Here is a 144179-nt window from a genome sequence, read left to right on the forward strand (position 1 = left end):
CGGGAGCGAGCAAGTAGGCGTTGGCCCATGTTGAACACAGAGCCCGCACACTGAACGCTGAGAGCTAGGGACTCTTGAACGGCCAACTCATCGGACCGTCCTGAAAGGAGCCTACTATCTTTAGGAGTGAGGAGGTTCCTAGCTACTATCGTAGCTGTTGTTGCATCCGTCATCATGGAGTCTTCACCTGTAAGAGGACCATTAGAAGATAAAAAAGACGGGCACCATACCTTACCCTGATGCGGTACACTGCTGAGACTCAAATCTAAGCAAATGTTAGATGGGTTGGCCATTTTTCAAAGGTGTTAAAAGAGAAGGGTCGGATGGAGAAAAATCTCAAGGGGCTGTTAAAACAAAATACACCGGAGATGATTTTCAGGAATGAGCAACCTTCAAGATGTGGATGTTGGAGGTAATCGATACCTCTATAAAGAGGAGAGGCGACACGACCACCGATTCAAAAATGGAAGAGACACCACTCTTCAAAATCTCAAAAACCAGATAAAAGGCGTAAGTTAGGCGACGCTTTCTCGGCTTTTCAGAAAACGCGTGCAACTTTGTCAAAAGATCTCTGACAAAGCCGCATCCGCACTACTGTTTGCCATTCAGAAATCAAAGAGGCGCTTGCTAAAAAATCGAAGAAGCATTTGTTCAGAAATCGAAGAGACGCTTGCTCAAAAATCGAAGAAGCGTTTGTTCAGAAATCAAAGAGGTAACACCCTCCGAACCTCAAAAGCTGGGCCGCTTATTCAAGGATCGAAGAGTCATCGCTCTCTGAATTTCAAAAGCTGGGCTTTTCCAGATTTGTCATCACCCTTCATATGCAACCCCAGCTTTGCAGAAATCATGGGCAACTTTGTCAAAGATTTCTGACAAAGTTGAGAACGCGTGAATCTTACTGTTCAATTACCCAACAGTTGTCGACAATGGTAAAGGAACAGTACCACCACTTGCTATTGGGAAATCCCTATATATGTCAACCTTCATCTTTTATGGCAAGGCAGACCTGCAAAAAAAAAAATGCCCAACTCTTCTTCACCTCTGAGCGCGCACTCCCAGCAAAGCCTTTCGAAATACTCAACTTTTTCTTCTTCCCCAAAGAAGATATCAGATGCCTGGAATACAGATGACCCAGAAGGAAATGGTAGATTGAAGCATGTGGAGACAAGCACAACAAATACATATGTTGATCCATTCACCGCTTCTTCAAAAGCAAAGGTATCTCATATCATCAAGGTCAAAAGCAAAAGTATCTCATATCATGCTCTTTCCCTGTTTTTTTCTTTGGCCTTGTTCTTACTCGCATGGCAAAGTGAAAGAAGCAATCAGCCGGCACTTGGAGTCAGTCTTCCGATCTGGAACCGACTGCCTGGAATCTATTCCCTGGTTGCTTACCTAGCGTTGCTCTCGAGTAGTCATCTTCAACGGTTGATACACTTCCAGAGAAGGGACCACTTCTGCAAAGGGGAGCAAGTAAGGCAAGTGAAAATGATACATTAAAGCATGTGGAGACAAGCAACAACTGCATATGCTGAGCTATCCTCTAACCCTCTTCAATACGAATTAGAGAGATTGAACAAAGAAACAGAAAAAAGGAGTAAAGCTCAGACCTTCGGGGGAGACCAAAAGAATCCTGCTGCCCAGTTCAAGAGTAGCACAAAGGAAAATCAACGATTGGAGGAAACCAAAAAATCTTCCAGTCGAACTCAAGATCAAGCCTCGATGGCCCTTGAAGAAATTTCCAGCCCAGTTCAAGACTAAGCCTGTGGAAAATCAACGATTGGAGGAAACCAGAAAATCTTCCAGTCGAACTCAAGATCAAGCCTCGATGGCCCTTGAAGAAATTTCCAGCCCAGTTCAAGAGTAGCACAAAGGAAAATCAACGATTGGAGGAAACCAAAAAATCTTCCAGTCGAACTCAAGATCAAGCCTCGATGGAGGAAACCAAAAAATCTTCCAGTCGAACTCAAGATCAAGCCTCGATGGCCCTTGAAGAAATTTCCAGCCCAGTTCAAGACTAAGCCTGTGGAAAATCAACGATTGGAGGAAACCAGAAAATCTTCCAGTCGAACTCAAGATCAAGCCTCGATGGCCCTTGAAGAAATTTCCAGCCCAGTTCAAGAGTAGCACAAAGGAAAATCAACGATTGGAGGAAACCAGAAAATCTTCCAGTCGAACTCAAGATCAAGCCTCGATGGCCCGTGAAGAAATTTCCAGCCCAGTTCAAGAGTAGCACAAAGGAAAATCAACGATTGGAGGAAACCAGAAAATCTTCCAGTCGAACTCAAGATCAAGCCTCGATGGCCCTTGAAGAAATTTCCAGTCCAGTTCAAGACTAAGCCTGTGGAAAATCAATGATTGGAGGAAACCAGAAAATCTTCCAGTCGAACTCAAGATCAAGCCTCAATGGCCCTTGAAGAAAGTTCCAGCCCAATTCAAGATCAAGCCTCGACGGCCCTTAGGTTGACATCTACATTAAGGGACTTCAAAACGCATCTTCTACACGTGACAAGCACATGTCTACGACGCGCCTTGAAGTGGGGGCATTTGTAGACATCGAACTTTCAGTAAAACAAATGTTCACGAATGCATTAAAGTTTTGACGTGTCAAGGCATACATGGCATACGCCACGTGTTGTACAAATTGTACACATGGCGTGTGACTCAACAAAATAGGAAGAAATACCTTTGAAGGATTAAACAAGTTTTTCTTCTCATTTTGGGCAATGACAAGGCAAGTACATTTCAATCCATTGAGGATCAAAACAAGTTTTTCTTCTCATGTTGGGCAATGACAAGGCAAGCACACTTCAATCCATTACGGATCAAAGCAAGTTTTTCTCATTTGGGCAATGACAAAGCATACACATTTCAAGTTTAAAATGGTGTTAAGTGGGAAATTAGGCCATAAGTTAGACCACTTCAAGTTTAAAATGGTATTAAGTGGGAAATTAGGCCATAAGTTACACCACTTCAATTTTAATATTGCATTAAGTGGGAAATTAGGCCATAAGTTAGACCACTTCAAGTTTAAAATGGTATTAAGTGGGAAATTAGGCCATAAGTTACACCACTTCAATTTCAATATTGCATTAAGTGGGAAAATTAGGCAATGGTGCTTGGAAAGGAAAAAAATATTTTGTCGTGGTGATTCATTCTCAAAGCCTATAAATAGGCTTCTCCATCAAGGTATCAAACATCAAGGAATTCACAAATACATTTCTCTACTCCAAAATTAGAAGAGAATTCCCCAAATCCTTGAAGCTTTGAAACTCCAAAGCTTCCAACCATCCAAATTCCCAAGAATTCCGAAGGATCAAGAAAGCTCTCTTCGTTCTTCGTTAAATCCTCTTTCAAGATCAAGCCCCGACGGCCCTTGAAGAAAGTGTTCATCCGTTCATCCTAAGCATAAGCCCCCAACGGCCCTTTGGATTAACAACCTCAACAAATCCACACATCCAATCGTTCTTCAAGATTAAGCCCAAAAGCCCTTGAAGATCCGCTCATCCATCAACCTTCAAGATCAAGCCCAAAAGCCCTTGAAGAAATCCACACAACCATTATTCAAGATCAAGCCCCGACGGCCCTTGAAGAAAGTGTTCATCGTTCATCCTAAGATCAAGCCCCAACGGCCCCTTGGATCAACAGCACAAACAAATCCACACATCCATTCGTTCTTCAAGACTAAGCCCAAAAGCCCTTGAAGATCTGCTCATCCATCAACCTTCAAGATCAAGCCCAAAAGCCCTTGAAGAAATCCATACACCCATTCTTCAAGATCAAGCCCAATGCCCCTTGAAGATCCGTTCATCAACTGTTCATCCTTAGATCAAGCCCCGACGGCCCTTTGGATCAACAACTTATCCACAAACCTACACCCTACGAAGATAGAATCAGAGGACCAAATTTGAGAGAGATCGTAACCCCAAAATCATAAACACAAAAATATTATTTTGTACACGTTATTCTTGTTTCTTGTTTCAAGGAATCTTTCGTGTTCACACCTATCTCATTATACCAAGCTTTGGGAGCTTGTTTCAGACCATATAAGGCCTTTTACAGTCTGTAAACCTTGTCTTCTTACCCTTTGACTTCAAATTCCTACGGTTGATCAACATATACTTTCTCATGCAGTGTACCATTTAGGAATGTAGATTTGAAATCCAATTGGAATAGTCTCCATTCCTTTTGAGATGCCAATACAATTAAAGTCCTAATGGTATCAAGCCTTGCCATTAGTGCAAAGGTCTCATTGAAGTTAACCCTAGGCTTTTGAGAGTAGCCCTTTGCTACTAACCTTGCCTTTTTCTTCTGCACTGAGCCATCCATATTAAGTTTTGTCTTAAAGACCAATTTGACACCAATTACTGGTTTATCAAATGGCCTATTAACTAACTCCCATGTGTCATTCTTTTCTATCATTTCAATCTCTGTGGACATAGCTTTTCTCCAAGCTTTATTGCCTAATGCCTCTTCAAAATGCTTAGGCTCCATTCCACAGAAATTGCACCTCCCATATACTTCATTCAAGCTCCTGAACCTGAGAGGAGTGTGATCATATTCTTCGGGACTATTGCGATTCACTTATTCCCCTTGACTTGAAGAAGAAGCAATAATTTGATCATGTTGGTCCTGTAATAGCTTTGTGCACTCCACATCTTCATCATTCTCTTCACTCTCCACATTGCTCTTTTCATCTCCATGTACTCCATTAGGAACTGCAATCGACACATTCTTCCCTGCACAAGACTTGTAGTCCCAACAAGAGTTCTCATTAAAAATCACATCTCTAGAGATAACAATTTTATTGGTTTTAGGATTGTACAACCTGTAACCCCTTTCACAGGTTCCATAACCAAGAAAAATACATTTAACACTTGTTGCATCCAGTTTCTATCTCATTTTTGATAGAACTTATGCATAGCATAGGGATCCAAACACTCTTAAGTGTTTCACTCCAGGCTTCCTTCCACTATAGGCTTCAAATGGAGTCTTCTTGTTCAGAGCTTTAGTAGGGCATCCATTAAGAATATAGACTGCAGTGTTAACTGCTTCTTCCCAAAACTCAAGTGAAATGCCTTTCTCCAATAGCATGCATTTGGCCATTTCTACCATGGTCCTATTTCTTCTATTTGCAACACCATTTTGTTAAGGAGAATAGGCCATTGTGAACTGTCTTTCCAAACCAAGATCTTCACAAAACTTAGAAAATTCAAGAGAAGTGTACTTTCCTCCCCTGTCACTTCTTAATTTCTTTAGTTTGAACCCACTTTGTAGTTCAATAGTTGCTTTGAATTTCTTGAACACACCAAATGCCTCAGATTTACTCCTAAAAAAATAGGCCCATCCCATTCTGGTACAATCATCTGTGAAGGTGATGAAGTACTTGTTTACAGCTTTGGTAGGTGTTTGCATTGGCCCACATATATCAGTGTGAATCAACTCTAATGGCAAAGCAGCTCTCCACTTGGTTTCTTTGGGAAAAACATCTTTGGAATGCTTGCCAAGTGCACATTCTTCACACATTGTGGTGTTCACTTTCAACTCAGGTACCATCTCATGGTCTTGTAGCTGCATTTGAGCATTCATGTTCAAATGCCCTAGTCTTCTATGCCATATCTCAGCAGCTTGCCCAACACTAGGTCTCATGACAATTTGAATTCCTGGTTGCAACTTCAAGGGAAAGCTTCGATTTCCTTTCATTGGGATCTTGACAACTAGAGTAGAGCATGTGAAATCATCATAGATTCTGACTTTAATTCCCCTAAATGCAAGGTAGTACCCATGCTCCATCATTTGTCCTACACTCAACAAATTCTCTTTCAAACCAGGTACTAACATTATCTCCCTTATGTACCTTTTGCCTTGCATAGTTTCAACCAATAAATCACCCTTTCCAACTATATCAACCAATTGCCTTGTGCCCATCTCAACTTTAGCATTGACACTCTTATCTATATTCACCAGTAGGTCTTCTCTCCTTGTCATGTGGTTACTACAACCACTGTCAACATACCAAATGTCTTCACCCTCTTCATAGTAGCTGACATACACACATAGAACATAGTTGGATTGTTCTCTACTTGACCAGCATAATTTCCTTGTTGAGTAACTTTCTTAGACCTACAATCCTTGGCAAAATGCCTTGGCTTATCACAGTTATGACACCTTGGTTTCCCCTTGAACCAACACTCTCCAAAATGTAATGTGTCACAGTATCTACAAGGGTTCTTGGCTCCATCAGAAGATCCAACAAATTTCCCTTGCTGGTGCACAAGTTTGTTATCCCACTTCTTACCCTTTGTCTTCCAATTCTTTGTGGGTTTGAAGTTTTGATTGGCATTATAATTAGTCTTCCTAGAAGCTATACTTAAACTAAAAAATGCCCTTTCAGTACTATTTTCCGAATGTCTCTCAATTCATTGTTCATACCCCTTTAGAGTAGCAACAACATCCTGCACATCAACAGTCTCCAAATCCCTAGTATTTTCTATCACAGCTACAATACTATCATAAGATTTAGGGAGGCTAATCAATAACTTCTGCACAATTCTTTGATTTCTAATATCTTCACCATAAATTTTCATTTGTGTAATAATATCAAGTAATCGCACAAGATACACGGAGAATGCTTCATGCTCACCCTTCTGAGTATATTCAAATTCACACCTTAAACTTTGAAGTTTTACAGATCTTACCTGTTTATCTCCAATAAACTCTTGCTTCAGTATATCCCAGGCCTCCTTTGCTGTCTCTAGTATGGCGATCCTTGGGAAAATTTCATCTGACACAACTCCTTGAATGATGCCGAGAGCCTAAGCATCCTTGACTATGTTCTCTTTCAGAAGCTTAAGCTCAGTTGCAGTGAGCTCTTCTTCTCTCTTCGCCGGAGGACTGTACCGCTTCTCAACCATATCCCACAGATCATGAAATCTGAATATGGTCTTCATCTTTATTTGCCATAAATCAAAGTTTTCTCCATTGAAAGCTGGTGCTCGAAGATCAGCACACTCAATCCAACCATATTAGACTTGTTATCGAGTAAGCTAGCAGAGCTTTCTTCAGTCGCAGCAAAGCCCGATTCTCTTCCGAGTTCCTTCACTGCCAACCACGTCACAGTTTCATGCCCAGATCGAGATTGAACCTCGCTCTAATACCATGATAGTGTTTGATTTTTGGATTGAGTTTCTTCAATGGAATAGTAAAAGTAGAAAATGTAAAGAGAGAAAGAATTAGAGAGCCATGGAAGCTTCAAGGTTCATTGGATTCCACACTCACCAAGCAAGAAGCTCGGAGAGCATATATTACCACTAGAAGAGTGAGAAACAAACTCACTCTCTCACATCATTACAAATCAATCACCACCATCCATTCTTAAGTCATCACGTAAGATGCTTACACTTGCCATGAGCTATGACTCATTACAATCTAATCTAGATGCCATATGGAATATGACCCAAAGGCTCACATTAAATCATACAACCTGCATATAATGAAATCATCACAGCAAATACATTTATACACCAATAATATTATCCGTGTCATTGCTTTGACCTATGCGATCGTTGGTTTCATTCTATCAAAATGATGACTAGTTGTTAAGTTGGTCAACTGTTACATCGCAATATTTGTTTGCAAGTTAGGCAACTTTATATTAGGTTTAATTGGATTATGTTAAATTTGCTGACCATTAGAATTTGGACTTGCCTTTGAGAATATCCTTTTATTTGCAACTAAGCTTGAGGAAAATGTTACCTAATGATTTGATCATAGCATTAGCTATTTAGAATGTTTCGTTTTACCGTTCTGTGATAGAAATCTATTGTCTCATGTCAAGCAATTTTTTCATTAGCATCAACTGTTGGAGAGTACAAGGCAATGCCGGTCAACCATAACCTGAAAAACATAGATCAGAATTCAAGTTACGAGAAGTCTGGTAATATTGTTTTGTTGTCTCACACCCACAACCCTCTGGTGCTTACTGGCGTGAATAGAGTACACATGATCTCAAGATATGCCTGGTTGGAGATTGTGATATTCTGAATTGGCTCGATATGAAGATTGACAAGAAAATAAACTAGGAGTTGGAGCGCAGGTTACGATCAGGTCTAGTAGTGAACTCTGAAAGTCTGGCAGATAGCTTTTATTATTAAATCGCATTTGAGTATTATAGCCATACAGTGAATTTAAAAAGAGAGGACTAGGAATATATAGAAACTTTGACGATAGCTTGTAGTTGAAGCGCAAACTTAAGTTTCAACTCCAATTCTGGTTACTGTAAGCGACAATATGGAGTCCAGAGGCATGGCCGCATGAGGTACTGCCAAGCTCACAGTTGTGTGAGGCTTTGGTCATCGGATAGAATCTTCTAGGTGCTGGGGCTCATTCGGAATCTCTTACGTTTGCATCTATACTTGTTATTGCTATTTTGAGCTTTTAAAGTTGCAAACTTTCATCTTTCAAGCACTAGATATCTTATTTGTGTTGCCGTAAATGATAAGATAACAAAAAGGGGAAACTATCATCTCCTTTTTGTTATCCTTGATTAACTGTGGATTGTGTGCCTAATGTGGCCCGAGCTGTTTGATCAGTTTCAGGCATGTTATGTTTAATTTGTTGCTGTCTTTTACACATTCTTGCTTCTACGTTCGAATAGATAGCTCTCACGTACCTTATGGTTCTGGTTGTTAAACTGAAATGAGCGGCAGCCGATTCAGTATTCTACTTATTTCCTCTTCCTGGGATTTGTTTAAAGACGTCAATCCTAGTAAGAGGCCATTTATGTTGCTTTCTAATTACTGTAGTGAATCGTTCTTATATGGATTATGTTTTGTTGGTAAGATGGCCAAGACAGTTCTAGAGCCCTAGTTGCAGGGTGTTGTTGAAGTTTATATTTTCTTTTTGAAGGGGCTTATCGCTTTCGTATCCCTTACTCACTGTTTATTAGTTGTATGATTACTGGTTTCTTAATGTGTGGCCGGCTTGTGCATTATATAACAATTGGTAGCTGATGTTATCTGGTGAGAGTAGCTAATATAAGTTGTTAACTTGAATGTTGGTTTTTTGTTGTGAAATTGAATGTTGTGAATTGTGAGTATGTTGGTTGTTTTATAAGATGTGTGTTCACGTTATTAACTTATCGAATATGATATCCTTATTCTGTATTTGGCTTTCATTTAGAACTAAATGGGAATTGACAGTTTTTCAAAATGCGTTATCCGTACTTGGTCTTATTGTGCAGAACATTGTGAATTAAGAAATGTGTTATTTCAAGATTTTTGTTCCTAACACCAGCTAGTTAAATTTGATTTCAATTTCTATTGTTTTGATTTATCTTCTGCTTCTCGTCCGCACTTATTGAAATATTTTTCGTCTTTTTGTATCCTTTGCTTTATAGAGTTTCCATTAAGCGAAAAATAGTCTATCTATGCTGATTACAGGTGTGGTCTATTTTGAGGGATTTTCGTCATTGTGTGACTTTGATTTCTATTATTTTCAATGAGTAAGGGATAAAAGTGGAGCTGCATACAGTGGTTAAAAAGGCAGAGGAAAGTATCTAATCATTTGTAGTTGCTTAGTTCAATTTTCTTTGCATAAAAATTGAGAGATTATATAGTTGTAAACGATTGATTAGTAATATGATGTGATGACCCGTCCTAAATTATTATACATATATTTTCACCCTGAATGTGTAAAATGACGAATATGCCCTCGCTGGTTAAGTGACGTGGACATACATATGCAGTTCTAAATTATTATTTCTGTCGTCATAATTAAATCGTATTCAACGTCACGGGTGCGATGACACAAGTTAGACTTCAATGGGAAGCGTAATGAAAAAGTTATGAATATATATATATATATATATATATATATATATATAGTGCGTAATGCCAAAATAAAGAACCAATCATATTAATTCCTATTTCCTTGGCCTCCATTAGCTATTTGGGCTTTTATTTCCTTTGGACCAATTAAAATATATCTCTCTTTTGCCCAATCAGAACATACGCACCCACACTCTCCCTTCTCTCTCCCCTTCTCGAGACTTCCTCTTTCTTCTTCTTCTTGCACCCGAGCCACCCTCAGCTCACTTACAGCTCGAATCAACACGAATCGAACTGGATATCACCACCATCACCATCCTTTCGACTTCACGAACCCAGTGGTACCCTTAGTTTCCGAGTTGGTGAGTTGTAACCCGTTAACTCACAAGATCCGATGAGGAGCAAAGTTTCTCCGACGTGACCCGGTAAGATTAAGAGGTTTTAGGACTTGGAAAGGTTCCCACGCAACTTCCCTAACACTCTATAGTACGTTTGAGGTTGCGTTGATGTCGGATGACACGGTTTCAAGGAACTCCGGTTTTGGCCGGAGCTGTCAAGGGATTTTCTGACCATTTTCTGTTGGATTTTGGACTTCTAATAGGTACAAACATGTTCTACTCTTTAAGACCTTCAAATTCATATAAATTTCATGGATTTTGGTTAATAAATGAAGTAGATATAAGCATTTGAAAATTTTCCAAAAACCGGCGAGTGCAGACAACGGCGGATGGTGGAGACCGGTAAGTGATCAAAGAAGAAGAAGGTATATTCCGTTAACTTTAACGGAATATGCTAACTGTGTTAGGTAACGCCTTTACCATTTAACTGATATTCTGCCTATTTTGACGGAATATTCCTAATGTCATTAGGGTTTCCGTCAAGTGTGCCAGGTAGGTGTGTCACATCCCGGCCCGGGACGGGTCATTTCCCAGGCCCGCTTCACCACCGTAGCACGATATTGTCCGTTTTGGGCCCCGACCACGCCCTCACGGTTTTGTTTTTGGGAACTCACACGAGAACTTCCCGATGGGTCACCCATCCTGGGAATGCTCTAGCCTCCTACTCGCTTAACTTCGGAGTTCCGATGGAACCCGAAGCCAGTGAGCTCCCAAAAGGCCTCGTGCTAGGTAGGGATGGGAATATACATTTAAGGATCACTCCCCTGGGCGATGTGGGATGTCACAAGGTGCCTGCTCGTGGCCAGCGCGTGAGGGCGCGTCCGACATCCACAAATTTTTATAAAAATATGGGAGTGTTCTTGTTGTCGAGTAGATCACGTTGGTATATTCAAACACCCCATTTGGGTAATGTATGAGGAATTAATCCTAGGCTTTGTTTATGTGCTATCAAATTAACGTTAAAATAGTTGTATCACATATGGGTGAGACGTACCCCGAGGACGAGCGTGGAAAAGAGAGGCTAGGGGGCTACGATCTTGCTACTTATCAGTGAGTGGGCATTTGTTTTCTATACATATAAATGGTTTACAATTTCCAAAAAACATTTTTAAATGAATTTATGCCTTGTATGCCATGTCTATACCACTTATTACTATATTGTTGCATTAGTATGAATTGTGAATTATACTATTTGATGTTGCGGAGGCTCAGGTAACCTTCAGGTGAGTTAGCATGTGATTGGTCTTGTTGCATTGCATATTGCTATGCATTTATCAATTTAGAGCTTATTATGCTGCAGCTCGGTGTTAGTGCTCCCGCCCAAGGCCAGGGCACAGCTTTCATGTGATTGTTCACCTCCTGCATCGCACGCTCACCTTAGATCCAAGTTTTGGTGCTAGCCTGTCGTACAGACCATAATAGGTGGTTTTGACTCATAGGTGACTTGCAATTTATCGCACAACTTTCACATGATTGTAGCATTTGAGCATACTTATTTACACCCAGCCTGTCGTGCAGGTCACATTACGTGACTCTGACTCATGTGCAGACATATGACGAGCTATAGGTCCAGTTGTACAGGTCACGTTAGGTGACTCTGGCTGGCATGCTAATTTATATCGACTTTTCACTTGGCTTACATATTTTAGTGTTGAACGTTATGACATGGCATAATTCTGTTTTCATAGCTCTTGAACATTGTTTTTATATACGTGCATATTACTATTTCCTGGAAATTATACAGGTTTTACGGAGAGGGGTTATTATGTTCATAAAGATAAATGTGTTTTTTCTAAAGCTTTGTTTTTGCCTACTCACCCTTCTGTTTTGTGCCCCTCCAAGTTCTAGGTAACTGCTCATTTTTGGTGGCTCACAAGGACTACACGGCGGTTTTGATGTTTCCTTAAATAAAGTAGGGATCTTCTCCCTGTTTGTATAATTAGTACTTAGTTAGTTCAATTGCACTTTTGTTTTATCTATGCTCTGATATGCATGTATCTTATATTTGATCACTTTCACACTTTTATATTCTATCTTTAGTTTAAATAAGTTTAGGTTGGGTTTTTAACTATTCATATTTCTTTTATTAGTATCACTTCTGTTGCGCACTTGGCTACGTCACTCTCACGTGATGGCCATCACATCTCAACTCCGGTCGGGGTATGTTATATGACGTTGGAGATTTGGAATGAAATTTGTGATTTTGGTTGAATTAGTAGTGTTGCCGAAGTGGTGTAATTGTATAACGATTCAAAAATTGTTTCTAGCATTCCGTATGTTGCCAAATGCTATGTATTGTATAAAAATGCCATAAAAAGCTACTATAGCATTTGAAAAATGTTATGAAAAGTTTATTATAGCATTTTAGAATTGCTATATTAAAGTTTTCATAGCATTTTTTAAATGCAACAAAAGGGTGATTATACATTTGAAAAATGCTATAGATTATATTTTATAGCATTTGAAAAGTGAACTGTTATTGGCACTTCAAAAATCTCATTTTGCACTCCAAATTTTCTATAATTAGAAAGAAAAATACACTTGTAAGGAGCATAAAATAAAATTTTTGAAGTGTTAAATAACAGTTCTCTTTGAAAAATGCTATGAAAAACACTCCATAGAAATTTTTTTTATAGCAATTGAAAAATGCAATAAGAAGTGTAAAACTTTCTATAGCATGGCCTACCTGGCATTGGAGAAATGTTATGGAATAATATTTATTGCATTTATGAATGGTATAAAAAGTGATTTATAATGTAGTGTAAAACATCTGCCAGTTGACCTTCTAGTGTCACAGATGGAAATTGAATGATATTTCTCCTCAATATAATGTCGATCCATTTAAACATGTTTGGTTTGATAATGCCGAATGTGATTATGGGAAATGTCAATGGCACCCTTGTTATCACAAAACAAATTTGTTACAGAAGTCGGCAGATACCCAAGTTTTGTAAGAATTCATCGAAGCCACAATAACTCACACAATCTTTATGCCATTCCTCTGTACTCCGGTTCTGCACTTGACACAATTACCACCTTCATGTTTCTTACTCCGTCAAGTTATCAAATTACCTCCCCCAAATGTAAAATACCCAAAGTAGTTCACCTATTAGTAATGTTTTCTACCCGATCCTCATCAGTATATCATCCACTTTTAGGTGTCCATTCTTAGAAAATAAGATACCTCTACCTGGTGCTGATTACAAGTAGCAGAGTATCCTATCAACTACACTCATGTGGTCTTCACTTGGACAGTGCATAAATTAGCTGACAACAACCACCGCATAGGCAATGTCTGGTCTAGTATGAGACAAGTAGATTAACCATCCAACCAACCTTTGGTAACGGTCTTTGTTGGTTAAAGTCTAATCAGGATACGTGACATGGTGATAGTTTTCGAAGATGGGGAGTATTGTCAAGTTTACAATCAAGCATCTGTGTTTTTGCTAGCAAGTCTATAACATATTTCCCTTGATAGAAATATGCCCTACTTTTATCGAGGTACTTCTATATCAAAAACATATTTGAGCCCACCAAGATCTTTTATTTTGGACTTGGTTGCCAAGTAATCTATCAACCTCAATATTTTTGCCTTGTCATCCCATGTGACAATCATGTCATCTACATAAATAATGAGTACTGTTAGCTTACACATTCGATGTTTTATTAATAGTGTATGATCTAAGTTACTATCCCTGAATCCATATTTTCTCATGGCCATTCGAAATCACCCGAATCATGTACGAGGTGATTGCTTCAGTCCATACAGAGCTTTGTTCAGTTTGCATACTACTTCTGGTTGTGTAAGCAATGCATACTCTGATGGAATGTGGATATATAATTCCTCGTTAAGATTCACATGTAGGAAACATTCTTCACATCAAATTGTTGTATAGCCAATTTAGGTTTGCTGCTAGTGAAAGCGACATTCTTATCGTACTTATTTTGGATACTGGAACAAATGTTTTAATGTATTCAATACCCTAGGCTTGAGTTTAACCTTTGGAAACTAATCGAGCCTTGTACCTTTCAATGGATTCATCAGCTTTATACTTGATTATATACACCAACTTGCACCCTACTCTTTCTTTCATCTCGGCAATAGGACTAGATCTCATGTTTGGTTCTTGTGCAATGCACTCATCTCTTCCTTCATGTCTTCAGTCCATCTAGTGTCAGATAGGGCTTATTTCAAGGAACTCGGAATACTATCAGCTGATAGTTGTTGTATGAATGCTTTACCTATTTTTGAAAGTTTATATGATGACACATGGTTGACAATAGGATATTTGGACCCTTTTCTTCATTCGGCCGATATCGATTATGTAACATCCCACATCGCCTAGGGGAGTGGATCCTGTAAGCCTTATATGTATATTCCCATATCTACCTAGCATGAGGTCTTTTGGGAGCTCACTGGCTTCGGAGTTTATCAGAGCTCCGAAATTAAGCGAGTAGCGCACGAGAGCAATCTTATGATGGGTGACCCACTGGGAAGTTCTCATGTGAGTTCCCAAAAACAAAACTGTGAGGGCGTGGTGGGGCCCAAAGCAGACAATATCGTACTACGGCGGAGTTGAGCTCGGGATATGGTGGGGGCCCGAACCGGGATGTGACAGATTAGGTGGTTTCCCTCTGTTATGCCTGTAAGGTAACTGATAATTTGAACTATTTGATACATTAATAGGGGTAGTGGGACTTGCCTTTAGAATATTCTCATAAGCATGGTCATCTTCCATATATACTATATTTAGAGAAGAAAAGGGGTAGCCAATGATACACTGGTTGCACTCGTGTCCAGCAGTTGTGCTGTTGCTGGTAATAAAGCTTCTGTTGGTTATGCCATGTGCATTAGTTGCAGTGATGCTTCTGCAAGTTGTGTCGTGGGCACTCTAATAGTGAGGCTTCTACAGGTTGTTTTGTAGGCACTATTGTCGAAGTTCGCTCTTCAACCATGATCTTCTTGTAAAAAGATGAGGTGGAGGGAGGTGAAGAATAACACATATTGGACTCTAAAAATGTCAAATCCATAATGACATACATTCGTTGAGTGGGTGGATGATAGCAACAGTAACCTTTTTGATGTACCGCTTATCTTAGAAAAATACAATGAACAACACAAGGATCAAGTTTGGTGCATTGGTTTTTATGGAGATGGACAAACTCGACATACTTAAAACTATGGGGTGGTAGCATTAAGATAGATGGTAGGGGCCCAAACCGAGAGAGAGCTTGTAAGAGTGTTTGAAAATCCAATACTTTAGATGGCATTCGATTCATGAGATAGATATGTTGGAAGTATGCCCATAAAGCCATTCATTTGATGAAATGACTTTTGGAATACTCATTATGTTAAACTATTTTTTGTTTAATGAAGGGCAAAGCTTATTTTTAATCATTGTTTATTGTATCATGTTTCTAAACAATAGGGGATCCAAGAAATGTATTCATTTGAAGAGAAAAGTTATCTAAGTTAGTTAGACTAACGAGACCTTTCTCTTATGTTCATTCCTAAAATGTTCCTAGCCATAGGATTGCCAATTGGGCATTGACAATCCGCTAAGGTGTGTGTATGTGTTACATTGACTCAAGGGTGAGTATGACTAGTCTCAAGTCATTTAGTATTGAACACTAAGACAAACACATAGGTGCTTGAAAGGGTAATCGAGTACACTAAACAACCTTCCAAAGAGAGTTCGTACATACATGTCATGTAAGAACTCATAAGCTGCAATATGCAAAGTAGTCCTTTAACCTAAGGTATCATAGTTGTTTGATAGTTAGGTCCTTGGTCTTTGACTATGTCAAAGGCATTCCATTGAGAGTGTCCATGACATTGTTGGGGTCAAGCTATCTAGTGATGTAGGCATGTGAATGCACAACAAGGGATCTCTATCCTTCCATGGTGGAACAAGAATAATCTGAGATATATTCGGGAGCCTTTGGCCAAAGCATAGGAATATAACATAGGAAGAATGTTCCAAATCATATTCAATTGAATCATGTAGAGAAATATCACATTGGATAGTAGACATGAAACAAACTCACTTAAATAATGTGATCAAGAGTATTGTATTAGAGAAAGACCGTATTGCATTGTAGTTGTAACTGGATAGGTTCTCCAACCACTTCTACTTAGCTTGGGTAGCCATGACATACTGCTAGGTATCACTCATGGTTTGTGGAAGCCTGAAGATTAACAATTACTAATCTTCATCAAGGGGAAAATTGAAATGTGATTTCAATTTACAATCAATCGTTAAGAGTAACAATCGTCCACTGCCTCGCTAATTGGAACCTAATGGATCGTACACCGAGTAAGGATGAATGTGAAGATATAAAAGAGATGGATAAGGAATTAAATAGTTTAATTGAGAATGGTCAAGATTAATTAATTAATTAGTTAATTAATTATACGAAAGGTTTGTATTGGGCCTTTTAAGTTAGTTTTGGGCTTCGGGGCCCAAAAGGGTTTTGGTCCACTAGGCCCATTATGTTTAAGTTGTATGAAAAATTAAACAACAATGGGCAAATAGTCCAATCACTTAAGGTGCTCGGCCATAATGAGGTAAAGTGGTGAGTTTTGCTTTATTGCAAGTTTGCCACTCACCTAAGAAAGAGATATAAAGGCATCTTTATAGCTTTAATCTCTTTAGGGTTTTCTTTGGTTAAAAAGAGAAAGACTTTTGCTTTCTCTTCTCTACAAGGAGGCCGGCTACTTAGGGAGACTTTTACTAGCATAAAAAATCTTTCTAAATCATCCATCTTCTCTTCACACAACAACTTTGGTGTGGAAACTTAGAGGCACCAAGCCTTTGCTGCTTTTTGGGGATCTTTCCTCATATCCTCAAGGAGCAAAGGAGAAGCAAAGGAGAACAGAGCCAAGAAGAAAGGAAAGAACCAAGGAGCAAAGAAGGATGAGCTTCAAGGGTGAGAAAAGCTCAAGCTTTCCTCTTTCTTTTGCAAATAGTCTTTAGGTTCACCATATACTAGGCTTTGAATTTCTTTGGGTCAAAGAATTGTTTTGAATGCATGCCCACTTTAAGAGATTTTTCTTTTTTTGTATGCATGTATGTTTAAATATTCTCACTTATTATTAGCTAGGACAAAATTTTTCCTTCAAGATAGCAATAAGAATGACTACATCCTAAGAAGATTGAGGGACACAGACACCAAGTAAAAAAGCCCTAGCAGTTTCTAAGATATGTTGGTTGTTTTTTTTTTTTGGCTCAGTAAACCCATTTTATTGAAGGATATAAGAACAAGTAGTTTCATGGATGATACCATGAGTAGTGACGTACTAGACAAAGTCATGATTGAGATACTCCCCAACATTGTCGAAACGCAATATGCGAAGCTTATCAAAAAACTGAGTTTGAATCATGGTATGAAAAATCTTGAAAGTAGTGAAAACCCCACTTTTATTTTTTAGGAGATAAAGCCATATCATCTGTGCATAATCGTCCACAAAAGTTAGAAATCACCGATACCAGAAAAAGTAGAAATCAAAGATGGCCCCCAAAACATCGGAATGTATAATAAAAAAGGAACCATACTTTTATAGAACTCAACTAATAAGACACATGGTGACTCTTGGCTACAATGCAAGTATCGCACTTAAAATCAAAAGTAGAACAACCAAAAAATAATTGTGGTAACACATGTTGCAGATAGCTAAAAGTTGGATGACCTAAATGACGCTAACCTCTGGATCGTACTAACATCATCCACAAAATATAGGTCCCCCTTCTTAGTACCATGACTAATGATCTCCTTTGTTAGGATATCCTGGATAAGACAAAATTTAGGATACATTAGTACAAATAGTTCAATTGTTTAGTAGCTTGACTAGGAGATGTCAGTTTATGTTTCAATGAGGGAACAAGTAAAGTGTTGGGTAAAGAGATAGTAGAAGTAAGATGAACAGTGCTAGTGCCAATGATAGAAGAGTCTACACCGTCGTGGTGGTGGTGGTGGTGGTGGTGGTGGTGGTGGTGGTGGTGGTGCTAGTGGTAGTCGTTTAGTTGTAGTATGTTAGTGGTAGTGGTAGTGATAGTGGTTGTTGTAGTAGTGGTAGTGGTAGTGGTAGTGGTAGTTGTAGTAGTGGTAGCGATAGTGGTAGTGGTGGTGGTAGTTGTAGTGGTGGTAGCATTAGTAGTGATAATAGTAGTAGTCTTCGTCGTCGTGGTGGTAGTGGTGGTCATGGGCGGATCCATATGGGGACTCGGGAGGTCTTGGGACCCTCTAACAATTTGGGCAGGTGCAGCAAAGAGGCTTGTGGCCTCCATGGATATGCATGTAGCAGTGCTTATAACGAAGAGGAAGAGGTTTCTAATTTTTGTTTTAATCCTTCAAATCGTCGCAACCTCCCAACTTTAAACTTAAGTTACCCCATCCCCTAGCACGATTTGCCGTTTCACCACCTCTAGCTGCCTAATTTTATTTCTTCCAAATTCATTGAAGTTTTTTAATCCTAGACTCTAGTCTCAACTCCCAATTGTAATATATATGTTACATTAACAAATTTCATCTTTGTAGATTCATTAATTGATGTGTTATGTTGCCGAGGAGAATTTGTTGGTTTTATTACCTTTGAGATTAATCTTGATTTTTTATTTTTTTTTCAAAAACGGGACAACTAGTGGCAAGCCATGGTTATCCACCCCTTCTAGGGGCCTGGAAGACTCATAGAGGCATTTCAGCTTTCTCCTGGCTACAGTCAAGCAGACTCACCAGCTTGGAGCCTCGACCTAGGACCTCCCTGTTTTTTGTATTTTAAGAGCTGAAATATGCACCCTTACCACTGGGCCACTTGATGTGGTTGATTAATTTTGATTATTCAATGAACCAAATTCAATAAAAAAAGTGAATAGAACCAAACTAGTCTAATTATTTTTTTTTGGAACTTTTATCTTGGGACCCCCACATAATCCTGGATCCGTCACTGGTGGTGGTAGTGGTAGGGGCGTAATACCCCTGATTATTTTTAATATGTGATTTAGTTGTGAAATTCAAATTCATTGATGGTTATGAAATCCAAATCCAAGTGTATAGAAATGTGAAATCCTGTTCGCAGATTTTATTATTAAATTAAATATTTTGTAGTCGTATTCAGAGTCATGACACATTTATATTTTCGGGGTATATTTGTTCGATAAGTGAAAAAGATGAAAATACCCCTAGTTGGCTAATCAGGATTATACAAGGATGTACTTTATCCTTATATTTTTCACCGTATTTCTTGGCATATTTGAATAGAGGTCGATCCTACGAGCTCGTAGGTGAAAATAGATCTTAATTCCGAGTTAGAACGAAGAAGTTAGAAGCGTTTTAGTTGGAGAATATTTTGGTCTTTGTCCATATTTTATAATTTGGAATTTTTGAAAAAAAAGAAGAAAAAAAGAAAAGAGTCTAGAAGCTGCCAGATGGCAGCAGGGGAAGAAGAAGAAAAGAAGAGGGAACTGGAAAAAGGGAAAGAAAAAAAAGAGAAAATGGGAAGGGGTAACTCCTATATCATTTGATGGTTTTCTGATGCGGATTCCGGTCAACTCCACAAGAATTTTTCCATGCTACCACACCGTCTTGAAGATCTCACTTTTCTCTACAAAACCCACCCAAGAACCACCTTGAAAAACTAGCACACATGGTGGTGCAAGGCCACAAAATTCAAGGGTTTCAGCACTCCAGATACCTTTTTCAGTTTTTCGGTGAATCGGTGGAGCAACGACTAATGCTACCACTTGGGTTGTGTATCCTATCCTACCAGGAGAAAAACCCGACCAACCCCAACCTCGTTGGACCACTATAGGCCACAAATAGACACCAAGAAGTTTTAAGCACCCGCCGGCTTTATCGACGGAATTGACCATCTTCTGTTCACTTTTTTACTTCATGGCAGGTATAAAAGTTGATCTTTATCTTTATGTAAATTTTGGTAAAATTTGGAGTTAGTAAAAAAATATGGGTTTTCGGTCGCCAGTAACCGCCGCATGCAGCGGCGCGTGGCCAATGGGCTGACTTTGCCTTTTTAAGTTAAATTTGATATTTTGTTTTCATATTTGGTATTCAATTGACATGATTTGATTGTTTGAGTCTAATATTGTAAATGATAGCCATTTGAATATTTTAGAAAACTGTTTAATTGACAGTGAACTATGAACGGTTTGATCCCGTTTGAGGGTATGTAGGTAGTCTAATAAGAAGGTTAGATGCAACCATAAATTAGCCAAAATAAATTTGATGAGTAAGTGTTATATTTTGGCCTACCACTATGTTTAATTTCCGAATAATTTTTGGGTCGTTACAAGGGGTAACTCATGTAGGTTAGGATTGGTAGAACCAGTAGTGGTTCCACCATTAAATGATGACATGTTATCCATGGAGGCTTCTAAGGTTTTTGGTTTTCGAAGGAAACAGGTAGAGTAGAAATTGTATAAACTCTAATTTGATAACATGCTAAATTTGGGTTTAATTCTCTAATGTGTATTTCTTCTCACAAAGGAGGCAAGTGCAAGGTATACATTACAACTTTAAATTACAAGGCAAGAATAAATTAGGGTTTTTATCATAAATGGTCCTTGAAATTGATCATCACCATCAAGATGGTCTCTAAAATTAAAAATCAATCAATGTAGTCCTTGAAAATAGGTGTCACAAATCAATGTGGTCCTTCCGTCATAATTATGTTAAAAATTCCGTTAAGTGTTGATGTGACATATAAATGGTCCCCACAAGATTTACGGGTTTTTATCACAAATGGTCCCTGAAAATTGACTCACATCATCAAGATGGTCCCTGAAATTGACCCACACCATCAATATGGTCCCTAATATTGAAAATCAATCAACGTAGTCCTTGAAAATAGGTGTTGCATATCAACATGATCCTTCCGTCACTATTCTGTAAAAAAAAAAATTTGTTATGTGCTAATGTGGGTTTAATAATTAATTAAAAAAATTGTCTAAATACCTTTTTGCACAATGAAATTTTTTTTCTTATAGTAGGGCCTACTCTAAAGAGAGATCCCTTCCATAAATTCTCAAAGGCACAAGGCACAAGGCTTAACCAAGGCCTAAGAGGGGGTGTGGAAATATTTTTCAACCAACAATAGACACACCTCGGTTATAACCTCATTATCTCAAGGTAAACCTCGCCATTCTTTGCATCACTAGACCACCAGGGAAGTGCCGAACAAGCTCTTCAAGATTAAGGTTGTGAGGATGTGGATCGCCTAAATGTTAACAGTGATGTTCCAGAAGTCGTTGCCAATGGGCCAAGCCGTCACCAAAGGTGATCTTCATCCAAGTTCAATTCGGTGAAGGGTGTCGAAGTATGTAAAGATGAGTGTATTGGTATTTTTTAATTTTTTTTTTTTAGAGAATAGAGAGCGAAGGAAGTAGAGAAATGGGGACTGGGATCAGAGGTGATTGCAGGACTGGGTTTTTGGATTGACAATTTTTTTATTAACTATTAAATTATTAAGCCTATTCGTAATTTTTTTTTTAATTTAATTAGACTTGTGCGACCCATTTTTGTGTCACATCAGCACATAACAGAATTTTTGATAGAATTGTGACGGAAAAACCAATGGCATAGCCACACCAAAGGCTGCGGTGGGCTATAGCCCAAGGAGAGTTTGTGGCATATGTGTGTGTGTGTGTGTGTGTGTGTGTATGTGTGTGTATTAGTGCATAATCTAATATAATAGACAAAAAAAACTGCAAGAAGAATTATTTTTAATGAAACTAGCCCGGTGAATATTTAGCACAACTAGAAATATAAAACTTATCATGGAAATTGTAATGACATTTTGTTCAAGATTGTTATGCTTTAATTCAGCGGGCTTTATATTAGTTTCAATCAATTTTTTTAAGATTGCCTTTACATCTACTTTCCTTGTTTTGATTTGTGCTAGTTGTGTGATTGTAATTGAGATGTCAAGTTTTTTATCTTCTTCTTGTGTTTGCATCTAAATATATGTAAATTTGATGATTCATTGTAATATTTGCGGTTTGCAAATGCGAAGATTGCTGAGTTCATGCCAAGTAAATTTTAAGTATACAAATACGTTAAACTTACATTTTTGCATGCAATATGTATGTTGCTAAAAAAAATTAAAAATCATTTGATTTTAGGGTGATTTTTTTGGCTAGCCCACCCATAAAAAATTTTCTGGCCCCGCCATTGTGAAGGACTACATTGATTTGAGCACTTACTTGCGGGACTACATTGATCAATTTTCAATTTCAAAAATCATTTTGATGTCGCGGATCAATTTTAGGGACCATTTTGATGTCATGGGTCAATTTCAATGACTATTTTTGAGAAAAAAACACTTATGGGGCCAATTGATGTGCCATATCAGCACTTAACAGAATTTTTAACATAATTGTAACGGAATGACCACATTGATTTGCGATACCTATTTTCAAGGACTACAATAATTGATTTTCAATTTTAGGGACCATCTTGAAGATGAAGATCAATTTTAGAGATCATTTACGATATAAACCCAATAAATAATAAGGTCTAACCTAATTACAAGGAATCAAGTAAGGAACAAATAATTACACGAACGGTCAACTTATGCCAACAACTCACGCCAACAATCTAATGTTCCACGTGGAACTGGCCTCGTTAGTCCCAAAGATATGTGAATCAATTCGTCTTGGCTGCGCGACAGGAGGTGCACCCCGCGGTTTTTAATGATTGCAGATTTGTGGAATTGAAATATAACATGACAAATATCTCCCTGCTGTTTGTGCTCTTCATCCACTAACCGGTGCCACACATGAGTTGCCTCGCTGTCAATCTCATTACATCAACAACGTTCAAAGTTTTGTATTCCGTTGATGAGAATATCAAAATAAGCACCAGATCATAAGGATTCGGTGCATCAAGAACAACAGATAGAGCCAATCCTAATAACGTGTCCCCTTGTAAATGTAGAGGAATTTCAAAACAAAATCGACTGCATCTAACAACTTCTTCCCCTTCGTATTCTGATAGAAGTTCAAATGTTGTTGAATGTTTAGACGTATATCTAAGCCACTTTGGAACTTCATTGACTGAAAGAATAACTTGTAATTCAAAGCACCGAAGAGATTCCTACAGATTAAATAATGTGTAGATAACCATTTACAAATAGTCTGTTGTATATATGTCAACCATATGTGATAAAATTATATATGCTAATAAATAATAAATGCGAATAGGAAAATTAACAAAGTACGAACAAAACAAAAATATAAAATAGACAACTTGAAGATCGAGGCTTGCGTACCGCAATGTGCTTGAAACAGAAATTTCGTCCCTACTCAGTGCTTGTAGTTCCACGGACGTTTGCTTCAATAGGATTCAACGATCAAGTTAGAATTCCAGCACCGGAAAACTTAACTTCTAGCGAATTTCTATGTGGTTCTCTCAGCAAGGATGTTTTGGGTTATAGAAGAAGAATTGTATTTTCTGTGTTCTAAATGTCATGCAGATGGATGTATATATAATGGGATTGTGCTTGTTTGCAACAGGTATGAGAATGAGATGTGACTGTTAGGAGACATCTTTTTAGAGGGGTGCTGTGCTCTCTACATTTTTTATTTTCAGGCTTCATCTGAAAATATGAGTCTGTTCAAATAAAATATAATTTAATTAAATTCAAAATTAATTAAAGAATTTAATTTTCAAGGTCCCAAGGCCCAAGGTCCATCTTTTGATAATTATATATATATATATATATTAATTATTAATTAATTATCAATTAATTAGTACAGCCCAAAGTCCAATCCCAAGGGTGAGCCCAATTTTATTCTCCAAGGCCTATCACTCCAATTACTTTATGTAAGGGACAGAGTCTTATAAAGTGAAGAAACCTTTTGGGAATGACTAATGTGGGACAATGAAATTTTTACTCAAAACTTCCAACAATACCCCACATTTGAGTTGAAGTTTCATTCAAACTCCAACAATTACCCCACATTTGAATGCAAATGTATGACTAGGCTACCTAAAACTGAGATAGATATGATATGCATCGAGTGAAGTGTCTTTTGGACTTGAACTTACCCTAGTGAAAACATATCAAGTTTACTTAGGGACACAGTGGATGTGGAAGATCTTGAACTGTTCACCGCAGTAGTAAACCAAGACAATATGCTACACACATATCACGTCTGCCACACGTCAATTCATACGGTTGTGTTCATTTTCGCCTTGAACAGATCCCGAATTTCATATGAGCTTTAGAAAAATTTAGCCATTTCAATTCTCATAAATGCGGCCCCATTTACTCTTATACAGGTGGCATTAATTAAGAATAGTCTGCCATATTCCTCTTAATAACAAGATATTAATGTCATTAAATGTATAAAGCATAACCCCTCAAACTCAATAGACAACACACATTTTATCATAAGAATGGGTAAGTTGTGTGTTCAACTTTTGAATCAAACTCAACCAGTTTGCCTATTGAACCTAGACCATGAGATCTCCAATCAGATAGGTTAGGTTTCCACCCAATTAGATTCATTGAATTCGCTTGAGACCTATTCCCCTCAATGTAAATAATATTTGCTCTCTTGGTAGGCCTTTTGTCAAAGGATTAGCTATATTTTTCTTTGGCTTTACATAATCAATGGATACTATTCCATTGGAGAGCAACTTCTTAAGAGTATTATGACGACGCCTAATGTGTCGCCACTTTCCATTGTATACGTGACTTTTGGCCCTTGATTGTGCGACCATACTGTCACAATGTATACATATAGCAGTTACAGGCTTTGGCCACTTTGGAATATCCTCCAGAAAATGTTTGAGCCACTCGGCTTCATCTCCAGCCAAGTCTAAAGCTTTAAACTCTGACTCCATGGTGGAAAGAGCTATACATTTCTGTTTAGAGGATTTCCAAGATATTGCTGCACCTCCTAAGGTAAAAACATATCCACTTGTCGATTCTGTAGTGTCAGAAATCCAATTAGCATCACTGAAGCCTTCTACAACAGGTGGATATTTTGTGTAGTGGAATCTGTAGTCAAGTGTATTTTTCAAATACCTTAACACTCTTACTAAAGCATCCCAATGCTCTTGTGCAAGATTACTTGTATATCTACTAAGCCTACTTACTGCATAAGCTAAGTCAGGCCTAGTCGAATTCATCAAGTACATTAGACTAGCAATTACTTGAGAATATTCAAGTTGAGATATGGCATTGCCTTTATTTTTCTCCAACTTGCATCCAGCATCAAAAGGAGTTGCAGCAGGTTTGCAGTCAAATTGACCAAACCTTCGTAATATTTTTTCTGCATAATGGGATTGTGTAAGGACATACCCTTCACTATTTCTCTTAATTTGAATTCCTAAAATGACATTGGCTTGACCTAAGTCTTTCATGTCAAAACTTGAATTCAACATTTTCTTTGTTTTGTTTCTTACATCTTTGTCGCTTCCCATTATGAGCATATCATCCATATACAAGCAGACAATAATGCAAGCTTTATCATTACTCTTAATGTAGACACATTTATCAGATTCATTTATTTTGAACCTATGTGTCAACAAAGTATGATCAAATTTCTCGTGCCATTGTTTTGGTGCTTGTTGAAGTCCATATAATGACTTAACTAATTTGCACACTTTTTCTTTTTTGTCCATTAAGCACGAACCCTTCAGGTTGTTCCATGTATATTTCTTCATCTAGTTCTCCATTTAAAAATTTTGTTTTGACATCCATTTGATTTATATCAAAGTTGTATACAGCCACAATCGCTATTAACGTCCTAATTGACGTTATGCGAGAAACTGGAGAATAAGTATCGAAATAATCCAACCCCTCCTTTTGGTGATAACCTTTGGCTACTAAACGTACCTTGAACTTATCAATGGTTCCATCCGCCTTAAGTTTCTTCCTGAAAATCCATTTATGGCCAATTGGTTTACTACCGGGAGGTAAATCAACCAATTCCCATGTGTTATTTGTCATAATGGATTCCATTTCACTTTTAATTGCTTCCTTCCATAAAGGAGCCTTGGAAGAATACATTGCTTCTTTAAAAGTTCTAGGTTCATTCTCTTACAAGAAAGCAATGAAATCTGGTCTAAAGTTTTTAGAAACTTTGATTCTTTTTCCTCTTCTTGGTTCCACATCATTTTCTTGGACACTAGAAGAAGAGGCTTCATCATGACTATGATCATGAACCCTCTTTGTATTAGAACCAGAATCCTTATCTTTGTAAGGAAATATATCCTCAAAGAATTCTGCATCCGCTGATTCTAATATAGTGTTAACATGTATGTCAGAAATCAAAGATTTTACAACAAGGAACCTATAAGCAGCACTATTATTTGCATATCCAATGAACACACAATCAATAGTTTTAGGTCCTAGTTTCGCTCTTTTTAGTAACGGAACTTGCACCTTTGCTAAGCAACTCCACACTTTGAGGGTTTTATAAGTGGGTTTATGTCATTTCCATAGTTCATAAGGTGACTCGTCAATCTTCTTTAGATGAACCTTATTCAATATGGTATTTGCAGTAAGGAAAGCTTCACCCCCACAAACTATGTCGAAGCCTTGAACTATTCAACGTGGAATTAATCATATCTTTGAATGTTCTATTTTTTCTTTCAGCAACACCATTTTGTTGTGGTGTGTATGGAGCCATTGCTTGATGTATAATTCCATGTTGAGCACAAAAATCTAAGAAGGTAGTAGACTCATACTCTCCTCCTTTATCGGATCTAAGTGCTTTGATTTTTCTCTCAAGTTGATTTTCAACTTCGGCTTTATATGTCTTAAACATATGCAAAGCTTCGTCCTTGCTATGAATCAAATAAACATAGCAATACTTACTGCAATCATCAATAAAAGTGACATAATAATTCTTTCCTCCACGAGTTGGTGTGGATTTAAAGTCACAAAGATCACTATGAATTAATCCAAGTAATTCATTTGATCTTTCCAGAATTGACTTCCTTGTTTGCCTAGCAAATTTCGATTCAATACATGTTTCACACTTATGATTAAAATCAATTTTGAATTTAGGTAATAATTCTAATTTAACCGTTCTTTGCATGGAACGAAAATTAACATGCCCTAATCTAGCATGCCAAATATTAGAGGACTCAACAATATAAGTAGAAGCATTTATTTCATTAGCATCATTAATGGCAATTACATTGAGTTTCACGAGGCCATCAGCCACATAACCCTTTCCAACAAACATCCCACCCTTGGTAAGTACAAATTTGTTGGATTCCATTACAAGTTTAAAGCCCTTAGCAATTAGAATAGGTCTAGAAACCAAGTTCCTCCTCATTTCAGGAACATGCAGCACATTCAACAAGGTGAGACTCTTTCCAAATGTGAATTTGAGTACCACTTTGCCTTGGCCCTCCACCGCAGATGAGGCAGAATTGCCTATATACAGCTTTTCTCAATGGGCAGCAAGATGGTATTCAGTGAACAGATTTCTGTCAGTGCAGATGTGCTTTTTCCTTGACAACATGAGCGAGATTCATGGGTGTCAGGGAAAACAACATCTTCTGTTGCCATCTCTTGAAGTCCAACCCTTTGAACTTCTCTGGCTTTTCAGAGTATTTTGACACAACGCCATTCACAGTCACAGATTGTTGATCCATAATTTTCTGTTTCAAGATTGTTGTATATATGTGAACCATCTGTGATTAAATTATATATGCTAATAAATAATAAATGCGAATAGGAAAATTAACAGACTATGAACAAAACAAAAATATAAAACAGACATCTTGATGATCGAGGCTTGCGTACCGCAATGTCCTTGATATAGAAATTTCGTCCATACTCAGTGCTTGTAGTTCTACGGATGTTTGTTTCACCAGGATTCAATGATCAAGTTAGAATTCCAGCACCGGAAAACTTAACTTCTAGCGAATTTCTATGTGGTTATTTCATTAAGGATGTTTTGGATTATAGAAGAATTATTGTATTCTCTGTGGTCCAAATGTCATGCAGATGGATGTATATATAATGGAATTGTGTCTGTTTGCAATAGGTATGAGAATGAGATGTGACTGTTGGGAGACATCTTTTCAGAGGGGTACTATGCTCTCTGCATTTTTTGTTTTCAGACTTCATCTGAATAGATGAATCTATTCAAATAAAAAATAATTTAATTAAATTCGAAATTAATTAAAGAATTTAATTAATACACCCCAAAGCCCAACCCCAAGGGTGAGCCAAATATATATATATATATATATATATTAATTAATTATTAATTAATTATCAATTAATTAGTACACCCCAAAGCCCAACTCCAAGGGTGAGCCCAATTTTATTCTCCAATGCCTATCACTCCAATCACTTTCTATAAGGGACAAAACCTTATAAAGTGAGAAAATTTTTTGGGAATGCCAATGTGGGACAATGAAATTTCTACTCAAAATTTTCAACATAGTCGTGATCTGATTTCTCTTCTCAAGTATCAACAAAATTAATTTTCATTTCAAGAGAAATTGAGAAGAAGAGAGAGGAACCTCATTCAACAAATTGTTTTCCAACTTTGCCACCTCATCGCCACTTAGTCTAAAGCAATTAGTCAAGGCCAAAACCCAAAGCATCGGAGGCAGTTTTGGAATTTTCTCCAATGATGTGCAATGATCCAGATATCAGTCAAAACAGTTTATGTGGAAGGACTTGTGGAATTTCCTGAAGCATCTTGCAACCAGTCAAATAAAGTATCTCCAAGTTCATAAATTTGCTAATGCATTGGGAAGACTAGCAAATTGGTTTCGCGACAGATTAAGGCTTCTTATTGTGAACCAGCAATCAAGAGGCACAAGGAAATCAATTTCTGATAAACTGCATCCTTCAAGATCAAGATAATCCAGCTTGGGAAGTGTTAATGTGACACAGTAGTCATCTGAAGTATCCAAATCAGTTGCGATCAGTTCTGTGCACCCATATATATATACATATTTGTAAGGTTCTCACAAGCACCTGCATCTAATCTTTGAAGCCCAGTAAGATAAGGAATTGATGAAGGCAATTCCTTTTTGCCACTTCTTTCTATCTCCAAATACATTAGAGATTCCATCTTATCCTCCTCTATTTCTGGGAAACTTTCGAGCCTTATGCAACCACTGAGACAAAGCTTTTCAAGGGATCTCAATCCAAGTCTTTTTGCAAACCTCGTAAGCTTAAAGCATCAACGAAGATTCAAGTCAACAAGTTTATCAAGGAATCCAATAGAATCATCAACCTCAATCAAACTTTTACACTCACTTATATCCAAGTGCTTTATGTTTGGGATTCTCGAGAAGTCGGTGATTTTTTTCCAAGAATTTGCAACCACTAAAATTCATATTCGAAAGTTTTGCCAAATTCTATTAAACCAAAACCAAAACAAAAATACACATGCTTTAAAAAGAATATAATGAAACACTAGAGTTTTTTTTTTTTTTTTTTTTTAGGAAATAAAATATGCATTAAAATTGGTAATCATTCAAAATAATTTAAAATACATATATGTACTTCAAATCCCTTCAATTGTCTGATGCCACTGTATGGCACATCAAACCTAATGAGATATCTTGGATGGTAATTGGATGGCAAATTGAACACAACGGTATGCTTTCATTCAATATTGAATGGTAGACCCAATTTGATCCACCTCAAATCATTGAGCAGATAACCAACGCGTCCAAAATAAAGTGCATTATGGTTTACAAAAATTTCAAGATTTACCATCAGCAAGAAGCTTTGTATATTTAAGGGTATCACGTCAGGTTCGGGTAGCTCCACCACAATGCCTCTAATTTTCTTTGTTCCCTAAGATAGAAAATAATGAAATATTCTTAACAAGCCATGTCGTTTAATTAACAAACAAAAGACAATGTATGTTTTAAAATTTTGTTTTCTTTTCAATATCATTGCAAATCAAATGCAAGAACATATTTTCTACTTACTTTGTGTCAATTAGAACATGGTAGACATCTTTATGATCCTACAATCTGCTCTGCTCACCTGGTTTAGTGGGCGATTCTTCCCAAACTATACGCTTACCCATTTTTTCTAGCAAGCCATGCATCAAAATCTTATTACCTTCAATAATTATGATGACATTCTCAACGAGTACTTCAATACAATCTTGAGGTACAAGGAGCTTGAACTTCTTAATATTTGTAACACATAGCCTTTATCTCTACCTTTAAAAAAACATGCAATGTCTCAGAGAACTTGTAGCATGAGAGCAAGTCCACCGGGGCTTGATAGCCCGGCACCCAGCCCAAGCCAGGCCATAGGCTGGCCCAGAATTGACAGACTAAAGAGCCGTGCCATCTGACGTCAGGCTTGCGTCAGCCTGACGTCAAAGCCCACACAATTTTTTTTTGCGCCAAGCGCGTGGGAAGCATGCACGACTGGGCACGCGTCGCCAACAAGAAATCAAAGGCGGGGCCCGCATGCGTAGGTGCACTCACCAATCTAATGGGGAGGCCACGTGGCCAGTCTTAGGCCGTTGGATTTCCAACGGTTAAAAAATTTTGAAATTTAAAATTAATGGCTATTGACGTGGCACAATGAGGACCATTCGATTTTCAAATCAATGATCTAGATTTTTCCGTCAAAAAAATTTAAAAAAATAAATAAACTGTCACAAATTATTAATATTTTTTTATAAAGTCAGAAATTAAAATAAAATTAATTTTTTTTATAATAAAAAATAATAATATTTTAATAAAATTGACTAGATTATTTTTTTTAGGGGTGGAGATGCATTTGGCCTATCATTATCCATTGGGGTCTATCATTGTTCACTGAGTGGATTAAATGAACTGAATGCTGGCGCATTTTTTTTGGGGTGGACTTGCTCTGACATAATCCCATGCATCATAACTTTTTTGAAGTATTCCTTGAATACCTCTCTAAGGTTCTCCTTCGTAAAAATCATAACCATCCAATATAGCTTGCCAACGATTGATACTTCTTTTACGCAAATGGAAACCTATAAGATTAAGAGCTAAAGAAAGGCCTTGAACATAGGCTATTGCACGTCGTTCGAGTCTCAAATAATTATATGAAGGTTCTTTTCTTCCGAAGGCATTCAGACTTAAAAGCTCAAGAGCTTCCCTGCCCTTTAACTTTTGGACCACGTATATCAACTCAACTCCAAAAGATTCTAGCAATCCTCTATCTTTCGTGGTTATGGTCACTCTACTGCCCTCACTAAACCAATCAACTGCAACCAAGTTGTTTAAATGCTCCAATTTATCCACATCATAAAGAATTAAGAGAATCATCTTTTGCCTCAACAGTTTCTTTATAAGACTGATTCCGTGATGAGCATCATCCATTTTGAACACTGTACCGAGTAGAATTTTGGAAAGAAGAGCCATTTGTAGTTGGATTACGCCTTGACGTGATGTCGATGTTTCTCTGACATCATCAGGGAAACAACTACCTTGAAACTTATGAGCAATTGCATTATAAACAGCTTTTGTAATTATTGTCTTGCCTATTTCAGATATCCTCCAAATCCCAACCACACGACAATCATTCCCTCTGACACCTAAAAATTCTTTCACCTCTTGTACGTAACATTGGATTCTAACTGGGTGTTAGGCCACATTTCAAATATGCGCCATCGAAGTACTTTGACTAAGATCTCCTCACATGGTTGCTGATAAATGTAGCTTCAAAGCAGCAGTTAAAAAAAATCACACGGTTAATTAGTGAACTTTTTTTGCTATACTTATGTGAAACGAGGATAATAATGTGAAAACACAAATAGAGAGCAATATTACCAAAAGAAATTTTTTTTTTTTCAATATGCACTAGTGATTGCTAAAGTTAATCATCTATCGCTTGCTCTAGAGATCTAAAGAGTAAAAATGAAGGGAATTGTTATTGGAACTCCAAAAATTTCATTTTTCACTCTAAATTTTCTATAATTGTAAAGAGAAATACGCATGTGAGGAGTGTAGAATGAGATTTTTGAAGTTCCAAAATAGTTATCAAAATGAAACACAAAACTAAATAGTGACTTTATTGTAAGAAATTAACTATATAAATACACAGCAAGGGGAAGAGATATACGTACTCTCCCTTTTGGAAAGGATGTCCTGACAAATTTGCTGCTTCTCTAAGAGCTCTCTTCCATGCGAGGATCTTCTCCTTGTTGTCTTTGAATTTACACTCAAGTATCTTCTCCTTGTTGTCTTTGAATTTACACTCAAGTTCTGTAAACGCATCACCGAAATTACTCGTTTGATTTCTACATGGGACGAATCCACCTTGTAAAAAACGCAAAACTATTTGTTGCTTTGATTCTCTACATTGAAGAATCTCAACAAGCTCGTCTAAGCACCACCTTGAAGATGCGTAGGTTTTAGAAAGTATGACAAGAGAAATCCTTGACTCTTCAATTGCTTGGACAAGTGTTGGTGATATTGCTTCTCATTTTGTAAGTTGGTGATCAATGAAGGTGTGGATTCCCTTATCGAACAATGCCTTGTATAAATGATCTGTAAAATTGCTACGTGTATCCTCTCCTCTAAGGCTCAAAAAGATATCGTATTTCCACGAAGGAGGATCACTGAAGGAAGACGAAGAGACAAGTTGATTGTTCATTGTTCATTGGAGAAATCCAGGTAAACTAAAGAGCTTCTCAAAGAATTGAGTTTGGATTATGCATGCCTTATGCATGCTTTTCTTCCTGTGTAGTGATAGGGATTTTACCACACACGTAAAAGGGTTAAAAACTTCTAAAATACTTGCAAGAATGACAAGGATATTGTAGTATAAATGGTTTTCGCAAGGTGGTTCTCCATAGGATTATTAAATAAATCGAAGCAAACCAAATTCCAATTAATTATTGTAAAGCAGAAATTGAGATGATTGATTTTATGACCTACTTAAATTAGAATGAAATTAATTGATAAAAGTAAATTGATTTGCAATATTAAAGATGAAGAAAAAGGAAACAATTTTGTAGAAATCAAATTAAGAAAGCACTAGGGATCTGCCGTGACCTTAACAATCCTATAAAGTTCTTCCAAATTACTTATGACCTATACATGCATCTTTTGAAGGTTAGGTATTCCTAATACATGCCTACTTGGACCCCCAATATAGAGCGTATATCAAACATTCAATCCATCTGTGATACTCAGATCAAATCTAAATATGCATGACTCATTAAGTTTTGTGAAACCTTCTGAAAAACCATACAATCCTTAAGACGTGGTATTCATCCAAAGTGAAGTTGCACATATTAATCACAAGAAGCCTTCGTCAATTTTAGGGACCAACCTCCGACTAAAATTGCATCAAATTACTTTTCTAAACATCCTAATGGTGATCAAGCATCAAGACAATTAGATAGTTTAAACCAGTGATTAATAACTCGAACACCTGCGTGCATATAATCATAAGAAAATTAAATAGAAACTACATATTCTTGTTAAGGCTCGTGGTCTCACCCCATCCAAAAGAGAATTAGTTACACATATTCATAATAAAAATCACAAAGTTCTTTATTGTAATAATAAAAGATCGAAAACACCTTGAATGGAAAAAGTCTGAAAATTTCTACGTTTGGCCAATTTTCCTCTCTTCAAATAATGCACAGAGAAGAAGAAGACGCAAGAATAGGCTGGCCAAGCTTATTTAACCTAGTAGAAATTACATCCTCCTAATAAAAGGTCTTCCAATCCAACTAGGAAACTAAATACTAGAATAAAATAGGAAACATAACCCTAAATTAAATGGTCAAATTCGCCTAAAATCTGAACAGCCACGTTTTGGATCCCTAAACTGCTCCAAAAGGCCATGAACCCATCACAGGTCATCTCGGGCTCAAAAAATGCAATTTAAGCCCAGAAATGGCATTTTCCAGCACTGTACACTGATCCTTTATTCCATCGCCAGAAAATAACCGCTTGGTAGAAAAATCTCAAATTTTGTTACACACATGCCAAGAGACACACGAACGTCCTTCAATTTGAATCACTCCAAAATTCATCCGTTTGATCATGTTTTGCTCCAGAAGAAGTCAGATGTCCTATATTGAAAATATAAAACATAATATCAAAATTCTACCAAAATAATTACCAAAATATACTAAGAATGGGTAAAATATATAATATGAAATTGACTCATCATGTAGGAAGCAGCAACTTCCTACCACCTTCAATGTGAATGTGGACTCTCTCTTGTTATACTCGTCCTCACGCGATTAATTTGATGGAGGGAAAGTTTGGTTGCAAATTACTACCTCCTACCTTGGATGTAACAATCCACTAGAATGGTATTGTAAAATAATCATGAAAGACTGAAAAATATAAAATTGGTACGTGGCCGTCTTTAAAATAACGAAGTGTATGTCTTGTTTCATTTGTTTTGTTATACTAGGAAATTTTTGTTTCTTTGACCACCGATTGACTCACTTTGGTTTGCCTGTATTCTAGTATGATATTGTAATCACCTGTGGCCTATCTTCACCAACAATGAATTTATAATTCCGACACTTTCAAAGCCCACATCTTTGTTTTTGTCGCTGGATTAACTAATTCTCATCCTTCGTTATCTAGAGGAAGTTCAAATATTGTTCGATCTTTCCAGGTAGCCGAACCGCTATAGCAAAACAGAAATTAGTAGAGCGAGAGAATTACTGCAGAGAGAGAATCAGTGAAGAAAACAATGAGGCTTATATTTTGGGAGAATATCTCAATGGTTTTTTTTTTTATTACATAGCTTTGAATATGTACATATTATAAGTTGTCTTCGTGCAACCAATTAAGAGAAGTAATAAAATAACAAATATAAGGCCTGATTGGTATAGTATTAAAAAAAATTTCATAATTTCTCAAAAACATTTCTTAAGAACATGTTTTAAGAACAATTTTATTTAAGATCCAAAAACTTGTTTAATATGAGATTCAAAATTGGTTTTTATATTTCAATAATTAAAAAGAAAAAAAAAATTATAGTAGCCCAATTGGAGGGTGAGGGGAGAGGGAGATTAGAGAGAACTAGAGAGATGAGAGAAAGAACAGAGAGAGGAGAGAGATTCTAGGGGAGGAGGGAAAAAGAAAGGAGAGAGAGATTTAGGGGAGGAGAGAGAAAGAGAGAGAAAGAGAGAGATAGGTGAGAGATTTGGAGCGAATGAAAGGATATGATAGGATAGAGAGAAATCAGGAGTGGGAGGACATGAGAGAGAAAAAGTAGTTGGTTAGGAGTTTAAAAACTCTAAAAGTCACTTTTTGTGTTTTTTAGGAATAGGCTATTTAATCTTCAAGTTAGTTTTGAATTTAGTTTTTGTAAACAATCATACCAAATAAGTATTCAAGTTGTAAAACTGAAAGTGTTTTTTAGTCCAAAAAGTTGGATTCAAGTAAAATACCAAACAGACCCTAAGTGATTCAAGTATTTGTTGAATAGTTTAGATTCATGGTACTCTTTTCTAGATTCATGATGCGCTTTTGGTCACCCCTTAAGCGAAACAAAACAAAGTGGAGATTGAGCTTGGAAGTGAGGAAAAAGAACCGTACACATGAAAGGCCTTTGGTGAAGACATTGGCAATTTGGTGGTGAGATGGGGTATACCGAATATCAAGAACTCTTTGTGCAAGCAATTTCATGACAACATGGTAGACAATTTCAATGTGACATTTTCAAGCATGGAAGACCGGATTTGCAAGCACATAAGGGCAAAGATTACTGTTTAAAGTTGTCTTATAAATGTTATATGCTTGAACAATAAGTCCAAGGAATATGTAATTAGGACAATGTGATATAAAGAAGTTAGATTCATGAGACCATTCTCTTTCATATACATATCCTAAATGTCTCCTGATCATATGACTGCTAATTGGGTATTAACAGTCCGTTAAAATCAATACGTGCTATGTCTTCTCTTAGGAAGAGTGATTAGTTTTGAGTCATTGGTGTGACTGACACCAAGACAAGTATGTAGGTGCTCAATAGAGAATCAGCATACTGAATGCGATTAATAAGAAGTTCTCATACTTATGTCACATGAGAACTCATGGTTGGGATAATTCAAAATAGTCCTTTGACCTAAAGCATCATAGTTGTCATGTGGTTAGGTCCTTGATCTTTGACTCTGTCAAAGACACTTTATCAAAGGGTGTCAACGACATAATTAGGGTTAAGCCACTTAACCATAGAGGCAAGTGAATGTAGAATAATGGATCTCTAACTTTCAAACTGTTGAGGGAGAATACTCTATGATATGATTAAGAACCTCTATACAAAATATGAATGAGATTTAGGAAGTTGTTCCAAATCACATTCAAGGTAATCATCTAAGTAAGAGAATTACATTGGATAGTAGACATGAATAAACTAACAAACCTGAAATTAGTACTAGGTGGAATATCCTGTATATAAAATTTTTAATCCGCTGGACTGACTAGTCAAGTCCGCTAGTCAACTAAGATAGATTTCTTAGTCAATAAATCAAAGATTTAATCACCAAATTCAATTCCCAGAAGCTATCCTAGTCAACAAGGCCTTAGTTCATTGCAAGTTATTAATGTGTTAAGTAAGCATGATTGTGAGCACATACCATTAAAATGTTCAAGAGATATATGTACCATGTATGTGTATGTGAGATGTGTGACACATATAAGTAACTTTGAACACAAGATGTTTTTGAACGGAAATAATGAAATTTATAGTGGGATTCCTAGTGACTAGCATGCATATACAATTATACAATTCTAAATTTATATACATAAGCAACGGAACCATATTATCACATATTATCAAAGCTATAGTCATGCAAATCCTCTTCAAGAAGCATAGGTTCATATATGATGCATCAAACAAAATATTGAAGAACAAAGTGAATGTTGAGTTTTATAGCTCTTGATCAAGACTTTAGACCAAGAATGGACCACCTCCAAGCTCTTTGTTCTTGGAACTCCTTGAGTCTAGCCTCCCTCCTTGTTTCCTCCACCTTGATAGATTTGGAACTCCTTTTATTCTCCTCTAGTCTCCAAAGTAGAAGACCTCTAAAGATCCACACCCACTAGTGTAGTGAGATAGATGTTGGAATAACCAAAAGGAGAAGAGATGATTAGCTATTTCCCCTCTTGGTGGCCGGCTATGTTATGTGTGTAGAGAGAGAGACTTGTTTTTCTCTTGTTGAAAAGTTCACACAAAAAACCCTAATGAAACTTTTTCATTAAACTCCCTTTATAAAGGTAAAAGAAGTAAGTCAACTAACTGACTTGTTCTCTCTCTTCTTTCCTCATCTTTGGCTGGCCCCTTAGTGTAGGTTTGGGCCTGATAGGCCCGAATGAATCCGAACTTTTATTTAAGCCTGAAATGATCTTTCATCGCTTCCATGATTTCTTTAGACTTTCTAATTAATCATAACACTTAATTAATCCAATTAATTAATTCCATCATCCTTTAGTTGTCTCATTACAAGAGTGTATCGGTGTACAATTGTTTTAGGTTCTAATTAGCGAGGTAGTGAGGTGATTGGTACCAATCCAATTGATTAGTATTTATCCAATCACTCAGTGAATTAAAATTTACTTTTAATATTTCTTCTTTGATGACTACTTATTTAATCATCTAGAAGAACCCACAAGCCATGAGTGACATCTAACCATATATCATGGCTATCCAAACTAATGTAGAATTTGGTTGGAGAACCTATTCAGTTGGAATTACAATGTAATTCAATCCTTCTCTAATACAATACTCACAATCACATTACTAGGGTATGGATACTTCATGTCAAATCCCTAATGTGATTATACTAGTTATATGATTTAATTGAGTCGTATAGGAACGCCTTCCATCATTACGCTCGACACTTCGGCCGAAGATTCCTGAATCATATCTTAGAGTATTCTTCCTCTCATAACTAGGATTAGAAATTCCTTGTTGATCATTCACATGCCTCTGAGAATAAATCATTGACCCCAACAATGCATTGAACACATCCAAGATGAGATGTGGTCACCTCTCATTATCAAATGATCAGCAACGTATCCCTAAGACAACTATGATGTCTGAGGTCAAATGATTACTTACATTATTCCAACCAGTAGAGTTACTTGCTTGACATGTGAGTAGACCTCCATGCAAGTACTCTCATTTGATTTTGTTCAGTGAACTCATTCCCATAATGAGCACCTACATACTTGTTTTAGTGTCACTACACGAATGGCTTGAGACTTTCCATCCTTCCCATTTGAAGGGGACATAGTATATACTGGTCTATGTATTGTCAGTGTCCTTCTGACAATCCTATGATTAGGAACCTTTTGGACATATGGTTATGTGAAGAAGGTCTCTGTTGTCTAACATCATTAGATTACTTCTTCCATCGATCCATCGATCCATTATCCATGGATTCACTATTTTGGACGTATATCGTTGTTGAGATAGTCCTAATCAATGACTTTGCCCTTTTGTTGTATTAGAGTTATCTACACATGCAGAAATTGTCCTGAAAGGTTTCTTCCAAAGATTGACTTTCAGGGCATATCTCTAACAGTTTTTGGCCAGAAAAACCCACCTCTTGGTTAAAAAAAATGGGGACTCTCCCCTGAGTCCAATTCATTAGTGTAAACAAGGTTCATATAAAGACCACATAAGCTCAATTCCTAGATCCCTATCTACGGAGCTGCTTTAACTTTTTGCGACATTGCCTTACACGAGATGAACTTCTTTGGTCTTCACGAAATGGCAGCTCCACCTGAGCTCTTTACCTTGTGGCACCGGTATCAACTCAAATTATGAAATGACATAATGTTATGATATGCATATAAAATATGGATTCAAATGACCAGTCAGATTCTATAGTCAAACAGTTGAAGGAAAAATCTAACTTAAATCCAAAGGCTTGGTCTAAAAATGGATTAAAAGCTTAAAACCAGACCAAGAACTTAATACAAAACCTTAAAACATTGCAACCCTAATATACAATGATTGGGTGTTGAATGCATGAACTTGGTTTTGCAACTAGGGTTTCATAAATGAGGAGGAGGAAGAAGGTGGAATCATAAATGCTTTATCTCTCTTTAAACAATATGCACTAGTAAAAACCCCAAGAGAAAAAGAACCTTAGCTAGGGATCTTAACCCCAAAAGCATCAGTTTGTTTTTCTCACCAACTAAGGACACTTGTCGTATTACAAACTGATTGGAAAAGATTAACGGCTGAGATTTGACCATTAGCATATGTCAAGAAGCTCGTATGGGTAGCTCTTAATATGCATGCCCAGCCAGTTGAAAAGCATCGAGCAATTCAGATTAGACTACAACACTAAACATAATGCACCAAGAATATAGAAGTGAAATGCACATGCATGACTAAACCTTTTGAAGTGAAGTCAACCACATATTGATCGTTTAATCCTAGCAGCAGTAGCCCATAACAAGAGAATGTAGTCTAAAGCTAAATTGAGCATGTGGTACACATACAATATTCGACAAGAAAAGCCAAACACTTAAGACTAGACTTTATAGCCTCCTACTTTGGCTTTCCTTGACAAAATACCCCAAGCCTAGAACTACACTCAAGAAAAAGCCAAGGAATGAATCCTGCATATGAACAACTCTTGACAAGAACAAGTGAAATTTATCATGGGTAAAAAAAGCTTGCAAGGTATGAAACACAAATAAAATTTTTCTCCTCCATTTTGTCATGGTAAGACAAAGACAAGGTGGAAAACCGCACAGAATAGTCAAATTTGTTGTAAATACATAGAACAAGAACAACAAGAGCACAGTGGATAAAGAAATTGCAATAGATCACATATGGATATGCCCAAGGAAAGTGTAGCAACAATTAGACTAGCAACAAGTAAGCACAAAAAGATGCATGCGTTATGATTGAACTCCCCCATAATGAAAACTCCCCCATAAATGATGCTTGCAATATGAACAAACTCTTGAACAAGATTATCACACAAAATTAGAGATTCACACCAATAGACAACCAACAACATAACAACCAGTAAGAAAATGAACTAAGATGTAGGTTGAATATCTATGCTTCCAAGAGATATGCAATTTGAAGAACACAAAAAGTAGATGTGCAATGCAGTTCTCAAAGGACAAATCTTCAAAGGCATACACAAACATTAATAATGAGATTAACACAAGCTCATAATCCAGTAGTGATGTGTCAAGGTATCGAAGAAAGTATTTGTGATAGCCATCTTAAAATCATATATCCAAGCACTTAACCAAAAAGGTCATGCCAATTTTAACCAAGCTTTTAAAAATTCATTGACCTTAAGAGACAACACTTCCTACATAATATAAACAAAGGACCAGACGTGCCAAATAAGGCAAAGGCCTTAAATGAAGGGAGCACATTTTATGAGACTTTGAGTGAGACACCAATGGAGAAATGTCAAGGTCATTTGAGAGAAACTATATAATTTATGAAACACCATTCTAAACTATGAAAAGATTGATGTATGACCCAAGGAAGGGAATTTAAGACATTGAAACACCCCATGACATTGCAGGAAAGAATACTTTTGAAGAGATATTCCCTTGATCGATGATAACATATTTCTTGAAGTAACCCCCCTTTGTTGTTTTCAATGCTCCTATAATCTTTTTTTTTTTTTTTTTTTTTTTTTGATATTTTCTTTTGGGGAGACACAAAAAGGAACAAGGGAAATAGTAAGCAGAGTAGAGTCACTACCAATCACATAGAACCAAGGCAAGTCTAATACCAAAATCACCTCAAGGTTTAGATGATGGAAACATGATTTTTCAGAGGCTATCAAGACAATAGGAAGAATATTGACGTCAAGTGAATAATTATCCAATGATGATCCCAAAAATATCATGAATGTATGACAATTAAGATAAGCATATAGAGAGACAATATGTAGGTATCTAATGAGCATGTTGACAAGACAGATACAACGTGGAAGCGTAGTTATTCAAGCTATTTAGTTCATAGCAAAAAGACTAATAGACCGTCGAAGATTTTCGTACCTTCGATTATCTACAACTTTAGTGAATATGTTAGCTAGTTGTTTTTCAGTTGGCACAAAGTTTAGAGTAAGTATCTTACTTTCCACTAGATCTCTAATGAAGTGATGCCTAATGTCAATATGTTTGGTTCTTGAATGTTGTACAGGGTTCTTAGAAATATCTATTGCACTCATGTTATCACAATAAACAAGAAAAGTAGATTGAGATATACCGTAGTCACTGAGCATTTGTTTCCTGCACATCAATTGAGTGCAATAACTCCCGGCAGCCACATATTCTACCTTAGCAGTAAACAAAGAGACACAATTTTGCTTCTTGCTGTGCCAAGGAACCAAATTGTTCCCAACATAGAAAGCTCCCCCTGAGATACTCTTTCGATAACCAATGTAACAGCCCAATCAGCATCACTGTACCCAACTAGGTTTGTGTTGGTGTCATAAGTATATTGAAGTCTATAATACATACTTGATAACCCTCTTGACTGCTTGTAAGTGAGACTCCTTAAGACAACTTTGAAATCGTGCATTTACCCAACATCAAATGTGATGTCTGGTCTACTGGCATTTAGATAGAGTAAGCTTCCAATCATGCTTTTATACAGAATTTGATCAACATCCTTGCCACTTGAGTCCTTGTGAATTTTGGCACATGTGCTCATTGAAGATCTTGCAACTTTTGAATCCTCGAGGCCAAACTTCTTCACCAAGTTCTTGGCATACTTCGTTTGAGAGATAAAGATGCCATCATTTTCTTGTTTCCCTTGAAGTCCAAGGAAGTAGTTTAATTCACCAACCAAGCTCATCTCAAATTCACTTGCCATCATATCGATAAATTGTTTAACAAGAGAATTAAAAGTAGACCTAACAACTATGTCATTGACATACACATAAGTAATCACAACATGAGATTTAACCTTCTTCACAAACAAGGTTTTATCAACAGAACCACGAGTATACCCATGAGTAAGAATATGAGAAGACAACCTATCATACCAAACATATGGGGCTTCTTTAAGACTGTTAAAAGCCTTCCTTAGTTTGCACGCCTTATCTAGCTTGTGAGGATCCTCAAAACCCTTAGGTTGTTTCACGTAGACTTCCTCATTAAGATATCCATTAAGGAATGCGGTTTTGACATCCATTTGCAAAAGCTTGAACTTTAAATGGCATGCAATAGCACAAAGAAGTCTAACATATTCAAGACAAGCAACATGGGCAAAGGTTTCATCAAAATCAACACCTTCAAGTTGAGAGTATCCTTAAGTCTAATCACATTTCCTTACTCATCAAACTTGTTCTTGTAAATCCATTTAGTGTCAATAACGTTAGTGTTTGATGGACAATCGAAAAGGGACCAAACTTCATTCTTCTCAAACTGATTTAGCTTTTCCTGCATAGCTAAGATCCATTCTTCATTAGTTAGGGCATCTTCAATATTCTTGGGCTCAATGTGGGAGACATTACAAACACTTGCAACTTTATCAGCTATTTGTCTTCGAGTTTTAATGCCTTTGTCAATCGGACCCACAATTTCCTTATCAAGATGACCTCTGGCCCACTTTGGTTTATCCTTGAATAGGACACGAGAACCTTGATTAGTGCTTGATTCACTCTCATTGTCACCTTCTAACACCACACTTGACTTAATAGAAGCATCACCGTTATCTTTAGTAGAGGGAAATAACATATCATCATGTTCAGCTGCCAAAGAGGGAAGGACATCAGTGTCATCAATCTTGACATTTATGGACTCTATGATGGTTTTTGTTCTCAAACTTTAAACCTTATAAGCATGACTTCTGTTGGAGTACCCCAAGAAGATTCCTTCATCAATCTTAGTATCAAACCTTGCTAGATGTTCTCGATCACGTAGAATGTAGCAAACACTCCCAAAGACTTCGAAATACTTTACCATTGGCTCTTTACCCCTCTAGAGTTCATAAGGTGTCACATTAGTGCCAAGTCTGAGAAAGACTCAATTTGAGATGTAGCAAGCGGTGTTCATGGCCTCGGTTCAAAAGTGTTTTGCCAAGTTTTTGCTGTTATGTAGCACCTTAGTCATCTCTATCAAAACATGATTTTTCCTTTCACTACACCATTTTGTTAAGAGGTGATTGGAGAAGAAAATTCACGCTTGATGCTGTTTGTTGAACAGAAATCATCAAAGTGAGCATTCTCAAATTGGGTTCCATTATCTGTTCTGATTCAGGCTAGAGCAGAATGGCTAGACAGAGATTCATTCAACATTACTTTGTACCCAGTGAGGAACTGTTGAAAGGTAGAAGATTTTTCCCTTAAAAAGCATACCCAGGTGAATATAGAGTAGTCATCCATAATTACCGAGATGTACTTCTTGCCACTAAGAGATAAGGTTTGAATTGATGCAACAAGATACATATGAATCAATTAAAGAGGCTTAGTTGTTTCAATGTTAGTCACTTTCTTGCGAGCCACCCTAGACTGTTTCTCAATTGACATGGTCCATAAACATAGGAGTTAGAAACAGAAAAAGGAGGCAACCCCCTCACAACCTCATGTTTGGACAATTTCTTAAGGTCTTTAAAGTTCACATGCCCAAGTCTCTTATGCCACAATACACAAGTTTCATCAATAGCTTTGTTGCACTTGGGAGTATTTAGCAACTTTTGAGAAATCAAGAATGTAGCAATTGTCTCTAGATGTTGGGAGTATAAGCAAGTTCTTTCCAAGTTCATCCACAATCCGACAACTGTTTTTTGAGAAGCACATTTCATCAGCCACATCAACACACAACTGGCTATTGCTAATGATATTTGACTTTAACCCATCAACTTAGCTCACATTGTCAAGCATAGGTAATCCAGGGATCTTGACATCACATTTCCATGTGATCTTAGACTTGTGTCCCCACTACCGAACATAACACCACCGCCAATAAAATGAGCAAGAGATGAGAAAGCCTCATTGTCTCCAATCATGTGGCGAGAGCACCCATTATCAAGATACCACACATTTGGTCTGGTAACAGATAGAGCATTTAGACCAACAAGGCACCTGTTTGAGAACTTTTAAACCCACTTTGAACTTTGCTTAATATTTCCAGATGAAGAAGAATGAATATGCTAAGCAATTTTGTTGACTTCGATGACCAGATGATCCACTTGACCCTTCAGCAAATTGGTCTTTCCAGAGTACAGCTTTCTACATTTTGGACGAATGTGCCTTACTTCACCACAGTGATGACACGTAGGAAAAGATCTCGTCTTTAGACATGGTTTGACTTTATGAGATATAGGCCTAGATTATCTCACAAATTTTGTTTTGGTAGGGATAAAACTTGAGCCATTTTCTACATACCCAAGACCACTTTTGTCAATGTATAGTTTCCTAATACTTAGCATCTTGTCAATTTTTTTAGCCCCAATAGTAAGACGAATAACTTTATCATTTGCCTCATTTAGCTCAAGTAGATGTTTCCTGTTAGCCTTATGATACATCACATTATTTTCCTTCAACACATGAATTTGATTCATCAAGTTTTCTGGAGATTCGAGCAAGTTTTGAACCTGAGCATAGGTCTCAAGATAACCAATCTTTTCATCTAGTTCAGTTCTAACTAGACAAAGAGAGCTGTTTTCTTTTTATAGCTCAGCAACCTTCTTAATCAGCTCAATCTTCTCCACTTTTGTAGTACATGTCTCATCAAAGAGAGTATCATACTTAATGCACAATTCATTACAAGTCATCTCCTCATTGCCATTCAGTACAAAATCATCATCACTTAGAGACACTTCCTCAATTGGGGCAACAAAAGAAAAACTTTTTCTTCATCGTCTGACAACTCATTAGAATGCATAGAACCTTGATCATTGTTATCACTCCAAGTAACCATCATTTCCTTTTCGTGCTTTTGACTAAGGAGTTTGATGTTAGCATAATCAGCAGCACGATGCCCACTACCCGCACAAGCAAAGCAGGGACCAAATATCTTTGACCACTCTTTGCCACGTTTTCTACCTTGCTCTTTGTGTTTCATTCCAGTAGCTAGTTTCTCGCAACTGTTTGATGATTCACCAAACCACTTAGAATCCTTCCGTTTGTTTTTTAGAATTCTTCTAAAATGCTTGACAAATAGGGCAAGATCATCAATAGAGGATTGTCAATTTACTTACAACTTCACTATTCTTAGCACTTTGAAGGGCCATTTCTTTTCTCTTTTTGGAATCACTTTCATCCATATCAAGCTCCATCTCATAGGTGATGAGTTTCCTAACCAATTTTCCAAGCTTGATTTCATTTAGGTCCTGAAACTCTTGAATGTCAGCCTTCTTTGTATGAAATCTCTTAGGTAAGGATCTCAAAATCTCACTTTTTTATCACCCTCATGAAGAATTCGGAGTTTGTCCCAAGCTTGCTTGGCAGTTGTGCAATATCGAACATGAGCAAACTAATTAGACGAAATCGCATAAACAATAGAATTTTTTGCTTTCCTATTAGCCATGGCCGAAGCAATTTCTCCTTGAGTCCATTCACCTTTTGGCTTAACCACAGACTCTCCATTGACTAGCCTCAATGGAGCCTTCCACTTTTAGGGTGGGATAATCAACAGCAGTAAGATCTTGAGCCTCAAGAAAGATTTGAAACTTCTCTGTCCAAGCAGCATAATTTGTACTATCAAAGAATAGAGGTGTATTACATGACCCACCAACACGATCACAGTCCATGATGAGCACTGCAAGAAAACATGGCTTAGGTGGCGACATAAATTTGTCACATAAACAAGAAAATTCGTCACACTTGACTACATGTGACGAAATTCTAGCGTCACCAATTGCGTCACCTATACAGCATACATGACACAACATTCATCACTTAATAACAAAATGTGTGACGAATTATACATCACAAATTAACCATATGTGTGATGAATTATATGTCCCTTAATAACAATATGTGTGACGAATTATACATCATCAAATACAAAATTACGTGACCTATTTTTTCATCTCGTATCAAGTTTATAAGTGATGATTTTGTAGTCATCCAATATGATACCAAATGATATAATTTACACTAAGGGACGCTGAAAAGGTCACATATTCCTTTGATGTATGGCGCAACTTACATCACATATGTTTAAGTCAAATACCTTTTTAGAAATAATAACGATGAACTAATTGTTTTTCTTGTTTCGTAATCTAGAATTACAGTTCATAACAATTATAAGGTAATAGTTCACATTTTCATTAATCAACAATTAAAACACATAAGTCGAATACATTCACCAAATGTATATCCCAAAAGTTAAAAGTCATGGTGACCTATCTCAAAAGAGAAGTTTAAAAGAGCTTGAGGTGCCTAACAAAAGATAGCTTGAGGTGCCTAACAAACGATAGCTTGAGGTACCAACAAAAGAGAAGTCTAAGCTAGAATAATCAAGAGTAGTAACACCTATACATAGACATCTTGGGTACTACCAAATGACAAGTCGAAGGCACATTTAGGCGCTAATTAACAAAAAAGGTGCTCCATGTGCTAACAAAAGAGGTGTACCATGTTCACACTTGAAACTAACCACAAAAGACACAATATGGGCATCATTCCTCTTCCAAATCATATTTTTCCAGCTCAAGATAAGTATTTTCACCCTCTAAAATATCATTATTAGATTCTGTAAAGTTGTTGGTCTTCTCCTGACTTGCAACAATAAATGCCTTGATTTTTGTGAACAAATTTTCATCATCATTATGTAAATCCAATCGAGCTCTCAATTGTTCATTCTCTTGTTGCAATTTGAGGAAACCATTTGACCGAAGCTTGATCTGAGATCTCATATCAGTTAACTCAAAACTTGATGCCATAGAAGAAATGCAACTAGAGGTATCCGTATGAGGAAAAACACCTACACCATTAATTGATTTTCCCTTCCTCCTAAGGTTTTCAGCCATGAACCCAAACTCATCATCCAATGGCACATGTACGGAATCTGATGGTGTACCTTTAGGTGCATCTTGGATTAGCTTCTCCCTTATTTCATCCTTCCTTTTCTTCATGTTATCCTTTCATAATTAAATAGAAACAATTTAGTTTCTTTCATTCCAAACATTTTAGCTATAATATGCTTAAGAAAACACAACTTGACCACTTGTATGTTATCCTTATCTGATGCAGAAGCAAATCCCCATGCAAAACCTGTATGCAAACATGATTTGTAGTTTCTATTTGACTATGGATTAAATTGGACTAGGCACATATAATGTTTTTCTCAACAAGTAACAGACGCAAAGTTAGCATAAGGTATATTGGTGGGACAAACAAGTAGTATCGTGTCAATTTTGCATGTTCATTTCAACTGTGTTTCTTAAGTTGTATCTTGTCAATTGTAAAATTTTAATCTCCAGTGCATTTGAAATGACAAAAAATGAGTGGCCCATGAATGACTTACATATTTTTCTCGAGCAACAACATTGATCCACTGGCCGTTCTTGTCTTTGTAAAGAGCACCCCAATTGTCAATCACTGATAATGAATCTCCTTTCTGTTTAATAATGAAGATACAAATGTGAGAGTATATAATGAGTATTACAAGTACTTTAGTTTCATTAGCTTGTGAGCTGTCCTAGCATGTTGGATGAATGGCCTTGCTCCTCCCTTGTGGTGATACTTCAGTTTCTACCTATTATTAGCATTTTGCTTTGAAAGCTCCTACATTACACAAGTGGTACATAACAAGCAAAAGAAGAGTTAGTATTGTAAAGGTGTACAATTTGGGAAGCTCCTACCTCCTAGACTTATACATATTCATATATTTGAGTTGTACATATTTGTTCGAATGCAATAGAATACCACTATCTAACATCTTCTCCAATCAATTAGAATCTAATTTTCATAAACACTATATCCAATGATTTTTGCTCTCGTTCTCTTGTAGACGTTCTCAAATTGTACCAACATGAAATGTAGAACTAAATGCAATGAATAACCTAATAAATGCAAACAAGCTCTACATTCGATTATGCCTAATACCAATAAAATACATGTAAAGGCTTGTGAAGAAGCAGAGCTTATTTATCAATAACATACATGTACAAGCTCTTCATTATATATATATAAGCTCACCATTGAAGAAGCATAGCTTATTTATCACAAGCCCTGCATTCGATTATTTATCACAAGTTTATATACATTAATACCAAAAAATACATGTAAAAGTTAATATATGCTTATATATTAACTTTTAATACATACATATATATATATATATATATATATATATATAAAAGCATTGTTCTATGCTCATTCCATTTATTACAAAATCAACTTGTGATAAAAAAATTGTTGTTCAACAATATAAGAAAAAGTTGGCATCTAACTTGGACATATATTAGAAAATGATGTATAGAATGCATACCAAAAAGTGGGTAGTAGTATAAACATTATCGCATAGCCAGTCCCCAGTGACTCTTAGGTCTCCCATTCCATATCCGATCATTTGGCAAATTATCTCGTCCTCTTGCAGGTGTTCCACATAACAAGTAGTACTTATAGAACCGGCTCCTGAACATAGAGTACAACTTCACCATCTTCTTATCAACATATTCAATTATCTTTGGATGAGATAAGTCCACCACAAATAATACCTATATTATCAAGCATAAATATATAAAAGTGAGTGCTTCAAATTATTATGAATAAACTAAATTAAAATCAAACTCACAAGCAACTTATTTCACAGTGTCCTCTTTTTTGAAGATGGGACCTTCATCAATTTCTTGTAGCAAACTGGCGAGTGAGTTCAAACAATATTCCCTATCTCGGTAGTGAAAGAACCTGATACTACCAAATCACTTGGAACTTGAAGTTTGAAATCAAATATGACTGGCATCTTCTTTCCATTATTTGCCTCCAAAATATCATGGAGGCCTTTCTCACATGACTTTCCACGTGTCATCTTTTTGGCATTAAAGTTAAAATCTGTCTCTAAAAATTAAAAAAGAATATATGCGTTTGATTAATTTTATAACTTGTTTAAAACAACATTAAAAGATCAACTCCTAAATAAAAATGTTGAAAGAATTGTAAGTAGCCTTTCTCAAATACCTAAGTTCATGTCTGCTGGCTCTTCTGGTGAAGAAGTAGGTGGTCAAGGAGGTGGTGGCGGCGGAGGGCGGAGGTGGTGGAGGTGGGGCATCCCTCACCCGTTTCACCCTCTTTCCTCGTCAAGTAGGAGTTGTCATCTAATAAATTTAATATATATATGTAACAGACTAACATCATAGATAAATCATTATAACCATATAATAATAAACATTAATTTGTTATAAATAATATGACTATTAGTAAATATTTAAACAAATAGACTATTGGAGAATATAAATATTGATTTATAATCTACAGATCTCACCATAATCATCAATCACTATCTGTGACACAAGTTGCAACCCCTTCCTCCATCTACTCCTCGTCCTCGTCCTCGTCCTCCTCTTCCTCCTCATCCTCCTCCTCCTCTTCCCGCTCCCCCTCCTTCTCTAGCCCTAACATTCTTCGCACCTCTTTGTCATTATCATCAAAAGATTCAGAATCAACATCATCTCTAGATAATTCGATATTAACTTCATCATCCTCGTTCAACATTGGTCTCATGAAAATTTCATTTTCATCTACATAATCATCATCGTCTTCATCATTATCATGGTCCACACTATCATCATCTTTCTCAAGGACATCCCAAACGTGCCTATGTTGAATCTTCTGTACAACTTTCCAAGGATGGCCCAACTTTAAGTCATCAATGTAAAATACTTGATGTGCTTGTCTAGCTAGCACATATGGATCACTATCATACCACCAATTATTTACATTGACTGATGTAAGATGATAATCCCGAATAAATCTTTTTCCTCTAATATCTGTATTGTACCATTGACATTTGAAAGGAATCACCTTATAACCTCTTATAAATTGTACTTTAATGACATTAATTAATCTGCCATAGAAGTTACATGGTTCACCGTTGTGCGACCTTGGCGTCATTACCCCATTGTTCTGCGTTGTATGATTTTGATCAACTTGTGCGACCAAATAGCAAATTCCGTTCACAATACAACCTGTGTATTGGACAGTATGTCGATCCGGACCTTGGGCTAATGAAAAAATTTCTTCACTCATCAATCTAGGTTCTTGATAATACAATGACATGGCATGCTGCCTAAACTATTCAAGAAACAACTGTTTATGTCTCAATTGTACATTGACATGATTATCTCTTTCCAAAATCTGGATATGCTCACTGTATACATAAAAAAAAAAAAAAAAAAAAAAAATATATATATATATATATATATATAAGTTAAAGTTGTAGAATTATAAATATTTCTATTAGACGATATGGGGTGATTGATGCTGCATATGACTGATGTTGTATATGACTCATGCTACATATGGATATTAGACGATATGCGGTGACTGATGCTGCATATGGATATTAGACGATATGGGGCGATTGATGCTGCCAGATTTTATGTTCCCTCTTTCCATGGGATTCTCTATTAAGTCTAATCCCCTCATTTGAGGAAGATTGACATCTAGATGACTTGTTAATAGTTGTGTGCTAGCTACTTACTGCACTCCCTTAATTTAAGGAGTGACAGCTTTAGGGTTTACCGGGTTAGTAGGATTTGCCAAGGTAGGGTTGCTTACAACCTTCTACCTCATTATATATCCCCCTTGTACATTCAATCAATCTGTTAAAAATAAATTCAAACAAACTTAAAATTTCCACAATTTTAATATATGTAAAACCATTACTATAACATACCTTTTGAAGTCTTATATTTCTTCACAATTGTCTAAGATATACCAATATGCCACTTCTATATCTTCCCTTGAAAGTTCAACCAATACATGAGCTCCAAATGGAAGTGTTTTTTGTGCAAACACTGAGAGCAACGCATTGGGATCACCATTGTCATCGTTTCTTTCTGGTCAAGTGAATGGAGTGTCAACATGACACAAATACATTGAGCAAAAAGTTGAGGACTCGTATGCCAAGTGTACTTCCACAATAGAGCCTTCAGGGCGAGCTTTGTTACGTACAGATTTCTTGTACGAGCCCAACAATTTGGTAAATGAACAATTATCAGTATGTAGAAAGACACACTTAATGCAATTAAAGTAAACATGATGGCATTCTACCTTTCTACAGGATACATCCATCGATACCCGACTGGTCCTGCCAATTTTGCTTCACGTGGTAAGTGCATTGTTAAGTGAACCATGGGAACAAAGAATGCAGGCATGAATATGTTCTCTAGTTTGCACAATATGAGAATAATGTCTTCTTCCAACTTATCAAGATCAGAAACAATCAGTATCTTTGCACATATTTGTTGGAAGAAGCTTGACAGCTCAACAAGTGGGTCATATATCTGTTTTTCCAAATGTTTTCTAACTCCCACTGGAAGTACACGTTGCATCAACACATGACAATCATGACTCTTCAAACCTAACACCTTCCCTTCATCCACACTCACTTTATAGGATATATTTGCTGCATAACCATCTGGAAATTTAATTGATTTCAACTAGTGCAAGAAATCTTTACGCTCAGATGGCTTGAATCCATACTGAGCCAAAGGCTTATCCAATATATTACGTGCATTTAGTTTCAAATGTAAACTTTCCCTGATATTCATGTCTTGTAAATCCATCCTCACCTTAAGGGTATCTTTTGACTTCCCCGTATTTAGCAATGACCCGATCAAATAATCAAATATATTCTTCTCAATACGCATAACGTCAAGATTATGCCTAATCTTTAATTTGGACCAATATTCCAACTCGAAAAAAATAGTCTTCCTTGTCCAATTTAATTCTTTAGCATTCTGCTTCATTTTCCTATCTTTATTGCTATCATGTTTACCAAACTTACAGGGTACAAGGTAATCAAATTGATCAAGTATATCATCGCCTGAGAATTCTCATGGACAATGTCTCAACCATTAAACAGTTGAGTATTTTTGCACCATGAATGATTCATAGGTAAATAGAGACGATGTCCAATATGACAATATTTACTTCTCAACTTGGTGTACGATCCATCCTCATTGCACACTGGACATGCCAACTTACCGTGAACGCTCCAACCTGATAAATTTCCATAAGCAGGAAAATCACTAATGGTCCACATAACAACTCCACGCAAATTAAATGTCTCCCAGTCATCTTATCATGATTTTGAAAGCCATTTTCTTACAATTCCTTAAGCTCATCAACTAATGGGCACAAACACACATCAATCTCATTTCCAGGTGCTTTTGGCCTAGGAATTAACAAAGTTAAAAAAGAGAATGGTTTGTCATGCATTTCCAAGGGGGCAAATTATATGGAAATATAACAACTGGCCACATACTGTATGGCTTACTTATATTTGAAAATGGAGTAAACCCGTCACTTGCAAAGCCCAATCTGACATTTCGTGGGTGTTGAGCAAAATCAGGGTACATTTGGTCAAATTCTTTCCATGTGATAGAGTCTACCAGATGTCTCATTATGTTTGGATCATTAACTCTTTTGTCCTGGTGCCACCTCATGTCTTCACTTGTATGTCTCGACATGAACAACCTTTGTAGCTTGGGTTTAAGTGGAAAAATATCGTAACACTTTTCTTGGAACCTTTTTTCTTTGCTCATAATGGCTATCTTTATACCTTGGCTCATTAAAAACTGGACATCTATGACATCTATCTTTATTTTCATGTTCTTTATAGAATGATACACAATCATAATAGCAAGCATGTATATTCTCACACCCCAATCCAAGACTTTTCAATATCTTCTTGCACTCATGAAATGATTCGGGAACACTGTTTGGTTTGGGACACATCTTCTTCATCATTGCTAGCATCTTATCAATGGCCTTGTTTGTCATGTGATTATCAACTTTGTTGTGAATTAACACCACAACATAAGACAAAACTATATATTGATTGCACCCAGGGTATAGTTCCTTTTGAGCTTCAGGAAGCAACATATCATAAGTATCAACATCTACCCTAAGAGCAATGGTCATATCTCCGCCCCACGTGGTATCTTGGACCCCCATTGTGATTAGCTTCCGTTTAATCTGGTGGTGATTTTGAATTTTGAATTGTAGCTTGTAAATGGGATTTTCGAAACCCTGATGTAATCTGCATTGAATTATAAATACATGGCACCCTATATCATTAAGGGTATACAAAACCATTGAAGAAAACCTTGTTCATTGTTTTTAGTTTCCAATGAGTTTCTACTTTTATAATCTTCTGTGATTCTCTAGCTCTTTATGGTACTCAGAGCCATATAAGTCAAACGACAAAAGATAATTTTTTTTTTTTTCTACCCATCATGTCCCAGATTAACCCCCCACCTATAGTCCCTACTGCAAATACGTCTTCCTACATGACTACTATTGTGAACATCAAACTAGATAGGACTAACTATCCGTTGTGGTTATCCTAGATTCTAATCGTGATCTTATGGGCTATGTCGATGGCATCATCCTCAAATTTAATTAAACAACAAAAATAGTAAAATCTTCTACCCTAATAACACATGTGAGATTTCTATTGCTGGGTTTCTCTGTACATACTCAAAATGATCTATTCCACCTAAAAAAAAATTCCTTACCAGAGGTGGCCAATAGGGTCGACAAACCCAAATCCGAACAAGTGGGTTGTACCCACTCTTCTCCAATTGATCTTTAACTCTTCATCTTCACCTTGGACATGAAGACAAATAAGTTAGTCTATTATCATGGGAAACTAATTAACAACATATTTGATAGCAATGTCTTGCAGGCATACATTTGATCATTTAATATAAAACAAAATGTTGAGAAATTCCAAAACTTCTACGTTATATTCTCATATATGTAGCCTAAAATTGGGGACTCTGCACGTGGTGTTATGCTTAACAACTTTTTCAGAAAGTGTTTGGTACATTTACAATAGAAAAATCGTTTAAAAACATTACCAAAACATGTCCTGTTTCTCTAAACTAAGAAAAATACACACTACGAACAAGTAGTTTAATATCGTCTCAAAATCATGAGATAAAGAAAATGCACCTACCAAACCCTTTCCCTAAACATGGAGAAAGACTTAAATGGAATGGGTTGATTGCCACTTACATATAGAATTGTATTATTGAATACCATGCGACAGTGAACCTGCTCAATGTAAGTTGCTCACAAGGAACCATATCCACTTGGTGCCACATTGACCCCATTATTAAGCAACAGATCTGACACTTCTTGAAGATTAAAAAAAACAAGAAGCACAATGAAAGTCTTTTCAAATCCCATGGCAACAATTCAATAAACATTGACAGCTGAAATAAACAAATACAGAGGTCATCCCAAGCATGAAAGCAATTCCACAAACACAGACACATAAACACAAGATATTTCAAATTTTTTTGTAAGACACAAAAGAAACTAAACAGGTGTTCCCCTGCATTTCTATAAACTAATGATATTTGTGTTTTCACATAATGCTCTTACAGATTCTATAAGTTCTACTTGAAAAATACTATACTCCCATACCCATATTAACTTTAAAAGGCAAATGTGTACTTGTGGAAATTTTAAGTTTGTTTGAATGTATTTTTCATAGAATGATTGAATGTACAAGGGGGGGGTATATAATGAGGTAGAAGGTTACAAGCAACCTTACCTTGGCAAGTAGCTAGCACACAACTATCAACAAGTCATCTAGATTCAATATTCCTCAAATTAAGGGATTAGACTTAATAGAGAATCCCATGGAAAGAGGAAATGTAAAATCTGGCAGCATCAATCACCCCATATCATATAATATCCATATGCAGCATCAGTATACAACATCAATATGTAGCATCAGTCACCCCATGTCATCTAATATCCATATACAGCCTCAGTATGCATCGTCAGTCACCCCATATCGTCTAATAGTATTAATTAGCCAACAGAAATCATGCTCCATGTGCTAAATGCTCTCATAAATATCATTTTACATTTCAAGAACTTACCATCTGACACATCCTGATCGAAATCAAGGCGTCCTGGCTATCACGTGAGGGTGACGTAGCTATGTGCACAGTGCGGAAGCAATAATAATATAAGAAATGCGAATAAATAAAAACCAAACTAACTCGAGCCTTAAATAAGATAAGGTGTAAGACGAGATAAGTGTGAATTCACAACCCGAGCATAAGCAGCCTAAGTGCAGTCTAACAGGACGAATACTAATTATACAACATCCAAAGATGACCATACAATGGTGGTAATCTGTTAGAGCTGCCGTGGATTCCTCGCAAGCCACCAAAAAGCACTCCTAACTAGAACTTGGAGGGGCGCAAAATAGAAAGTGTGAGTGGGCAAAAACAAAGCTTTTCAAAACCATTTCAATTACCAAAGATAGTAACCCCTCGCCGTAAAACCTGTATAATTTCCCAGAAAATAGAATATATACATCTATACCACAACCATGCTCAGAACAACAAAATTTACAAATATGCACTGTCAAATATCTCAGCATAAAAATATGTAAGCCAGGTGATATAAATCAATGCAAATGATATGTCAGCCGGAGTCACCTAACGTGACCTGTACAGCTGAATCTAGAGCTCATCCATCTAGCCAAAGTCAGAACTACCTAAAGTGGTCTGTACGACAGGACTGGGTGTAAATAAATACGCTCAAGTGCTACGATCATGTGAAGATTGTGCGAATAATCGCGGGTCACCTACGAGTTAGAACCACCTAAAGTGGTCTGTACAACATGACTGTACACCTAACTTGGATCCAAGGTGAGCGTATAGTGTGGGAGGTGAACATCACGTAAAGGACTGTGTCCTACCACGGGCAGGAGCACTAACACCGGGGTGCAGGTTTATGAGCTCTCAACGCATCTTACATAATCATCAATTCACATAATCAGTCTACAACTCACCTAGTACTTACCTGAGCATCCACTACATCAAATCATAATATGCACATATCATAGAAAATTCATAGTCTAAGCATAAATCAATAGACATGGCATTTCAAACATAATTTCATTTAAATCAATTTTCTGGGAAAAATCTCAAGTATATAGGTATATATGGAAAACCAAAAGCCCGCTCACTAGTATGTGGAAAGGTCGTAGCCCCCAAGCCTCGATTGACTGCACTCATCTTGAGGATAGTTCTCACCTATATGCGAAACAACTATATAAACATTAATTTAAAGCACATAAACGAAACTAGCTAATAACTTCTCATACATTGCTCAAAAGGGGTGTTTGAATATACCAACATGATCTACTCAACACCACAAACATCCCCATATTTTTAGAAAAATTTTCCGACCACCCACGTGCAAGTCACGCGTACGCACGTGCCTGGCATATGTACGGAAGCCCTAACGGCTTTAGGGAATATTCCGTTAAAAAATGGAATGTACCGTTAAATATACCTAACGCTGTTAGTATATTCCGTCAAAGTTGACAAAATATTCAAATATTCTTCGTCTTCTCCAGTGATCCTGGCTGGAGCTGCCGCCGGCCGCTGTCTGCGTCGCCGGAAACTGGAAAAACTTCTAATCGTCATATCTTGTTCATTTTTCAACCAAACTTCACGAAATTTAAACCAAAATAAAGCTTAGGATGAGAGGAACAAAACCCTACCGCCTTTATGTCCTAAAACTCACAAGATCTCACCAGAAAAACCCACGATAATCCAGCCACCATTGCAACTCTCCAAAACTAAGCTTCCCGACGTCCAAAACACTCAAACTTTCTTCCCCGAGCTTCGTGAAGATGTTCTAAAGCTTCATAAGACCTCAAAACTCCTTGAAAATTCCACGATCACGATCACATGAACAGTGCTCAAAATCTAGGATTGCTGGGTTCTCGGGCTTTCGAAGGATTCACGTTCTTAAAATAGTATGGATGTGTTAAGCTTACAAGGAGCACGAAGATAGCTTCCAAAACCTTGATCCGTGAATGCTCAAGTGGTTTGAAAAGTTGTCCGTACAATTGTACAAAAATGGAAAAGAATCCGAGAGGGAATGAGAGAGAGGGTCAACGGGTAAGGATATGGGTGTGCGTGAGTGTGTGTGGTCCAGATGGCAGCCAACCAAAACAAAAGAAAATAAAACCTAAGTCCTAAGTAGTTCCAAAAGTATAGGAAAGTTAGGAATTGGACCACAACCAAAACATATCACCCACGACACCAATAATCGTCCAAGGGCAAAATCATCATTCCACGTTAGCAAAGATAAAATAGATTATGTTTCGGGACTGGTTGTCACAACCTACCCCCCTTAAGAAAATTTCATCCTCGAAATTCACACAATAAATACAAACCATTAGTAATCATAAAAAAAGCATGGATACATTTCTTTCATCCAGTCATCTGTCTCCCAAGTAGCCTCTTCCACTGAGTGATTTCTCCATAAAACTTTCACCAAACGCACTGTCTTATTCCTCAGAACTTTATCTTTCCAATCCAGAATAGTCACTGGCTCCTCATCATATGTCAAATCTAGATTAATTTCCAAAGGTTGAGGAGGTATCACATGCGACGGATCTAAAACATAATGACGAAGGATGGAAACATAGAACACATCATGCACTTTAGACAACTCTGGAGGCAACTCAAGCCTGTAAGCAACTTCACTGACTCTCTCGGTGATCATGTACAGTCCGATGTACCTAGGACTTAGCTTACCTTTTTTCCCAAACCGTACCACACCTCTTCACAGTGAAAGCTTTAAAAATACCCAATCACCCACTTTATACACCCTGTCAGTGGCATGTTTATCCGCTAAGCTCTTCTGTCGATCTTGGGCCACTTTCAGGTTAGACTTAATCACCTGAATATTCTAAGTAGTCTCCTCCACTATCTCAGGGCATTCCAAAACTCTTTTGCCAACCTTTTACCAATATAAAGGTGTACGACAAGATTTTCCATAAAGTGCCTCAAATGGTGACATATCAATACTTGAATGAAAGCTGTTGTTGTAGGCAAATTCCATTAAATCCAAAAGCTTATGCCAAGCATCACCAAACTGTAAAACTGAAGATCTCAGCATATCCTTTAACGTTTGAATAGTCCTCTCTAATTGTCCATATGCCTAAGGATGATATGCTGTATTGTAAAGTAACCTCGAACCAAGAGCTTCTTGGAATGCTACCTAGAACTTAGAAGTAAATCTAGGATCATGATCCGAGACAATACTAACTGGAACTCCATTACACTTCACAATCTTCGATATAAATAATTCAGCTAATCGGCTTAAAGAATACTTCTCCCTCACTAGAATAAAATGTACTGACTTAGTAAGCCGATCAACTATCACCCAAATGTCGTCATAACGATTATGTGTACGAGGAAGCTTGTACACAAAATCCATAGTAATGTTTTCCCATTTCCACTGTGGAACGAGAAGTGGTTACATCAACCAAAAAGGCTTCTTCGTTTCAGCTTTAACTTGCTGACAAATGGCACACCTACTCACATACTCAACAATTTCTCTTTTCATACCCGGCCAATAATAAAATGGTCAAATGGTATGATACATTTTAGTACCTCCAGGATGCATTGCATAAGCCAAACAGTGTGCTTCATCCAAAATTTCTTTCTTTAATTCTGCATTATTTGGCACGTACATTATGTTCTCTTGCATAAGCATGCCATCAGTCTCCCAAACTCTGAGATCTTTCTTTTTCCCCTGAGTTCTTGCTTCAATTAACTCCTGGATTTCTTCATCAATCATCTGAGCGTCGAGCACACAATAAATTAAAATTGGTCTAACTTGGAAATTAGCAAGTAAAGCTTCTTCTCAAGTTTCCACCCTTAACTTTACTCCAGTGGACCTCAAATCAGGAAGAAGAGGAATATGACAAGCATATAAAGCATTAAGTCTAACTGGAGTCTTCCTACTAAGTGCATCAGCCACCACATTTGCATGACTAGGGTGATACTCAATCGTGCAATCATAATCACTTAGCAACTCAATCCACTTCCGCTGCCGAAGATTAAGATCCCTCTGAGTAAAAAGATATTGAAGACTTTTATGATCCGTATAAATCTTACATTTTTCACCATAAAGATAATGTCTCTAAATCTTCAAAGCAAAGATAATGGCTGCTAATTCCAGATCATGAGTAGGGTAATTCATCTCATGAGGCTTTAATTGTTGTGAAGCATAAGCAATCACCCTACCATGCTGCATCAACACACAACCCAGACCATTCAAGGATGCGTCACTATAGATCTCGAAATTACCACTATCATCTGGAAGCGCGAAAACAGGTGCATGAGTGAGACAATACTTCAACTGCTGGAAGCTCCGCTTACAATTATCATCCCACTCAAATTTAACATCTTTCTTTGTCAACCTCGTTAGAGGTAAAGCAATAACTACAAAATCTTTAACAAACCGTCGATAATAACCTATTAGACCAAGGAAACTCCGTACCTCCGTGATGGTTCGTGGCTGCTCCCAATTCTCAATGGCTACTACTTTTTGAGGATCCACCAGAATACCTGTGGCGGATATAACATGTCCTTAATATGCCACTTGATCTAAACAAAATTGGCATTTACTAAACTTAGCATACAATTAGTGTTCCCTCAATCTCTTCAACACCAAAGTATGATGTCGAACATGCTCTGATTTAGACTTAGAGTATACCAGAATATCGACAAACCTATCTAAATATGGCTGGAATACTCGATTCCTCAAATCCATAAAAGCTGCAGGTGCATTAGTTAATCCGAATGGCATCACAACAAACTCATAATGACCATATCGAGTCCTAAAAGCCATCTTAGCAACATCCTTACTTTTAATCTTCAACTGATAGTAACCAGACCTCAAATTAATCTTAAAAAATACGCAGACGCCTCGAAGCTGATCAAATAAATCATCAATACGCGGCAATGGATAACGGTTTTTAATTGTTACCCGATTCAATTACCTATAATCAATGCATAGCCTCAAAGTCTCGTCTTTCTTCCTCACAAATAACACTGGAGCTCCTCAGGGTGAAGTGCTAGGATGAATAAAACCTTTATCAACTAATTCTTGCAACTGGATTTTCAATTCCCTCAATTCAGTAGGAGCCATTCGATAAGGAGTCAAAGATATAGGATCCGTACTTGAAAGCAAATCAATAGTGAATTCCACATCTCGGTTTGTCGGCAATCCAGGTAAATCATTAGGGAATACATCAAGAAAATGCCTGACTACTTTCACATCCTCCACACTACTAAGAGCAACATCATTCAACACCACATGAGCTAAATATGCCTGGAAACCTTTTGATAATAACCTTTTTGCTCTCATAGCAGAAATAACGCCATGCCTCACCCTACTCTGCTGACCCACATAAATAACTACAGGTAATCCAGGACGATGGAAAATAATTGTTTTCCTGTAGAAATCTATGTTGGCATGATTATAATGCAACCAATCTGTGCCCAAAATCACATCAAAATCAACAATATCTAACAGGATAAGGTTAGTTGGCATAACTATATCCTCCACCATCACTGGACATCCTGGATATACACAATCAACATAACATCTCTCCTCTCTAGGCATAGCAAACTCTAAATCATACCCTAGAGGTGTAGGATGAGGTTGCGTCACTTAAGCAAATGTATGAGAAATGATAGAATGCGTAACACCACAATCAATTAAAACTCTAGCAAAGTGGCCAAGAATGTTTAACGTACCCATGATCAAGTCCGGATGATTCTCAGCATCCTGCAAAGATATATTGTTAACACGTCCCTGGGCTTATTGTCGTCCTTCACGACCTCTACTAGCTTGATTATTTCGCCCCTGCACACCACGGGCTTGACTTGGCTGACCAGGTTACCTCGAAGATCCTGCACTACTAGAAGCAATCTCTCCTTGCTGGGGCTGTCCTCCCTGATACCACTGAGATCCACTAGCTGGAATGGGAGGATACGGCGTATAACCTCCAGCATACTGAGGATACCCACTTTGATAATAAGGATCTTGGGAATACTGATACTGCCTTGAAGCATAAGGAACGGCGTCACCCTGATAATGGTAAGCACAACCATGACCCATCTGACCATAACTACTAGACCCTGGAACTTGCTGGATCAGTGCTGGTGGTGGCAAGGAAGGCTGCTGGGGCTTCTGCTGATTCTGAGGACAATTTATAGCTCTACGTCCCATCTGCCCATAAGTAAAACATCCACTATTGCTCGGCCTACACTTTCCAAAATGCCTATTGTTACATCTGTGGCACAACGGAACCATTCCTCTACTATCATCCCCCTGTCTCTGGAATCTAGGGCCCCTAGAAAATCTACCACCTCTTCCCTGACCAGTGGCACTAAAACCCCTGCTGGAAGAACTGGAACTAGCTCCACTTCGCTTAAAGCTCTGAGTCTTGCGAGGTCATTGAGATGACTGACCCTTACCTTTATCATCTTTCTTCTGATTGCCGTCTTTTTCTTCTTCCTCACTCTCACTAGGCATATTCAATCCTCAATCCTCAACAAAATCTCATAGAACTCCTGGTAAGAAGCACAAGGAGTAGTGGTCGCCATAGAACGCCACTTCTTCTTAGTACCCAATCTGAGACGACGAAGCATCTTAACCAGATTAGCATCAACATCCGGATGATAATGAGACAAGTTAGTGAATATCCTATAATACTCATTCACCGTCATCTTCCCCTGTCTCAATTGAGTAAATTCTTGCTTCTTGCGATCAATATACTGAGGGGGAATAAACCTTTTATGAAACAACCGCTTAAACACCTCCCAGTCAGCAATTTCCTTTGGGGTCAACTGATAAACCTCCTGTTCCTACCAAGATGCTGGTTCTTGACCTAAGAACCATGTAGTTGTCTCGACCCACCTTTCAGAAGAAAGATTCCCTTGACTTTGCATCACTCGGAAAGTTTTTTCAAGATGTTCAAGCCACCGCTTTGCTCCTTCATGTCCTTCATAACCCTCAAACTTATCCAACTTTAAGTTATACATAGTCTCTAAGGGAGTCCTCTGAGGAGGGCGAAGCGAAGACTAAATCACATAAGCTATAACTTCCCCCAACTCAGTTATATCGAGGAAACTAGGCTCAGCTGAACGACGTGGCTCTCTACAAGGCGGCATAGTTCTAACAAAAAACATGAAAATAATTAGAATATTCACCAAATATGCAGGACTACCAAACCTAGGCTCTGATACCAAACTAACACACCCCGACCGAAATCAAGGGTGACGTAACCATGTGCACAGTGCGGAAGCAATAATAATATAAGAAATGCAAATAAAAACCAAACTAACTAGAGCACTAAATAAGATAAGGTGCAAGACGAAATAAGTGTGAATTCACAACCAGAGCATAAGTAGCCTAAGTGCAGTCCAGGAGGACGAATACTAATTATACAACACCCAAAGATGACCATACAATGGTGGTAATCTTTCAGAGCTGCCGTGGATTCCTCACAAGCAACCAAAAAGCACTCCTGACTAGAACCTGGAGGGGTGCAAAACAGAGAGTGTGAGTGGGCAAAAACAAAGCTTTTCAAAACCATTTCAATTACCAAAAATAGTAACCCTTTGCCGTAAAACCTATATAATTTCCCAAAAAATAGAATATATACATCTATAGCACAACCATGCTTAGAATAACAAAATTTACAAATATTCTATGTCGAATATCTTAGCGTAAAAATATGTAAGCCAGGTGATATAAATCAATGCAAATGATATGTCAGCTGGAGTCACCTAACGTGACATGTACGGCTGAATCTAGAGCTCATCCATTTAGCCAGAGTCAACTAACATGACTTGTACGGCTCAAATCCACATCTCATCAAATATACCTGCATACAAGTCGGAACCACCTAAAGTGGTTTGTACAACAGGACTGGGTGTAAATAAATATGCTTAAGTGCTACGATCACATAAAGAATGTGCGAATAATCGCGGTCACCTACGAGTCAGAACTACCTAAAGTGGTCTGTACGACAGGACTGTGCACTTAACTTAGATCCAAGGTGAACGTATGGTGCAGGGGTGAACATCACGTGAAAGACTGTACCCTAACCACGGGCGGGAGCACTAACATCGGGGTGCAGGTTTATGAGCTCTCAATGCATCTCACAATATCATCAATTCACATAAACAATCTACAACTTACCTGATACTTACCTGAGTGTCTACCGCGTTAAATAACAATATGCATATATCATACAAATTCATAGTCTAAGTAGAAATCAATAGACATGGCATTTCAAACATAATTTCATTTAAATTGATCTTCTAGGAAAAATCACAAGTATATAGGTATATACGGAAAACCAAAAGCCCACTCACTGGTATGTGGAAGGGTCGTAGCCCCTAAGCCTGATAGAAGCATATTTATGCGACTTTGTTAGCTTGTTTCTTTGCATTTAGTAAGTTAGTTTCTATTTATTATAGTGATTTAAGCTATTTTCGTGTGTTTGTGGGTTTAAATGGCAAAAGAGGCAAGAAAGTGCATTTTGGTGCATTTTAGAGCAATTTTGGGCTGGAATGGATAACTTGCATATAGAGCAAGGCGGATGGACAAATTTGAAGTTCAAGAGAGGCCAGGAATGTGCTTAACATCTGGAGAAACTAATTTGGAAGCTTGGAAGATAAGGAATCAGCTAAGAAGAAGGAAACATTATCCAAATTACCTTATCTTATCTAAACCTTATCCAACCGTACCTTATCTTATCCTAACCTAATCTTATTCCACCTTAATTCCAGCTGCAAAGAGAACTTAATTTCAGATTAATATAAATAAAAACCTGGTTCTAGAAGGCCTATCTCTTCTCCTAAAAGGGTGCCACAACAACCCTTCTAGAAGCTCTAGAATCTGCCGCAAGTTGCATCCTTTTTAGAATAGGTTGTGTAATCCTTTTTCTACATGAATTTTCATCATATCAATCCCTCTCCAATCATGACAATGTGCCGTATCCCTGCCCTATAAATACCTCATCATTTTGCCGCAAAAAGAAGAACACACAGAAGAAAGCAATTGAGAGATTTTTAGAGAGTTTCAAAGGTGTGCCGCAGCAAGGAGAAGGAAGGAAGGGAGAAGCCTTTGTGCCGTGCCTATGGCCAAGCTTTTGGGAGTGCTGGAGCATCTCTGGGGTGTCTTTTATCCTTGTTTTAGTTTTACAATTATGTTGATTTCGTTGTTAATTTCTGCAATTATGTGGAACTAATTTCTTTTTAGCTAGAGACGAATTCGAAGTCATGGACATATGTTTTATATGAATTGATTTCCTCTAGTTATTGTCTCGTAAAACATGAATGCGATTTACTTATCTGTTTGATTGATAACTTGTTCTTGTGTGCTGATTAAGGATGCATACTTAGTTTTTATGGATGAATTTGATGCTAAAATATAAGGGAATTTCACCTAATCATTATGAACTTATATTTATAAGTAGTGGAGGTTGCTAGTCATAATCGTGTTAAGTAAATCCATGGCAAGAGTATCATGCAGTTCATAGTTACGAATGCCTTGTCAATGCTTATGATTTTCACAAAGCTTAATGATCTTTGATTGTATCTCTATTATGTTGTTCATGTAGGGAACTATTGAAGAATAATTTGGTTGCCAATGCGTTGTCCATCCAATTCAATGAATTTAGGAAAATCTGAAAGTTAATTTGTGCTTCTCATGATTAAATTGGGGCATTGTCATTCATGGTTTATACGAATAATAACTGAAAATCGATTTGTATGCATATGTGTCATGTGTGGAGATGAACCCTCTAGCTAGCCTTTCACCTTTAAAACACCTAATTTCGTGTCTAACCTGTTTAGTTTATGCAATCTGTTTAGTTTAATTAATTTCCTCCAAAACCAATCCCCCTTTAATATTTAGTGTTTGAACTTAGCTAGAATCAATTTAAGTCTATTTATATTAGTGTTTTGAGTCAAGTTAAGTTTAAAATTCGTCCAAATACCCCTTTAGTTCTTATATGTGTTAGTTTAGTTTCAATTCATTAGAATCTGTCCCCATTGAGTATTTTGAGTCTTTTTAGTTTAATTTTCATCCAAATCACTTTCTAGGGCCTATTTTGAGTCAATTTAACTTAGTTTGTGTATTTTGAGTCTATTTGGCTTGTTTTGAGTTGTTAAAGTCTAGTTTTCTATTTTTGGGTCTAGTTTAGTGTTTTAGAGTTTAAATTGTGGAGATTAGCATCCCTTCTAATCCCCAGCCTAGAACGATCCCTACTTACACTTACTACAATTATAGGGTTTAATTTGTGTGTTAGAATATATCACATCAAATTTTGGTGCCGTTGCCGGGGATTAGCAAAATTGCTAATCTCCCCTTTGTTTTTGTTTTGCTTTTCTTTGTTTTTTGATGTTGTTTTGTTTTCCTTTTTTAGGTACTAGTGTATGACTCGACGTTCTCAACCTGTTTGTGCACATATATTGGAGTTTGACGATGATTTTGAACGAACTTTGAAAAGGAAGAAGAAGTAACCATAACCAAATCCACCTAGTTCTAGCTCTGAATCTAAAATTGAAGATGAAGAGGAGGAAGAACAAGACATGGCAATGGACAATCGAACAATCAAGGAACTTTCAACCTAGGAGTTGGACAATGCCATGCCTATTTGCATTCAATACCCTAGGGCAGCTCCGGACAAGACCGATAAGTTTGAATAAAGTCTAGCTTGCTGCATCACATTCCCAAATACCATGGGCTGTCCATGGAAGACCCGAACAAGCATTTGAAGGAATTTGAAGTAGTATGCTTGAGTATGACACCCATTAATGTGGATGGCAATATTTTGAAGATGAAAGCCTTTCCATTCTCTCTTGTGGAAAAGGCTAAAGATTGGCTCTGTGAACTAGCACCTAGAACCATCACTTCTTGGGAAAGCATGAAGAGAGCATTCTTAGAGAAATTTTTCCCAACTTCAAGAGTCATTCTTTTGAGGAAAAGGATTAGCGGAATTCAACAAAGCCAAGGATAATCCTTTCCAGCTTATTATGAGCGGTTCAAGACCTTAGTTGCATCTTGTCCACAACATCAAATGAAGGAAGAGCTTCTAATTCAATATTTCTATGAAGGACTCCTTCCACTTGATAGACAAATGCTAGATGCCTCAGCAGCAGGTGCTAATTCAATATTTCTACGAAGGGCTCATTCCACTTGAAAAACAAGCTTCTAATTCAATATTTCTACGAAGGACTCCTTTCACAATTGAGACAAATTTACAAGAGAGAAATCAAGAAAAGTGCAGTAGTTTCAAGAGACAGAGAGAGATTTGAGTACCTTTTGAGAAGAAATTGGGTGAAAGGATAGCTGAGAAACTAGGTCTTCTTAAATCAAAGAGAGTAGAGTACGAGAGCAAGCAGCTGAGGTTTGAGGATGATGAAAGTACAATGCAGTCATGGCCATCAACAATCTGTCATCGGCAAAGTTGAGAGACTAAGAGACGAAGTGGGGTGGAAGTAGAATAGATGAGTTCTAATTGGGTGATAGGAGCATATTCATGCGACTTAAATGGCTTGTTCTCGTGCATTTACGTTATGTTTCTCTAGTTATTTTAGTCCTTTATGCTTCTTTTGTGTGTTTTCAGGTTCTAAGGGCTTAGGGAGCAAGAAAGTGCATTTTGAGGCTATTTGGAGCATTTTTGGGCATGGATTGGATAGCTTATCCATAGAGCCAAGAGGATGGACGAATTTGAAGGCCTTATATGCTCTTTGGGATATAAAACAAAGGGCCTAGCCCAATCAACCAAACCTTTGAGCCATGCAAAACCTCTAGCCCAATCAAACAATGCATCATAAACCCAAAACCATCAAGAAACCATCATTTGCCGTGCCTTCCACATCAATTCCAGCTTGTCTTCATCATTGCAGCCACTTTGCCCTTTTATTTATGCATTAAACCTATTTCCTTTCCCTAAATTACAGCCACAATCCACACCTTTCCAACCTAGCTGCACCCTACATACATTAATTAGTCATTCTTTTCATATTGCACTCACATGCATTCACATGCATTTCAAGAACCAAAACAACATTGTGCCGTGCCTTTCCTTACCATTTTCAGCCATCACACTTCATCATTACACCACCATTCACACCCTTTTAATCCACATGCAGCCACATATTCATTCACTTAATCATTAAGCCACACACACACCCAAAACACATCCATGTCGTGGCCTACCTTCCATTTCCAGCTTTCACATGCCTTCAAATGCATTTCCAGCACATCATTTGCTTTACATCTCCACAAACACATGCATTTTCACCACCAAAAATCCCCTTGCCGTGGCTTTGACTCCCATTTCCAGCTTTGCTTCATCATTAGTCCCCCTACATTCCACCTAACCCATATGCAACTCTTCATCATTGCAATACAAATCAGCCACTCACATGCATTCACAAGCCTTTGCCGTGTACCTCTTATACATTTCACCTAACACACATGCATTTCCAACCTAGCAACACCCCTTTAATCATTCTCCTAGCTATCATTCACATGCTCTCCTATCCATTCCTCCTATAAAAACCCTTGCATTCTCATTCATTTAGAGGCATTCACTCCCCATTCCATCTCTCCATTCCATTCACAACACAACACACAACACAAACACACATCCATAGCCGTGCATATCCTTCCATTTCTGTGCAGTTTTTCTCCTCCATTGCAGCCACTATCCAACCACTTCCCATCCCTCCAAAACACTTCACATAATCCCCAAAGCTCACCTTAGACCTTGTGCTACAACAACGAGGAAGAGAAGAGTGCCTAAACGTTCATACAATTCAAGTTTGAGTTGTTGGAATGTTTAGGTGTTTCTTTGATTTCAATGTTTAAATTCAATTTTCTTTGTTTTGTAATGGAAGAGAAGAATGCCTAAACGTTCATACAATTCAAGTTTGAGTTGTTGGAATGTTTAGGTGTTTCTTTGATTTCAAAGTTATGAGGAACTAAACCCCCCTTTAGCTAGGGGGTGATTCAAAATACATGTTTATGCTTGCAATATGAATTGATTACTTTTGGTTGGAATTTCATAAGTTGTGGATTCAATTTGTTTAACCGTTTGAATGAATATGACGCTAGAATATAAGTGAGTTTCACCTAATAGTTACAAACTTATATTCACAAGTAGTGGAGGTTGCTTATAAACAATCGCGTTAAACAAATTCTTGGCATAAGTTTCATGCGTATTCCATAGTAACGAATGCCTCGTCAACAGTTATAATTTTCATTGAACTTAATGATCTTTGTTGAATGTCTCTATCATGCGTATTCCATAGTTAGGGACTTTGATTAAGAATAATTTGGTTGTAATGCGTATTCCATTCAATCCAACGAATCTAGGGAAATCTGAAAGTTAATTTAAGCGGACCTAATTAACTTGGAGCATTGAGTTTCATAATTTATCGAAAGACCAACCGAAAATCAATCTTGTATGCAAGTGTAACATGTGTGGAGAAGAACCCCTTAGCTATTCCATCATCCATATTTTCATCACATTCATCTTTACTATCTGTTTTAAATTATAATCTGTCCGTTTAATTTAATCTCGTCCAACCACAATCACCCCCCCCTTATTTTGTTAAGTCTTAATCATTTGATTTGTCTTATTTTATGTTTTTGAGTATTTGGAGTCTTTTAAACTTGTTTTGAGTCTTTTAGTTTGTCTTAGTGTTTTAAAAGTTAGTTTTATTTATTTGAGTCAAGTATTTAGCATCCCTAGTTAATCCCCGGTTAGAACGATCCCTACTTACATCATTACTACAATTGTCACAAATAGGGTTTAGTTTGTGTGCGTATAAATATCGCATCATTGGGGCTTTGTTTTTATGTTTTTTTTTTTTTTTTTTTTTTTTTTAAATTTTTTCCCTTCTGCCTTTAGTACAACAAATGGTGATGAATTGACTTTTCTCACATACCTAGGTCACCTAATCTTAGGTTATGTGAAGAACCTAATCTTAGGTTATGTGAAGAACCCAATCTTTCCGTCACCCAATGAAAATTTGGTGCCAAAAAATTTGTGAGGAATTTAGGGTTGCTATGTGATGAACAACATTCCAAAATTGTTTTGTATCCCACAATAGTATGTATGTGATGCTTTTTTTTAATTCCTCACCTATTATACTAAAATGCAATGAATTTATAGGCATCACATAAAATGTCGTCACGTAATCCATGTTTTCTTGTAGTGGAGATTCCACCCAACACCAACAAATCTCCGATATCCCTCTATGTATATCTAGAGCAAGGCTCTAATACCAACTGAAATTAGTACCAACTAGAATATCTTGTACATAAAAATTATAATCCGCTAGATTGACTAGTCAATCACCAATTTCAATTCCCAAAAGCTATCCTAGTCAGCAAGGCCTCAATTCATTGGAAGTTATTAATGTGTCAAGTGAGCATGACTATGAGCACATACCATTTAAATGTTCAAGAGATATATGTACCATGTATGTGTATGTGAGATGTGTGACACAATATAAATAACTTTGAACACAAGATGTTTTTTGGCCGAAAAAACCCACTTCTTGGTTAAAAAACTAGGGACTCTCCACTGAGTCCAATCCACTAGTGTAAACAAGGTTCATACAAAGACCACACAAGCTAAATTACTAGATCCCTATCTACAGAGCAGCTTTACCTTTGTGCAACCTTACCTTACACGAGTTGAATTCCTTCGCTTTTCACGAAGTGGCAGCTCTTCCCGAGCTCTGCAACTTGTAGCACCGATATCAACTCAAATCACGAAATGATATAATGTTATGATATGCATATAAAATTTGGCTTCAAACGACTAGTCAGATTCTCCAATCAAACAGTTGAAGGAAAAATCTAACTTGAATCCAAATGCTTGGCCTAAAAATGGATTTAAAGCTTAAAACTTGACCAAGAACTTAATGCAAAACCTTAAGACATTGCAACCCTAATATACAATTATTGGGTGTTGAATGCATGAACTTGGTTTTGCAACTAGGGTTTCATAAATGAGGAGAAGGAAGAAGGTGGAAGCATAAATGCTCTATCTCTCTCTAACTTCTCACTCTAAACAATATGCACCAACAAAAACCCAAAAAGAAAAAAAACCCTAGCTAGGGATCTTAACCCCAAAAGCATCAGTTTTTTTTTCTTACCAACTAAGGACACTTGTCATACTACAAACTGATCAGAAAAGATTAAGGGTTGAGATCTGACCATCAACAAAAAGTTGTCAGGAAGCCTATGTGGGCAGCTTTTAATTTGCACGCCCAGCCAGCTGAAAAGCAACGAGCAATTCTGACTAGACAACAACACTAAACAAAATGCACCAAGAATATCGACGTGAAATGCATATGTATAACCAAACCTTTTGAAGTGAAGTGAGCCACATCCTTGAATGTTTAATCCCAGAAGCAGCGGCCCATTACCAGAGAATGTAGTCTAAAACTAAATTGAGCATGTGGTACACAAATACAATATTCGATAAGGAAATCCAAACTCTTAAGACTAGACTTTACAAAACCAAATAATGTGGTCAAGAGTATTGTGTTAGAGAGAGACCGTATTGCATTTGTAATCCCAAGCTGAATAGGTTCTCTACCTCTTCAGTTTATCTTGGGTAGCCATGACATACTGCTAGGTGTCACTCATGGCTTGTGGAAGCCCTGAATATATAATATCAATAATGGCAGAGTTGAAATTAAGTTTCGATTCACAATATAGCTTGCCGATGGTCTATATTTTTCTTATGCAGATGAGAACCTATAAGATTAAGAGCTAACTGAAGTTCTTGAGCATAGGCTATTGCTTGTTGTGCGAGTTCAAAATAATTGCCTGGAGGTTCATTTCTTCCAAGGGCATTCAAACTTAAAAGCTCAAGAGCTTTCTCATCCTCTAAATTTTAGACCTCGTATATCAATTCAACTCCATAAGATTCCAGAAACCCACCCTCTATCTTTTGTAGTTATGATCACTTTACGACTCTTACCGAACCAATCGACTTTAGCCAAGTTGTTTAACTGCTTCAATTCATCCACATCACCAAGAATTAAAAGAATCTTCTTTTGCTTCAGTAGATTCTCTATAAGGCTGATTCCTCGATGAGTATTGAAAAATTTCCACATTAAACCACAATTCATCTCATTTAGAATTGTGTTTTGTAGTCGGAGTAGGCCTCCGTGTTGCATTGATGTGTCTCGAACATCTACCAGGAACACAACTACCTTCCAAACTTTTGTAGACAACTTTGGCAATTGTTGTCTTGCCCACTCCAGATGTCCATTTCCATCAATACCTAAAAGCTCTTTCACCTTTTGTACACAAGATTGTATTCCAACTGGGTGTTTCGCAACATTCAAATATGTGCCATCAAGTACTCGGACTAAGATCACCTTAACAATCTCGTTGATTATTGTAGCTTCATAGATACCAGTTCAAAACAAATAACACAATTAATCAGTGAATTTTTTTTCTTTTGCTATATTTTATACATGTAAAAAAAAATAGAGAGAAATATTACACGATATTAACCGAAAATTGATAGGAGCATATTCATGCGACTTAAATGGCTTGTTCTCGTACATTTACGTTATGTTTCTTTAGTTATTTTAGTCCTTTATGCTTCTTTTGTGTGTTTTCAGGATCATAAGACGTGTTTGACGAAAGGATGCATTGTGGAGTGTTTTGGGGCCTTTTGGAGCACTATTGGGCTAAGGATGGATAGCTTATGCTTGGAGCCCAAGTGTTGGATGAAATTGAAGGCCTTGTATGCACTTGAGGACACAAAACAATGGCCCTAACCCAATTATATTCACCTTGCCGTGGGCTTAACACAAACACCATTCCTTGCCATGCAAGGGGGAGCAATTTGGGTCCATTTCATGCACTTAAACCCTAGCCCAATTACACACCATTGCAGCCAAATCCATTATTTGCCATGCACATTCACCACCAATTCAACCACATGCACTTATTCCTCCATCATTGCACAACATTGCAGCCACATGCACCAAAAACTACACTATGCCGTGCATTCCATTCAATTCCAGCACATCCATTTATTCTTTAATCACTAATCCACATACATTCATCATCATTCACTCTAGTTTTAATTCACATGCAAACACATGCATTTCAAGCACCAAAACACCCTTTGTCGTGCATAACCTTTGCCTTTCCAGCTTTCCCCTTTGCATTTCCAGCATCCCACTTCATCATTTCAGCTTTCCAACCTAGCCACATGCACATGCATTCACTCATAATCATTCACCAAACTTGCAGCCACATTTCCACCTATTCCTAGCTGTCATGTTCCCTCTCATTTACCTATAAATAAGCATGCATTGCAGCCACAATTGATTCATTCCATTCACAACACAACACACAACACAAAACTGCCCATTCTATGCCGTGCAACCTCTTCCATTTTCTGCAGTTTTTCTCCTCTATTGCTTCCATCTCCAACCACTCCCCACTCCATTCCACATACACCTAAAGCCCTAAACATCTCCTTAGACCTTGTGCTACAACAACGAGGAAGAGAAGAGTGCCTAAACGTTCATACAATTCAAGTTTGAGTTGTTAGAATGTTTAGGTGTTTCTTTTATTTCAAAGTTATAATTTAATTCTCTTTGTTTTGTACGTATGAGGAATGGAAGAGAAGAGTGCCTAAACGTTCATACAATTCAAGTTTGAGTTGTTGGAATGTTTAGGTGTTTCTTTGATTTCAAAGTTATGAGGAACTAAACCCCCTTTAGCTAGGGGGTGATTCGAAATACATGTTTATGCTTGCAATATGAATTGATTATCTTTGGTTGGAATTTCATAGGTTGTTGATTCAATTTGTTTAACCGTTTGATTGATAACTTATTTATGTATGTTTATTAAGAATGCGCGCTTAATTTTCATGCATGAATATGACGCTAGAATATAAGTGAGTTTCACCTAATCGTTATGAACTTATATTCACAAGTAGTGGAGGTTGCTTATAAACAATCGCGTTAAATGAATTCTTGGCACGAGTTTCATGCTCATCATAGTAACGAATGCCTCGTCAACACTTATAGTTTTCATAATGCTTAATGATCTTTGATTGTATCTTTATTGTGCTTTTCACGTAAAGGACTTTTGGAGAATGTGGTGAATTGCGTTGCGCTAGCCCATCCAATTCATTAACTTAAGGAGAACTTGACGGTTAATTTAAGCGGACCTAATTAACCCAGGGTGTTGAGTTTCATAATTTATCGAAAGACCAACTAAGAATCAATCTTGTATGCAAGTGTAACATGTGTGGAGAAGAACCCCTTGGCTATTCCATCATCCATATTTTCATCACATTCATATTTACATTTTGCCTTTAATTATATTCTGTCCATTTAATTTAATATCGTCCAAACACATTTCCCCCATATTTCGTTGAGTCTTAATCATTTGTATTTGTTTTATTTTTGTGTCTTTAAGCTTTTGGAGTCATAAACACTTTCAAATTCGTCTAAATCAAGTTCTAGTTTCTGTTTGAGTCAATTTGATTGTTTTAGGCAGTTTGAGTTTTTCAAGGCTATTCTGAGTCATAGTAGTCTTGTTAAGAGTCTTTACATTTAGTTTTTGTGTTTTCAAGTCAATTCAAAATAGATTAGCACCCCTAGTTAATCCCCGGTTAGAACGATCCCTACTTACATCATTACTACAATTGTCACAAATAGGGTTTAATTTGTGTGCGTATAAATCTCGCATCAAATTTTGGCGCCGTTGCCGGGGATTGGCAAAGTTGCTAATCCCTTGTCTTGACTCTTGTTTAAATTGTTCAGTTCTGTTTTGTTTTAATTTGTTTTGCACCGTGTGTGTGTGTTTTATTTTCTTACTTGTGTGTAGGTACTAGTTTATGACCCGTAGCTCACAACCTGTTCGTGAGCATATCTCTGACTTTGACGGTGATTTCGAGAGGTCTTTGAGAAGGAAAAAGAAATTGCAAGTGTCTAATCCTCCTATTCCCGAACCTGAATTTAAAGAGGAAGTACCAACCATGGCAGTGGACAATCGGACCATCAAGGAGCTTTCTGCCTCGGGCTTGGCCAATGCAGCCCCTCTTTGCATCCAATACCCCAATGCAACCCCTGGGAAGACCGATGAGTTTGAACTTAAGTCTAGTTTATTACATCATATTCCTAAATTCCATGGGTTGTCCATGGAAGATCCTAACAAACATCTTAAGGAATTTGAGGTAGTTTGCTCAAGTATGACACCCATCAACGTTGATGGGAGTATTTTGAAGATGAAGGCCTTTCCATTCTCACTTATGGACAAGGCCAAAGATTGGTTGTTTGAATTGTCCCCTGGAACTGTAAATTCTTGGGAAAGTATGAAACGTGCATTCTTAGAGAAATTCTTTCCCACTGCAAAGATCATTCTCTTGAGGAAACGAATCAGTGGCATCCAACAAAATCAAGGTGAGTCATTTCCATCTTATTATGAACGTTTTAAATCACTTGTTGCTTCATGTCCACAGCACCAAATGAAGGAGGAGCTGCTCATTCAATATTTCTACGAGGGACTCCTTCCCATGGAACGTCAAATGCTAGATGCTTCGGCGGGTGGTGCATTAGTGGACAAGACTCTAATGGATGGCAAAGCTCTAATTGCCAACCGAGCACACAACGCTCAACAATATGAAGGTGTTGGACAAAGAGAAGGGCCACGACAACAAAGTGTGAATGAGGTAAGTGCAATTTCTGATATTCAGTCACAATTGGCTAATCTTACTTCTCTCGTGTCTCAGGTTGTCAAGGGGTCAAAACCACAAGAAAACCAAGTGTGTGGCGTGTGTTCAATGCAAGGGCATCCATCCGAGACATGCCCTCAATTAATAGAGAATGGAGGATGGGAATCTGCCAATGCCATGGGCTATGAGAATCAAAACCAACCAAGGAACAATCCATATTCTAACACATATAATCCAGGTTGGAGAGACCACCCAAATTTCAGATGGAGAGATACACAACAACCTGCCCAACAATCTGCACCACAAAGGGGATTTCAACAAAACCCCCCTGGGTTCCCGCGGCCATACCAATCCAACCAACCACCATCGTCCCAAAACAACTCAGGTTCGTCTTTTGATAATTCTCAAGTTATTCAATTGCTAACTACATTGGCGCAGGGGCAAGAAAAACAAGCAAAGGACATGCACAATTACGCCAATGAGGTGCAGAATCAAGCTCAAGAGGTGAAAGAGTTGAAGAGACAAATGGGACAAATGGCTGAATTCATGGGGCAATTTAGTAGTGAAAATGGTAAGTTACCAAGCACTACGGTGGTCAATCCAAAGGGTGGCTTTGAAACCGCCAATGCAATCACCTTAAGAAGTGGCAAGGAAGTTGGAACTACCTCACAACCACCAAAATCAAGCCAAGAAGAGGAGGAAAAGCTGTTGCAAGAGAAAGAGAGGAAGGGCAAAGCCACGGAAAGGGTGGAACAACCATTACCACAACCACTTCAAGCTCCTAGGCCGTCCAACAAATGTAAGGTAGGTCCAAACTCAATGGTTTCTAACGTGATTCCACCAAATGTGCCCTTTCCTAGCAGGTTTATGCAAGCCAAGAAAGAGGAAGATGAAAAAGAAATCCTGGAGACGTTTAGGAAGGTGCATGTCAATATCCCGCTCCTTGATGCAATAAAGCAAATTCCGAAGTATGCGAAGTTTTTGAAAAAGATTTGCACAACAAGGAAACGGATTCAGGAAAAAGAGGTGGTACATGTAAGTGAGAATGTCTCTGCAATATTGCAAAGAAAGTTACCACCTAAATGCAAAGATCCAGGTAGTTTCACCATCCCTTGTGTAATTGGTAATAAAAGGTTCGAACATGCTATGCTAGATTTAGGTGCATCAATTAATGTCATGCCATACTCTGTTTATGCATCTATGAATCTAGGAGAGCTTAAAAATGATGGTGTCATTATTCAATTAGCTGATCGATCTAATGCATACCTGAGAGGAGTTTTGGAAGATGTTCTGGTGCAGGTGGACCACTTGATTTTTCCTACAGATTTCTATGTGCTTGACATGGAGGATTCAACCCACTCTCCACCATCGCCACTCTTACTTGGACGACCGTTTATGAAAACAGCTCACACCAAGATTGACGTGGCCAAAGGAGCCTTAACTATGGAGTTTTGTGGTGATATGATTAATTTTAAAGTTTCTGAATCTATTAAGAATACTAATGATGATCATTCTTGTTTTGTCATAGATGTGCATAAGGACATAAGGCCGAAAGGATCCGCACAAATCAAGAAGGATGCATCTAGAATCACCATTGAGGAAGGAATTGGATTGGAGCACAACGAGCATGCCACTACCCTAAAAACATCCAATATGGTTGTGCCTTGTGCTAAAATTGGCGAAAGGGTGGCTGTCCTTGGAGCATTGCCACAACATCCTAGTAAGTTTCCAATCCCAATTCTGATTCCCATTTCAACTAATAGGTTGTTACCTTCTTTGGTGCAGGTACCCAATCAATCCCAAGGTGGTGGGAGCATGTACATGGACATTCAGAACCAAAACATCACCATCAGGGAGGATCATTATCCCCTCCCATTCAGTGAGCCGGATTATGGAAGTATTGAAGGGCATGTTATGGAGGAGATCACATTGCATGTCGTGGGCTCTAAGTGAGAAATGAAGGTTTTGTCCGGCTGCAAGACGTAAAAGAAAGCGCTACTTGGGAGGCAACCCAATACACTAAATAAAATAAAGCTGTCCATTGATCTCCGATTTGATTACAAAAAAAAAAAAAAAAAAAAAAAAAATGTAACTTTCACAAAGGTTGTTTGCTTGATGCCCCACTACTTGGCAAAACTCTTGAAGCAGAAGACATAGGAGCGGAAGGCATCGGAACGGGAGGCATCGAAGATAGAGCATTCGAGGCCTCAATACTTGGCCAAACATTGGATGACCCAGGAAAAAGGTGCATCTGGAGATAAGCCGCAAGCCTTTGACGGTCACTTTGAATTCGACCTTCGGATTCTTGCAGCTCATCAAGCTTCCTTTTCATGCCCGACGAATAGTTATTTGCAAGCACATGCAAACTTCTATTCTCGTACTTAAGATGTTTGATCTCCTGCTTAAGAGGTGGAGATCTCCTGCTTAAGAGTTTCCACCTCTGCCATCAATGATTCCACCTGACGGGACCGAGCAAGCAGGCGTTGGCCCATGTTGGACACAGAGCTCGCACACTGAACACTAAGAGCAAGGGACTCTTGAACGGCCAACTCATCGGACCGTCCTGACAGCAGCCTACTATCTTTTGGAGTGAGGAGGTTCCTAGCTACTATTGTAGCTGTTGTGGCGTCCTGCATCACGGAGTCTTCACCTGTAAGAGAACCGTTAGAAGATAAGAAAGAAGGGCGCCATACGTTACCTTGACGCGGCGCGCCCGTATCACTGCTGAGACTCAATTCTAAGCTAAGGTTCGATGGGTTTGCCATTTTTCAAAAGTGTTCAAAGAGAAGGGGTGGATGGAGTTAAATTTCAAAGGGCCGGAGACGATTTTCAAGAATGGGCAATCTTCAGAGTGTGTTTGTTGGGGTGATCGATAGCTCTATAAAAAGCCAAGGCGACGCGTCCACCGATTCAAAAAGCCGGAATTTCCGGCGTAAGTTAGGCGACGCTTTCTCGGCTTTTCAGAGACGCGTTCAACTTTGTCAAAAGATTTCTTCTTTTCAGAAAACACATGGAAGCCATCATCGCAACTACACATCTTTAGCCGACAAGCGCAAAGTTCGGCGACGCTTTCTCTCCTTTTCAGAAAACGCGTGCAGCTTTGTCAAAAGAGCCGCATCCGCACTACTACGTGTCGTTCAGAAAGCGAAGGGGCGTCGTTCAGAAATCGAAGAGGCGCCTGCTCAGAAATCGAAGAGGCGTCGTTTAGATATCGAAGAGACGTTTGTCGACAAGGGTAAAAGAACAGTACCACCACTTGCTATTGAGAAATCCCTATATTTGTCGACCTTCATCTCTTATGGCAAGGCAGACCTGAAGAAAATGCCCAACTCTTCCTCACCTCTAAGGGCACACTCCCAGCAAAGCCTTTCGAAATACTCAATTTTTTCTTCTTCCCCAAAGATGATACCAGATGCCTGGAGTACAGATGACCCAGGAGGATTGAAGCATATGCTGATTCATTCACCGCTTCTTCAAAAGCAAAGGTATCTCATATCATCAAGGTCAAAAGCAAAAGTATCTCATATCATGCTCTTTCCCTGTCCTTTTCTTTGTCCTTGTTCTTACTCGCATGGCAAAGTGAAAGAAGCAATCAGCCGGCACTTGGAGTAAGTCTTCCGATCTGGTTCTAACTGCCTGGAATCTATTCCTGGTTGCTTACCTAGCGTTGCTCTCGAGTAGTCATCTTCAACGGTTGATACACTTCCAGAGAAGGGACCACTTCTGCAAAGATTGAACAAAGAAACAGATAAAAGGGGTAAGCTCAGACCTTCGGGGGAGAACAAAAGAATCCTGCTGCCCAGTTCAAGAGTAGCACAAAGGAAAATCAACGATAGGAGGAAACCAGTTCAAGAATGAGCCTGTGGAATCACCAAGATCAACCCATGCATTCAACAAAGGAAGACCGAGAAAGCACTCCAATTCTAGATTTGCGTCTCTAAACTCTTCTCTTTGTTAGTTACATTCTGCCATGTTTAGTATGTTTAAGTGTTTTTTGTGTATTTACTTATGCTTTGTGTGAATCTATGCTTAAAACATTGAGGACAATGTTTGATTTAAGTGTGGGGGGGTAACTAAGTATATTTGATGCAAATTCGTGGGATTTTATCACCCATAACTTCAAATGTTGTTCCTTGCTGTTTTAGGGTGTTTTTAAGTTGTTTTAGAGTGTTTTAGTATGCTTTGTTTTATAACTTCGAAAAATCACATAAAATTTTGAAAAACATGTTTTGAAAAGCCTAAAAAGAGTGTTTTGAGTCGTTTTTGTGTGTTTGTGTCTTAGGGTACCTTCCAACACAATGATGAGGATTTGGTTTGTAATTGCATGACTGTTAAAAAGAGTTATAAACATAGAGAAAAGTTTGATTTACTCTTGGTATATGCTTGGTTATGGTTATAATGTATGACTTCACATGCAATCATAAAAGAAAAATTCGTTTTTGTAACATGCTTGAAGGAAGGAACTCAAACAAACGCTACAACCCTGTGAGACTCGAGCCATTACCTTCTTTGGAGAGTTATTTTCTGTGATTCTTTGTTTTCTAAAGTTGTTGCATGATCTCATTATTCCTTGCTTGGTTGCTACTTAAAATGCAATTGTATCATGATAGAACTAAATGCTAGAACTTATATCCGTTTCATTCAAAGCATGACATTGAATTGCATAACATATATCAAGATGAAGTTGTGTAGTTGCCACCATAGCCAAATAGCCTGATGAAGTTGTGTAGTTGCCACCATAGCCAAATAGCCTTACTTCCCATATTTCGTATTTGTTGTAAGTTTTAACCCCGTTGAGCCTTGTTTAGCCTTTATTCTTTGTTTAACCACATTATCCTCACCTAGCCTAGTATAGGACAGTCCACACCCTTGTTCTTAAAAGATAGTGAGCATGACTTAAATGAATTCCTTTTGAGTACATTATGAAAGAAAATGAGTGTGGGGGAGAGAATGTTTTGTTCTTAAGCGTTTATGTATATTTTGAGAGTCAAAAGAAAAGAAAAAAATTGTGAAAAACATATGAAAAAAAAAAAAAGAAAAACAGAAAAGAAAAGAAAGAAAGAAAGAAAAAAAAAGCTTATTCTCCCTTTTTGTTCAAAAGTTGAGTTTTCATTCAAAAGTGAATTCTAAGATGATTCAAATGCTTTGCTCGCTATTTCTTTAAGAACCTTTGTTTTCCATATCCCTTCTTTGTTAACCAATACCCTAGCCCCATTACAACCCTTTGACTTCTATCTTGATTGTTATGTGTTTCAATATGTGGAGTTTAAAGTGGGTTTGAGCTTATGGTATCCCTGGTTCTCGCATCTAAGTAGTGGCATTCCATTCATGAGATCATATATATACATGTTAATAATTCCAGAAAATGCTTTCCTTGTTATAACATATGTGAGTGTTCGTCTCAATGTTTACATCAATCTTCTCACATATACCTAGTGTAGGGAGTGTAGTCAGAAAATCTGTGTGAAAAACGAGAGTATATCTAGTAAGGAATTGAGGGAATTCTCTAAGGCATGTTACTACATTCAAATCATGGTTTTAAAATGCTTAATTGTGAACTAGTATGTGGTGATTATGAGTAAGAATGTATTTAAGTGTAAAGATGGCTAAAATCTGTGGGAATAATGATTTTTAACTTGTCATGTGCATTGGAAATCCCTGAGGCAACGTTGGAAGGTTTAAGATTGTCTTTGGTTTGTTTCGTTTCGTTTTGTTTTGTTTTTCTGTTTTGCTCGAGAACTAGCAAAAGCTAAGTGTGGGGGTATTTGATAGGAGCATATTCATGCGACTTAAATGGCTTGTTCTCGTACATTTACGTTATGTTTCTTTAGTTATTTTAGTCCTTTATGCTTCTTTTGTGTGCTTTCAGGATCATAAGACGTGTTTGACGAAAGGATGCATTGTGGAGTGTTTTGGGGCCTTTTGGAGCACTATTGGGCTAAGGATGGATAGCTTATGCTTGGAGCCCAAGTGTTGGATGAAATTGAAGGCCTTGTATGCACTTGAGGACACAAAACAATGGCCCTAACCCAATTATATTCACCTTGTCGTGGGCTTAACACAAACACCATTCCTTGCCATGCAAGGGGGAGCAATTTGGGTCCATTTCATGCACTTAAACCCTAGCCCAATTACACACCATTGCAGCCAAATCCATTCTTTGCCATGCACATTCACCACCAATTCAACCACATGCACTTATTCCTCCATCATTGCACAACATTGCAGCCACATGCACCAAAAACTACACTATGCCGTGCATTCCATTCAATTCCAGCACATCCATTTATTCTTTAATCACTAATCCACATACATTCATCATCATTCACTCTAGTTTTAATTCACATGCAAACACATGCATTTCAAGCACCAAAACACCCTTTGTCGTGCATAACCTTTGCCTTTCCAGCTTTCCCCTTTGCATTTCCAGCATCCCACTTCATCATTTCAGCTTTCCAACCTAGCCACATGCACATGCATTCACTCATAATCATTCACCAAACTTGCAGCCACATTTCCACCTATTCTTAGCTGTCATGTTCCCTCTCATTTACCTATAAATAAGCATGCATTGCAGCCACAATTGATTCATTCCATTCACAACACAACACACAACACAAAAATGCCCATTCTATGCCGTGCAACCTCTTCCATTTTCTGCAGTTTTTCTCCTCCATTGCTTCCATCTCCAACCACTCCCCACTCCATTCCACATACACCTAAAGCCCTAAACATCTCCTTAGACCTTGTGCTACAACAACGAGGAAAAGAAGAGTGCCTAAACGTTCATACAATTCAAGTTTGAGTTGTTAGAATGTTTAGGTGTTTCTTTGATTTCAAAGTTATAATTTAATTCTCTTTGTTTTGTACGTATGAGGAATGGAAGAGAAGAGTGCCTAAACGTTCATACAATTCAAGTTTGAGTTGTTGGAATGTTTAGGTGTTTCTTTGATTTCAAAGTTATGAGGAACTAAACCCCCTTTAGCTAGGGGGTGATTCGAAATACATGTTTATGCTTGCAATATGAATTGATTATCTTTGGTTGGAATTTCATAAGTTGTTGATTCAATTTGTTTAACCGTTTGATTGATAACTTATTTATGTATGTTTATTAAGAATGCGCGCTTAATTTTCATGCATGAATATGACGCTAGAATATAAGTGAGTTTCACCTAATCGTTATGAACTTATATTCACAAGTAGTGGAGGTTGCTTATAAACAATCGCGTTAAATGAATTCTTGGCACGAGTTTCATGCTCATCATAGTAACGAATGCCTCGTCAACACTTATAATTTTCATAATGCTTAATGATCTTTGATTGTATCTTTATTGTGCTTTTCACGTAAATGACTTTTGGAGAATGTGGTGAATTGCGTTGCGCTAACCCATCCAATTCATTAACTTAAGGAGAACTTGACGGTTAATTTAAGCGGACCTAATTAACCCAGGGTGTTGAGTTTCATAATTTATCGAAAGACCAACTGAGAATCAATCTTGTATGCAAGTGTAACATGTGTGGAGAAGAACCCCTTGGCTATTTCATCATCCATATTTTCATCACATTCATATTTACATTTTGCCTTTAATTATATTCTGTCCATTTAATTTAATATCGTCCAAACACATTTCCCCCATATTTCGTTGAGTCTTAATCATTCGTATTTGTTTTATTTTTGTGTCTTTAAGCTTTTGGAGTCATAAACACTTTCAAATTCGTCTAAATCAAGTTCTAGTTTCTGTTTGAGTCAATTTGATTGTTTTAGGCAGTTTGAGTTTTTCAAGGCTATTCTGAGTCATAGTAGTCTTGTTAAGAGTCTTTACATTTAGTTTTTGTGCTTTCAAGTCAATTCAAAATAGATTAGCACCCCTAGTTAATCCCCGGTTAGAACGATCCCTACTTACATCATTACTACAATTGTCACAAATAGGGTTTAATTTGTGTGCATATAAATCTCGCATCAAAAGTGTACTTGAATGTTTTTTTCCATGTTTCTATCCATAATGTACTAGTAATTACTAATTCAAGTATGTGTCGCTTGCTAAAGATCTAAAGAGTAAAAAGCAAACACAAAACTGAATTGATGACATTATTGTAGGAAATTAACTATATAAATACACGGTAAGGGGAAGAAATGTACATACTCTCCCTCTCGGAAATGATGTCCTGATAAATTTGCTATTTCTCTAAGAGCACTTTTCCACATGAGGACCTTCTCCTTGTTGTCCTTGAATTTGCTCTCAAGTTCTGCAAACACGCCATCGAAACTACTCGTTTGATTTCATACATGGGATGGATCCACCTTGTAAAAAACTGGCAAAACTATTTGTTGCTTTGATTCTCTACATTGAAGGATCTTGACGAGCTCGTCCAAGCGCCACCTTCAAGATGCATAATTTTTAGAGAATATGACAAGAGAAAATATTAGACAATATGGGATATGGGGTGACTGCCACCCTATGCTACCATGCTGCCAGATTTTATGTTTCCTCTTTCCATGGGATTCACTATTAAGCCTAATCCCTTAATTTGAGGAAGATTGACATCTAGATGACTTGTTGATAGCTGTGTGCTAGCTACTTACTGCACTTCCTTAATTTAAGGAGTGACAGCTTTAGGGGTTTACTAGGTTAGTAGGATTTGCCAAGGTAGGGTTGCTTGTAACCTTCTACCTTATTATATATCCCCTCTTGTACATTCAATTAATATATGAAAAATACATTTAACAAACTTAAAACTTCCACATGATATCAGAGCAGTGTCATCCTTGACCTGTTTCTGCCCTTTTTTTTCCACTGTTGTTCATCTTTAAGCTCCAGTTATGGTTGAAGAAAGTTCAATAAACCTTGGGGGAGAAAGCTCACAAAGCTCTCCCTCTTTTGCTTCAGATACTGAGATAAATACTAATCTACGTTTATGCTCAGTTTTGCTGAATGAATTCAACTATCTCCCATGGTCTAGAGCAGTGTTTCTTCCTCTCGATGGAAGAGGAAAGCTGGGGTTCATCAATGGAGGAGTTGAGGCACCCTAGCCTTCTACCCAAGCATACGAAGCACGGTTGTGCAAGGACTAACAAGCTTCTCAACTCAATGGAGAAACATATCGCTGAAATCATTAGGTATTCCGAGTCCTCACACGATCTATGGAAATTTATGAAAGACATGTATGAGAATCAAAATAATTATGCACGAGTGTTTCAACTAAAGAGGGACATTGCCAGTCTTCAACAAGATGGAAAAACCTTTGTGCAGCACCTGGAAAGTCTCAGGACTATGTGGAATGAGTTAGATGTTTATTTACTTCACACCATCAATGCTGCAGTTCCTCTGAAAAGGGCTAAAGAAGACAAGATATATTAACTGCTTACGAGTTTGAACTCGGACTATGAGGATCTCAGAAGTCACATCCTGATGAATATCGAACTTCCTTCCTTCAAAACGGTGTGTGCCACGGTTCAACGTGAGGAAGCTCGAAGAAGGGTGATGAACTTGGAGAAGAATTCGAAGATTTTTTAGTCAAGAGTCTATGCTCCCAAACATAAACCCTTAGACAGCAAGCCTTACAAGGGTAAAAATCCACATTTGAAGTGCAGTTACTGTGACGCTATAGGTCACGTGGAGGAAAGGTGCTGGATTTTGCTCCCCGAACTGAAATCTCAGTTCAACAAGGATCACAAAATGACTCCTTTAAGGCGGCTCCACACTGGCTAAGTTAAACCTCAGCATGCAGTAAATCACAGTTATACCTCATTCCCTAAGAGCATTCAGGACTTCAATTCAAATCTTGTCTCGCTCATAAATGACTTTGCAATATACATGCAAACCAAGGGACATAGAGAAACTGCAGAAAGCTCAAGGGGTACAACTAAAAATCCCATTGCGCTACTGGCACAGTTCACAAGTTTCCTTGCTGAAAATGAGAATATAACAAGAAGCAAAGCTCCATGTATTTTTTGTGCATTCACAACTGCTCTTCACATTAGTATTGAACATGATTGTTGGATTATCGACGCAGGAGCCACTGACCATATAACAAACAAAGCCTCAAACTTTCACAGTTTTCAAACTTTGTCAAAACCCTCTCATGTGTCAGTTGCTAATGGAAAAAATGCCATGGTTTTGGGATTGGGAAAAGTAAAGTTGCTTTCAAACAACCTTGAGTCTACTGCATTATTTGTTCCTACCTTTCTTTTTCAACTTCTGTCAATAGGAAAGATCACTAGAACCCTAAATTGTCTTGTCACTTTCTCACTAAGCAGTGTTGTGTTTCAGGATTCTCTCACCAAGAAGACAATTAATGAAGGGTTCTTCCTGAATGGTCTTTACTATTTATGCAAGGAACTTCATCTAGTCAAAGTTTTTCAAGTTGATTCAATTCATTCCAAGGACGAACAAATCTGGCATCAAAGATTACCCCATCCATCAGAGACTGTTTTGCTTAAACTCTTTCCCAAAATGTATCAATCATCTGTAATGTGTGATACATGTCAGTTCTCCAAGTTTACTAGGCTCCCTTTTAGTTCCTGAATGTCTAAGGCTAGCAAACCTTTTGAACTTGTACACTCCGATGTTTAGGGTCCAACTATTGAATCTTTTGATGGATATAAATATTTTGTTATCTTTGTGGATGATTTTTCTAGAACAACATGGCTATATCTGTTAAAATCACAAAAGGATGTCTTCACTATGTTCAAAGACTTTCATCAACTTGTCATAACTCAATTTTAGTCAACCATTCAAAACCTAAGAACCGACAATGGCACTGAGTTTTTATCCAACAATATAAGTCAATATTTGAGCTCTTATGGTATAGTTCACAAGACAAGTTGTGTGGGAACCCCACAACAAAATGGGATCTCTGAACGAAAAAACAGGGATTTACTTGAGAAGACCCGTGCATTGATGTTGCATATAAACGTACCAAAGAAATTTTGGTCACAAGCCATTTTCACTACAACCTATTTAATCAACAGATTGCCAAGTTATGTTTTAGAGTTTAAGTCTCTTTATGAAACCCTTAAAGGAAGATATATAACTTTATCACATTTGAGAGTCTTTGGCTACACGTGCTTTTTGATGTTCAAGCATTGCACTATGACAAACTGGATGCTAGGGCTGCAAAGTGTGTTTTCATGGGATATTCATCCACCCAAAAAGGTTACAAATGTTTTCATCCTATTAGTAGCAAGATGCTTGTGTCTAGGGATGTAAGATTTAAGGAAACAGTTCCCTATTTCTCCGAAGAGGTTGCTCACTCTCGAGAGGGGGAGCTAATGTGTGATTTATTCCCATTGCCTGCGTGCATTAATCACTCAATGCACTTGGATCCAGAAGCCACTATCAATCATGAACAAGCAAAGATTGTGAGTGAAACTACTCATGTGTCTTCTCAACCAAGAAACATGAAGGATGGTACTGAATCTACTCCAGATGAAAGTCACGAAGAGGCTTCCACTTTACCTCCTACAAGGCGCAATCGTGTGCGTACTCGACAATGTCCAACAAGGCTCCGAAACTATGTCACCTTTGCTTCCAAACACCTCATCACTAAGGTGCTGAGTTATAGTCGTGTTCACCCCAATCATGCCACATTCCTGGCTGAAATCTCTCATCACATTGAACCACGAACTTTTCAAGAGGCTCAACTAATTCCTGAGTGGAGAAATGTAATGAAGGATGAACTTTATGCCTTGGAGAACAATCAAACATGGAGCTTTGTGAAGTTACCTCCAGGGAAGAAGGCTGTTCGGAGTAAATGGATTTATAAGACAAAGTTCAAGGCTGATAGATCAATTGAATGTCACAAGGCCAGATTGGTTGCACGTGGTTTCACTCAAACATTTAGGGTAGACTACAAGGAAACATTTGCTTCATAGCCAAAATGAACTCCATTAGGGTTCTTCTTTCAGTAGCTATGAATTATGGTTGACCATTATATCAAATGGATGCGAAAAATGCGTTCCTTTATGGGGATTTAAAAGAGGAATTATATATGTAACTTCCACCAGGTTCTTCTCAAGGTACAAATGATATGGTGTGCCGATTGCACAAAGTAATCTATGGTTTGAAACAATCTCCACGTGCATGGTATGCCAAGTTGAGTTCATTGTTGGAAGCTGCTGGTTTTGTTTGAAGTAATGCGGACTCATCCTTGTTACTCGTAAAGGATCAACTGGAATATTGGTGGTTCTTATCTATATGGACGATCTCATCATCATAGGTGAAAATGAAGTTGAAATTGAAGCTCTCAAGAAATCTCTCAATCACACATTTGTCATAAAGGACCTGGGGAGACTAAAATACTTCATTGGCATTGAAATGGCAACATCTCAAAAGGGTTTGTTTTTAAATCAACACAAGTATGTTGTGGATCATCTCACTAAGACTGAATTACTTGATTGCAAGCCTGCTATCACTCCCCTTGATAGTAAGCTAAAGCTTGATCTAGATGGAGAACTTCTCACCAATGTGAGTCACTACCAAAGGTTAGTTGGAAAGCTTATATACCTTACCATAACCAGACCTGATATCACTTATATTGTGAGCCTGGTTAGCCAATTCATGCATACACCATCTATGAAACATCTTCTCATTGAAAGAATTCTACGCTACCTCAAAGGCTCTATTGATAGAGGTATTATTATAAAGAACAACCATTCCACTCAAATCAGTGCTTACACCGATGCATATTGGGCAGGAAATGCAATTGATAGGAAGTCTACCATTAGCTATTATACGTTTGTTGGAGGAAACATCGCCACATGGAAAAGCAAAAAACAACAAGTTATTACATATTCTAGTGTGAAGGCTGAATATCGTGCAATGGCATCAACAGCATGTGAGTTAATTTGGCTCAAAGGGTAACTTTTAGACATGGGATTCTCTAGTTCTACTCCAATGTCACTCATGTGTGAAAATCAAGCAACCATGCATATCACTACTAATCCCGTGTTCCATGAAAGGACCAAACATATTGAGGTGGATTGTCACTATATTAAGGCACAAGTTCAATCCCAAGTTATTCAAACCATCTATACTCGCAGTCATGATCAACTGCCAGATGTGTTCACAAAAGCACTTCCTTCAGTTCCTTTTTAGCATCTCCTTGACAAGCTTGGCTCAATAATCTCCTCGATCCAGCTTGAGGGGGAGTATTAGACGATATGGAATATGGGGTAACTGCTACTCCATGCTACCATGCTATCAGATTTTATGTTTCCTCTTTCCATGGGATTCTCTATTAACCCTAATCCCTTAATTTTAGGAAGACTGACATCTAGATGACTTGTTGATAGTTGTGTGCTAGCTACTTGCTGCACTCCTTTAATTTAAGGAGTGACAGCTTTAGGGGTTTACTGGGTTAGTAGGATTTGCCAAGCTAGGGTTGCTTGTAACCTTCCACCTTATTATATATCCCATCTTGTACATTCAATCAATATATGAAAAATACACTCAAACAAACTTAAAACTTCCATAGAAATTCTTGACTCTTCAATTGCTTGGAGAAGCGCTGGTGATATTATTCTCCTTGTGTAAGTTGGCGATCAATAACGGTGTTGATTCCCTTATCATCCAAGCTTTGTATAAATGATCTGTAAAATTAGTGTGTGTATCCTCTCCTTTAAAACTCAAAAACACATCATATCTCCATGAAGGAGGCAAGGAATAAGAAGAAGCAAGTTGATTGGCCATAGGAGAATTAAAGCTAGTTAAACTAAAGAAAGAGTATCAATGAATTGGAATATGCAGTATCGTATGTACATTGGGCTTTCTTGTTATATCAGTTCTCATGCTTTTCTTCCTGCCTACAACCTTCCAATGTGAATGTCGTCAAGTTGAAGGAGAGGAAAGTCAATTCTCATGTTTTTCTTCAGGCCAACCACCTTCCAACGTGAACGTGGTTAAGTTGAAGGAGAGAAACTTTCCTGCCAACTTTACTTCCACTTATTGAGTATTTTAATTGCTGGGTTATGGCATCTAATGCAACAACATATGTACTACACATATGAAAGCACCTGCAAAATACCTCGCATGTGTGTCCGTAAACAAAGTATAATATAATGAAGAATGAAGTTTTCCCAAAGCCTAGTTGTTTACACATATGCGATGCACCGGGCAGTATTTGAAAGATTATATTGAAATTGTCAAGATCTAGCCATACAAATCTAATAATTCAAATGTTTCTTGCATCTCATACACAAGTGTGTCCTCATCCTTTGGCCTTGTATTTTTACGTATACTAATCATGATGAGTTTTCCATCCTTGTATTTTTACGTATCAATGTTGTTGGAAGTGGGCATTTAGCCCGTCTCTCTAATAATTTACATCCGTCAGGTGTGAGGTTTTATCACAAAAGGCTTTAGTATTAGTTGGAGTGAGGTTAACATATTTGAACTCTTCTTTCTTTCTTTCTCTAGCCGATGTGGGATTTCAACAAAAAAAAAAAAGTGTATTAATGCAAAATGTCTATGTTTCACATCTTTAGGATGATCATTAAGCTCACAAAGGTATGACTAACCCAGGTGTCTAATCAAAACCTTGTTTGGTTACCAAAAACCCAATGGAAAAAAGTACTCTTAACCATTAAAAAAAAAAAAAAAAAAAAGTACATCAAGATCATGAGAATATACAAGACACACCTTCTGAGTTCGGAAAACTCCTCAAGAAGCATAGACAAGTTGATTTGCCCATAGGCGATTTAAAGGCAGATAAGCTAAAGAGAAGAGCTACTCAAAGAATTGGAATATGCAGTTTGGTATGGGCTTACAATGCAATACGGTCTTTCTCTAATACGATATTCTTGACCACATTGTTTGGTTTGAAGGTTAGAGATCCCTTGTTGCGCATTCACTTGTCTCCATGGCTAAGTGGCTTAACCCCAACTATGCCGTGGACACCCTTTGACGGAGTGACTTTGACATAATCAAAGATCAAGGACCTAACCACAAGACAACTATGATGCCTCAGGTCAAGGGATAACTTTGCATTATCCCAACCATGAGTTCTCATGTGACATGAGTATGAGAATTCCTCATTGATCACATTCAGTGGATTCATTCTCTATTGAGCACCTACATGCTTGTCTTGGTGTCAGTCACACCAATGGCTTGAGACTAGTCACTTTCTCTAAGAAAAAACATAACACGTACTAATCTTAATGGACTGTCAATACCCAATTGGCAATCCTATGATCAGGAACATTTAGGATATGTATATGAAAGAGAATGGTCTCATGTATCTAATTTCTTTAGATCACATTCTTCCAATTACATATTCCTTGGACTTATCATTTAAGTATATAACATTTATATGAGATGACTTTAAACAATATTCTTTGCCCTTTATATATATAATTAGATTACTTTAACATGTGACATGTTCGTAAAGTATCATCATATGATTGGCCTTTAGGGCACATTTACAACAATCTCCCACTTGCACTAGAGCCAATTAGCTTGGTCATCAGTGATGATACCTCTTTTATATTCATTTCAAAAATAGCAGAGTAGTAGGCCTAGACAATGGATATCTATATGCTATCTATAGAAGCAACCTTGGGAATAACAACGTCACCATTATACATGATTCTCAATCATGTGGTTCAGTCTCCCATTTGAGTTCGGATCTTAAAGAGACCTTGATTCCCTGGCTTGAGCTATCACCCCATTAGTGTTGTAGCGTGGGTACACTAGAGACACTTTCTGGTTGGAACCAAATGGAAAGTTCATAAATGAACTTTCCCATCCAAACAACATTGTTGTAAGCTTCTATATGGCGATATATTTTGCATGATGGAACACACTAAAGTCATTACTTATAACGTTTCCACCCAAATATCTCTTTAGTCATAATAAAGAGATATCCAATTATCTTTTCATTCAAAACGATGAGACATCCAATGACGGATACGATATTAGATTCATAATCTAATATATTTACGCTTCTATTGCTTTACTCTAATTCTTCCTCATTCTTGAGGAATCTATCCTTTAGTATTCCTTAAATACTTAAGGACTCACTTGACAGTTGCCATGGCTCTGATCCTAGGCTTGCATTGATATCGTCTTGTACCGATCTTGACACAACTCATATCAATGTTTTTCATGCAATATGCTTATAGATAAATCACCTTTTTGCGTATGCATAAAGGATTAGATTTACAATTTATGCTTCTTTGGGAGTCAAAAGGGTACATTCCCTTTTAGAAGGGCAACTGCTAGTTTGACTGGAATTGTCCTTTTCTTTTGAAGTTTATCATTCAAGAAACTTCCCACGTCTATAGTCTATCATTAGGGATTGAGATAATCCAATTATATCTTGAAATCTATCATTATAGATTTCCATCCTATGTATATAGACTATGTCTCCCATATACATTCTATCATTTATAGAATGTTTAAAGTCATAACTTTAACGAAGAAGAATTCCTTTCATTTCCAAAATTAATATATCATATATATGTTCAAATTTAGGAATATGATTAACTCCCACTAATCTTTTGTAAATCTAGTAAAACAAAAGATTCAATTACATCTTTATGAGAAATCAAACGATTTGATCTTTCTCTCATAAGATGCTTATGGCTCCCACTAGCTTGCTAAGATTCATGATGGATGGATCTCTACAACTTACACGTCTTGTGATTCCTAGTTTTAGGCATATATTATCAACACTATCTTGATAATGGTTTCGGAAATCCATATTATGTCGAAACATTGAATTACCGTTTAGTTGTAGTTAGCAATCCTCAAATTAACAGAAACCAAGACTACGTCAAAGATGGTTTCTTCCAAGTCAACCAATCTCTTTGATTGTAGTCATCTTAAGCTACCAATTAGCTATAAAGGTTTCACTATTTCGGGTCAAATGGTACTATACCATTTCCTTGAGTATATGTTGTATATACACTCAATGTAGTCAGAAGGATTTTCGTTCTTATTTCTTTCGAATTAAGAGGTGTAACTCTATGACATAGTCATAAAATTCAAACCATTCAACTGAGAAGGTTTATAAATCCTTCTCGACTACCTTGGAGCTAGTGATGTAGGAACTAGGTTGTTATATTTGTTGATTATCATCTTGTCTCTCAAAGAACCCATTCTTTGAGTTCTATCTCTCGTTCATTTGCTATATCTTAGGCAAATTCTATTGTAGGATTACAATGAACTACCCAACAAATAACATTTATTAGTTAGTTTATAGAAGTGATATCCAAAGGTTAATTTAAAGATATCCCACAAGATTGTTCTTAAACAAACACGATTAAGACTTGTCTTTCTTTCCAACTACATTCTATGGAGTCATGAAAATTTTGGAAGATCTTCTAATTGACAAGCATAATGTCTTAGAAGTATATATCCTATATATGGGTAATTGATAACATCCAACGAACTACATCTTTTTTGAGTTCGTTCTTCTCCCAATGGAGAAATCCATTATCTTATGATGCTACTTTCCTTGATATCTTTCAAGGAAACTCATCTAAAGTGGCAGTTTTCCTTGGATCAAATCTAAGGAGGTAAATACTTTAGACGCCTTACTCATCAACTTACATTCTTGAATTCTTTGAAACCTTTTGCAAAGTATTCGGACTTGTGTTTATTCAAAATAAACGATAGTCCAACCGAGAGCGATCTTTGGTGAATATCATATAACATGAGTAGTATTATGTTGTGGACAAGTGCCACTAACATCTAAGTGAATTAACCTCAACAACTTTGTGATTCTTTCTTCTTTTCATAAAGAATAAAGATTTGAACATTTCACCCCTATACAATTTTAACAAGAAGGCATTGGATCCAGATCAAACGATCCAAAGCATCCATCTATGACCAACTTGTAATTTATGTTTTAAAGGTGTCACAACTCAGTGGGATTGGTCACTACCTTGCAACCTTTTGGGTTTTAAGCATCGTTATATTCTAAATAGTTAACACTACCACATCATCTCTTCTATAGAGACAATCAATTAGATTACAATAATCCAATCATTCATTAATAAAGAACAATGTTTTGTTAAACAAAACATTCATCCATCTCTTATAATGATGGAATTAAGTTCCTTTATTCAAATTGAAATGTAAAGGCAATCTTTGTTTTCTATTTTCTTTGGTAGTTCATATGAGGAAGTAAGTACTATCTACTTTCACAGAGATCTATATTTGATTCACGTTCCGAATGTGAAGTACTTACTCTTCTCTCATTAATCTTCTACTTCTTATTAGCCACACTTTTACAACAATTGTAAAACATAGTTACTAATATAGAATCAAACGTTCAAGTGGAAGAACCTACTGTTTTGAACCTTTCAAGAACATTTTATAACACCTTTGAAAGGTGTTTTCTTGACACTTGCAAAACATTTCTTGCAAATACTCCTTCCAATGTCTATCCTTTCATAAAGAAAGTTTGTTCCCTTGGACTTTTTCACCTTCTTCATTTGACTTCTCCTTTGACTACAATAGTCATGGTCCCTAAACTCCTACTATCTATCTTGAAACTTATTTCAATTATGTTATACACATCAAACGATTTGGAGAGTGTGTGGTTATTGTTCACTATATAGTTTACAATAAACTTAGTGAACCATTTGGATATGGACTCAAAAGTGAAGTCCTTGCCTAGTTTCCGTCTCCTGAAGTAGTTTAACACTTCAACACTCAATGATTCAAAATCATCACAAGTCCATGTTGATGGACTATTTTTGTCAATCAACCATTATGTTCTAAACATAATTACAAACTTTCAAGAGTTGTTCAAGGCAACTTTCATTTCTTCATACAAAAATTTGTAAGTGAAGAATCATGGCACATAAAGTGTCCATGCCCTTGTGCTTACTTCTCAAGTTCCTTGTTCATTTAACAAACAAACAAGCACTAGTGTTTGCATGAACTAAGGGTTGTTCAAAGAAACTCTTATTTCTTCATACAACGATTTGTAAGTGAAAAATTATAACACTAAAAGTGTTGTCCTCTTTATGATAGACTTATCTAACATGTTCTTCCAATGATACATTATCAATGGGAAGATTGTGAGGATGAGACTACTTAGGTATATATACAATCCATTCAAGACAATCTATGGGATTGTGATACCAAGTCCGGAAACTAAAGCCTTCGGCTTTTCTTTGTCAAGTTTTGGATAGCGTTTGAAAATATATCGGTAAATAAATACATAAAGAATATAAATTGATTGATTTTAAGCTATATGATCTGGGTCTTTAAATCAAATAGCACCACCCACTATTTTTGGCAAATTCCATATCCCTCATCGGAATTCGAGAGTTTTAGAGAAAACTCTGAGTAGGGTATGGGAGCCTCACTATTACCAAGCCCACCTCACAATGATATGATGTTGGCTAGCAACAATAATAATGAGAGAGTACGCTTACTCATTTACATCTCATGTAAGTACCCATCTTATTTGGCCTCTAGAGAATGATGCCTCACAATGATATGATGTTGGCTCCATTGCACTTAGTTAAGTCATTCCCACCATGCAATTTAGGTCTCATCACATACTATCATGTATTTTATTCTCATTAAAACAATTTGGTCCTATTACAACTATTAGTCCATGTGATTGATTTAGTAGTATATGGTACTCCCACTAAGCTTGTAAAACGATTTTTAAAGCAAAAGTATATGGTACTACTAACATAAGCTTTGCATTCATTGATGGACTATATAGTTGCCCTAGGGCCTTAGGATGACTATGAACTTTGATTCAATCCAACACGAGCCTAGTGTTGGATCTTGGCCTAGGGATGGTGATTGATTTTAGTTACGTGTTTAATCACATTAAGGCGTGTTTTCTTATTGGGCGTTGGACCCTACCACTCCAATTTCATGCATATCAAATAGAACAAGAAATGGAGTACTTCAAAGTAAAGAAGAGCTTATGCTCTTTTACAACATTTGATCAAAACAAATTACTTTAAAGTAAAGAAGAGCTTGTGCTCTTTTACAACATTTGATCATATCAAATTACAACCAAAATCTAATCTACACATTCCCATGGTTCAAACAAATTTGAAAGACGGCCATTCACTTAGCTCAATTATCGTAGGCTTAGGTTCATAATCACCCTTTCTTTAATTAATTAACACTTTAACTAATTAAACTTCAATGCAACATTGTCATTTGATTTTTGTATCCATAGAATTGATTTAGATGGAGCTAAATGAAATGAAAATCCAATTCTCATTTAAAGATACAAAATTATTTTGTTCTTTACTAATTTGGGCCAAAATGCAATAACCTCAACTATTGGGCTATATTGCAAAACACAAACTTTTGGGGTCACTTTGTAAAAACACAAAAGTCCACTACTTCATGTAATTACAACTAGAACCCAAAAATTTCAACAAATGTAAAAACTTCATTAAAGGAGAAAAACAATTTGTCCTTTAGTGATTTTGGACCTTTACGTAAAAACGTAAACTTTCGGGTCAAAGTACAAATACAAAAAAGTATCAAAACTTTATGTAATTACATAAAAGTCCCAAAAGTACCCCCATAATAGGGGTGGCCGGTTTTGGTGAGCAGGAGAGAGGGTTGGTTTTTGTTGAAAATTCAAAATCTTAAAGTGTGTTTGAATAAGTGAAAGGTATGGGTTGAAAAGTTGACTGACATTGTTGAATAGTTTGACCTATATGGGTTGAAAGATATAGGTAAGGTGTGGCATTTATCAAATAATAAAACACAAATCATCCATCACCAATCAATAACAAACCAAAACTTTATGAAAAACAACAAACACATTGAATCAAAACACCAAACCTTTTTGTTCTTGGTAAGAACATCAAGAACATTGAACAACATCTATGAAAAACCCATAAGAGCCCCATGAATGGTTTCACTCAATAAAACTCAAATTTTCACTACTCAAAAGGGGTTAACATCCTAGGGCACTTAGGGGTTCCAAAAGTCACTTTAAAACACTTTTAACAAGACAAACATGAACTCAAAAATCCACCCTTTGGATTTGGCCGAATTTCCCCATAAACATGGTGTCACATCCCGGGCTCGACTCCGCCATAGCACGATATTGTCCACTTTGGGCCCTGACCACACCCTCACTGTTTTGTTTCTGGGAACTCACACGAGAACTTCTTAGTGGGTCACCCATCCTGGGATTGCTCTCACGTGAACTCGCTTAACTTCGAAGTTCCTACGGAACCCAAAGCCAATGAGCTCCCGAAAGGCCTCGTGCTAGGTAGAGATGGAATATACATACAAGGCTTATAGGATCCACTCCCCTGGGCATTGTGGGATGTAACAATCCACCCAAAAGGCCTCGTGCTAGGTAGAGATGGGAATATACATATAAGGCTTACAGGATCCACTCCCCTAGGCAATGTGGGATGTAACACATGGCACCAAGTTTTAGCTCCAAAATTCATGCTCATATGAACTACACCTACAACATTTGAGATGGCAAATTTTTAAGCAAAATTTACATTCAAAGAAGTAAGAATAAAGCTTGTAACAATTACAACATTTAAATCAAAGACTATGGACTACAAAACCCAAAAGGATTCACCAACTACTAGACCTAGGCTCTGATACCACTTGAAGGAAATATTTGTGAAAACTAGTTTATTTGAGCAACATCTATGCATGCAATTAACAATTAAAATGCGGAATCATGCTTGTATGCACTCAAAAACAAAACTTTACCATGAAATTCAAGGCCTAGTGAGTGTGGTAAATCAAGACTCAACTCAAGAACAAAGTAAGTTGAGAAATATTATACCTTTGTTGATTCCTCTTTGCATAAGTAAAGGCTAATCACCCAAGAGATAGGGCATTCATTCCTTACTTCTTAGCTCCATGGATTTCTTGGATGAGGATGGTAGAATGGATTCTCCAAGTTCCCAAACTAGAGAACCTCTAAGGGCTGGTTTGGTATTACTGTGCTTTGAAAAAAAGTTGTTTCTGCTATGCTGTGAGAATAAGCAGCTGTAAAATAAAACAGCAGAGTGTTTGATAATTTTTTTTTATAAAAGTACTTTTGAAAAAAAAAAAAAAAAAAAAAAAAGCAGTATTATAGTGTTTGATAAACTTTTATGTCAAACAGATGTGAAAAAAAAGCCGGTTTTTCAAAGCTAGGTTTCGCAGCTTCTTGTTTTTGGCTTTCTTTTACCCAAAACTGTGAAAAAAAGCTGAAGCTGAATGTTTACCAAACACAAAAACAGCTCCCAGCTTTTTTCAAAATCACCTCAGTACCAAACCAGGCCTAAGTCTCCACACCAAGAAGAGCATTGATGAAGAGATGAGTGACCTAGAGAAAGTAAGATTGCTAGTTAATTTCCTCTAGGGTGGCTGGTCTCTTAGAGAGAAAATGAGAGCATGTGTTCTCTCCAATTTCCTCAAAGAAAACCCTAATGATGAAATAGCTATAAAGTTCCTTTTATACCACCTCACAATGGAGTGGCAAACTTGCAATTAATACAAGTTTGCTACCCTCACCAATATGGTCGGCAATTGTAGGTTAATTGGGCTTTGAAGCCCTTTGTGTTTTCAAGTTGTCATACAACTTCAGTTATTGGACTTGACATTCAAATCCCACTGGGCCTTAAGGCCCAAAACTAACTCGAGGTCTCCTATTCGTTTTATTAATTAACATATTAATTAATCCTAGCCATAAATAATTAAACCATTTAATTATCCTTACTCATCTCCGTTGTTTCTTCAATCTCTACCTTGCTCGGTGTACGATCCATTAGGTTCCATTTAGCGAGGCAGTGGGTGATTAGAACTCTTCAAATCGATTTTGAATTGAAACTTACATTCAATTCTCCCCTTAGTGATTAAACACCTTTAGGGCTTCCACAAACCATGAGTGACGCCTCGCAGTATGTCATGGCTACCCAAGCTAATCAGAGGAGGTGGAGAACCTATTCAGTTTAGGATTACAATGCAATACGGTCTTTCTTTAATACAATACTCTTGACCACATTGTTTGGTTTGATAGTTTATTCATGTCTACTATCCAATGTGATTCTCTTACTTATATGATTACCTTGAATGTGATTTGGAATGACTTCCTAAATCTCATTCATACTCTAGCTAGAGATTTTTAATCATATCATACAGTATTCTCCCTCAAACGGTTTGAAGGTTAGAGATCCCTTGTTGTGCATTCACTTGTCTCCATGGCCAAGTGGCTTAACCCCAACTATGTTGTGAACACCCTTTGACGGAGTGACTTTGACATAGTCAAGGATCAAGGACCTAACTACAAGATAACTATGATGCCTCAGGTCAAACGACTACTTTGCATTATCCCAACCATGAGTTCTTATGTGACATAAGTACGAGAACTCCTCGTTGATCACATTCAGTGGACTCATTCTCTATTGAGCATTTACATGCTTGTCTTGGTGTCAATCACACCAATGACTTGAGACCACTCACTCTCTCTAAGAAAAGACATAACACATACTGATCATAACGGACTATCAATGGTGTTTCAACTAAAAATCCATTACCATTGGTCTCTCAACTCATCAAAACGTACAGCTATGGTCCCTCAACTAAAAATTCATTACCAATGGTCCATCAACTTTAATCCAACTAGAGAAATGGCCCCTCAACTTTAACCCCATTAGAGAAATGGTCCCTCAACTTTAACCCAATTGTAGCAATGGTCCTTCCAACATAACTCATTTTTACAATATTCTGACGAAATTGATGAAAAGGACCATAGCTACACGTTTTGATGAATTGAGGGACCAATGGTAATGAATTTTTAGTTGAGGGACCATTGCTCCAATTTGATTAAAGTTAAGGGACCATTTCTACAATTTACTCTTAAAGTTAAACTACTAAAATACTTACAATAAAATACAATAGCCATAGTGACCAATGGTACAAGTAGATCTACGTCAAGGGAATTAGTAACATGTTAGGAAAAATTGGTACAAGAGGCTATAGATACACTTCTTGATAATGGAATTCGCAGACAACCAATGAGGGACAGTCAAAATAAGGTTTATAAATAGTTTTCAGATGTAATTGAAGGAAAAGATGGAAGATTTCATAAGACTCTGCTTGGCAAACAGGTCGATTATTCGGGACATTCTGTTATTGTCGTAGGTCCCTCACTTTCATTACGTCAATGTGGATTGCCTCTCGAAATAGCAATAAAGCTTTTCCAAACATTTGTAATTCGTCGTTTAATTAGACAATACTTTGCTTCGACTATAGGAGTTGCTCAGAGTAAAATTTAGGAAAAATAGTCGGTTGTATGGGACATACTTTAGGAAGTAATGCAAGGGCATCCCGTATTACTGAATAGTGCACCTACTCTGCATAGATTAGGCATACAGGCGTTCCAACCTATTTTAGTAGAACGACATGCTATTTGTTTACATCCATTAGTTTGTAAGGGATTCAATGCGTTCATGTACCTTTATCTTTGGAGGCTCAAGCAGAGGCCCGTTTACTTATTTTTCTCATATGAACCTCTTGTCTCCAGCTATTGGGGATCCTATTTTTGTACCAACTCAAGATATGCTTATTGGGATCTATGTATTAACGAGTGGAAATCGTCGAGGTATTTGTGCAAATAGGTTTAATCTATGTAATCCTAAAAATTATCAAAATAAAAGAATTGATGATAATAACTATAAGTATATGAAAAAAAAAAAACCTTTTTTTTGTAATTCCTCTGATGCAATTGGAGCTTATCGGCAGAAAATGATCAATTTAGATAGCCATTTGTGGCTCTAGTGGCGACTAGATCAACGTGTTATTACTAGAAGAGAAACTCCCATCGAAGTTCACTACGAACCTTTGGGTACCTATCATGAGATTTATGGGCACTATCTAATAGTAAGAAGTGTATATGTATATATATATATATATATATATATAATTTATAAAAAAAAATATTTGTATATACGTTCAAACCATAGTTGGTCGTATTTCTCTTTATCGAGAAATCAAAGAAGCTATCCAAGGGTTTTGCCGACCCTACTCATATGGTACCTAATCATATGGTATCTAAACTAAGTAATTTTATGACACCCGTGTCATTTTGGGTTTCTCCAATTCAGCTAGGACCATGGTTCCTGAATTTCTATGTGAATCAAGATCGAGAAAAGGAAGTTTTCCAATCATTGACTCAAACCCATTGTTGAACCCTACTCAGCGGAATAGGAAGGTACTTATGGCAGATCGGGCCAATCTAGTTTTTCGCAATAAAGTGATTGATGGGACTGCTATTAAACAACCTATTGGTAGATTAATAGATCACTCCGGAATGGCATATTCATCACACATCCTAGATCAAGTAAGAACTCTGGGGTTCCGACAAGCCACTGCTATATACATTTCATTAGGAATTGATGATCATTTAACAATACCTTCTAAGGGGTGGCTAGTCCAAGATACTGAACAACAAAGTTTTATTTTGGAAAACACCATCTTTATGGAATTGTACACGCGGTAGAAAAATTACGGCAATATATTGAGATATGGTATGCTAAAAGTGAATATTTGCAACAAGAAATAAATCCTAATTTTAGGATGACCGACCCCCTTAATTCATTCCATATGATGTCCTTTTCGGGAGTTGGGGGACATGCATCCCAAGTACACCAATTAGTAGGTATGAAAGGATTAATATCGAATCCACAAGGACAAATGATTGATTTACCTATTCAAAGTAATTTATGTGAATGACTGTCTTTAACAAAATATATCATTTCTTGTTATGGAGCTCAAAAAGGGGTTGTGGATACTGCTGCATGAACATCGGATGCTAGATATCTTCCACGCAGACTTGTTGAAGTAGTTCAACACATTGTTGTATGTATAACAGATTGTGGGACGAGGCATTTCTGTGAGTCCTCAAAATGGGACGATGCTAGAAAGAATTTTTATACAAACATTTAAGTGAGTCATCAATTACTTTCAGTTTTGGCCTTAGTTAGAACCTAAGAGGTCACACACATATGATAAGTTCTAGTAACATTAGATGGATGATGATGAGATATGATTAACTGTTAACTATATTGGATTAATTATTTATGCTTATTGGACATGGTTTTAATTAAAATAGCTTTGGGCTTTATTTAATTTAAAATGGGTTTAAGTCACAAGCCTAAGTGAGCAAGTGAAATTGGGCCAGGCGCATGGGTCAAGCCCATGACGTCGAAACCCTAAGAAAGGTGTAGATACTCTTAAAGGCTCAACACTTGGGGAGTTTCGCATGATTAATTATGAAGAGGAGGATTGCAAGCATAGGGATAATCCAATCATGCAGCATATACATGGCTAGAGATCCCTAAACCCTCAGACAAACCATGCGTTTACAAGAAGTGAATTGGGGATTCAATCACTTTCCTAGTACTATATGTTGATGACATATTGTTAATAGGAAATGACGCTATGCTTAAGAAGTTAAGGGTTAGTTATCAAAGGCATTCTCCATCAAAGATGAAGCCTCGTATAAGCTTGATGCGAGATTGACCCAACAAAATGTGAGGCCCTCTAAATCTAATTACATAGATAAAATGCTAAAAAGGTTTAGCATGCAAAATTTGAAAACGGGCTTCCTTCTTTTTCGACATGGCATTATTCTCAACAAAGATATGTGTCCTAAGACACCAAGTGAGAAATGTGAGATGAAATTATTCAGCCGAAGTGCTTATTAATCAAGTTATGTCTGTGAGAACTGCTTCAATATGAGATTTATCATGGTGATCATACCACATGTGATTTGACATAAATCATATCACATAAATCATGATTGGGGATTGGATGATAAAAAACCGAATTACATTGCAACAACAATCAAGGTTCCAAAGAGTATCATGATTAGTTCGCGTATACTTCTACTAGTATTGTTTGCCATTACATACTGCTAGGTGTCACTCATGATTTGTGGAACTAAATTAGTTCATTAATTAGTTTCATTGCTGGCTTTAGATATAACCTAAAAGGTTATACACATATGATAAGTTCTAGTAACATTATATGGATGATAATGAAATATAATTAATCGTAAATTATATTACACTAATTATTTGGGTCTATTAGACATGGTTTTAATTAAAACAGCTTTGGGCTTTATTTAAATTAAAAGGGGCCCAAGTCACAAGCCCAAGTGGGCAAGTAAAATTGGGCTAGGCACAAGGGTCAAGCCCATGATGTCGAAACCCTAGGGAAAGTGGGAGTCTCTATAATATTCGTTGTGTTTTTTTCTCTCATAAGTAAGTCCATTCAGTTTTGTCCCTCAAAGAAAAGAGAGAAAAACCCTAAGCCAAGACACCTAGTGTTGTCCATTCTATATTGATCTATGTGAGAGATATTGCAAGCACATTCAAATTAATTATTTCATCATTTGTTGCTAGATTATTAGCGTGGATACTCTAAGAGGCTCAACACTTATGGAGTTTTGTGTGATCAATTACGAAGAGGAAGATTACAAGCATAGGAATGATCCAATCATGTGGGATGGACATGGTTGAAAATTCAAGCAAGTTAATCTCTTCGACTTCTTACTTTGTTGCTTTATTAATTGCAACCAACCAGATATGTAATTGGGATAACGTATAGTTTGTTATTTATTATTTTCTGTTGCATATTAATTATTAATAATATGCCTGGAAAATGGGTCAGGATCGCAAGAAAATAGATCAGAATCGTCATCGGTTCAATTTCTGGTCTGTTGGTGGACCAGCGGACTGGTCAGAACAAGGTATGGTCTAGTGGTTGTCGACTGTGGAGCCAAAAATAATTCCAAAAATCATGGAGCTAACACGTGGATTATTTCCCAAGAAAGATAAGACTGCCTCTATTAAATGAACAAGGAGCAGCCTTATTCACCACGTGTAGCTGAAGTAGAGCAGGCAGAGATCAATGACTGCTCAAGGCACCCCTACCCATAGGAAAAGTCAAAGGTATTTATGACAGAATAATCCCTTATTCTTATCATAAATACATTCCTAATCAGAGAATACCTCTTTCAAGCAAGTAATCATAATCCCATTTATTTAGGATATTTACCTAATTATTCTAAGATATTTATTTATAAAAATATCTTAGAATATTCTCACCCAAATTCCACTCTAAGGCCAACCACCCCTAAACCCTAGAGGGTTGGCCCATCTTCTCATTTTCTCCTATAAATACTCCATTTATCTCCAAAATTCAGTAAGCTTTAGCTACCCCTAAACAGGTCTTTTGCTACCCACAATCACTCAAACACATTCTTTACAGAATTCTAACTTTGGCATTGGAGATCCTTCGACCAAAGCCCACCCCCCAATCATCGTGGGCGCATGAGGCTTTTGGCCTTAATCTTAGGTGTTATTATTTTGCAGGTGCAGATTCATCAATCAAGGAGAGGCAAAATTTTGCATCCACAAATTAGTGCTTTCATTTAAAGTTCTAATCTGAAGACTCGAAGAAGACTCTCGGTTTCAACTTCCTTCGCTCGTAGATCCACGACTACGTTAGCAGGAAATTCAAAAACCACAACCAATGGGACCTCCTACGTTGAAGGATATGGACTAACTAATGAAGATTGCGACGTAGCTCTATGCGTCACTCCTCGAGGCTTACCATGGCAAAGACTATACCTTTGCCACGACGAGGTATCGTGGCCATGCTATTAGTGACAATCACCGCTGAAATGGCCCACGGGGTAACCTCTACTCAACACGACGAAACCCTAGGGCAAGAGGCCCATGACTCAAGCAGCCAGTAAACACAAACCCAAGTAGCTGATCGCCCTCGGCAGTAGCCTTTGGCCATTGCCATATTCACTTGGATACGAGTTACCCAAACCAAGGTAGCCTAGGCCACGCCAACCGACCTGCTCCCACAGCTCTCCAGATAGTCCAGCATAATCCTAGACCAGTTCAACTAGCCTAGATCCAGATCCCAAGGTCGACGGTTAAACCAAGGGTATTTTCACCCCACCTTACTGCAGATCTGATCCATCATTTCTCAAGCTTCGCACCTAGAGTCCATTACACTTCCATAACTCAAAGCAAACGTTTACCGTCTTATCTCTTCCACTCCAAATGGTGAACAAAAAACCTATCTCGTCAGGTTGCCAAACTGACAAGCGTCCTCGCGCAACAGACTATCTTGGTGAATTAGCTCCTGCAGCGCATCGAGATGCAACGTGCCCTAGATAAGGTGTCCCAAAGCAGGACAAGGGTAGACGATGACTTTTTTCTCTAACTACGTCCTGGTAAGAAACCCCTCGACCAGCCATGACTCAATCGTTCTGGCAGCGTACACTTCTGCCTGGGCCCCTGAGATAGCATAGACTCTCATCTTAGCGCGCGAAGGACCGTGTACTTTTGGTTAAGCCCTTGGACAAGCATACATTCACAGTTAAGGCCATACTCCGATAATCAACATGGACAACCTTCCAGGTGAAATGTTCATACGCGGCTAGGCTCGCAAAGAGCATCATCTACCTCACATCGGATTAGGCAGCACTGGGGACGGGGAGAAATAGTCGCACAATCCAGCTCAAGTTCAACTGGCAACCTACGAGTAATCCACTCGCCTGCCAAGAACGTACTACATGCACAACACCCACAACATAGATAAGTTGAGCATAGCAAAGAACAGTCGAGATCAACAGGTCATGATCGGAGGCAGCCGGAATCCCCATTGCCACGATAGAGGTAAATTCAGGAAAAAGTTGAGAGGCTTCTAACTGAGGATTGCAAGGATTCCAGCGCATCAAGATGACAAATGAAGCCATTCGCAAAGATGAGATCGAGCAGACAGAGCCCCCGCATAAGTTCAATACACGATATTTCACCCTATTCAAGGAAGATTGAAACCCAGAAAGGCACTTGAAGCACTACCGCAGCGCGATGGTCCTCTACAGGGCAAACAATGCCTTAATGTGCAAGATATTCACCATTACTTTGCAGGGCGAGACGCATGATTGGTTCCATATCATACTATCACAGTCCATCCGGAGTTTTGATGAGCTTTTCGTAGTTTTCACTGAGGAGTACTCATCCTACCGCTCGATCAATAAGAAGTCCGATCATCTCTTCAACATTAAGAAGAATCCGAAGAGATGATTGGCAGCAAGGCGAAGATAGTCAGTTGCAACAACTCAATCGCTAACGCAACCTTCTAAAAGGGACTCCTAGCAGATCATCCCCTATTTGGAGAATTGATCATAAAAGATTACCTGACTCTAACAGACTCATTCACTTTGGCAGAGAAGCATACGCTTTGGGATGAGGCCCAACAGGCAATTAAGGCACCTGAGCAGCCTCATAAGGAGTACGAGGTAGCCCAAAAGAAAGTGGACAAAAAGCAGTCCAACGAACAAATCAAGCAAAGGGCCAAGCGCAGAGACAAGTCCCTGGCAAGAAAAGGCCAAGCCACCAAGAACTATACTAAGTTCTCGATCCTAGTCAACCAAATCCTCTGTGACCTCAAAAGTGAGCCTTGGTTCAAGCTGCCAAGATAATCCAGATGAGACACCTCCAAGCTAGATCACACCAAGTATTGCACGTTCCACCGATGTCTAACCAACATTTTCTATACCAAGAGGGAATACCTAAAAAAGTTGGTGAATGAGGGTAAATGTTACAGATACCCGGACAAGCCAGCTGCGTAACCTAGGAGGGACGTAGATGTAGATAAGGAGCCCTTTACTAAGACCACCATAATCAACTAGATCTTCGCTATGTCCAAATACTTGGGGGCCACAAACAACTCCAAGAAGAGGAAGATCCAACAGGCTATAGCAATCTCCTAGGTTTAGGCAGCCTAAGCCAAACCTGGACTTATTGTTGGTTTCACCAAGCAGGATGCGAGGGAGTTGACTTCCCACACGACGATGCTTTGGTAGTGTCCGTTCAACTGGCACACGTTATAGTCGACAGAGTAATGGTGGACAATGACATCATAGTAAATCTACTTTAGCTATCCATTATTCAGAAGATGGGCCTAGAAAGCACAATAATACGCCAAGCAAAGGTACTCACCGGATTCAACAGATACAACTTGACTGTTATTGGCAACATAACACTCGATGTGAAAAAACCACCAGTAGTCTTAAAACAGACGTTCATTATAATCAGCGACCCATCTCCCTATAAAGGGATTGTAGAAAAGCCTTAGCTAGTGAAACTAGGTGCCGTAACCTCCGTCAAGTACCAGAAATCCAAGTCTGCATCCCAAGAGGAGGAGTCAAATAAATCAAGTCTGACCAGGCCGCATCTCCATAATGCATGGTGCAAATGCTGAAGGAGTCAAAGAAGAAGTCCTTCACCCCCGTAGAAGCTACCGAGGTTCAAAATGACAAGTCTGCTACCACATAGCAACCACAACAGGAGGATCAAGATGATGGAGTTTAGAAAGACACACCGAAAGAAGGATGGAAGCCCGAAGAGGACGCCGAATACATCATCCTTGATCTCCAGTAGTCAAAGAAGATGGATAAAATTGGCTCACAATTGAACCCAACCGCCCTTAATCGTTTCTTCTCGTGCTCATTCAAAAAGGCGCAAAGAGACAAGTGGGACGACAAGTGCGAGAAAGCATTTCAAGACTTGAAGAGATATATGACATCCCCTCTACTACTATCCAAGCCGAAAGCAGCTGAGGAATTATACATTTACTTGGCAGTCTCAGATGTAGCAGTAAACTCTGCCCTCATACGAGAAATGCTAGGCACCTAACTACCCATATTCTACATTTTTAAAGCTCTCCTTGATGCGGAAACAAGATACCTGAGGATCGAAAAGCTAATTTTGGCACCACTTGTTGCCGCTTGAAGCTCAAACCATACTTTCAGGCAACTTTCAGGCATGTAATGTCGTCATTTTGACTCAGTATCCCTTACAATTTATCCTACGTGGTCTAAACACTTCTCAACGAGTGATGAAGTGGGCGTTGAAACTTGGCCAATACAACTTGGTTTACCGACCCTGCACAGCGATAAAAGTTCAGGCCTTGGTAGACTTTGTAGCAGAGTTCACTCCCAGCCTAAAAGACGTAATGACACAGCCCAAGACGCCTTAGCCGAACCAACCCTTTATGACAAGGACTTTTAGCACCTGCATGTTGACGATTCATCCAACTACAAGGGTTCTAGAGCAGGCTTGGTTCTCATCATCCTAGACGGCTCGATGCTCAAGCTGGCAATCACTCTAGGCTTTAAGGCATCAAACAACAAAATAAAGTACGAGGCCTTAATGGCAAGCCTCCAAATGGCACAAGATCTGGCTATCAAGAAGCTCACAATCCATTTTGATTCTCAGTTTATCACTGGCCAGACTACGAAAGAGTATGCAGTAAAGCATCCAAGGATGACACTATACCTCGAGAAGGTACGAAAGCAACTTGAGGTGTCTCAGACTTACACCCTCACATAGGCGCCACAGGCAGAAAACGCTTATGTAGACGCTCTGGAGCTTTAGGTTCCACTTTGGACTACCAGTTCAGATGCTCTATCTCGATCAAGTATTTGGGAAAACGGAGTATAGAAGAAGAACCAGCAGCCGAGGTGTTACAAGTTAATTCAACCCCAAGCTGGCAAGATCCCATCATCAATTAGCTAGCCAATGGGGCATTTCTTGCAGAAAGATTGGAAGCTAGGAAGCTCCAAATAAAGACAGCACGCTACTACATGTGGAACGGCATTCTCATCCGAAGGTCTTTTTTAGGCCCACATCTCTAACGCCTAGCACTTCCTGACGACTTAAAAATTTTGAGCTTGATCCATGAAGAAGTTTATGGAAACCATGCAAGAGGCCAATCTTTAGCATAAAAGGTCTTTAACACTGGCTACTACTGGCCCACCGTACATCAAGACGCTAAGGAATTTGTTCAAAAATGCGACAGCTGCCAACGCTTCAAGCCTGCACCCGCATTGCCTGCCAGTGAGCTTCACCCGCAGACAAGCCCCTGGCCATTGATGTAGTGGGCAATCGACCTAGTAGGGCCTGCTACTGAGGGGCAGGAGCATGATGATTGTGGCTACCGACTACTTTATTAAGTGGGTAGAAGCCAAGCCCATGACCACCACTACTCAAACAAACATAGAGAGCTTCATATAGAGGAACATCATTTGTTAATTTAGTATTCCACAATCTATCATCACTGACAACGGGACGCAATTCGTAGGCAAAGACTTGGAGAAGTTCTTCCATAAATATGGCATCAAGCAGCACATGTCTACACCTAGATTTCCCCAAGGCAACGGGTAGGCGAAGGCATCCAACAAGACAATCCTAGATTGCCTCAAGAAATCCCTCGTAGACAAGCAGGGGAAGTGGCCAAATGAACTTCTCGGTGTCCTATGGGCGTATCGCATAACAAAGCGACGAGCAACCGGTGACCAAGACAGCCACTTTCGAGCCGTGACTATTTAGCGTCAAGAAAGGTAACATTTTTTTTGTCTCATCAATAAGTATGATTTTCGTTTTTTAATCACTTGATTTTGTTGAGTATTGAAGAAGTTATGAACGTTTAAAATTTACCTAGTTTCTGGCAAGTTTTCCAGTTTTCCTGCGGACCAGTCACCTTTCAGGCTATTTTCCAGCCATATCTGGCAACCCTTGGGCTTCCAAACAGGTATAATATTGTTCTACACTTTCCTATCTTCATTTTGATATATTATGGGTCGAATTTGGTTAAGAAACGATTGAGTTACGAAGCTTTGAAAATTGCCCAAACTTTCGGCCAAGAGCTCCGGGACACTTAATGCAGTTTTTAATAGAATGACCAAAATAATGGATGGTGGACAATCTCAAGGACCATTTCTATTGATTTTCAATCTCAAAGACCAAAGTGATGTGTTATGCAAATCTCAGGGACCATTTTGGCTTAAAATCCTTATTTTTTGTTGTACATAACTTGCTAACACTCCCAATATCATTGCATGAAATTTAAATATTGAATGTTGCTGCAAGCGGTGAATTGCCTTAGTTGTTATGTTATTTTTCTTCAACCATTGCTTTACGTGTTCAAGGAGAGCTGGATATCAAAGAAGGAGAGTTATATATCTATAAACTAGCTAGAGCAAGGGAAAAGAAGACAAGGGACCTAAACCAAGTGAGGTGCATTAAGAATGAGGATGGAAAGGTTCTTGTTTCAGAGAACGCGGTCAAAGACAGATGGAAAGGTTATTTTCATAATCTTTTCAATGAAGGACAAGAAATGAGTACTTCTTTGGGGAAGTTGAGTAACTCAGAAAAGTGTAGAAACTACTCCTTTTACCGCTGAATCAGGAGGGAAGAAGTGGTTGTAGCTTTGAAAAAGATGAAGCATAGAAAAGCAGTGAGCCCAGATGATATACCGATCGAAGTATGGAAAGTCTTGGGAGAGACGGGTATAGCATGGCTCACAGACCTTTTCAATAGGATTTTGAAAACGAAGAAGATGCCAAATGAGTGGCAAAAGAGCACTTTGGTGCCTATCTACAAGAATAAGGGCGACGTACAAAATTGCATGAACTATAGGGGTATTAAGCTAATGAGTCATACAATGAAGCTCTAGGAGATAGTCATTGAGCATAGATTGAGGCAAGAGACACAGGTTTCAGCCAACCAATTCGGGTTTATGCCAAGGCACTCAACCATGGAGGCAATCTATCTCTTACGAAGATTGATGGAAAGTTATAGAGATAGAAAAAAGGATTTACACATAGTCTTTATAGATTTGGAAAAAAATGTATGATAGGGTCCTAAGAGACATTCTTTGGAGGATTTTAGAGAAGAAGGGAGTACAAGTAGCATATATCCAAGCTATAAAGGATATGTATGATGGAGCAAAGACTGCCGTAAGAACTCATGAAGGACAAACCGAAAGCTTCCCCATAACTATAAGGTTACATCAAGTATCATCCTTAAGTCCTTACCTTTTTGCATTGGTAATGGATGAGTTAACGGGCATAGTCAATATGATATTCCTTGGTGTATGCTTTTCGCAGACGATATAGTGTTGATAGATGAAACTCAGGAAGGGGTAAATGCGAAGCTTAACCTTTGGAGAGAAGTGTTGGAATCTAAAGGTCTTCGCCTAAGCCGATCAAAGACAAAATATATGGAGTGCAAGTTCAGTGCCAATGGAGGCCAAAATAAGTTAGAGTTAAGGATCGAAGATCAGGAAGTACCAAAGAGCGACTGCTTTCGCTACCTAGGATTTATCTTGCAAAAGAACGGAGAATTAGATGGAGACCTCAACCATAGAATACAAGCTAGATGGATGAAGTCGAAGAGTGCATCTGGCGTGTTGTGTGACCGCCGTATGCCACTGAAGCTCAAGGGAAAGTTTTAGAGGCCGGCGATGCTGTATGGCACGGAATGTTGGGCGGTGAAGCATCAACACGTACATAAAATGGGTGTAGCGGAGATAAGGATGCTTCGTTGGATGTGTGGGCACACGAGAAAGGATAAGATTAGGAATGAGGATATCCGAGGTAAAGTTGGAGTAGCCGAAATTGAAGAAAAGATGAGAGAAAATCGGTTACGGTGGTTTGGACATGTGCAAAGAAGGCCTACTGATACTCCGATTAGAAGATACGACTACGGGAAAGAGGTCCAGGGCCGAAGGGGTAGAGGAAGACCTAGGAAAACTTTGGAAGAGACTCTAAGAAAAGACTTAGAGTACTTGGATCTAACGGAGGACATGACACAGAACCAAGCGCAATGGCGTTCTAGGATTCATATAGCCAACCCCACTTAGTAGGAAAAGACTTTGTTGTTGTTGTTGTTGTATTGCTTTACGCGTTCAAGCTATCTCCCCTCTTCTTAGTATAAACTAGTGTAAAATATGTCAGACGATATAGTGTTGATAGATGAAACTCAGGAAGGGGTAAATGCGAAGCTTAACCTTTGGAGAGAAGTGTTGGAATCTAAAGGTCTTCGCCTAAGCCGATCAAAGACAAAATATATGGAGTGCAAGTTCAGTGCCAATGGAGGCCAAAATGAGTTAGAGTTAAGGATCGAAGATCAGGAAGTACCAAAAAGCGACCGCTTTCGCTACCTAGGATCTATCTTGCAAAAGAACGGAGAATTAGATGGAGACCTCAACCATAGAATACAAGCTGGATGGATGAAGTCGAAGAGTGCATCTGGCGTGTTGTGTGACCGCCGTATGCCACTAAAGCTCAAGGGAAAGTTTTATAGGCCAGCGATGCTGTATGGCACGGAATGTTGGGCGGTGAAGCATCAACACGTACATAAAATGAGTGTAGCGGAGATGAGGATGCTTCGTTGGATGTGTGGGCACACGAGAAAGGATAAGATTAGGAATGAGGATATCTGAGGTAAAGTAGGAGCAGCCCAAATTGAAGAAAAGATGAGAGAAAATCGGTTACGGTGGTTTGGACATATGCAAAGAAGGCCTACTGATGCTCCGGTTAGAAGATGCGACTACGGGAAAGAGGTCCAGGGCCGAAGGGGTTGAGGAAGACCTAGGAAAACTTTGGAAGAGACTCTAAGAAAAGACTTAGAGTACTTGGATCTAACGGATGACATGACACAGAACCGAGCACAATGGAGTTCTAGGATTCATATAGCCAACCCCACTTAGTAGGAAAAGACTTTGTTGTTGTTGTTGTATTGCTTTACGTGTTCAAACTATCTGCCCTCTTCTTCGTATAAACTAGTGTAAAATATGTCAGACGTTGCTTTTATTTTATTTTTTGTTTATTTATTTTAGGTTGGGAACGTTGCTCCTATTGCACATGGATGTTATTGTTAATGGTGAAAGCCACTGAGAGAGTATGCAAAGCAAAAGGGCAGCACGTTGAGGGAGGGAGTGCCTGCTGCCTCGCCAACGGCAACGACTGACTGCTTTTCACGTCACTTGAAACCCTTCTATAAAAGGGAAACACCTCAATTCGCTTTTCTCTTTGTAACTAATTAAGGATCAGTCAGTTTGGTACTTGAAAAAAGAGTGTTGATATCTCTACCCCTGTGTCTTATTTTTCCATCCATCTTTTAATAAAGATTTTATTCACAAGTTTATCGCTGACAAAATGATGTATAAGGACTTAGAAGCTTGGCCGAGTGCAACATTTTGATTTTTACTGCTCCAAAGAACTACTTTGCTCTCTCCAGCTCCTTTTTTCCTCGTCTCCCTCACAGTATTATCCTCCATTTCTATTTTGATACGGTCATTTATCCTGATGCAACTTTCTTTCAAGCCACAGAGAGTTCAATACCAAATCTCCCAACAATCTAACCCTCGTCTGAAACCATGAGCCTGCTGACGGCGGCACTGACTGTCCAGATTGAAGGCTTGATTAGGTGGTATGATGGATGAGTTAGGTTTTAGTTTAATTTCCAATTTCAATTCATTTAGTGTTATAACTTGATTTAGGATTAAGTTTAATTTTCAATTTCAATTTCAAAAGGATCGCTTTTGGATATATGCACTGATTGGAAATCCTTAACTAAAGTATTGATTAGTCCTTGTCCAATAGTTGTGATTTATGTCCTCAGAACCCCTTTCAGCTCAGATGGCGAATTGAGATGATAATTAGAGAGATGATTTGTTAGAATACGAGTCTTTTAGTTTCGAGCCATAACTTCATAACCAATATGTATAATGAACTTGAAGATTTTAGAGTTTTTGAGTTACTATGACACAGGGTTATCTTAGGAATAATAGTGGGTGGGGATGGGGTTTTAATTTTTTAACTTTTGATGGTGGGTGGGGTGGGGAAATAAGACATATGAATCGGTCTAGTAGCACTTTTAAAAAATGGACCATTGGGAAATATACATATAATTTGGTATATATGTTTTGCTAGGAAATTAAAAACGTAAATTTTTAAACAATAAATTGCTGACTTGGTCTTTGCATTATAAATTGTGTCATTTCACTCATTAAAATTTGTCAATTTTATCCTTACTATTAGATTTAAAGCTATTACATGCAATTTTTTTTATTAATTTAAATCTCATCACTTGTATGTGATACATTTTAGAAATTAATACTGTCATTTTCTCGTTTATAAGCTCCTAAGGATGCATATAGGTTGCAAATTTAATTGCCGATTTATCGTCCAAAGTTAATTTCAATCACCAATTTTTTTTTTCTAAATGTTTTTAAACTCATTAAATATGCCGATCTACCTTTTAAAGTGTATCACAAGCAAGACGGGAGTTAAATTGGGACAAAAAATTGATTGTAATACATACTAATTTTGTAGTAGGGATCAAACTGATAATTTTAATGAATTTGATGACTTAATTTTTCTGAAAAAAAAATAGTTAAAGACAAAGATTTTACTTGGATAATAATTCATAATTCATGGATCCGCACATTACGCTCTTAATCCATAACATTAAATCCATTTTGTTCAAGCTTTTGAGTAGAGAAAATACGTTCAAATGTGGCAAAATAGAAGAAAGAAAGGGAAAAAAATTCAACATTTGAAATTTAATCCATAACGTTACAATTTCAGAAAGCCAAAAAGTGCATAAAATTCCTGAAGTAGAGCACAAAGTCTAAGGAATTGTCTTGCTTTACAATGACTTAATTGGCAATTTTAGAGTGACAGCTTGTGTTTTATAAAAACAAGTCCATCAAGAAAATAAAAAAATCTTACAACATAAATTACACGCTATTTGTGATGAGTTAGCTATCTAATTATGGCTAGATCCGTTACGGTGGTGCAAAGAAAAAAAGAGTTAGTACATAAGAGGAGAAAGAAGGAGAGGAATTTTTTTTTGAGGAAATGGTACGATATTCATTGATGAAATTGAAAATGTACAAAATTTGAGAGTAGATTTCAACCTGATCTTAAGAGAAAAAGAACGTCCCGCACAAAAGACTACAAACATCAATTATTCCCAAAATTACAATCAACTTAGCCACACTAGGCTTGATTATTTGCAAACAGAGTATCCCGAATTTGTTCGGAGGTTCTTCAAACCAAATTCAAGAGGTCACAGAGGTCAATCCAAGTGTTATTTTTGTTAGGCAAATATCCAATCTTTCATAAGGGTAAGGACGCAATTAGGCACCAACTGAATGGACCCAAGAAAAGTATCTTTCATAACCACGCACATATTTATGTCAAAACTGTGTTGAAAGTTCAACTTGGTCCATCATCATTCAGCCCAAATTTCGGGTTTTCACGAAACTCATTTCTATCACCACATCAACAACAATGACTTTTAGTGGCACAAACCAACAAAGAAAATGACACTCATATGCCCCCATACCCTTTCCAAATAATTGTGCTCATATTAAATTTCAATTCAATCCCACCCGCAAGATTCATTGTTTCATACATGACCCTTCAATGATATTATGCTAATTCCTAGCAACATTGACAAATATCAACTCACATGAGTCACACGGTATTAACCTACTTATAATCTAGTCATATTTTTCTTTTCAATACGTTCTAGGTTTCAAATTCGAATTGTGGTTTTATAATTCATAAAATGAAAAGTGTATTGATGCTAAGGTTCTAAAAGACGTTAGGCGCTAATTGGGTGACGGGTTAGGGCCTAGCGCCTAGACGGTTAGGTGGGGGCTTAGGCGGATTTAAGCAAATTTATTATCTAACTTATAAATAGGTGTATGCTTATACTAAAAACATACATAATTGTATTGGGATACACAGGGACGAAGCCAGAAATTTAACTAAGAGGGGGCACGACATACCCCAACCGAAATCAAGGCATGCTTGCCGTCACGTGAGGGTACGTAGCCATGTGCACAGTGCGAAAGCAAAAGATAATAATAAAAGTACAAATAAATAAAAACCAAACTACTAAGTAAACTAGTTAACGTACAAGTGCAAGTGTAAGTGTGAACAACAATATTCAGATCACAGAAAGCCTATTGCAGTCCAGAGGAACAAACACTAACTAAACACACCCATAGGTGGTCCTACATTGGTGATAATCTGTCAGATATGCAATGGATTCCTTGTAAGCCACCAAAAGAGCAAACCAAACTAGAACCTGGAGGGGCGCAAAACAGAAAGTGTGAGTGGGCAAAAACAAAGCTTTCCAAAATCATTTCATTATCAAAAGTTCTAGCCCCTTGCCGTAAAACCTGTATAGTTTCCCAGAAAATAGAATATACACATATATCAAAAACATGTTCAGAAATATGCCATGTCGAATGCCTCCACATAAAATGTAAGTAACCCAAATAATGTCAATCAATGCAAGTAACATGTCAGCCGGAGTCACCTAACGTGACCTGTACGGCTGAATCTAGAGCTCAAATCCCCAACTCACTAACTATACCTGCACACGAGTCGGAACCACCTAAAGTGGTCTTTACGACAGGACTGGGTGTAAATAAATACGCTCAAGTGCTACGATCACGTGAAGACTGGGTGAATAATCGCGGGTCACCTACGAGTCGAAACCACCTATAGTGGTCTGTACGATAGGACTATGCACCTAACTTGGAGCCAAGATAAGCGTATGGTGCGGGAGGTGAACATCACGTGAAGAATTGTGCCCTACTCTGGGCAGGAGCACTAACACCGAGGGTGCAAGTTATGAGCTCTCTATGCATCTCACATAACCACTAATTCACAATCATAAGCCATAAACTCACTTGGCACTTACCTGTGCGTTTGCAACACTAAACATATATATATACACTACTAATGCATAAATAAATAGGCAAACACTATGCATGGCATTTAAAACATATAAACATTTCATTTCATTTTCTGGGAAAAACCACAAGTATATAGGTATATATGGAAAACCAAAAGCCCACTCACTGCTATGTGGAAGGGTCGTAACCCCCTTGTCTCGAGTGACTGCGCTCATCCTCAGGATAGGTCTCACCTATATGTGAAACAACTATAAAAACGTCAATTTAAAGCACATAACCAAAACTAGGTAACAACTTCTCATACAATGCTCAAATGGGGTGTTTGGATATACCAACGTGATCTACTCAACCTCACGAACATCCCCATATTTTTAAAATAATTTTTGACCTCCAACGCGCCGCCACGCGCCGCCCAAAACACGGCTAGACGTGCTTGGCACAATTGTGGTAACCCTAACAGTGTTAGGGAATATTCTGTCCAAAAATGGAATATATCGTTATATATACCTGACACCGTTAGTAACGCCATTAGTATATTCCGTCAAAGTTGACGGAATATTCCTTGTCTTCTCCAGTGAGTCTCGCCGGCCGCCGCCATCAACCCTGCCATCTGCAACTTGAATTCTCGCCAGAAACTGGAAAATTTTCAAAACTTCATATCTTCTTCATTTCTCAACCAAATTCCATGAAATTGGTACCAAAATGAAGCTTACAACAAGTAGAACAAAACCTTACCACTTTCAAGCCCTAAAATTCACGAAATCTTACCGGAGAAATCACGAAATTCAAGCCAAACCTGCAACTCGCCAGTCCTGGCCTTCCTGACGTCCAATTTCTTCCAAAATGCATTTCCGAGCTTCGTGAGAGTATTCTAAAGCTTTCTATGACCTTAAAAATTTCTAAAATCTCCACGATCACGCGTGCATGAACAGTGCACAAAATTGGGGTTCCCTGGTTCTTAGGTTTTCGAAGGTTTCACGTCTAAAAACTGGTATAGATGAGTTCGTGATGACGAGATGAAGGTGATGGTACTAAACACGAGCTCGATCTGCAAAGAAATGGGTTGGTTTGGTGTTGTCCGTACGACTTGTACGGACGTTGCAGAAAATCGAAAGAGGGAGGAGAGAGAGAAGGCACGGGAGTGTGGTATGGGTGTGTGGTCCTAGATGAGTCAACAACCAAAAGAAACAACTAACCAACACCCCACAACACAATTAACGTCCAAGGGCATTTTAATCTTTTCACACCTACAGTACAAATAATTCGGGGTGGGCTGTCACAACCTACCCCCTTAAGAAAATTTCGTCCCGAAATTACACAACAATAACAACCCAAACACTAGTAACCATAAAACAAGCAAGGATACAAATCTCTCATCCGATCTTCCGTCTCCTAAGTAGCCTCCTCTGCTGAGTGATTCCTCCACAAAACTTTCGCTAAACTCACAATCTTGTTCCTCTGAACTTGTTCCTTCCAATCCAGAATCATTACTGGTTCCTCATCATATGTCAAATCCGGATTAATTTCCAATGGTTAAGGAGGTATCACATGCGACGGATCCGCAATGTAATGACGAAGCATGGACACATGAAAAACATTATGCACTTTAGCCAGCTTAGAAGGCAACTCAAGCCTGTAAGCCACTTCACCAACTCGCTCAGTGATTAAATATGGTTCGATATACCTGGGACTTAACTTACCTTTCTTTCTAAACCGTACTACACCTCTCCTTGGTGAAAGCTTCAAAAACACCCAATCACCAACTTTATACACCCTGTCAATGGCATGCATGTCTGCTAAGCTCTTTTGTCGATCCTGGGCCGCTTTCAAGTTAGACTTAATTACCTGAACATTCTGAGTAGTCTCGTCTACAATCTCAAGGCCCACCAAAACTCTTTCTCTAACATCTGACCAACATAGGGATGTACAGCAAGATTTACCATACAGTGCCTCAAATGGTGACATGCCTAAACTTGAATGAAAGCTCTTGTTGTAGGCAAATTCCATTAAATCCAACCGCTTGTGCCAAGCATCGCCAAACTGCAACACCAAAGATCTCAACATATCCTCCAACGTCTGAATGGTCCTCTCTGATTGTCCGTCTGTCAGAGGATGATATAATGTACTGTAGAGTAATCTCGTACCCAAAGCTTCCTGAAAAGCCACCCAAAATTTAGAAGTAAATCTTGGGTCACGAACCGAGACAATACTCATTGGAACACCATGGTACTTCACAATCTTCAATATGAATAATTCAGCTAATCGGCCCAAAGAATACTTTTCCCTCACTGGAATAAAATGCGCTAACTTAGTAAGCTGATCAACTATCACCCAAATGCCGTCAAAACCATTATGTGTACGCGAAAGCTTGTACACAAAATCCATCATAATATTTTCCCATTTCCACTCTGGAACGGGAAGCGGCTGCAACAACCCAAACGGCTTCTTCCTTTCAGCTTTAACTTGTTGGCAAATGGCACACCTACTCACATACTCAGCTATCTCTCTTTTCATACCCGCCCAATAATAAAATGGTCGAATGGTATGATACATTTTAGTAGCTCCTGGATGCAACGCATAAGCTAAGATATGCGCTTCATAAAAAATTGCTTTCTTTAATTCCAAATTATTCAGCACAAACATTCTACTCTCCTGCATAAGCATGCCATCCGATTCTCAAACTTTGAAGTCCTTCTTTTTCCCCTGATTCCTTGCTTGAATTATTTCCTAGGTCTCTTCATCAACCATCTAGGCTTCAAGTACACGATCAATTAAAATCAGCCTAACTTGAAAATTAGCAAGTAAGGCTACCTCCTGATCTTCTACCTCTACCACATTCGCACGACCAGGGTGATAATCAATCATGTAATCATAATCACTAAGCAGTTCCAACCATCTTTGTTTATAAAGATTAAGGTCTCTCTGAGTGAAAAGATATTGAAGACTCTTATGATCCATAAAGATCTTACATTTTTCCCCATAAAGATAATGTCTCCACATCTTCAAAGCAAAGATAATGGCCGCTAACTCCAAATCATGCGTAGGGTAATTCAACTCATGAGGCTTTGATTGTCATGAAGCATAAGCAATCACCCTACCATGTTGCATCAGCACACATCCCAGACCATTCAAGGAAGCATCACTGTAGACTTCGAAATTACCACTATCATCCGTGAGTGCCAAAATAAGTGCATGAGTGAGAGAATACTTCAATTCATGGAAACTCTGCTCATAATTATCATCCCACTCAAATTTAACAACCTTCCTTGTTAACCTCGTCAATGGTAAAGCAATCACGAAAAAATCCTTTACAAACCGTCGGTAATATCCTGCTAAGCCAAGAAAACTCCTCACCTCAATGACGGTTCGTGGCTGCTCCCAATTCTCCACTGCTGCTACCTTTTGAGGATCCACCAAAATACCTTGAGCAGATATGACGTGTCCCAAAAATGGCACTTGATTTAACCAAAATTGGCACTTGCTAAACTTAGCATACAGTTGGTGTTCCCTCAACCTTTTCAACACCAAAGTAAGATGTCGAACATGCTCAGATTTAAACTTAGAGTATACCAGGATATCGTCAATAAAGACAATGACAAACCTATCCAAATACGGCTGGAATACTTGGTTCATCAAAGCCATAAAAGCTACTGGTGCATTCGTCAATCCAAATGGCATTACCAGAAACTCGTAATGACCATAACGAGTCCTGAAAGCTGTCTTAGGGACATCTTCACTACTGATCTTCAACTGATAATAACCAGACCCCAAATCAATCTTGGAAAATACACAAGCACCTCGAAGCTGATTAAACAAATCATCTATTCGCGGCAATGGATAACAATTTTAAATTATTACCCGATTCAATTACCGGCAATCAATGCATAGCCTCAAAGTTCACAAACAACATTAGAGCTCCCCTGGGTGAAGTACTAGGCTGAATAAAACCTTTATCCACTAATTCCTGCAACTAGATTTTCAATTCCCTCAACTCAGCAGGAGCCATTCGATAAGGAGTTAAGGATATAGGATTAGTACCTGAAAGCAAATCAATGGTAAACTCCATATCTCGATCTGGCCGCAATCCAGGAAAATCATCAGGGAATATATCAGGAAAATGCCTGACTACCCTTACGTCCTCCACGCTACTAGGAGCAACATCGTTCAACACTACATGAGCTAAGTAACCCTAGCACCCTTTTGATAATAACCTTTTTGCTCTCACAACAGAAATAACGTCATGTTTCACCCCACTCTGCTTACCCACAAAAGTAACCATAGGTAATCCAGGACGATGGAAGGTAACTGTTTTCCCGTAGCAATCAATATTGGCACGATTAAAATGCAACCAATCTGTGCCCAAAATCACATCAAAATCAACAATATCTAACGGGATAAGGTCAGCTGGCATAACAACATCCTTCACCATCACTGGACATCCTGGATACACATAATCGACATAACATATCTCCCCTCTAGGCATAGCAAACTCTAAATCATACCCTAGAGGTGTAGGGTGAGGTTGCGTCATTTGAGCAAATGTATGAGAAATAACAGAATGTGTCGCACCACAATCAATCAATACTCTAGCAAAATAATCAAGGATATTTATTCTGAGCATCCTGCAGAGAAATATTGTGGATGCACCCCTGGGTCTGCTATCATCCACCATGACCTCTACTAGTCTGACCACCTCGACCCTGCACATTACGCCCCTGACTAGGCTAACCAAACTTCCTTGAAGATCCCACACTACTAGTTGCAATCTCTCCCTACTGAGGTTGTCCTCCCTGATACCACTAAGATCCACCCGCTAGAATGGGATGATACAGCATATAACCTCCGGAGTACTGAGGATACCCACTCTGAGAATAAGGATCTTGGGGATACGGATATTGTCCTAGAGCATAAGGAACGGCATCACCCTGATAATAGTAGGCACCACCATGACCTATCTGACCATAACTACCAGGCTCTGGAACCTGCTGGATCGGCGCAGGTGGTGGTAAGAAAGACTGTTGGGGCCTCTGCTGATTCTGGGGACAATTTGCAGCTCTATATCCCATCTTCCCACAAGTGAAAGAACCATTGCTGCCTCTCTTGCACTTTCCAAAATGCCGATTGTTACACCTGCGACACAATAGAGCTCTTCCTCTACCAGTATCGCCCTGTCTCTGGCCTCTAGGACCTTGAGAAAATCTACCACCTCTTCCTTGACCAGTGGCACTAAAACCTCCACTGGAAGAACTAGAACTAGTCTCACCTCGCTTAAAGCTTTGGGTCTTGCGAGGTCCTAGAGATGCTTGACCTTTGCCTTTGTCATCTTTCCTTTGATTGCCATCTTTTCCCTCTTCCTCACTCTTGCTAGGCTTGTTCTCAGAATCCTCAATCCTCAACAGAATCTTATAGAACTCCTGATAAGAGTCGCTAGGAGTAATGGTCACCATAGAATGCCACTTATTCTTAGTACCCAATCGAAAACAACGAAGCATCTCACCCGGATTGGCAACAACCTCTAGATAATAACGAAATAAATCAGTGAACCTCCAATAATACTCATTCGCCGTCAATTTCCCTTGCCTCAACTCAGTAAATTCTTGCTTCTTACGATCAATGTACTCAGGAAGCACAAACCTTTTCCTAAACAAATGCTTAAACACTTCCCAGTCAGCCATTTCCTCTGGGGTCAAATAACGGACCTTCTGCTCCCACCAGGATGACGATTCCTTACCCAAGAACCTTGAAGTCATCTCTACCCACCTTTCAACAGGAAGATTCCCTTGATTATGCAACACTCAAAAAGTCTTTTCGATATGCTCTAGCCACCACTCAGCTCCCTCAAAACCTTCGTGGCCCTCAAACTTATCTAGCTTCAAATTATACATGGTCTCTAGAGGAGTACTCTGGGGAGGGCAGAGGGCAGACTGAATAGCGGTAGCAATAGCTTCCCCTAATTAAGCAATATCGGGGAAACTAGGCTCAGCAGAGCAACGTGGTTCCCTACCAGGCGGCATAGTTCTGACAGAAAACACCAAAACAATTAGAACATTCACAAAATATGGAGGACTAACAAACCTATGCTCTGATACCAAACTGACACACCTTGACCGAAATCAAGGCGTGCTGGCCGTCACATGAGGGTGACGCAGCCATGTGCACAGTGCGGAAGCAAAAGATAATAATAAAAGTATGAATAAATAAAAACCAAACTACTAAGTAAACCAGTTAACGTACAAGTGCAAGTGTAAGTGTGAAAAACAATATTCAGAACACAGAAAGCCTATTGCAGTCTAGAGGAACAAACACTAACTAAACACACCCAGAGGTGGTCCTACACTGATGATAATCTATCAGATATGTCGTGGATTCCTAGTAAGCCATCAAAAGAGCAAACCAAACTAGAACCTGGAGGGGTGCAAAATAGAAAGTGTGAGTGGGCAAAAAACAAAGCTTTTCAATATCATTTCATTATCAAAAGTTCTAACCCCTCGCCGTAAACCTGTATAGTTTACCAGAAAATAGAATATACACATATATCAAAAACATGTTCAGAAATATGCCATGTTAAATGCCTCCACATAAAATGTAAGTAACCCAGGTAATGTCAAGCAATGCAAGTAACATGTCAGCCAGAGTCACCTAACGTGACCTGTACGGCTGAATCTAGAGCTCAAATCCCCAACTTACTAACTATACCTGCACACGAGTCCGAACCACCTAAAGTGGTCTGTATGACAGGACTGGGTGTAAATAAATACGCTCAAGTGCTACGATCACGTGAAGATTGGGCGAATAATTGCGGGTCACCTATGAGTCGGAACCACCTATAGAGGTCTGTACGACAGGACTGTGCACCTAACTTGGATCCAAGATGAGCGTGTGGTGCGGGAGGTGAACATCATGTGAAGGAATGTGCTCTACTCTGGGCAGGAGTACTAACACTGGGGGTGAAGGTTATGAGCTCTCTATGTATCTCACATAATCACTAATTCACAACCATAAGCCATAAACTCACCTGGCACTTACTTGTGCGTCCACAACACTAAACATACATAAATGCACTACTAATGCATAAATAAATAGGCAAACGTTATGTGTGGCATTTAAAACATATAAACATTCCATTTCATTTTCTAGGAAAAACCACAAGTATATAGGTATATATGGAAAACCAAAAGCCCACTCACTGATATGTGGAAGGGTCATAACCCCCTTGTCTTGAGTGACTACGCTCGTCCTCAAGATAAGTCTCACCTATATACGAAACAAGTATAAAAACGTCAATTTAAAGCACATAACCAAAACTAGGTAATAACTTCTCATAAAATGCTTAAATAGGGTGTTTGGATATACCAACTTGATCTACTCAACCTCACGACCATCCCCATATTTTTAAAATAATTTTCTGACCTCCCATGCACCACCACGCGCCGGCCACGTGCGAGCACGTGCTTGGCACACGTGTGGTAACCCTAACGGTGTTAGGGAATATTCCGTCCAAAAATGGAATATATCGTTATATATACCTGACACCGTTAGTATATTCCGTCAAAGTTGATGGAATATTCCTTGTCTTCTCCGGTGAGTCTCGCTGGCCGCCACCGTCAACCCCGCCGTCTGCAACTTGAATTCTCGCCAGAAATTGGAAAATTTTCAAAACTTCATAACTTCTTCATTTCTCAACCAAATTCCACGAAATTGATACCAAAATGAAGCTTACAACAAGTAGAACAAAACCTTACCACTTTCAAGCCCTAAAATTCAAGGAATCTCACTGGAGAAACCACGAAATTCCGGCCAAACCTGCAACTTGCCACTCCTGGCCTTCGCGACGTCCAATTTCTTCCAAAATGCTTCTCCAAGCTTCGTGAGAGTATTCTAAAGCTTCCTATGAACTTAAAAACTTCTAAAACCCCCATGATCACGTGTGCATGAACAGTGCACAAAATCGAGGTTCCCTGGTTCTTAAGTTTTCGAGGGTTTCACGTATAAAAACTGGTATAGATGAGTTCGTGATGACGAGATGAAGGTGATGGTATTAAACACGAGCTCGATCTGCATAGAAATGGGTTGGTTTGGTGTTGTCCGTACGACTTATACGGACATTGCAGAAAATCGAAAGAGGGAGGAGAGAGAGAGAAGGCACGGGAGTGTGGTATGGGTGTGTGTGTGGGTGTGTGGTCTTAGATGAGTCAACAACCAAAAGAAACAACTAAACAACACCTCACAACATCAATTAACATCCAAGGGCATTTTAGTTTTTTTGCACCTACGGTAAGTACAAATAATTCGGGACGGGTTGTCACAAGGCACCTTAAAAAATTTGAGCTCCTTTTTTGGAAAAATAAAGCTAGTTCTTTTACAAATGCTGAAAAAATTAATTACAAAATGCCTAATTTTATTACTCTATTGTCTAATTTTGTCTTTAATTGTTGACAATCTAATGCTCATTTGTACTAATTAACCAAATACATGGAACTCAACAAGGTTTAGACATTAGTGCATGAGAAAAATATACAAGATGGAGAGGCATTTAAAAACTAAAAGAAGATTTTAATTGAATAATTTGCAAAGCAAAAAAAAATGAGAATGATTAATTGAATAATTTGTAATGAAAAAAAAAAGGGATGAGAGGGGGCATGTGCCCCCACTGGGCCTTACCTCCCTCCGTCCATGGGGATACATAAATTGCAAAATAAAATAACATATAGAATATAAAGTATTAGAACATATTGAAAACATGAGACCAAGTATATAATGAGTGTTATCCAATTATTCAACAAGTATCTTAAAATAATGTTAAAAAAAAAATGAAAAATGTAAGTTATCTAATTTTTGTCTAAGTGAGACTTGACCTAGGTGGGTGACGAAGCAGGTCTAGGCGCCATTTGTCACATCCCGGCCTGGGTCCCCACCACATCCCGGGCCTGCTCCACCACCGTAACACGATATTGTTCGTTTTGGGCCCCGACCACGCCCTCATGGTTTTGTTTCTAGGAACTCACACGAGAACTTCTCGGTGGGTTACCCATCATGGGAATGCTCTCAGCCCCAACTCACTTAACTTCGGAGTTCTGATGGAACCTGAAGCCAGTGAGCTCCTAAAAGGCCTCATATTAGGTAGAGATTGGAATATACATAAAAGGTTTACATGATTCACTCCCCTGGGCAATGTGGGATGTTACAATCCACCCCCCTTAGGGGCCCAACGTCCTCGTCGGCACACCACAGCCAGGGCAAGGCTCTGATACCAAATTGTCACATCCCGGCCTGGGCCCCCACCACATCCTGGGCCCGCTCCACCACTGTAGTACGATATTGTTCACTTTGGGCCCCAACCACGCCCTCATGGTTTTGTTTCTAGGAATTCACACGAGAACTTCCCGGTGGATTACCCATCATGGGAATGCTCTCGGCCCCAACTCGCTTAACTTTGGAGTTCCGATGGAACCCGAAGCTAGTGAGCTCCCAAAAGGGCTCGTGCTAGGTAGAGATGGGAATATACGTATAAGGTTTACATGATTCACTCCCCTAGGCAATATTGGATGTTACACCATTTCTTAGTTTTCAAACGCTTATGAATTAATCAGGGAGGTGATTAGCTGTCTAGCGCCTATGCAGGAATTTTTAAAACAGTGATTGACACTCATGATAATCCTAATATCTAAATGATGTACATTAATCAAATAATATGGTTTTGCAATTGATCATATTTTGTTGTAATTTTCATCATTATTGAGATCTAGATTGAAATGACCTTTTTGAGGCAGACTTTTTCATGAACATGTTTTTGCAGTTCTCTTTATTTAATAAATTGACGTACTAGTTTGAAAATGATGTACATGAAACAAAAACTCAATCATCATCAGTTCGAACTTAAACACTTTGTACAAGAACGGTAAAGCCATGGCCAAAATCAAAGATATTAAAATTTACGTAAATTTCACTTAAAATTCCAATTGAATACGTTAATTACGATTTTCTCATAGCTTACAAAAGATAAAAAAAGATAAAGTAAATTGACGATTTGCCCCCTGAACTATTACTTAATTTTCGATTTCCCTCATGAACTTTTTAATTGGAAAATTAAGGATTTAAACTAATTTTTTTGACTGATTTGCCCCTGCTATTAATTTTTCATTCATTCCATCCAAATTTACGTTAAATGGAATCATGTGCACAACATGTCAAGGTAGTTCGATCACTTCATTTTTTTAAAATAATTAAAAACCTTGGATTTGTAAAATATAAACCTATGCAAATATGTGTGATATTCTATAGCTTTTGTGTCTAAATGTCTATTGAAGTGACGCTTTTGTCCACAAAGGAGAGTCACGTGGTGTGCATGTGTTTGAGCCCAAAATAATTTTATTGGGCCAAGCCTAGGTTTGTTTTCGGCCCAGTACTATTCCAGAACTATTATAGGTCGTCCTGCCGCCATAAGGCCGCCCAATCAAGTTGGCTGAGTCCTATTGTAAGAAGGATTGATTTGGATAAGCAAAGAGGGCGAATCCTGATACAACAAGGGGTCTCAAAGCTGAAGGCACTGAGAATTAGGGAATGAATCTGGTTCATTATAAAGCCTAGTTCAGGAACCTATTGGAACTAGGATTGGCCGAATCATAATCCGATTGGGATAAGGAGTTCTAGTCTGAGTACATCTCTGGTTCGACCAGGAGTAGGTTCACTACTATAAATAAAGGAGGAAGTGCATCATTCAAAGCCCCTCCAATTCAACATACAAATTGACCTGCGCAACCCTCTCAAACACCTTGAGATTTTTATTTTCTTTTTCTGCCAACGCATCTTCAGTTTGGATAAACAACACTGTGAATTCAACCGGCGACATCTTCAGTTTAGATAAACAACACTGGAGCCATAGAATCAGCCAACCAAGGAACACCTTCAGTTTGGATAAGCAACACTGCTTCGAGATCGACTAGCTATTTATCCAAGTCTCAATCGACAAGGATTTTCGAGTTCTTGTTGGTGGAGGTCATCTCATCAGCCTTCTCGACGAAGTGAGGTGTTACAGGTTACTACATTCAGCACATTGAAAGCCTAATCTGATATTGAACTTCGTAAAAGTAGTAGCCTTGTCTTCAGGCTCTAGAACCCGAAGGCCGAGACATGTTCCTTCCTCTACTGCAGTCGCAAGATCAAGAAGTCAGCATCACGCTCAACGCAACATCAACACATTTTACTCCCCAGCCGAGCTCGAGCGGTGAGTTGGCACGCCTTGCACACAACCGAATAACATAGTTAGCTTATTAATTACTCGGCTTGCATGCCACGTAGACTTGATAGTTTTTAGGGTTAATAGCATGTGATAAGAGTTAACGTTAATTTGGATGAAATCGAAAGTTACATGATAGCTCATGGGGCAAATTGGCAGTTTAGCCAAAAAGATATTCCGGCTCTCCCTGTACGACGGAATGAGCACAAAATGAAGCACATTCTCCTAATCTAAACCCAATTAAGATATTATTAATAAAACCCTTACTAAAATAAAATTAATTATAAAATAATAAAATAAAATGCAGAGAAAGAGAGAGAGAGTGTTGATTCACTTTCGCAGTCTAACGTCTCCATCTCTGTCTTTAATGGCGACGAGGACGGCGTTGTTCAATTCCTCAAACGCCATCGAATTCCGTACGTTGTTCTTCTCTCAAACTCCTCCTATTTTTATTACCTCCGCAAATCCCCAGGCCTCCTCTCAATCTTCCTCTTCTTCTTCTCCGTCTTCGTCCCTCAGGTTCCTACTTTCAGCTTCCCACTCGCTTTTTACATTGAAGCTTTTCGTTTTCCCGGGAAGTTAAAGATTTTGCAGATTTTCTTTAATTGGGTTGCTGGCTGCTTCTTTGGATTGACTTACATTTACTGTTATCTGTTATGCGATTTGAAATTCGAATTATATTATCATACTTTGTTTCCCTCTGATTTTTCATGGATCTGTTTGGAATTGTAACAATGGCGCTTCAGACTTTGGAAATTGTTTTCCCTTTTGTGTTCCTTGTTATATTATTGTATTGAATTCATGTTTTTTTTTTTTTTTTTTTTTTTTTTTTTGGTGTGTAGAAATTCAAATCTTGGATCAATCTCGAAATTTAATTGTTTCTTCTGTGGTTAATTTGAAAAATGCTGATTTTAGCATTGAAAGTGTGTGACATTATGCCCTTATCCTACACAGATAGTGATTCGGGCGGGCGTATTGGTATATGAAGACCAAGTAAGCAGTGGAGAATCTGGTGATCAAGTAGGATCTATATAGGTTAAAAATGGCTTCAGCAGGCAAAGCTGATCGGAAGGCTTCTCTTGATGCTGCCTCATGGTTGTTCAATGTTGTCACATCTGTTGGAATAATCATTGTCAATAAATCGTTGATGGCTACGCACGGTTTCAGTTTTGGTAAGTTTCTGTTGTCCTGTTTAGTTCACTGAGTTTCTTCATTCGCATTCCCATATCGACTCAGTATTCAGTTTGATGCCCTTTTTTATAACATCTATTAATGTCTGAGGATTTTAGCTCTTAGAAACCATATTGAAATGGTGTAAAGGACGCTTCTTTTTTCTTTATATATTGTTATGTTTTTAAAATCGTTATGAAAATGTTTATTCTTGGCTTTCAGGTTTCTGTTTGCCTCTTCTGAGTTGGAAAATTACCTTCTTTAGTTTTCAATGTAGGGAGTTGTCAGTAACTTTGAAGCCATACTTTCCTTGATGAATATAATCACTTACAAAACAATAGGTAAGGGGGAGGGTTGGGGAGTTTATAGACATGGCTTATAATGAGTCGATGGATAACTATATATTGGAAGTTGGAAGTAAACTTTGCACTCGTTTTATGATTGGCGTGTGGAGAAGGATCTATTTGATTTTGGTTATAAATAAAACCTCTACGACTTAATGATGGTCCTGAAAATCATTGCATAAAGTTTACTAAAGAGGACACATACTTTTTTTTTAAAATGTTAATTCTACCTAATGGTTTTGGTTCTGATAGTTATGACTGTTAGGTGGTGCAGGAAAGGAAAACGAAAATGCATAGATATCCCAATTCATTATAGACTTGTAGGCTCTACCTCTATAATGATTTTTCTCAGATTTGTTGTAGTCTCTAGGCCCCCTTGTTCTTGTGAGCAGCAAGAGTCGAAATTTAGGGATGATGGTGAAATAATTTGGCATGCTAAAGTAGATGGATTGATGATAGTGATGATAAGATCTGGATATGAATGAACACAAAATAGGCAAAATATGAGAAGGGTCAGGTGGCCCATGTAGGCCTTAATTAGCTCCTCCTATGTAATCTAAGCCATCTTACATACTGCTGCTCCAAAAGAAACAAAAGATTTTATTTTTGTACCAGAAGATTTTCATCCATCTTTACATTTTTCTCTATGTAATGCAGCTACAACATTAACGGGTCTGCATTTTGCCACAACAACCTTACTGACTGTTGTTCTTAAATGGCTGGGATATATCCAGCCCTCTCAGCTACCATTACCTGATCTTTTGAAATTTGTTTTATTTGCGAATTTCTCCATAGTCGGCATGAATGTGAGTTTAATGTGGAACTCTGTGGGATTCTATCAGGTGAGTGGTTGTAAACTAGTGACTATTACATGTTTTTTCTCTTCGTGATATAGATTTGATAAATTAACATGGTTTTGCTTTCAAATTTTATTGTCAGATCGCGAAGCTGACTATGATACCAGTATCATGTTTTCTAGAAGTTGTCTTGGACAACGTGCGTTACTCAAGGGGCACAAAGCTAAGCATAGTACTGGTTCTCCTTGGAGTTGCAGTTTGTACTGTTACTGATGTCAGTGTCAATGCCAAGGGTTTTATAGCTGCTTTAGTTGCAGTTTGGAGCACTGCCCTACAACAGCATGTAAGTACATCTTAACTGAAACTCTTGATCTTATATAGATAGGACCAGGATGGACTGGGTTAGGGGTCGTTGAGCTAGTCTTGGTCTCCTGAGGCTCAACATTTGAAATTACAACTTCATTGATGTTTCCATTTATTATTATTAATATGCATCCACTTAAGAAATGTTCAAATTGTTTAAACAGCTAACAATACAATAGCCATATTCTTTCTAGATGGGTGGGGCTGTGTGATGATGATTTTTCAGATCAGTTTGTGTATAGAATGTGTTCATAGACGTGGATTGACTAATGTTGGTCCACTCCAAGCTCTACTTTAGTCTTTTTTTATTTAATTTATCCCTTTGCGACATTGTTCACTATCTATATTTGTGCAGTATGTACACTCTCTTCAACGGAAGTATTCTCTTGGATCTTTCAATTTATTGGGACATACTGCGCCAGTACAGGCTGCATCTTTGCTGATATTAGGCCCCTTCTTGGACTACTGGTTGACAAATAAAATAGTTTACGCGTACGACTATCAGTTGATATCCATGGTAAGTTATAGATGATAATCTTATTATCTATAGATACAAGTATGCATTCGTAGTTGAGCCCAATTACTTAATGATTCATGAACCTTTATGTGAATAATATTCATCTATTATTCATGCTCAGTTGCATGTGCTTTGAAAGTTAGGCCCGTGTCTTTGCTTGTGACTGCATGTCTCAGCAATGTCAGCATATTCATTTTTTTCGATTACCCTTCAAAATAGATATTAGTGTTTTTTCCTTTGTATTCCATGACAAGTTTGCATGATATTTAAGTTAGTATATATTGCTAGATCCTTGGTTGCTCCAGTGTATTATGTTGATTATTGTTCCAATTGTGGTGTCAAGCTCTAATTGTGTGGTTGTGTTAATAACGTCATGGTATTTTTAAACATGGGCAGCTCCTAATCTGGTGAACTTGAAAAAATTTCTTGGCAAATTCCGTAAGTGATTTATGGTGCCAAATCAATTAACCTTTTGGCCTTTGGCAGTATTATTTACTAGGAAAAGAAACCATCTTTCCTCTCTCTGTATTGTATCAACTTGAAACTGTGCCAATATCAGCGCAGAAAACACATTACTACTTCAAGCCAACAATGGTGCACACATCATCTTATTGGCAATATTACACCATTATATTTGAAACCCTTTGATGTCAAAACGTTATAAATACAAGTCCGTTTCTTCTGTGTGCAATAACGGCAAGATCTGTGGCGTCTCTCATTTCTCTGATGATCTTATTGATGAATTTGTTCTTTTTCAACCTATGAAATTGAATAAAAAGTGATCATTTCTTAAGCATGGTCAATTGATTTTCATCTTTCATGTAATCCACAGTTTCTTCTTTATGATAATGTTTATAATGTACATGACTTTTTTTTCCTGTTGTTTTTTTCCCTCATAGGGCCTGATTGACACAAATAGTCCTGGTTGTTAAGCAAACTTTAGTTAGACCATTATACAATAGGTCATTTCGGACAAATAAAAATGAATTGAGATTGAATGTTCTTGTGTTTGAACCATGTTAGGTGTAATATGCTGCAACTCTTACCATTTTTCTTACAGTGGTTATTATGACATATGACTACCTGCATTTTGCTTACAGCGGAAATGACATTTGGGTGTCTATTTGTTTTGTGTAGTCATTAATTGTCCTGTCTTGCACCATCGCGGTTGGGACCAACCTCAGCCAGTTCATCTGCATTGGTAGATTTACTGCCGTGTCATTTCAAGTCCTTGGCCATATGAAGACAATTCTGGTCTTGATCTTAGGGTTCATATTCTTCGGGAAGGAGGGTCTCAATCTTCAAGTAGTCCTAGGTATGTTCATCGCGATATTGGGAATGATCTGGTACGGCAATGCCTCATCCAAGCCAGGAGGCAAGGAGCGTCTTCCAAGCAGCAAATCCCAAAAGAACAGTGGCTTATTATCAGAATCTTCTGGCGTGGATGAGAAGGTCTAGAATTCTGTGACAGGTTATGACAACAGTTGGAGGTACTTCGAAAGAAATAGAGAGCGTATCAGGGTCAGATGATTTGAGGAGTTTCTTGACAACTTTAAGCCAGATCCTTCATCCCGCGGTAATACAGCATTTTTTGTTTTCACCATAGCTCGTCATATTCGTGTTGTTGAATTTACTCAATAGTGAAACTTCCATTGCATTGGATGGGTGTAAGAGTTCCCCCTTGGAAATTTACCTTGTACCACAGTTATTTTTTATAGTAATTTATTTGTTAAATGAAAGTCTGACCATCTCATGTTGTGAGGGAATAATAAGTTGTCCTTCATATCAGCAATTTAATTTAAAAGAGCTCAATTAATAGCCTGGTATTGATATATGTTAGGTGGGCTTTTACTATGCATACAGTTGAAATTCCAGAATAATTTAAGCTACCCCACAACCAAAACTGAGTTTCTTGCTGATTCACTCTTGGTTGGTGGTCCTGGTCCTCCTGGACACATCTTTGAACGGGTACACTGTTACGGTGGGATTTCATGCTCGTTGAAACTAAAACATGTGTGTTTTTATCTCCAAATGTCTTAATTTCATTGACACGAGACGGCATATGACAATATACTCATGCTATGTAAGCTGTTCTTCGTAAAATTGCAGCATATCCTACTCTATCTATTGTAAAGCATTTTTAATAAGAGATGCACAATGCTTTTCTTTTATGATATTTTGCATTTCTTGTTGCCCGGAAAACTTAGATATACATCATTTTTTACATCTTTAGAATGTTGACTCCATGAGTTACAAAGAGAAACATAAAATGAGATATCAAATATGAATCTATTCCATTGAAGCGAACTTCACATTCATATCTTCCGAAAATGTAAAATAAGATGTAAATATGATTTTTTTTACATTTCAGATGTGAGGCTCTTCACTAGAAATACTCTAGAAAAAGGCAAATAAACGTAATATGGTTACACTAAAGAATTTAGCCGCAAACATGACTTACACAAGCCACACCTGTAAAGTAAATAAATATAAAGTAAAATTTTGGATAGATATTTATGTTATGTGATGACTACATTCCATTGGTGTCACCTGGTTTACTATCGATCACGGGCTTCATTTCAAGTTTTTAGCATGTCTAGTAGTGTTAGTGTAGGCCAATAATTGTTTCCTTTCGGTCAAACTTGATGCATGTTTTTTTGGTATATCTGTCATAACACGTATGGAAGCAAAATATAAAAATTTAAAAAGAAAAAAAATAAATAAAAGAAGGAGATTGCATTCTGGCATTGATTTGACTTTGATGTATTTAATTTGACGCTTCACCAATTTCACTGTTCAAGTGCAAATTCCAGATATTTCACTGTTCAAGTGCAAATTCCAGATATGCATTTATGCCATTATAAATAAATAAAGAAAAAGAATGTGAATTTATATAATAATGGTATAAAGTACAATGTGAATTTATTTTTTAGATTGCTTATTTATTTTCTATGTTATAAATAAATAAAGAAACAAATGTAGGAGAAACAAATAAGGAAATAAGAGTGGAAGGAGCTTGGAGGAAGAAATGTGAAAGGAATGTGAAGTTAAAAGAGTTTAACATCGGTGAAATGAGAAACTTTGCAACAACTTATAAAAGGTTGGGCTACTCTTCATATTGCTAATTGAATTTACGGTAGAATTTCAACTTTTTTTATGGTATTAGAGCTGGTTGCCCCACGTCTGAAGCTCAACGACCACATGTGCTCCAAGTCACCTTGTTTGTGTTGTTCACGTATTAAACTTGAAAATTCGTCACACGTGAAGGAGTGTGTTGAGAATGAATACACATTGATGAGATGAAGGAACTTACTTGGACTTATAAAAAGTTAGGCATATTGCCAATTAGTTTTATAATGAAACCTCAACTTTCTTCAAGATGTAAAGGGTGTAACACAGAAAATAAAATAGAAAAAAAATTGAATATATTTTAAGTTGGTTTCACTTTCTTTATTTTATTTTATTTTTATTTTTATTTTTCGTATAATCTAACTTCACTTTCCCTCCTCTCTTCTTCCTTCTCAATTCCTTATCTCTCTCACATACACATACTTTTGCTCTTTCTTGAGTATACATAACGAAAACTAAATGAACATGTAAAAGGGTGGAGTCGATCAGCAAACCGGCAAGAGGTTGGAGTCGTGAAAATTTGGACTCCATCATGATGTCTTGCATCATATTACACAATATGATTATGGAGAATGAGCGAGATGGGTAATTGATGGAGAGTTCGATGACGACCAAGATGATCCAAATAGGTCAAGAAGGGCTCGTGCAAAAATATATGATGGGCCTAATTTGCCTTTCAATCCAGGAACTGGTAGTATCTCTATAAATGAGTACATGAGGCTATAGAATGATACGTTCTCATGCCACAAACAGGTACCTATAACAGGATCTTGTTGCACATCTTTGGGCCAAAAGAAGCATGGAGTAGACATTTAAATTTTATGTTGTTAAATGTTTTTTTTTTTTATATGTTGTATCATTTTTATGTTGTTTAATGTTATTTAATGTTGTTTAATAGTGTTTAATGTTGTTTCATGTTACTTAATGTTATGTAATGTTTAATGGTTTAGGAAGTTATAGGGAAAAAAACAAAGAATTTTTAAAATATTTTAAACAAATTTTGAAAGAAAAAAAAACAATTGTAAAAAAAAAAAAAAATTCAAAAATAACACCTAGCTGACGTCATCTAGTTACCGTTGGTTGTTTGAATTCCAGCCCCGCTCAAGGCCGGCTGATTGGCCATTTTTTGTCCATTGGAGCACACGAGCCCTTTGGCTTGGCCCTCGGTTAGAGACGGTTTTAGGGCTATTTTTGGCCCTCTGGCCTTCTAGAACCTTCGGTTGGAGATGGTCTAAGGAACCATTCTTCCTTCAACATCATTCACTATACAAATGTCATAATAAGAACCTTTATTATCTTTATTATCATTTAAAGATCATCTCTAGAAAAATTCAATCTATGTGGAGAGCGTTTAGTCATCCATATATGCTGAACAAATTGACGGTTATACTAACAAATAACACCTTCGTGGTGAATCGTTAATAAGTTTGATTCATATGGATGACTAAACATCTCCAAATTGAATACTTAATTTTTATTTCAATGATGATAAAGAGAACACGGTTTCTAGCTATGACGTTTATACAATTAAATGATGTTATGTCGTTTATGAAAAAGTAATGATTTGTAACATATGAAGTCGTAAGATTCAATCATTTAAGTATAAATTCTTAGATACTTGGGGAGAAATGAAGTTGGTAAATAGTTAGGATGTGAAGTTGGAACCTTTAGCAAGTCTAGTTCCTTAGTTGCCTACAGAGCCAAGGCTCCCCAACAACTTGTTGGCTTACAACCATAACGTGGCGGGAATAGTGCACATTCCACTAAAGACACTGCTAACTCTATGCCTATTCAAACGAAACACTTGCGGGTCGCCTTCAAAAAGCTAGAAGAGAGAGACCTTTGCAAGAATAAGGAGTTGACATACCTAAAGGAGACTACATAGTCCAATCATTTGGACACCAAGATAAGTTCCTATAACTCTTTAAGAAGATCTACGAGACTGAGGCGCAAGCTAGAGCACAATATCTAGAGACTCCTCCAATCAAGCAAATGTTCTTAGAACTCTAAGAAGATTCTAGACTTGGTCGAGACACAAGCAGAGGTCAAGAAGATTCAAGACTAAGATCACTCATCCAGAGAATGATCCATACGTCCACATGCGAATAAATAACCAAATCCTCGTACTCCTTGGAGATCCAACACCAAATTTTTCATGAATGAACAAAACAAAATCGCATCGACATGACAGAGACACTAACAAGACATTGGTCCACGAACTCACAGGCCTCGTAAAACCAGAAACACCCTTAACTACTAAACTAGATGCATCGACTATGATTGGAGCTCATCCTCGAATGACGTTAAGCAAAGAGGTATGCGAATCCAAGAAACTGTACCAAGACTAACTAAACAATGAGACCTGCAAATTCACTAGAGATCTTCCAGCTCCATAAGCCTTTGTCATACCTCCACCAAATAAGTTCCCTTTGCTTGGTTTCAAGTTCTAAAGGGCATACATAGTGACGCATTGATGAGTAACATTTTTCCATTCAAATGCATGAATGAATGCTCTTACTTAATATACAAAGTTTAGAGCTTGGGATAGTTGAAGACTTTCAAACCTTGTACGAATTATTGGAACACCTTTTGTTATAAGTATGTCCATAAAGCCACTCATTTGATGTAAATAGCTTTTGTAACACTTATGCTAAACTCTTATTTAGTTTAATGGAAGGCCAATGTTTATAATTAATCACTACTTAATGAATTATGTGTGTAGACATCGAAATGAATTTTTCGTGTTCACAATGTGTTTAATCAATAATGGAATCCAAGGAATGTAATCAACCTAAGAGACAAGTGATCTAAGAATGTTAGATCAATAGACCTTTCTCTTATACTCATTCCCAAAACATTCCTAGCCATAAGATTGTCAATCAAGTATTGACAATCCTCTAAGGTTGGTGTGTGTTATGTCAACTCAAATGGGAGTATGACTTGTCTCAAGTCATTCGTGTTAGACATTAGCACAAATTCATAAGTGCTCAAAGGGTTGTTGAATATATTGAACAACGATCAAGAAAGATTTCTCACATACATGTCATGTAAGAACATACAAGTAACAAAGTACATGCCTCATCTTAGGCATTGTTGAGATCATTGTTTTATTCATAGAGACATGTGAGTGTACAACAAGAGATCTCTAACCTTCCAGAGTGGAACGAGACTACTCTAAGATATAACTCATGAATCTTTAGCCAAAGCATAAGGATTCAATCAACAAACCATTACTCATTGATTCTAACATCCTGGTGTTCTTTGATTACTCATTGATTCTAACATCCTTGTCGTCGAGGTACACATCTCTAACGCTATGGTTAGTTACTTAGCTGAGTCCTAGTAGATAATAGATCAGGAGTCAATGCCCTTTTCAAAGACGGAGCCGAGAAGATGAGAATTCTCGACACCACCAATAAGGGAAAAATTACCCTCCATACCATTAAGGGGACCCATGTCCAGCCTCTGGGTACGTTGAAATTGATAGTTTAGGCAGAGCCATACAACCTTTTGGTGACCTTCCATATTATAGACTGCTAAAGTCTTCATAACGCCATTCTCATCTAGAACTTGTTCCACAAGATGATAGTCGTTCCTTCAATCTATCACCAGGTGCTTCGTTACCCTACTCCGAATAGAATAAAAGAAATAAAGGGAAACCAAGCGACAACGCGCTGCTATGATGTTGAGAGAACGAATATGATCTAGAAGGGTGAGTGGAGTTCCAACACTTCTATGGACAAATCAACATAATGGTCACAACTTGGGGGGGGGGGGTCAGCGAATGAGTTACAAGGAGTTTGATCTAAATCTTAACACCCAAGATGACAGCACTCCAGAGTCAAAGGTGGATAAAGACGCTATGTATATCAACCTCGATCCCAACAAACCAAAATGCAAAGCAAGGATCAAATGTAAACTGACCGATCTAGAGAAGAAATTATTCACCAACTTCTTACAGGCAAATAAAGACGTGTTCGCTTGGTTCGCTAAAGACATGATTGGGATTGACCCCTCCGTGATTTGTCATCGCCTCCACCTAGACCCAACTGCCAGACTGGTTATCTTACAAAAGCGAAATCATGTAAACAAACGAAGCAAGATCATAGAAACTGAGATCAACAAGTTCAAGGACACAATTTTAATCATTGAAGTACATCATCCGGATTGGCTGGGCAATGCCTTGTTAGTACATAAGAAAATGGAAAATGGAGAGTGTGCATGGACTTCACAAATTTGAACAAAGCTTACCCGAAAGATCCACATCCTCTTCCACAGATTGACTTGCTGGTAGACTGGACCGTAAGGCATGAGTTGCTAAACTTTATGGATACTTATTCAAGATACAATTAATAAAAATGTATGAGATGGATATGGAGGCAACCTTCTTTATCATCGACCGAGCTACGTATTATTACAAAGTTATGCCCTTTGGTCTTTATGAGACCATGATTTTCTAGGGCTAGAGTAAGGCTGATCCGAATATTTAGAAGTCCAGTCATAGACTCACCAGGGATGAGCAAAGCTGGATCAAAAGAAGCGGTGATGCCACCATCACCTTGTTTCCAAGCAATAAGCATAGTCTTAACGACTCTGCTAAATAACCATGCTTGTTCTACGTGTTGTAATCCCGATGTGGACTCAATCAGATCCTTATAAGTTTTCGAGTTTTTACAATCAAGGAATTGGCATGCACCACAAGTAACCACAACTTCTAAGAGGGTGCAATATCTACTTTTAGAAATCCACTAGGATGTTCCTAGCTTAGAACAAGGATTATATCCTAGAAAGGTCTTTCTTCCAACGGTATAAATATACCCATCTATCGTTCATCTTTGGTAGCATAATCTTTATACCTGAATTCTTTTGTCCATTGCTTGAGTCTAAAATAGTTCACTAACTTCACAGTCAGAAAGCTTTTGGCTAGCACACGCCCCTCAGTTTTAGACTTGCTCATAGTTGTTTATTGTTTTGCAAGTTACTCGAGTTTGTGCACTTCCTCTGCATACGGTGGTGCGCGAATTTGGTTCCAATAATTGATGCTTTCATTAAGATAGAACTCTTATTCCTCTTGACTATATCACCCTACCAACTAACATGTCTACCGAAGAAAGTTTGGTTAATGCCAATGACGGCCTCGTCGCTCCCACGGTTGACGCAAACTAAGAATACGATGGGGTTACTGTAATAAACAAGGTGTGGGAAGACGTGATAAAAATTTATCTATATCTAGAAAGCGTCTGGCGAAGTCTAATAGCTAAAGAACCTACATGACTCACTGACATGAAAGCACGGGTTGATGATCTGAAAAAGAGCTATTTTTTCGCTTCAAAGAATTAGCAACCTGAGGGATGGAGGTTATTGATCTAACTTCTGAGGAATCGTCTCAACGTCTTACCCCTAAGGAACACTGCAGGAAATCTAGAAAACTTCAAGGTCTTCACCCCTTCAAATACTTAAGAAAAGAAGCATTCCATAAAGTGAATTGCATATATGGTGAGTAAGAATATCTGCAAAACACCTGGAAAGAAAGAAAGGCGACTTGTAAGAAACTAAGAATGATGGCCTCCATTAACAAACCATTGACCATCGACTCCAATATCCTAATGTCCTCCAATCGGGATCTGGAAGATGTCCACTCGCCCTATGATGATGCCTTTGTCATCAAGGTACAAATCTCTAACACTTTAGTAAGCCAGGTCTTAGTCGACAATGTATTTAGAGTTAACATTCTCTTCAAGGACGTCGTTGAAAAGATGGGGATTATTGACAACATCAACAAGAAAGACTAATTTTCACACCTTCAACGGAGCACAGGTCTGATCTTTAGGGATGGTAAAGTTAGCAGCCAAACATAGCCCTATATCCACTTGGTAACCTTCCACGTCATGGATTGCCTGATAGGAGCATATTTATGCGACTTAAATGGCTTGTTCTCGTACATTTACGTTATGTTTCTTTAGTTATTTTAGTTCTTTATGCTTCTTTTGTGTGTTTTCAGGTTCTAAGGGCAAAGTATGCAAAAGGATGCCTTTTGGAGCCTTTTGGAGCAAATTAGAGATTGGAATGGATATCATATGCTTGGAGCCAAAAGGATGGACGAAATTGAAGACTTGAAGTAGGAAAGTTAAATCCTAAAAAGACCTCATGTTTGAGCATCATTGAAAACTCTTACGCATTTTAGAACACAAAAACAACATTCCTAGCAACCTTAGGACATTGTCGTGTGTTTCCTTGTGTCTCCCTTCCTTGCCATGCAAGGAAGGGCTTTGTTCCCTATTTTAAATACTTAAACACTACCACTTATCATTCACCACATATCATTCACCACTTATCATATCATACATTCATTTATCACTTATCATAATCATTCACTTATCACTTAACATATCATACACTTATCACTTATCACTCATAATCACCTACAACATCCACCTACTTCACCTACAACATCCACCTACTCACCTACAACATCCACCTACTTCACCTACAACATCCACCTACTCACCTACAACATCCACCTACTTCACCTACAACATCCACCTACTTCACCTACAAACATCCACCTACTTCACCTACAAATGACATAGCCATATGTTCCCTCCACTACTCCTATAAATACCCTTGCATTCATTCATTCAATTCACATCTCATTATTCACAACACAACACCCCTCAAACACTTCCATTATTCCCAAACCATCTTTCCATTTCCACCACTCCTCATCCATTTCCATAATCCCCCAAACATCACCTTAGACCTTGTGCTACAACAACGAGGAAGATAAGAGGGCCTAAACGTTCATACAATTCAAGTTTGAGTTGTTGGAATGTTTAGGTGTTTCTTTGATTTCAAAGTTTAAATTTAATTCTCTTTGTTTTGTACGTATGAGGAATGGAAGAGAAGAGTGCCTAAACGTTCATACAATTCAACTTTGAGTTGTTGGAATGTTTAGGCGTTTCTTTGATTTCAAAGATATGAGGAACTAAAACCCCTTTAGCTAGGGGGTGATTCGAAATTATGTTTATTACTTGCAATATGAATTGATTAACTTTCGTTGGAATTTCATAAGTTGTGGATTCAATTTGTTTAACCGTTTGATTGATAACTTATTTATGAATGTTTATTAAGAATGCGCGCTTAATTTTCATGCATAAATATGACGCTAGAATATAAGTGAATTTCACCTAATCGTTATGAACTTATATTCACAAGTAGTGGAGGTTGCTTATAAACAATCGCGTTAAATGAATTCTTGGCACGAGTTTCATGCTCATCATAGTAACGAATGCCTCGTCAACACTTATAGTTTTCATAATGCTTAATGATCTTTGATTGTATCTTTATTGTGCTGTTCACGTAAAGGACTTTTGGAGAATGTGGTGAATTGCGTTGCGCTAACCCATCCAATTCATTAACTTAAGGAAAACTTGACGGTTAATTTAAGCGGACCTAATTAACCCGGGGCGTTGAGTTTCATAATTTATCGAAAGGCCAACTGAGAATCAATCTTGTATGCAAGTGTAACATGTGTGGAGAAGAACCCCTTGGCTATTCCATCATCCATATTTTATTCACATTCATATTTACATTCTGTTTTAATTGCAATTTGTTCATTTAGTTTAATTTTGTCAAAACCTAAATCCCCCTTTACTTTAATGTCAAATTAGTTAGAAATCCATTTAGTTTGTGTTTTTAAGAGTTTTGAGTCTTTTGAACTTGTTAGAATCTGTTTAGTTTATGTTTTAAAGTATTTTTTAATTCTTTGAGTCTAGTTTAGTGTTTTATATTGTTTTTACGTTTTTAAGTCAGTTTCCAAGAGATTAACAATCCCTCCTAATCCCCGGTCCAGAACGATCCCTACTTACATCATTACTACAATTGTCACAAATAGGGTTTAATTTGTATGCGTATAATGCTCGCATCATTGCCCAACTCTCCACAACGCCGTCCTTGACTAGAATTGGTTATACAAAATGAAAGATGTCTCATCCAGCTGACATAAACTATTTTAATATCCTGTACTAGGTGGAGTAATGGAAATAAAAGAAGACTAATCAGCAGCATATTGTTGTGCTGTCGAAAGCATGAACATGATCCGAACGGGAAAGTGAAGGTTCAGTGCCCCCATGGAAGTGTCAGAATAGTACATAATTAGGGGGTCAGCAAACAAGCTACAAAGAATTCGACCTAAATCTTGAACTCCAAGATGACAATACCCCAGAGTCAAAAGGCAGACAAATATGTCGTATACATTAGTCTTAATCTCAATAGACTGGAATGAAAGCTAGGCCTGGATCAAAACTAACCTATTGGGAGAAAGAGTTATTCATCAACTTCTTACGGGCCAACAAAGATGTGTTTGCTTGGTCAACAGAACACATGCTCGGAATTGATCCATCTACAATCTGCCATCAACTTCACTTGGACCCAACTGTCAAACCTAGTGCAAATGGAATCACAGAACATATCGAAGTAAGATCATAAAAGCAAAGATCGACAAGCTCAAAGATGCCAAGTTCATTGTCAAAGTGCACCACCCGCATTGGCTAGCAAACGTGGTACTAGTACAAAAAAAAAAGAAAAAAAAAAAGAATGGTAAGTGGAGAGTATGTGTGAATTGGAACAGACAGGCAATTCAGGCTAGGAAAGAAACCTTCCCTGAGTACCACGTTGCAAGTATTAAAATCCTTGGCCCAAGAGTAGGGGTAGGGTAAAAAATATTTTTTTTTCATTTTTTACAAGGTTTTTTTAAGTACAATTCGAAGTTCTTAATCTGATAAATATGTTTTGACATAGCGAAAAGTTCTTCATGGGTTCAACGTTTAATTCCTAGTACCAGAGTAAGGTGGTACTCCGGATATCACAATGAGAACCTTTTTGAATGCTAAGTTTGGGAAGTAATGTTTTTCCAAACCAACATTGCTAGGGGCCATTTGAGCTCTGTACTAGGCCCACAAACTTACTCGTGTTCAGTTCCGTTGCTTATTTTGCTTCTAAAAAGTTTGTTTACTTTAGGAAGATTTATCATATTAAGATTTTTTTTAATGAATAGAGAAGCACCAGATGAAGTAAGCGAAGATTCATACAAGCACATATTTATTATCAAAGTCCTAGGAAAAGGCACGAGAAAGTACAACTATATGGGGGAGACACACCCTCACTCCTAGTGAGGAAAACTTTCCTATGAAGACTATGAAGCACATTTAGCCAGGATCATCAATCCTAACGAAGTTTTGCCATCATCGTCGTCCACTACCAGTGTGTGAGAAAGAAAGTAGCGACGAGGAGCCCTCTAAAGAATCTCAACACTTTGTTGAGATTAAACCCATATGCAAAGACTGGGATAAGGGTATTACATAAAGATGAATGTTATGGAACAAATCGTATGAAGTGAAGGATACTATGGTGGGATTAACTTTTTTGCCTAAGCTTATTTAGCAATAGTGGGTAAGAAGGACATAGTTTTTAGCATCTCAAATTCTAAACATTGAAGGTTCAAAGAGAAAACCGAATTCAGAAAGAAAGCTATGGAAAGAAAGAGGAATCTTTATGGTATGGATAAAGAAAAGAGAGTTTGAGAAAAGCTCTATCCTGGAAAGGGCTATTTAAAGGCAAAGAATCTGGGGATCTTGCTGATGATTATGAAACATTTTGTTTTTATCTCGAGATTTGTGCATACTGAGAAATAAGTCGCTAGAAGATATGAATGGCCACCCCTTGCGAAATGTGCCAATGTAGCCTTCATCATCATTACAAGTCTTATGGCACAACATTCAAGACCACACATTAGAATCCAAAACGGCTCCATTACTCCACCAAGAATCGAATCAACACTCGATGATGGAAGACTGAACGGTACATATTCTAACTTACTCCGAAAGGCATGGTCTTTGGGTAACAATCCATCCTCAAGGTGAGCAAGTTGCCTTTTAGATGCATAGTTATGGGCAATTATGGGACCATGATTTTCTGGGGCTGAAGCAACGCTGAAACGAAGCTATAGTGCCACTATCCCCTTGTTCTGGGGTAATGGGCAAAGTTTAGCGACTCCGCTAGATGATCATGCTTATTCCGCATGCTACATTATCTAATCCGGGTATGGACTCAATTAGATACTTATAAGTCTTGAAGGTCCTACAATCCAGGAATTGGCGTGCACCGCAAGTAATCACAACTCTTAAGAGGGTGCAATATCTACTTTTAAATATCCTCTAATATTTTCTTGACTTAGAACAAGGATTCTATCCTAAAAATATCTCTCTTCGAATAGTATAAATACACTCATCTCCGGTAGTACAATCTTTATACTTGAATTATCTTGCCCACTATTTCAATCTAAAATGGTTCACTAACTTGACTGTCGAATAGTCTTCAGCCAGCACACCCTCCCACACCCCCCCGGGGGTTCTAAGCTTGTTTGTTGTTGTTTATTGTTATGCAGGTTGCTCGAGTTTTTGCACTTCCTTCGCATACTATAGTACGTGAATTTGGTTTCAACAATCTTAAAAATGCAAGGGCAACTTATTAGAGGCTTGTTAATCAAATTTTCAAGGAAAGGATTGGAGAGATGATGAAGGTCTATGTGGACGACATGGTCGTCAAAAGTAAAGAAAAGAAGGACCATTTAGCCCACCTTTAAGAGTCGTTTGATCTACTTTGGATGTACACATGAAGTAGAATTCAGAAAAGTGTACCTTTGGGGTAGCATCAGGCAAGTTCTTAGGCTACCTGGTTACCAAATGCTAGATCGAAGCTAACCCGAATCAGATCAAGGCAATCATGGAGATAAAGTCAGCCCTAACTATGAAGAAGATACAAAGCTTAGTATTTCACATACTATACTTATAGATAATGGGTTGTAGTTTAGCAGTTTTGAAGTCACAGATTGGTGTAAAAAGCTTGGGATCGATCATAACACTTCCACTCCAAGGTACCTGTATGCTAATGGGCAAGCAGAAGCTTTAAATAAAACCATTCTACAATGTTTGAAGAAAGACTTGAGAAGAAAAAACAAATGGCCAAATGAGTTGTCTAGAGTCTTATAGGAATATTGTACAACAATTCGAAAATCTCCAGGAGAAACACCATTATTCATGACTTGGCTGTTATCCAAGTCCAAGTCACCATAATGCCGAATTTTC

The 144179-nt window shown here is 37.9% G+C and overlaps 2 protein-coding genes and 3 pseudogenes across 4 annotated transcripts; 1 reads left to right on the forward strand and 4 right to left on the reverse strand.

Moving 5' to 3' along the window:
* Positions 1–22999: 22999 nt before the first annotated feature.
* Positions 23000–88617, reverse strand: LOC137719909 (TMV resistance protein N-like; annotated as a pseudogene).
* LOC148699295 (disease resistance protein RPV1-like) lies at positions 32244–32828 on the reverse strand (annotated as a pseudogene).
* Positions 46779–49132, reverse strand: LOC148699296 (uncharacterized). Its single transcript, XM_088686321.1, has 4 exons — positions 49012–49132; positions 48593–48738; positions 47627–47719; positions 46779–47240 (listed from the first exon to the last, which is right to left on the reverse strand). The coding sequence occupies exons 1-4, from the start codon at positions 49130–49132 to the stop codon at positions 46779–46781; spliced, it is 822 nt and encodes a 273-aa protein (XP_088542447.1).
* On the reverse strand, positions 49636–51974 carry LOC148699297 (uncharacterized; annotated as a pseudogene).
* Positions 88618–126953: 38336 nt separating the features above from the next.
* Positions 126954–131645, forward strand: LOC137720556 (UDP-rhamnose/UDP-galactose transporter 4). Of its 3 annotated transcripts, none has more exons than XM_088699391.1 (6): positions 126954–127131; positions 127670–127887; positions 128887–129071; positions 129169–129369; positions 129745–129906; positions 131044–131645. In XM_088699391.1, exons 2-6 carry the CDS (start codon positions 127758–127760, stop codon positions 131362–131364), a joined length of 999 nt encoding a protein of 332 aa, XP_088555517.1. In that variant the 5' UTR covers positions 126954–127131; positions 127670–127757; the 3' UTR covers positions 131365–131645. The 3 variants fall into 3 exon arrangements, with proteins under 3 accessions (XP_088555517.1, XP_068315740.2, XP_088555520.1); XM_068459639.2 differs by having other exon boundaries at positions 127032–127234; XM_088699394.1 differs by lacking the exon at positions 129745–129906 and having other exon boundaries at positions 127093–127234; positions 131044–131568.
* The last annotated feature ends 12534 nt before the right edge of the window (positions 131646–144179 follow it).

This window comes from Pyrus communis, chromosome 1, assembly GCF_041283825.1.
Source record: "Pyrus communis isolate YQ-2024b chromosome 1, ASM4128382v1, whole genome shotgun sequence".
Classification (NCBI taxonomy): Eukaryota; Viridiplantae; Streptophyta; class Magnoliopsida; order Rosales; family Rosaceae; genus Pyrus; species Pyrus communis.

What these genes read in the sequence shown, in the direction of transcription:
- LOC148699296 (XM_088686321.1), bottom strand. Translation starts at nt 49,132, where the DNA reads ATGACACGTGGAAAGTCATGTGAGAAAGGCCTCCATGATATTTTGGAG. An exon ending in ATACTACTACCCACTTTTTG is followed by an intron (nt 47,720 to 48,592) that starts GTATGCATTCTA and finishes ATTATTAAACAG; the next exon opens with AAAGGAGATTCATTATCAGT. An exon ending in TTGTTGCTCGAGAAAAATAT is followed by an intron (nt 47,241 to 47,626) that starts GTAAGTCATTCA and finishes TAATTATGAAAG; the next exon opens with GATAACATGAAGAAAAGGAA.
- LOC137720556 (XM_088699391.1), top strand. Translation starts at nt 127,758, where the DNA reads ATGGCTTCAGCAGGCAAAGCTGATCGGAAGGCTTCTCTTGATGCTGCC. An exon ending in TACGCACGGTTTCAGTTTTG is followed by an intron (nt 127,888 to 128,886) that starts GTAAGTTTCTGT and finishes TATGTAATGCAG; the next exon opens with CTACAACATTAACGGGTCTG. An exon ending in ACTCTGTGGGATTCTATCAG is followed by an intron (nt 129,072 to 129,168) that starts GTGAGTGGTTGT and finishes TTTTATTGTCAG; the next exon opens with ATCGCGAAGCTGACTATGAT.